Source organism: Hippocampus zosterae, chromosome 7, assembly GCF_025434085.1.
Source record: "Hippocampus zosterae strain Florida chromosome 7, ASM2543408v3, whole genome shotgun sequence".
Classification (NCBI taxonomy): Eukaryota; Metazoa; Chordata; class Actinopteri; order Syngnathiformes; family Syngnathidae; genus Hippocampus; species Hippocampus zosterae.
The window spans coordinates 25,556,712-25,678,607 of NC_067457.1; the positions used below are offsets into that span (position 1 = coordinate 25,556,712).

A 121,896-nucleotide genomic window follows, 5' to 3' on the forward strand; every position below is an offset into this window, starting at 1 on the left:
TAAAGCATATTAAGATTTCTTTTGTTTTTTTTCGACACAAGTCAGACACATTTTATGATATCGTCCTTTTGACAGCAGCTCTCCTCCTTTTTTTATAAGGAAATGAGGGGCTTGTTTAGCTCATTTCCCTCAAAATAGAAGCTGTTTTTTTTGGGGTTTTTTTCGATATCGACACCAGGGGAAAAGGGAATCTCCTCTCCGGGATTAATAATAGCCCAGCCATGCATTCCTCATCGATGCACTTTATCCTTATTCGGGTTGCGGGTGAGCTGGAGACCAATCCCAGCGTCTTTTTTGTATTTGTGCACTCGCAGCATGTTCACAAATGAACATGATGGGCACTCTCCATTGATTCGACTTTTACCTGACATACTTTAAAAACCCAACTCGTCCTCTGTCGCTGGTTGAAAGGAAGAAACTTGCAATTTATCTCCACTCCTCAAAGCTCAAAGTTCAGACTCTGGGGAGCGTAAACTTGACCAGACATTTTCTGGCTGCCTAACTGGGCACACGTCAGCGTGACAGGTGTCGGACTCGGCGCGTAAGATGTCCTTCTCCGCAGCGAATGCCCTCCAGACCCTCCTCTGGGACCAAGAACTGTTCCGAGACCAGATGGATGCTATTATCTGTGGGCTAGACTGGGGTCTTCAAAAGATAGAAGACGGAAAGGGAGGAAACAATGAGTCGGAGGGAGGTAGAGTCTTTCATCAGACGTGCAAAGCGCTTGAAGAATGAACACAAAACCAAATGAAAACCTGGAATCGCGCTAAAAGCACCGCAAGATAGACTTCATGACGTTTCAATATCCAGGTCAAGGTGAAATGATATTCTGGCAAGCGATCTTCGGAATTAGCGAGGTACACTTCAGTATGAATCATAAATCGCCGAAACAAAATGTAAGAGATTTTTTTTTTCTTCTGCAGAGGAAGTAAAAGTAAAGTGTGGGTGATACTTAGTTGACTAAGCAAGCGTAGTGAGAAGATGTCATCCTTCAAATGAATTCCTTCCACCCGCATCTTGTGTTTCTCATCAATTCCATGAAAACGCCTTTGAAAACGTGTCCGCTAACAATCCAACGATGGCCTTTCTCTCTCCGACTCTTTGGCCCGCGGCCCCTCCCCGCATGTTTCGACATTTCCCAGCTGCGCTTGATGTATAACTGGCCTTTTGATGTTGTCACTGCTTGTCCCGAAGCCCGAGGACCAATTAAAACTAACGACCCCCGCGGTACTCCGCCACTACCCGATTACTTTGGCTTCTCTTTTGCCGCATGTTGCCTCAGCCTGGATTTTTCTCATCTTTCACACCTTCTTCCCCTTACCTATGCTGCCCCGTTTTCCCTTCACTTGTGCGTTATGAATATTGATTAGGGTTGGATTTTTAACCTGCACCCCGTTATGACACCTTAGAGGTCGACAAACTGACTCCTCATCCGCATTTTCGTGGAACTCTTGTCCTTGGGGCGCCTGAACCACACCTCCTCATAGAGCACCACCCGAGAGTTCCCTTGGCTTTTTTGTTCTTTCAAGTCTGGATTACCAAAAACTGAAAAAAAGACAGTAAAACCTAAATACGTTGCGAAATAGCATCTCAGGTTCTGTCCAGGGTAGGCTGACTCAGGTCTTATCAGGTCTTATTCCATTGGGTTGGGACCTGTTTGCCGCATTTTTCCGTTCAATCATGCGTGGGAACCGGTGACCTCCGTGACTCATACTGACAGCCATACTGCTGTATCTGGCAAAATCACCTGTACCGCGTCTTGAAAGTGGAGAGAGAAGGTCAATGCGCATGCCAGCCGACATGCAAATGTGTCGATCTGTTCAGTCGATGATGTAAAGGTGTGTCAGAGATGGACGACACAGATACGTATTCAAGAATTTTGTACTTTGGGTAGCTCTGATGTTTTTCACCATGAAACATTTAGGAAAAAACCGCAAGTGATGGAGTGTTAAAGAAGTTACTTCTCTGGCATGACTCCTTCTTGTGACTGGCTCCGAGTCTGCCCTTCAGACAATGAGAAGCTCCAAAATGTTGGTCCATAGTCAAAGCCCTTGTTCAAAATTTCACTCACCATTTGTCATTTCATTACACAGACACCCGCACGTCCAATTTAAAACAAAACAAAACAACCCTAATTTGGAAATGTTTCTCCCCGTTTTAGTTTTCTGGTACGCAATTACCTTCAACATTTCTATCTTCGTCCTGTGCAGAACACTGTGGGTTACATCCCGCAATTATCACCTGAAAAATTCAATCTGAGTTTAGAGTCGACACAGTCCAAAAATATATTGCGTTGTCGAAAAAGAAAGGTGACAGTTTGTACTTCCCAAATTGTTGTTTTGGACTTGAATTAAAAAAACTGCCACAAGCTTGTCGGTGTCACAGACGTGTAACTATATTGGGGCCTTCTCCGCACAGGGGTCTGGATGTTGCACCTGTACCAACCTCTGATATAGAAGGGGGTGTGATTTGTCTAATTTCCCAAGATGTCAAAGTCAACGCTCCGCAGAGGTAGTCGAAAAGCCATGGGCAGTTCACATCGCATCCATCACTGCACTTCTACAAAATGAGACTCTGCTACATTCAGGCAAACACTGTAGATCACGGGTCCCCAACCGCCGGTCCGTTTGGCGCCGAGCCTCACAGAGACAGACCTGCCAGCTGTGAGCAAATTTACTCCGTCAGACGCGGCGGAAATGTGCGTGACTCTCGCCAGTCCGACTTCCCAAGATGAAGCTATTTTGACAAGTTCCTCTCCTAGCGGTATCTCCAGAGTGACATGGGGGGGAGGAGGCTGTTGTGCGTGTGATATCGTCAAAAACAAGGCCACACACCACACCTGTTGAGCCTTTTGAACATCCATGTGATCAATTGGAAAGCATGCAAAAGCGAGCAGCTTGTCCATCAAAACACGAGTCGCTGATAACTAGCCGGCAGCCACCGGATGAAGGCAGCAATCGATCATGCCACCTTTTGATTTGTCACATTTGCAAGTAGCAATGATGCTAACGCTATATGTAGGATTCATTCATTCATTCATTCATTCATTCATTCATTCATCTTCCGTACCGCTTGATCCTCACTAGGGTCGCGGGGGGTGCTGGAGCCCATCTCAGCCGTCTCCGGGCAGTAGGCGGGGGACACCCTGAATCGGTTGCCAGCCAATCGCAGGGCACACAGAGACGAACAACCATCCATGCTCACACTCGCACCTAGGGACAACTTAGAGTGTTCAATCAGCCTGCCACACATGTTTTTGGAATGTGGGAGGAAACCGGAGCACCCGGAGAAAACCCACGCAGGCCCGGGGAGAACATGCAAACTCCACACAGGGAGGCCGGAGCTGGAATCGAACCCGGTACCTCTGCACTATGAAGCCAACGTGCTAACCACTGGACTACCGGGCCGCCCTATATATGTAGGATTATTATTATTATTATTATTATTCCTGATCGGTCCATTTTTTTTTAGTCGTTCACCGTGATTATTTGATTCTACATTTGTTGTGCAGTAGAATAACACTGCAAGGAATAAAATGTTGACTGACTCGAGAGTTACCGTTGCCGTCAGTGCCTGTGCTTTAAAAAAATGTTTGCCTGCCCACAACGCCGTGCACTTGTCTCAACTTGTCCATGACACAGAAAGGGTTGGGGACCACCGCTTTTGTTGTTGTTGTCGCAAGTTGCAATTGATGATTAGAACGATACCCAAAAATGTATTTTGGCACTGTAAGGTCGCTAAATTGACAGGGTGACGATATCAAGAAACATTTTGTAGGTTAAGCATGACAGCCTTCCCATAAATGAATGCAGAATCATGGAATCGCACACGCGGGCTCATTTGCATGACCTTCGTTTTTGTTCCATTACTCGTCCGTGTTGTGCAGCTTTGAAATCCTGAGGTGAAAGATGTGAGGCGGGGCGGGGAGGGGGGGGGGGGTAGGGATCTTTTGATGCTGTTGCTAAACTTCAAAGCTTTGCATGTAATCGACCTTCAAGTAATTAGATGGCGAAACGTTGATCGTGACATCGGTCGTTACATGTCGAGGTCCTGCTGGCTAATGTGTACTTTGGAGGCATGCTTGCGCTCACGTGGGTGCTAGAAGGAAAGCAAAACAAACGCTCTCTTGATGCAAGTTGAATCAAAGGTGGTATATACTGTATATGTGGCCATAGACTGTTGTTGGGCACGTATAGAATCATCAAAGCGTGTCGACAACGGTGTGGCCAAAGTGCATCTCCCATTGAAGTAACTTCAGTGTAACTAATGAACCTCGAGGCGCAACGACGGGTGCGAGCGCCGATTGCATTGTGCGGGAATCGATGCGGCCGCCGCGAGTGTGGACGAGAGGTCATATCCCAGGCTGTGAGGATTCTGCACGTGCGGATCGGTGTGAGGTAGCGTCGCCTCGTGCGGCCGGCGGGAGCTAAAGGGGGCTGCGAGAAAGAGATAGCGCCGGCCTCTGTTGTGCTCCAGTTAATCAAGTGAACTGCGAGGCGCACGCCGAGGTCAAGGAGAGGTTTCGTCCTCTCGGTTCAGCTCTGCACGACGATCGAAATCGCTCCTGAACTTGTGCCCTCCTCCACTTCTAATTTTCCTCCCGCATAGGTTTACCAAACGGCAATTGATGAGGCAAAAGATACACGGGGGGATGGATGCCTTTCATGAGATATCGCGAATAGAAAAAGTCAACGCCCGCCCTGCCCCCCCCCCCTCCCCTTCAAATGCCATTTCTTTCTGTGGTATTCAAAGATGAGACCGAGTCCCACTTGCAGAAGTGGCTTTCAGCATGGGATTGGTCCCCTTGAGAAGTTAAAGAGCTTCAGAAGAATTCAAATGTTGCTCAGAAATGTTACGTCTTCTATGAAGCACAACTTCCCTGAAACGCGTGGCACCATTTTGTTTCACATGTTGACTTTTCTGTTTAATTCATCTGAAACCACCTCGATGGGGTTTAAGTCTGGAGAATGTTGATGGCCGCTGCAGGTTTTCAAAGATACCGCCTTGTTGTTTTCTTTTTCTCATTTTTTTAAAAATCTTTGTATATATGTCCCCAACAATGGCTTGCAATTGTGTCGAAATGGCTTGTGAGTCTCTGCAACGTATTGGCTTGCATATCTCGTTGAGATTTATGATTCACAAGCAGAATCCCAAAAATAAAAAATAAAAATAACGCGGATATGAGATTGCGCTTGAGCTGTCTGAAATTTCGGGAACATTATTGACAAGAGGAAATGAATTGTTAAGTCCTATTGAGTTTTGCGAAGCCGATAAAACAAAATGTGCTGGGATGCTAATACAAACAGATAACATTGACAATGCCTTGGAGCGCTGAGCTGTTTGCATAATAATCAAAGTCAACAAATCCTGGAATAAGAAAAAATGTGGCTGCAACTGGCCAATAAGATCCAGCAGAATGTATTGATATCATGGATGTCGCCGCCGCCTCCATTTGATGTTGTTTGTTGCCTGGAATAGCAAGTTAGCGTTCACGCACGATTCCAATTGACTTTTTATGTAACTTTCCATCCGTTTTCCTGTCAACACGATGCATCCAATAATGCTATTTTCTGCACATCCCTATCGCTTTCACACACCACTGTGCATGTCTAAATTACATCGCAGCGCGGCGCCGCTCTTTTTGGTCTCATGATTGGCTATGAGTTGTTCAAGTGCTCTCAATAGCAAGGATGGAGAAAAGAGAGTCAAGGACATATTGTATGAAACGTTGACACGAATCCCCTTCCAGGAATATTCTGGAGGTGAAACGGAGATAAAGTCAGTCTAAAAGACCAATTAAAAAAAAAAAATAATTGATCCGAAGGTACTGTTGTTGTTGTTATAGTTCTAAGTCATAAGTTGTCAGTTACTTGGAAATTCCCGGTGCAATGTTAAGATCAAATTTTTTTGTGTGTGTGTGACAAAATTTTGTTTTGTCAGTATCAAATATCTCTCAAGTTAAGAACTCACTCTGCCATTATACTGATGTCCTGTCTATTTCAATGTTTTTATTCACGCTAACGTTATTAGCCGCACGCTTTGAAGGATATTCACTCTCTCCAGCTTGTAAAGCTTCATTGTCTCGGTCCCGCCATTTTTTTTCTTTTCTCTCTCCGATGCGCCACCAACCTTTACGCCCTCCCTTTAATCTCCCCGATGCCGCGTGGCCTCCCTATTTTCCTCTGCTGATTTCATTGCCTCCGTCCCACGCCTTTTTTTCCATCCCCCTCATTAGTATAATGTCCGAGTTCTGTGCCACGGAGGAACATGGGGAACATTTAACCAGTGACCGGCAGCAATTATTGCTGCTGACCTGCAGCGACAAACTCTGCCCTTGACCAAATTTCCGCATGCCGCGTGACACATTACAAACAAACAGCAGATTGAATGTAGTGGACCGAGGTGGGTGTTTAACAGAATTTTTCTACGACTTGTTTGGAGGGCTTTAAGGACACACACACACACACACACACGCATGTACACATTAGCAGACGTGCGCTCGATGGAAGTCGCCCAGCCACCAGCGTTGCATTAGTGAGCTGACAAAGCTCATTTAGGTCTGCTAGTGATGAAAGGACTGCGGAGCCCCATCCCACTGAGCTTCATGAAAACGTTGTGACAACGCAGAGTGATCCACTTAAGAGGTGCATAGTGCCCCTCGGGGGGGGGGGGGGGGTGCTCGCCCTCTTTGGTCACTCTCTCAACCGTTGTGTGCGAGTGGCACACTCGACACTCGAGCCACGTCCCCTCCGTGCTGCTCAAGGCTGATACGGAGGACTCCATGCAGTTAGCCAAGGTTGCAGCACGGAAAGGAAAACCGAGTTCCGGAGGACGGGGGGGGGGGGGGGGGCGTCACTCTGAGAAATGTTTATTTCGGAATTCTTTTTGCTCCATCAATTGCACTTTGTGTACAGCGGTGGCTGTTTTCAAGTGTTCCGTAAATACAGTTCAGCTGAGTTGAGTCGACTTTTGACCCTTCATTAAAATGGAGTATTTTTTCGTCATGTGTTGACGGATGGAATTGGCAGCATCTACGAAACTTGGCTCGATTACCTTAAGGAGCGCTCTTCAGGCTGAATCACCACGGCAACTGGGTGATCCGGTCCGTAATGAGGCTCGGAGGCAAATAATTGTCTTGCGTCTGCACTCAAACATGAGTCTCTCTTATCAAGTTTGACAGACCGTTATGCCATTGCAACCGACACAGATATTGTCAATCTTGTATTTGAAGGCAGATGATGCCATGTGAAAGCTGTCATAAATGAGTCATATACTGAATTTGGGCCATGTCATGTTTTGTACGTGTGTGTGACCAGCAGGTGGCATCGGAGGGCCTCTCCTCCAGCGTTGCACCTGTTGGTCATCATTTCAGTTAAATAGGACGGCCACGCCGACTTGCTTGGTGTCGGATCGTTGTGTTCGTGCCATGGGTTTTTCCGGTGTTCCCCTTTAAGTGTTTTTGTTCATGCATTTGTGTCTTTACACCCTCCTTCTCCTCCGCCTTCCCGCTTGTGGGTTCTCTATCATCACACCCCCATGACAGACGCCAAGCTAAAGGAATACATACTTTCATCTAAATACTTGATTTGCTAGCGTGTACCGTTCCCCGGTCAAGCTACTTTACCGCTGAACAAACGCAAGCACTCCTCCCATCTTCATTCGCTGTAGCTCGAGATATATTAATTGGCTTTCCAGATATAGTAGCTGAACATCTCCGGTAAAGATGCTCGTTGCCTCTGCTTTTCGCTCAGCCTCCATCTACTTTGTACGACGGGCTTTCAACCCCCTCACTTTATTCATCTCCTCAGTGCCCGTCTCTGCTCCATATGCGTCTTTCTGCATACACCCTATATGTTCAGTAGCGTACGGTTAGGCTCGCATGCATATTTCGCATTTGTGTGGGGGTGTCGCACTGCAAAACATTTGCTTTCTTGGGCTTCAAAGAGACAATATATTATATTCCTGGAAGCCGTTGTTGGAATCCCACGAAAGTCTAACGGAGGTTTCCGGCCTTTTCACGCACTCCTGTCGCAGCTCTGTTGTCCATGTCTTCCGAATGGGACCCTGCACAGCCAGGAACTGTCAGATGCTCAGGCTATTGTGACAATGCCTTCCGTTATGGGGTCTCAGCACGAATTGCCTCTTTTCGCTCATTCAGCTAAGCAACCGGTAGGATCTCCTGTTGGAGATAAAGGATCTTTACTTTTCCTTTTCCAGCCCCATAGCATACGCTAATCTCGTAATCCAAAATGCACATGTGACATAATTCATTAAAAAAAACAAAACTGTGTTTTGCATAAGGCATTTTTACATTAAGAAGATTGACGATTTCATGTATTCCTAATCAGAGCTTCAAGCATGCTTTAATCAAAAATCGATGATATTTTCTTTTTCTTGAAAGGGCAGCTCTGACGGATTTCAACGATTTGGCAAATTGGTTATTAGAGAACCCATGTATGTGCCTGTCCGAGCTATGAGCGTGTAAGCTGCCATTCAAACTCCAAACAGTGCACTTAACTTTCAGTGCATGCGGAAAATAAATTGTTTTGCAGGAGAGAAGTGCAGATTGTGCAACGGTGGCAGTCGCCTCCTGTTTCAAAATGTCACCGATGAACACAATTAAATGCCAAGTTTTAAGAGGCCATTTCTAGATGGACAGCCTGTAATACAGTACAAGCCACCTCTACAGCAACAACACGAAATTAATTTTAAAAGGCGTGAATGGTATTAAAATTACAAATCTGTAATCTGTGGCAATATATATATATATATATATATATATATATATATATATATATATATATATATATATATATATATATATATATATATATTAGGAAAGTTCCCGTATCTTTATGTATGATTCTGTGCCAACAGTTCCTTCAGTGGCAAACAAAAGTGTAGCCGACTGAAATCATAACTGTAATATTCTTTATCACTACCGTATTTTCATGACCATACGGTGCACCGTATTAAAAGGTGTAGCGTCAGTTACAGATACTATATCTTTAATATTTTATTATTGAACGCAGGCATGGTGAAAAGTATGCTGGATTCAAAAATCCACTAGCATGCATACACGCTAGCGTATGATTTTAAAAAGGCAGCAGGAGCAAAACTAAGTTGGGTTGTACTTTATTGAAGTATTTAACAACGTACTCGCGTTATCTTTTTTTGATCAGTCCTCATGACAAAAATCCATCAAAGTCATCAAAAATGATGCCGAGTTTTGCGAAAGCTCGAACCGAAGTGCAAGCGGACACCGTATCCAGTTTCACGTCCCTCATTTTGTCTCAATCACTTCAGTAATTAGACATTTGATGCATGCGTCATTAAGATAATTGACTGCTAAAACATGATTATTTGTCAACATGCACTTACAAAAATGGAGTGGGAAAATTGGCGGTGAGCTCGATGCATAAGAGCGCCTTTGCAAATCACACTAATTACAGGGCATTATGCCATTAAGCAACTCTGCTCTCAAAAGGCCTTTTTAGACTGACTAAAATGTGGCACTTTGGAGTCCCTGCGAGGTTGGGGCGAGTTTGTGACAAGTATGCAGGCGTGACCCAGAATGAGCACAAAAGAAGAAAAAAAAAATCAGACGCCGACGCAATTATGTCCACGTGTGTTAATTGAGCGCGAACTCGAGAGATCCCAGGTGATCATAAACATCGTGGGCCTCAATTAAATCAAATTAGAGGTGCCGTAGCTCCGCTCCCTTTCACGTTGCCGCAATGTTGCGAAGGCGCTGAGGGAGTTGATTTCATCGAAGCGCCCCACCGTCTTGTGGAAAGTCCTAGAAAAAAAGTCAACTGTATTTCGAACGTGCAATGTTGCAGCAACGCGGGGTTTGCAGCTTACTAAGTGAATACAATTTCCGTAATACAAGAACAGCAATTGTGAGCTTTCCAATTTCAGTCAAATGAAGTTTAGTGCTCAACACGGCATAAGCTGAGGCCTCTTTTGGATCGATGACCTCTGAACCTTGATGGCCCACCTCATCGATGATTACGCCAGCATTAACTCATCAAACACAACTGCGGTAAACAAACCCGAAATAAAGACAGCCCCAGAAGTTTAGTCCCTCAGAAAACATCCAAAATGATGTGAAGAAAAATATATCCACTGAAATCCTCTTTGGAAGAGAATATCAAATCATAAGATTGCTTAATATTTCACTGGCTTGATGAAATATGCATTGTAGCCCAGAATGGAGAAGGGAGGAAAAATGCAATGATTTGAATGCATTATGTATGAGAGAGGTCCGCTGGCAAAAAAAAATATGACACTGCACTGTTGAATAATCACTATTTCACCGTCACTGCAGCACAGTGAGATGTCATTGTGGGTGCGCATCGCTCAAGGTTCAAACAGCTGTTATTTTTCTTTCCAATTATTGTTATTAGAATGCATCATTCAAATGCTGCTGAATGTATTGAATAAACGTTCTTTTTTTTTTGTTTTAGTTCTCCTGTAATCGATTGAGGGAAAGCATTCAAATGCCTTGCTGTTTAAATGACCTCTTATGAATGTGCAGTGACTTCTGGTATCATCAAAAAAACAACAACAAAAAGCGATTCACGCAACGATTGGGATTTTAAGCGATTTGATTCAATAAATCGACGTCAAATTTCCGACTCGATTTTCATGATTGTTTTTTCAAAAAGCAAAGGATGAAGCTACCACTTTCCTCCCACAGATGGCAGCGTGGAGCCAATTTGTTGTCGTGCGTCAACGGCCACATATATCAGTGCACGCTATTTCAAATTAGACCAACCCCACGGCCCGCAAAGCACAGGCCTTCTGGAACATTTATATCGTACATAAGGTTGAAACATGGACTAATACAAGAACCGCTATTAAATGCAGCCAAGCACTCAGTCCGCTGGTAATTACCCCAAACAATGCAACGGTAAGGGTGAAAACAAACCGTTATTGAGACTACGAGCAGGGAAAAGGAATGTCACTCAATGTAGCAGGTCTTTCCTTGGGGCCAGGCCGTGTTCCGGGACGGCGTTTCTTTCCAAGTACACCACTCAATGTTTTAGCAGGGTGACTTTTCACCGTCTCATTTCAAGTCTGCCTCTACCGCAGACTTGGATGAATGCACTTGTCTCGTCGTTGCTTCCCGGAGGCTGGAGCCGCCCCGGCAAAGCGCTAAAGGAGTGGCAAGGTGAGCTTCCCATTTCTCAGGGTGTCACCCCTCCCTAAAATCGACCTTGGGCTGAGTTTGGCTTTTGTCGTTGAACGGCGGCACGCTAACCTCGGGACTCACGCTCAGGACAGATAATGCGGCCGTTCGTTGTGTTAGTTTGCAGTTCGGGATCAGTCGCCAACCAGGATCCATCAACACGTTGATGACTAGTAAGGGAGCGCCCATTTTTTAAAGAGATTTTCCGAAAAGTTGGCTCGTCTGCATAATAAACTGGCAAACTTCTGCTTCCGAGCGGAATGATTTGTGGCTCGTGTTCCATGCCAGCTCTCTGACTGATATTTTTGGTGGCTTCAGTGATATGTGTGACATTTGCGGGACCGACGTGTGCCTCATTGACATTTATGTATGCATTTGATGTCACGCCGTCAGAAAATTTTCAAGCACTTGAGGGCAAACGCAAGGAAAAATATGTGAGAAATGAGAGGGTGTCGGATTATTGATTGATTATCCTCAGCAATGCCAATTTGCTTTGTAGTGCGCTCCTGCAGCCACTTGGGCACACGTCCGTGGGAGCGATTCGCTCAATGTGTACACTCTTGCCTGGGGTCTGTGTTTGTGTGAGCGTGTGTGGCTTCACGACACTGCTTGCTGCATCGCTGATGTTCAAATAAAAAAAGAGATGACAATAATGTGAGGATTACATTTGGATGACGGGAAAATATTGGCCTGGAAGTGACGGATGGGCCTTTTACGCTGTCACTTTTATAGATGGCAAAAAATAGGACTCTCTTCTTGCACTTTCTCACATCAAGTTAAATTTTTTCTTTTTTTTTTGTGGAACCAAAGCCCTTGAAATTTTAGAACTGTTTTTCTGCATGTACCTCGGCTTGATCCTATTTGTGGCAATGATGTTCGAAATCCAGAGGCGTGTTTGACTCTACTTTTGGAAAAAGTGGACATGCTGCCAGTTTATTCTCAGCGATCATCCAATAGCACCCCCGCAAAAAAAGCAAAACACCTTGAAACGAGGCCAACGTTACATTTAGCTAGCTACTGCCAACTCCGCATGGAGTTCACATCCTCCTCTGTTCAACCCGCATCCAAAATTACCCCCACCTTTCCTTTCCCTGCATTCATTTTTTTTGTCTGTTTTTCAATGCACAGCAACCCGTGAGGAAAAAAAAAAAGCAAAACAAAAGACCAGGAAGGGGATGGATGCGCACTGATGGTTGATCTTCCCTCTGTCAGAGCCAAGGTTCGATGCAAAATCCATCACGGTGTGAACACGCATCGAATTGATGAGCCAGCCGTTCCGTGGCATAAAATGTGGCTCCTTTTTATCTGATGAGACTCCAGAAACGTACACAGGCTTGAAGACGGAATCAACCGTGTTTCTCGTTGATGCGGGCGTCTGGAGGATTTCATTTTCAACAAACTAAATGCGTAGTCCTAGTTTATTATTTATTTTTCCTTTGTGAGGTCAGCACTGCTCCCAGAAACCCAGTCGAAGGCCACTGTGTGTGTGAGATGTCAGCCGAAACGAGGGGCAGCAGGTCTCCCTCGCATGAGGTGACGGAAAAGAGATTGAAAAGCGTCTAATGGTTGTCAAAAGCGGCGTCCTCAAACGTCTGCGCCTCTTTTTCCTTATTGTGTTCCCAAAGTGGCACTGCTGAAGCACAACGCTCTTTCTTGTGAATGCTTGCAACACTCCCATCGCACCCAAAGCCGGATCCGGCCAGTGAAATTGGACTTTTCTGTTTGCGACCCCCTGATAAATAAGAGCCTATTTGGCCTTGGAACTCCTTCTCGCTTCCCATGTCAGCACTCGGTTAGTGAGGAAAAGTAAATATGTGTTGTGTGCTGGGATCCTGCACTTGGAATAGTCTGCATGTTGGTTGGTCAGTTAGCCACGTTAGCCCGCCGGCATTGGTCGACGACCGTCCGCAGTCATTCACAAACGCGCCCGATAAGGCCGCGTTGTTGGTTATTTGCGTACCGTCGAGTCACCCAGCATTGTAACGATTGGATATAACAGATTATTGTTATGAATATGGGCGGGTCGGTAGTCCAATGGTTAGCACGTCGGCTTCACAGTGCAGAGGTACCGGGTTCGATTCCAGCTCCGGCCTCCCTGTGTGGAGTTTGCATGTTCTCCCCGGGCCTGCGTGGGTTTTCTCCGGGTGCTCCGGTTTCCTCCCACATTCCAAAAACATGCGTGGCAGGCTGATTGGACGCTCTAAATTGTCCCTCGGTGTGAGTGTGAGTGCGAATGGTTGTTCGTCTCTGTGTGCCCTGCGATTGGCTGGCAACCGATTCAGGTTGTCCCCCGCCTACTGCCCGAAAACTGCTGGGATAGGCTCCTGCACCCCCCCCCCCCCCGCGACCCTAGTGAGGATCAAGCGGTTAGGAAGATGAATGAATGAATGAATGTTATGAATATGATTATTCCTGGGCATGAATGTCTATCGCCATGAGAAATGAGTTCAAATCAAGTCAGTGTGCAAGTCATGAAAAGCAAACAAATCGGGGGACCGTGTTATCCTCAAGTACAAAGAAAATAAATGCTTTTATTGGGGGGGGGGCGGGGGAGCATCTTATTATACTCTTTGTGCATATGTTTTTCCCATTTTTAGTGAAATGACATCAGGTTGTCCCTTTTACTTTTCTATCAGGAGCACGAGTCACAATTAGCCCGCGAGTGTCTCGTCTGCACTTCGAGACGTTATTTTCAGCAAAGAGTGGTCATGCATTTTCATTTTGGAGGACTTCTTGCAAATTTCCCCATCAAGAAGACATTAACGTGGCCTTTTTTTCCCGCACCACTCTGAATCTCTTGCTCTTATTTTGCCACTTGACGTGAACCCTTAAAGTGGTGCTGCTTTGACAGAACTTTGTAAAAGCCTTTTACTTTGGGGAGAAGATTAAATTCCACCGGCACAATGGAGGTGAAGATGCCTTTTTTTTCTCATTTTGGGGAGGATGGAAAGGATTTTGGATAAGCATCAAGAGCAATGGGATTGCATCTTAGGGAGCATCTTTTTTTCCGCTTCATACCTTGGATGGCAGAGAACACCTTTCGTCTTCAATCGGGGCAGAACTGAAGCTAGGAGTCGGCCATCCCGAAACATTTGTAACTCGATTACAAGCGCCGGCTTGAAATCCTGCAGCACAGGTTAAAAATAAATCAATGGGCTCCAAGCTCATTCAGAGTCGACCTCATTCTCTTTGCAGCCAACACAGACATACTTTAATGCGCGCTATGATTGAGTATCAAGTTTACAATAATTACAGAATCAAGCAGCACCTGTTGGGGGAGGGGGGGGGAGGGGGTTCTGGAATAAGGAAACCTTTTTCTCTCCACAAAAAAAAACTTTGTGATAACCGTATCATACAACAAATAAAATTAAAAATAACCTACCTGCAGCTTTGATCACACCTCCATCTTTCACTTGTTGGAAGAAGAATGCGGGAAAAAAATAAAAACCAAACAAATGTGGGGCTCAAGGAATACAATGTAGACCAAGCCTACTGAGTGGGAGGAGAAGTGAAGATGATGGCTCATTGTGCTTTTCTTGTGAGGGGAATCCATCAGGAGTGGCAGCGGGACAAATAACATTTGCGCGGCACATGTGAGACTCGCATTGAGCAGGAGGTTTTTGGATTTGGCAAATCGTTGAATCTCACGCAATCATTTCGGTGAGACGCAGGCAGCACTTTGCGGTTGGTCTCGCAACCGGATAAGATCAATATACAAAGAGTCAAAAATAATAAGCAACCCAATCTGGATTATTTGATTGAAAATGAGGTGGAATACACATTTTGGAAAGAACCGCAAACTCCCAAAATGCTTAGCCCCCCCCCACCCCCCAAAAAAAAAACCCCAAAGCTTTGTGCAAGTTTGTTACTCTTTGAACAGGGCTAGATGACGTTAGATGATAAATCTGGTAAGAAAACTCATTTGATGGGCTGCTTTCTAATTTCCAACGGAAGAGGAGGAAGAGATTAAATAATGCATGAGGAGGGTACGAGCGATTGAACAACCCGAAGGTGGAGAAGAAAAAGTACGAGTGAGTCGTTTGCCCGAGGAACTAAAATGCGGGAATCAATGCTTCGTTTGTTTAAAAGACAAGCGGGTGTCGATGAGGTGCTCGTTTGAAGGTATTCCTTTGCAAATTGCACGGGAGGCAACCCCCGATGAATAAATCAAGAGAGAAGCTCCCTCAACTGACTGCGGATTCAGATATAGAACGCCGGCAAGTGTGCAAAAACGCGCTCATATTCTCGGGAAAATCCATTTAAGAAAATTGCTTTTGCATAAGACCGACGCTGCAGTATCGCCCGCCGAAAAGGATCCAAACGCCAATTGTCAACCTGTCACGCCTGTATAGGGGGGGCGGGAGGTTGCGTTCGCGTGGTCGCGTGGCAATTTTTTTTTTTGCTACTGCTATTTTTATTTTTATTCTTCTTGACAGGGGTTCACTTTGGCCCGGGGAGTCACGATCAGCATTCGCTTCAATGATACCTGGCGCCATCTAGCGTCGTAAATGGGTATAATGCCTAGACCCCGAAAATAAGACGACCCCCTCTTTTTCAGTCTTATTCAATGCAAAAAAACATCGTCTTATATTCAGGCCAATACGGTCATAGTTCTGCGTTTTATTTCATGAAACTGTGACTGTGGCTAACTGAGTAGCATCCAGTATAACTGCATCCTCTCGTTTGAGCTTGACATCATTTCTGCATGTTGTTTTCATCACCCCTTAAAAAAAAAAAAAAGCCGCATCAGAATGCTGAGAAGTGTTAACGGGTGTTGGCAGCATGAGTCATCGATGGAGTTCATCGCGTTTGCTCCGCGTTTGAGTGAGTAACATCAATCACAAAGATCGACAAACACAAACATCAACACGGAGTCATTCGCCAGCCGCTCCAGAGCAAACCAACTTATGTAGCCTAGCAACAGCTCGCAGGCCGGCGTTATTAGCACCGCGTAGAGAGATGAATGTCGCGAGGACGATATTGGGCCCCCCGTCTCTGCCACTTACTCGTTTACACAAGCAGACGTCAGAAGGGAGCGTCGGCTCACACGCGCAAGTCCAATTTCTGTAAAGCGCCTCCGCTCACGTCCCCTCAAACGTGCTTCGCTTCCGACAGCCTCGCATTTGTAACAGCCCATCGATCAGGCTGCTCCACCAAACAATTTGGCCGCCGTCTTTTGCTTTCTGCCAAGACTGGAACTTTTTTTTTTTTTTTGATTGTCAATTTGTTATTTGTCCTCTTTTTTGTTTCACTCTGGGATCTTGTGGCACCCGCGCTGCCAAGTGATACGTGCCAACGGTGCAGTTTCCATCAAAGCAGCTTTGCTCAGCTTGTGCCAGCCTTTTATTTCACTCGCTTTTTCCCAAAACTTAAAGAGCAGAATATTTTTGGTTATTGTCTAAAGAGGTGTCAGCGTTAAAATGCACCGTTTAGTGTCATTATATGGCAGACAAGAAAAATACGGTGACAAATGATACGTTCTGCTTAATACTATCTATCGCCATCGGCATCATTTTTTTTTTTTTTTGTACAAAATGTCCCTTAATATTTTCCCTTCAACTGGTTCGTCATAAAGAAATACTTTACAATCCAGGCACTCCACTATTCTTGCCCTAAAACTGTCTGCGTTGCATGCCGATATGTACCCCTTCAGCTGAATACCAATGACGGTTATAAACCACTTTAAAGTGTTGCTGGCTATGCGTTTTTGCTCTATAAAGCCGTTTCCACCAAATTCCCCCACACCCTCAAAAAAACAACATCAACAGAAACTTGGTGTTCATTGAGCAGCGGGGCCAGTGCTGTGCTTAGTTCACATCGTTTTTTGTTTTTGTTTTTATTTTCGTACACAGAATAAGCAAAACATACAATTCGCCGGTTCCCCCTTCCCAAAGTGGCACATGAAACGAATAAAGGAGCACTTAAATCAAAGCGATGGACTATTTCCATTCGAGGCACTCGGCTGTTCTTGAAAGAGACTCTGATTTGTGGCTTTTTAACGTCACACTCAAAGATCTAAACACGGGCTCTCGTGAATTCCGGCAATTCATCTTGCATCTTTTTCTCGCAGAATGCGTGAGCGGTGCAAGAAAGTTGCAAAGTTAAATCCGGTCTTGTGGGACTGTTTATCACCACGGAGGTTGGAGGCCAGTGCGCATTTCATTATCCCGCACGGCGCGTTGCCGAAAACTAATCATGGCGTCCATATGCAAGGGGTGCAAATGACATTCTGTTTCACCAATGGACGTTCCGGACTATTAAACAGCCATTTCACGATTAGTGAACCAGACGTGAAGGCATCTATGCTCAAGCGATTTCCATTCCCGCTGAGCGGACGATAGATCGGTCGTAGCCGCAGCCTGAAATATGATCGCCATGATGACCGAGATTCTTGTTGTCGATGAAATGAACATAAAAACGCTCCGCGGCGTCACGACGTGAGCCGTACCAGTTCAAATGTATTGAGACACATTTTAGTTTCCGTTTTCCAGCCATTAATCATTTGAAGCATTGCATTGCCTGCTTATGCATCGGACGAGTGATCGGTGCTCGCCTCCAAAATCCCCATTGCGTAAAACCATGGATGCCGTCTCTGCTGACTCCATAGATTGTTCCAGAGTGTTGGATTTTACCGCATGATCGCTGATCAAATGGAGGCACTGACGTGGTCATGATGTCACGACATTTTCGCATCCGGCCAGATTGCCGCCCAAATCCTCCTCGAGAGGTTATATTAGCTGAGAGCTTTCGATTGCTAAGGTATGCTGTGATGTCCTCAAGTCAAGTTTCTTTATGTGTGTGTGTGAGGGGGGGGGGGGGGGGGGACCCCACGGGAGGAGGGGGGGGGGCATTTTGGCCGCGTCTCTCCCACATTAATATTCAAAGAATGCACCATGGATTGGTTATTTAAACGTTGTTATACTGTCTCAGACTATTTAATGGTATTACAACGGGGGAGCCCACGTGGACTGAAGGGCGGCAGAGGGGGGGAGAGAGAGAGAGAGAGAGGGAGAGAGAGGAGGGAGGAGAGAGCGAGAGAGCGAGAGAGAGAGAGAGAGAGAGAGAGAGAGGAGAGAGAGAGAGGAGAGAGAGAGAGGAAGAGAGAGAGAGAGAGAGAGAGAGTGAGAGAGAGAGGAGAGAGAGAGAGAGAGGAGAGAGAGAGAGAGAGAGAGAGAGAGAGGAGAGAGAGAGAGAGAGAGAGAGAGAGAGAGAGAGAGAGAGAGAGAGAGAGAAGGTCTGCAGTGTGATTTTGGCGTCCCACAGAGCCGAGGCAGACGCTGTCAGACGCCACATTGGCCATTCTTGGAATAATTACAAATTGCCGCTTTAAGTATTTATTGCTATTTCCCCCCCCCCCCACCCCACCCCCCACCCCCGCGCACATCGAGATCCCGTCATTTTTTGCGCACAGATGCTGGGCCGAGAACTTTCCGCAAGGGCTTTGATTCTGCCGTTGCCGGATCCCGAGCCTCCGTCGGCGTCCGCTCATTTGTATGTGAACCCAGTTGAAGGTGGATTATCACGCCCCGCAAATGCTGACTGTCTGGACCGAGATTTAGGAGCCGCGCGAGCAGCCGGAGAAGGAACGCTCTGCTTTTGACGCGTTTCGTGCCTGTACGAGGAGCGGACGAGATTCTTTTTTTTTTTTTTTTCGCGTGTGGAGTCGACCATCTTCCACTTGAAGCTTATCGTTTGGTTTGGAGATCCCCCGCTTCCCATCGCACCCCTCCCTCGCACTCTCTTTTTCCCCCAGGTGTGAAAAAAATATATTTAAATAGCCCGTTGAAAGAGACTGAGCAAGACATGGTCCAATCCGGCTGCGAGATCCGAGCCTCCTCCATGCATTGGGATTTTTCTCAGCGCCGTCACCGAGTCAATCGCCCTTTTCTGACCATCTGAGAACTATCACCATTGTGTCGCTCCCGAGAGAAAGCTTTGTCATGGACACCGCTTCGAGCCGGGACGGGGCCACGGGACCCGCCAAGGGACCGGACTGCGCCCGCCAGAGAGGCGACCGGATTGGGATTTGGGCTGTCACGAGAACGGGGGGAGGCGCGTCGGTGGAGCCGGCTGATGCTTGTGCTCTACATGGGGCTCGTGAGCGCGTCGGTGAAGGGTGAGTTCCCGGAGACGGGCTGAAGTCGTGTCAAATGCGGCAGGCAAATCTCCCCCCCCCCCCCCCCCCCCCCCCCACACATCACAGAGTGAATGCAGATTAGCACGCGCGCACTCATTAAAACGCATCAGGCTGCGCGTCGTGTTGCTGCAACTAACACGAAGGCTGTCAGGTGGCTGCTGCACTCGGGGGTGGGGACGGGGGGGGGGCATCCCAACTATTGGAGGTTATTTTGTGAAATGCGAAGCAGCAGAGCTTGTTAAAATGCGTCGCGTTCACAGAACGCAGGTGGCTGCTGCTGGCTATCGTTAACTGTTGAATGGCAACAAGAGCTTCCCGGGGGAGTTGAAGGGCTGTTTTCGGAAAAGTGAATTGAAAAAAGGAGTTGCGTTCAAATGTAAAGATTGTGTGGGAAAAAACACACACGCAGCGGGTAGCTGTATTTGAAGCAAAAAAAAAAAGAGAGTGCAAGCAGGCGTTCGGCACCCGTGTGTGCAGAGAGAGAGAGAGAGAGAGAGAGAGAGGAGGGGGGGGGGGGGTCCTTCTTCAGACGTCAGAAGATCCCCTCCACTCTTTTTTTTCTTTTAGTGAATGCATTCGTTCAACGGCCTTTCCATCATGATCCGACGTGCTATTTATACTTGGCCCAATGCATGCATTGATGAGGCCCCAGCGGATTGGGTAGCAACACGCCATTGCGCTCACCCACTCCTCCAAAAAACTTTTTGCACATCCTCCTCAAGTGAGTTGCCTATGAGGGAATGTGTATGAGCTTCGGTGATTTCCATCCATCCATCCATCCATCCATCCATCCATCCATCCATCCATCATCTACCGCTTATCCGGGGCCGGGTCGCTCCGGTGATTTCCCCGATTGAAATTCTTCCACCCACCGGGTGACCAATCTTGAGCAACCCCTCGTTATTTGCTTTTTTTTTGGGGGGGGGGGGATTAAGTCTCGCGTCATCACCAGATTTCACTGGAGAAAAGCAGGCTGCCTCGCCTCTGTTAATTAACACTCGGAGGTCAGCGGATGCTGCACACCGGTGCATGGTAGCCACCGGCAGTTGCCCCATCCCCCCGTTGAGGGGCACCAGAGCCCCACACTATGCCGAGAAGCGGCGTGAAGAGAAAGGAGCCCTCGAGCCTCTCGTGTGCTGCTGTCCCGTCTCGGACTCAAGCGCAAACTGATCCGAACAAACCACGTGTTCGTCTGCGGGCTGTTTGACAAGCAACAGTCGAGTCGCCTCGGGTGCATCAAAGGTTTTGCATTTGTCAAACGGTGTCTGACTTGAAAACAACACCGCGGAGCCTCTCTGTGGTGTCTCCCGAGAGGGTTCGAGACGTGTCAAAGGGAGCTTTGGGCGATCAAAAACAACCATCCCGGAAGACCTGTCGCTCGATAAGCGGTAATCGAGCTCAAACCAACGAGGGGGGGCTGAGCGGGGTTGAGTGAGGATGACGTCTGCAGACCGGGGAGAGAGAGAGAGAGGCGTTTGCTTACGCTTCATCTTGCCCTCCGTGCTTTTTTTTTTCCACGCTGATGTGCTATGATGATGATGATGATGCTGATGATGCAACCGGCAGTAATGCTGGCTGTACCATTTCCCCCCCCTCCCTTTTTTTTCGACGTCATCGCGTCGGCTCCCCGCCCCGCAATTACAACTTGTGGCCAGTTTTGCACGAGCTCGTAGTTAATTGCGTCACGTCCCCACACTAGCGACGCAAAGGAAGGAAATGCAGTCACGGAATCTCAAAACGATTTGAGATGCATCAGGTTCTGCCTTTTTATAAGGAGAACACTGATGATGATTTTTCGTTGTGTAGTTTGCAGTGTTATCTCTCTCTCGTCCACCCCCCCCCCCCCGTGAAAATACTTTGTTCTAGGTAATTAGTAATAGTGCTAGTTTTAGTGTTCATTTGATTTTTTTTTTATGACAAAGGTAGTTTGGCAACTGTCATATAAATAACTGAATAAAAACTGAAAATATGGCAAAGAAAAGGTCAAAAGCAGCGAAAGTTTGCGAATGTAGCGAACGTTGATTTTTGGTCAGTTATTCGTTCAAGGTCGCAACTGTTCACCAAGGCTAATAGTTTTAATGGGCCCAAAAGTTATTTTGGTTGCATGTTCAATATGGCTAAAACAAGAGAAGACAAAGCGTTTGCAACCATTAAATCTCTTGGTGACATGACATGACTTCCTGTGCGATGTATTGCTTCAGTTTTTGTACACTCCTGCTTCAGTCTGATGTTTTGGAACGGGTGAATGGGCAAAAGCCAGGTTGTCAGTGGAATTTTCAGGACCACGGAGAGCTCTCACAGCCAACAGGCCCGGCAAGCAGCTGCCGCTCGCAGCATCACAAGCTGGCTCTTGAAATTGGGATTTCTCCAATGTTTTCGTGGCTCTGCACCCCCAATTAGACACAGTCACACTTTAGAAGCCTATCCTGACAAGATCTGATCAGATTTCTGCGTCTAATTTCATACTAAATTAGGCAAATGCATTCATTTAAAATGAAGAGAACGCACGAGCGGAAGTGAGCCGAAGGCAAACCTTCGGTCAGACTTGGTGACGTGCCGTACTTGTTACTATTCTTAGCGCCTACCGTTACTCTTACTTTCATTAATCTCGTTGCTGTATCGGATCCATCAGCAGAAATTACATTAACGTGACACTGACCGATTATGTTATTGTCGCCGGCGCGCCGTTTAAAAGCGATAACATCAACCCCGAAATTAAAAAATAGTGACTCTTACTCATCACGGGAGCACACCGTTGCTATGTCGCTATTGGCGGCAACCTTGTGACGACATGCGACCCGCCGACCGAGATGGCCTGGAGTCCGATCGTTGTCTCTAAGGCGATATTACGTTGAGAACAAAAACTTGTTGACCAGTGTTATACATACGCCTGTACATTTTTTTCTCGAAATTAAACAACTGGAGGCCATTTCAAATAAATAAAGAAATTAAGATGGGTCTATCGGTTCAAGCTGTGACTTTGATTTCTTTTTTAATCGTGGGAGCAGCTTCAATTCCTTGCCAATTTTTGCTCTTTGTGGGATTTAGGGACCAAGACCCAATGCATTTTTTTTTTTACCCAAACGACAGCTTTAGAGAGTTCTTATTTTCACATTTCAGTGTGGAGCTGCTGGTAAAATCAGAATCCAAAGTCCTTCAAATAACCTCACATCATCACGCGCCTCAACGGATGTACTTTGACCTCCCGGAAGACATCTTGTCCCAAACTTTCTTCAACACCTCCCATATGTCCGATGCGTTTAATGGCGCCATCGCTTCGGCTCACCTCTCTCCCACCTGTCCTCTTGCTCCATTCAATCTCCAATCTGCTGCATGCTCCCTATCTCCCATCTGCTCTCCACATTCACCGCTGAGCAATAAATGCGGGGAAGGGATCTGGGAATCGGTTAACCTATGGCATTTATTCCAAAGCGCCGAGTGTCCGAAATAGAGAACATATGTGCGCTCGAGAGAGATGGAGTGGGAAAGTGATGGCCGAGGCTCACGGTGACGAAACGCAGCCATGGGGAAACAACGATCAAGAGGAACTTTTTGGCTTTACCTGCCTTTGGAGTGTTGCGTGATGATCAATTTGAAGCGCTCCTTTTTCTCTTTAGTCATTAGCAGTCTCCAGTGTGTGTGTGTGTGTGTGTGTGTGTGTGTGTGTGTGAGCTGTCACCTTACTTGACTCTCAGATGATTAAAATGTTGACAAGCATCAGTTAGTGGACAAGAAAAAAAAAAGAGCCCATGAGCGTTTCCTGGAGTCGTAGCGTTTTGTCATTGCTAATCCCACCTGCCGATGGTCATCCCTCCCCCTCTCCCGTAGCTGTCGTCCTCCTCCGCTACCGCACTCCCCCCCCCCTCTCTCGCGCTGTCATCCCTTTCCAGATGGTCCAAGCTCTATGGCCACGCTTTGTCGCACTAATCTCCGCCACAACGGTGACTCACACACTCACAGTCGCTTACTAATTCATGCACGCTCGCAGACTCTCCCCAAAATATTCATAAGTGCATTCGTGCAGCCATTTGCTAGTATGCGCAGGCTCATTGACTTTTTTACACACACGCACACACACACGCACAGTTCAAGATTGTGAATTTAAAAGTCTGATGCCCTTTTGCAATTGACAGATTAAAGTGACACGCAGTGCCTTAAACACCACAAGTAGGAACAGCACAAACAAATGTTCCTTCAGCCGGCTCCCCCATTAAGCACTAAACAATGCTATTTGACTTTAATGGATTTGCTGTCAAATACAGATATTTCGTGGGGTGAAATGTTCTGCACAACACACTCAAAACTGACACTTTTTTTTTTTGTCTCGAAGCAAGTAAGAAGTTCAGTGATGTGAAAGAAATGGAATCAAAGGTTTTTCTAGAAACCTTGCTATAAGTAAGGCATCAATTATTATACATAAGGAAATGACAATTAGGAGAACACAGACCAGCACCAAAACCCGAACAATCGTACTGTGGAAAACATAAAGAATTGAAACCATTCTCTGCTGCATTATTTTTTTTCTTTTATTCAATGGATATTGTGCTGCTCCTTTCGGTGTGTAAAATGTTACATTGACGCAAATATACAGTACATGGCGATGTCGCAAATAAGACCAGTAAGCCACAGTTATGTCCGTAGTTCTTTACAGAGGATAAAGAATATCATCCAGGGAGAGCAGTATTTTTATGATCTCCGTCTATTTGTATTGTTTGTTTTCAAATAACCAACGCTGAGCGCGTTATAACACTGGGAAAGTTTGTTTCAGTCGTTTGTTAGCATTGGTGTTTCTCATTTGTTGTTAGCATTACACACATATATAAAAATATATATAAAAATATCAGCCTCATGCTCATATTTAAACCTGGTCGCAATTTTTGTTCCATCGTGCTCTTTAGCAACCGGAGCAAAAGATTCCTCTACGCTATTGTATGACATGATGTATTTGACCTTTGTGTTCTGCGTACCGGAATACTCGTGTTCACCTTTCCCACCACAATCTTCTCCCAGCGGACACGTTTGGTTGCTGCAGGCAGCTGGCTGATGCCGACATGTGCGACCGTTGCAATCGCTGTCACTCCCGTCAGAATATTTAATCTTTAGCTTTTAGCTTAGGGTAAAAATGAATCAATATGTACCTTACACTCCCTGATACATGGAAGAAAGCACTCCCAAAGACGTTGAGGTTTTTGGGGGGTGTGGGGGTGGCTGGGGGGGTTGCTCCCATTTCTGTCAGACAAGGCAATTTTTGTTAAATCCTCCCATAGAGCGGGACTGATGTAGATGCCCTGCTTGTCTTGTAAAGACGCAGAGCTGAGGAAAATGGCTTTGCTTGGCTTCCTGACTTTGGCTGCTCTTATCTGACTGCAATGATCCAGGAGATGGCAGATTAGATCCGGGGCAGGTTACTTGTCCTTGTCTTTGTCTTGTTACTTTCCTCAGCTGTTTCTCTTGACATCCAAGCACGACGCAATCGCTCCGAGGTCTTTTTTTGTTGTTGTTCTTGTTGGAATGGTGCAGTGCATTTGCGCGGAGAACATTTGCGGCATTTGTCGTCCAGTTGCGCTACCTTCAATGTGCTCTCCAGAGAGAGTGTGATCAAACAGCAGTAGTTGCTTTAAAAATTAAAAAAAAAAGCTATATCTTTAAACCCGGTGCACTATAAAGCACATCCAAATAAAGAAGTTGACTCTCGCTAGAAATAGATCTTGTCATGATGGCAAAATCTAACTCAAAAGCAGAGCTCGTGTGGGCTCATGCCGCTGAATTGCTTTTGTTTTGTAGCGCTCCCTCCCACAGCCAGAGAGCCACACACAAGCCTTTCTTGGAGACACTCGCTTCTGAATCGAAAGGTTAACGCGATCCACGCTAAGTTGAAGTGTGCTGATTGATCATGTACTTCCCAGACATCTCTCGGTGATGGATGGAATGGTCCCGATGGGGCACTGGCGACCTGGCCTTTAGAACTCATCTCCCTCTTGTGTTTAATATCCAACAGTTACGAGAATCTCCCCACTTTCCTTCTCTTGCCGCTTTTCTAGGCGGACGTTAGCAACGATGCTCCAAAACGCTGACCGTCTTGCTCTTAAGCACTCTGAACCTTTATATTAGGAGACGTTTTGCTGTATTCCTGACGCTTTGAGATCGACCCATCCAATGGAGGTGCCTCCTCTAATTCCTTTTAAGACGATTCAAGGACCGCTATTATTTGTACCGTACGCCGAGGTGAGCTTCAAAGCGGCATTCTTTCAGTGCGGTCTGATTGTGTGTAAGGACGTGACCACGCAGCTCAATTGATTTGTTGGTGCACTAAACATTTTCCTATCAGCGTTTATGGTCTCAGTCATGACCATCAAGTCTTGGTGTGGCACGTCATTAAATTTGGGTTTGAGAATTACGGCTCCATTTACAAGGGGATCGTTCGACATGAAGCTGGAAATGCTTGAGGCGCTTTGTAGAGCCAATCAGGAGAGACTCGCACTTATGCTACAAAAATTCAGACTTTCTATGTATCGCCTCTTCCTTTTTTTTTTTTTTAAGGGGAATCACTGTGATTGCACGATAAAGGGGGGTCACCAAGTTCCCACCCCGCGACGGCCAACTTTACATCCTGCGCAAGTGGATATCTTGCATGGCTTTTTAACTCTACTTTGCGCGCGGCGAGACTCCCCTTTTCAAACGTGAGAGACAATTTCAGCCTCCACAGACAGACGGAGAGAGGGAATTGTTTCCGTTTACCAGGCGATGTGCTCCGGACCGCGCCGTGCCTCCGTGAGTTACGGCTGGAAGAACAACAATCGAGCGAGTCGAACAGTAGCATTGCTAAGCAACGGAGGGGAGTCCCACGTCGTACAGTTTGTTCATAGGCAAGGTCGCGGCGGCAGTTCGCTTCCCACCCTTTGTGGGAGGCCTTTTGGCTATTTTGCGGGAAAAATACGGTTGTTCTAATGACGTGTACGTTCTAAAGGTGTTCGTTGTAATTAAAATCGGCGAATTGAAATCGGGACTTGACGTAAAAATGTCAAGGAGGTACGTTGAAACGAGGTTCGACTGTACCACGGAGGCCATGCGACTCTCTGCACTGAGTTTAAGCGCACGTAGCCTTCACTTTACCAATAGCATTTTTTTTCCCCCCTTTGCCATTATCACCACAGTGATGACGCTAAATGTGAGGAGAGTGAAAATGAGCTGCTAATTGACTTCCACTTTTCACTTAGGTGTCACACGAGTAGGGCGGGCTTGTGCATTTTCATGTGCAAAATGTGTCTGTGTGTGTGTGTGTGTGTGTGTGTGTGCGTGCATGTGAGTGAGTGAGTGAGTGTGCACGCACCACATGAAGTGTTAAGGCGGACTGCGGCACTAATAAATAATTGAAAGAAGGGATTTGTCTTCATATGTGTTCTGCGGAGGGGTTTTTTTTTTTGGTCTCGTTGCCATGGCAACAACATGCATCTTGAATGAAGGGAGCCATTAATGAGGCGTCTTGAACTGCTCCGTGCGTTAAGCTTGTGCGTGTGTCTTTTCAAGAGGATTTACAATTTGTTATAGTGATAAAAAAAAAAAAAAACACTCCCACTAAAACAGGGGTCTTTGTGAAAGTGTGTGGGGGCGGGGGGGCGGGGGGGATCATCAAGTCTAACATGCCTTTGACTCTGAAAGGCCTGTTTTTCTGTTCATCATCTTTAAGCTTTGTGCGTGGGCTGCCAAGGAGCGCTGGTTGTCATAGCAGAGCACACGAAAACAAAACAAAAACAACAACAACAACAAAAACAAACGCGATGCTACTCAAGTGGCTTAATGAGGAGAAATAATACTACGACTGACTCTCTTTCTCTAGGACGCTTCCGTAAATTGGGAGGCGGGCTTCTTGGCTGGTACTGCTAGTTAAAGATGACCCAGCTGGAAGGAAGAAAAAAAAAAAAAAAGCTTCCACACCAGATTTAGCCATGGCATTTAAATGTGAAATTCCCGCAACTGCTAGCTTGATATCCAAATGTCCAGCTCTGCCATTTTCAAGAGTATTTTTGATACTGTGTTCTGGTGTGACACATGTTTGCATCTTGCGATATTTCTTCCGTCAAAATAAACCCTCAAGTCAGCCTGTGTTTTGAAAATGCAGCAGTTTGCTCCTTATCCGGCATAAACGGCGTGCACCCGGATCATAATTGCTTTGCGAGCACGGTGCCAAGTATTGAATTCACGCCGTGGCTGGACTCCGGAGCAGCGGAGGGGGCGTTCAACCGAGTGACAAATTACGCGTCTTTATTTGGCAGTCGAAAGGACAAGTCTGGGCTTGGCCAGGAGAACGTTACCTGCCTGGCTGCGTTGTGCCTGTTAAAGTTTAGTGGTGAGAAAAATGGCCCTTTTTGTGGGCTTCTCCATTTGAGTCAGTGAATGGAACTCTTACTAAAGGCATTTTGTCAAAGACGCTGCTTTTTTTTTTTTTTTTCTTTTCTGGAAAACACGTCCTCTGGTGTGATACGGCTCCAGTTCACAAAGCAAGGCTCATAAAACGCATGATTGGATGACTTTAGTGTGCGGAGAGAGCTCAACTTGTGTCAAAACCGGTTGCCTCAGACCTCACAAGAGGGATTTTTTTGTTTTTTTGTTTTTTTTCTGAATGAATGGACAAACAGTCCCAAAGACTCACCTCTCCACTCAATTCACATCACGCTTTCCCAGCTGCCGCAGTTGTCCCAAAATACAAATTAATAATAAGGCAGGGGCGGCCCGGTAGTCCAGTGGTTAGCACGTGGGCTTCACAGTGCAGAGGTACCGGGTTCGATTCCAGCTCCGGCCTCCCTGTGTGGAGTTCGCATGTTCTCCCCGGGCCTGCGTGGGTTTTCTCCGGGTGCTCCGGTTTCCTCCCACATTCCAAAAACATGCGTGGCAGGCTGATTGAACACTCTAAATTGTCCCTCGGTGTGTGTGTGAGTGCGAATGGTTGTTCGTTTCTGTGTGCCCTGCGATTGGCTGGCAACCGATTCAGGGTGTCCCCCGCCTACTGCCCGAAGACAGCTGGGATAGGCTCCAGCACCCCCCGCGACCCTAGTGAGGATCAAGCGGCTCGGAAGATGAATGAATGAATGAATAATAAGGCAATCCACACATAGCAAACCACACATACATTGGCGCTTTGTATTGAACTCAACTCTCCAGTCCTCACATCATTTAGCAGCGTAATGAAACCACCTCCCAAAAAAGAAGCTTCGTGCTGTTTCCCGCCGCACTCGATTGCCGCCTGCCGTCAAACTAAACATAAAACGGAGAGATTTACACTTTGCGGATTTCAAACAAAGGCATCATTTTGAATGTCCACGAGCTTGATGCTTACTCACATTGCCAAACGCTAATGATTAGCATCTTTTATGGCGACTTTGTCATGCGATCAGCGACATCCAGTATATTTGAATAAAACAATCAGCGTGATGTCATCAACGCGCATGTCCTGTAGGTGCCAATGCTGTCCGATGGCGTTGTCCACATCATATCGTGACACGGACATCTGAGCCTCACATCATCTGCCGCTACCTTCACCCCATGTGCTAAGATTGGATCACAAACTGCCGTCTCGCTGCAAATATCACCGCCGGTCACGTGTGCCCTCAGCTGTGAAGGACAACACCATGCTGAAAATACCTTTCGTTGACGTTCATCTTGCCGACATTGTTCCCCCCCCCCTCCCACACGTTGACCTTCACACCAACCGCCGCCGTCGTTCATTGTCATTTCTTCCAATCTGCCGCTTTTCGATTGCCTTCCCATTTGTCTCTTCATACAAGCTCCGGGATTCCCGTCCTGTAAATTCCAGCGTTTGACAACTTCCTTCCGCCTTTAAAGCCTCGTTCTCCTCCGCTCCTTCCCTCCTTCACCGCACCCCGACAGTGCGGCAGCTGTAAATTCGTCAAAAGCGTCGCAACACACGGCGAAGCAAACACCGCGGCGCTCTCATGGCGCACACCCAATCAACATACAAGCAAAGGCCCGGAGTGCTTCTCGGGCAAGGTCACACCTCTCGGCGAGCACCCATTTGGCAGCGTGCGCACGGTGGAGATGTTTTGGCGCCAGCCGAAGAGTAGCCCGCGGCGCACAGACCAACCGCGTGAACGATGGAAGCGACTATCTGTTGAAAGTAGTCATTCACGGCGCAGCGCTAACACCGAACGCAGTGAGCGCATTTTTCGTTTCCTCTTTTTGTGCAACGCGAGAAGCTCTGGCATTCAACTTTGCAACACAGCCGCACTTGACTTTAAATGGCATCTTATGAGGGCTGACTGCTGGCCAGGCGCGTCCCTTGAAATCTGCATCGAGGGCCTTCGCTGTAGGTCAGCAGCCCCCCCCAGCAGCTAATTTCATAATGCACCTCAGGTGAAGTTTCAATTATTCATCCCATGCCCTGAGTGCTGGTTCTATTAATCAAAGGCTCTCGGCTTTCAAAGCCAGACGGAGTCGCGTCGCAAGGCCTCGCGATATATTTGAACACACGGGAAAGGACGTTTTGTAAAACATGAAAATATATATATATATTTTTTAATGTTCTCTGTTAGATGGCAACCAAACGAGAAAACTCGCACTAATTGGCAAGGTCGTTCCCCTTGGTGTTATTTATGAAGTATATGAAACCTGTTGAGAGTCAGAGGTGACTTTGGGCAAAGCGAACAAGACAAAGCGGTCCTCCACGCACGCATAAGGAGAGCATGCAAACCCTCCGGAGAAAAGATCCAAATCCAGAACTTGTGGACTTCAATCCAAGTCATCTGTGTTGCGTATCATTTCAAGAGCAAAGGACCTTATTTTCATTCATTCATTCATCTTCCGAGCCGCTTGATCCTCACTAGGGTCGCGGGGGGTGCTGGAGCCTATCCCAGCTGTCTTCGGGCAGTAGGCGGGGGACACCCTGAATCGGTTGCCAGCCAATCGCAGGGCACACAGAGACGAACAACCATCCACGCTCACACTCACACCTAGGGACAATTTAGAGTGTTCAATCAGCCTGCCATGCCTATTTTTGGAATGTGGGAGGAAACCGGAGCACCCGGAGAAAACCCACGCAGGCCCTGGGAGAACATGCAAACTCCACACAGGGAGGCCGGAGCTGGAATCGAACCCGGTACCCCTGCACTGTGAAGCCGACGTGCTAACCACTGGACTACCGGGCCGCCCGGACCTTATTTTATTTGTATTTTTTTTTTTCATGGTTTGCGGCCGTTCATGAAGTGTTGGCTTCCCCGGCAGAGAAGAAAGTTCCCGCCGTCAGATAAGCGAGTAAGCGAGCACTCTAAAACCATTTACTTACCGGTACTCTGTAAGCCAACATCGTGTGTCAGTATTGATTCTAAAGCTGGCCACCCGGCGCATACGATTAAGCTTTGAAATATCGTATTTATTTAAGTTTTCCCGAGCCTGCAAGAACACGTGCTTCTTCATCCCATTTTGCGAGCGCAAATAATGTCCCTCTCTGGATTTCTGTTCCATTTCTTCCCTCTGGAATTTTGCGGTAGGCGTAAAATTCATCACTCGTGATAATAAAAAGATGAGAAATGCCTTGTCATTCGTGCCCGAATCTACCGTTGACTATTTACAAGGGGTTCGCCGCCTAGTCTGACCTCATTCGACCCTCCGTCGGGCTGCTTGTTTGAGCAATTGATTGGTGTGATGGAGGCTCGTAATGAAGGGAGCTTACTGAACTAACTGGGTGAATGAAAATAAGTTAGAGGTGGATGTGGAGGTTTTATGTGGATATTAGTATTGACCTGATGTTAATGGGAGGGTAGCTACTGACTTGCTCGGCCTATTTCAAGGCTTTCATGAAAATAAATGAAGGAATAGAACACGGTGATTGATTGCTTTGGTCTTTTTATTGTTTTATTTTTAGGTGGTTCGGTGAAGAGGAATCTGAGTTCTCTCAAGCAATAACCAAACCCAAATTGGGCATCGTTAATTGTGTTTTCTAATGATAAATGGACAAAAATTTGGGGAAAATGCAAAGACTGTGTGGTCGGCATAAAAACAGGGCACCACTTGGCTTTCGTGACCAGGCAAGTCCGGCTTACCGTGTACGGTGGACCGTGGACGTCTTATATTACACCCGCCTCGCCCAGGTGCACCTGATAATTTTATGACATGATGTAGACGAGATATAACAGCGGACAAAAGCAGGTCTAAGTTGTGGTGCAGGAGTTCAAAGGCGATTTTGCTGGATTTGATCAAGGCAATGGAGGGTTTGTGTGGCAGATGTCGTCGTATTCCGTTCATGAATATCACAGCGTGCATCGTTAATCATCAATGAAATCAAGTCAGAATTTGTATTATTATTATTTTGTTAATAAGGTGAAGACCATTTTCTTCACATAAGCGGAATCATGGCATTTGACGCATATTGCAGCCATTTCATGTCCATCTCCGTTCTTGAATTGAAAGTCGTGACTTTGATGTGTTGTCTGCACTTGTGGATTCAGCACACCCAATTAAAAACCATTTTTCGTTGTTGTTGTTTTTCTCTTTCCAGCTCAGAACTGTAGCGACACGCTGCACAGCCCCAATGGGACGATCGAGAGCCCCGGCTACCCTCACGGCTATCCCAACTACGCCAACTGCACGTGGGTGATCGTGGCAGCCGAGCACAACCGGATACAGCTGGTCTTTCAAGGCTTTGCCCTGGAAGAAGACTTTGACATCTTGTCCATTTATGACGGGCCGTCCAGTCCCGGGAACCTGCGGACAAGGTAGCTTTGATGAATTTGATGAAGCTATACGACTGTTTTATTGAATGCCCCTCCATTTTTTTTTCCTTTGTCCGTTTGGTACACGATATGACCGAACATCTATCGCAAATGTGACGATATCCAAGATGGACGCCGTCACTGCTGTGATAGGCAATACTGTCCTCGGGATTATTAAACTTTTAGTCTTATCAGCTTTGCTTCTAGAATTGTCCGACTTATTTTTGAACTTGTGAAAAACTCATCTATGAGCCCTTGCTGCGTGGAAGTCGACGCCGGTTGTGAAACCTTTCACCTCTCCTGCGTCATCTCCCCCACGCCGACCCGACGCGTTCCGTGTTCTGAAAGCCCTCAAGAAAACCCGCGTGGAAAAATTGATCTTCGCAGTTTGAACGACGTTTCTGATTGACAACCAAGCTCGAGGTCACCGTTTCCCCGCTCGATTTCTTCTTCCTCCTCTCCCTGTGTGTCGCCGTTGCCTTTGTTGGCTGGAATTTGAGATGAAATACATTTATGGATTTGTGTCGCGCTGTTGTGCTTCTCACCTCTTCGGTGTTGGAGCACTTCGGTTTGTTGTGAATGGATACTCCAGTGGGACAAAAGTGTCCAGCGCTCTCGTTCCAAACGGCTTTGAAAGGTCTGCAGATCGAGGCCCCGAAGGCCTGGATTTTGTCTGGATTTATCGCCCCTTTTTGCAGCCGTCGGTAGTCAGCTGTCTGCCCCGCGGCTTTTTCATGTCAAGAAGTTAGCTGCTGGTTTGCGATACGTGGAGAGTCTCGCGTACGTAGCCTGGAAGTAAACGGTGGAAGGTTTCGGCGAGAGCCAATTTGCATGCTCAACTAGCGAGCCGGGAAGCCTACGACATGTTGAGGTCTGTGTGAATAAAAAACATGGCGAATGCTCAGTGGGCAGCGTGAGGGCGTTTTCTTTTGTCAAGCGTCACGGTGCGGTGGATAAATAGCGGCGGGTTGTTTCAGGGGCTTTGCATTATCCCGGTAAAGTGGCGTTTCCGCCGCATGATTCATTTCTCCCTCGCACCTTGCCGTTCGTTCTGCTTCCAAAGATGGACGCCCAATGTTGAAGTTGGATCATTTGGCTGCTCTTTGCGCGCTCTCATTTGCTGTGGGTGCCACGTGTCATTTTCTTTCCATCTCTCTCGAGTCTTTTTCTGTGACTTCTCTGTCACACTCTCACTCCTCTCCCCCGTCCAATCCTTTTAAAAGCTCTTTTAAAGCCTGTTCCGAGGCTGTTGATTTGGATTCAGCTTCCACACTGTGACGTTGTATTTACATCGCAAGGCGTTGTCCAAAAATAGTGTTCAAGTTACGGAAAGTTTTATTTCAATCGACATTACCGACTCGACTGAATGTTGATTCAAAGCCAACAGAACCGTTTGGGAATGCGTCTTCATTTTAAGCATCGCTCACTTCCGACGGCTTCATGTCGACAAAGCCGTCGGACTTGGAAAAACGCGGTTCAGGAAAGTATTGGAGTGCGCGGCGGAGTAGGCCAGCGATAAAGCTGCAGGGACAAAGACAAGAAGGTCCCTGACACCTTTTATCCGTCACTCTGACTACAAACATCGGAGGTCTTGTCCCCCCACCCCCTACCCCCCGGTGACTTCCCACCCAGGCGGACTTTGACGACTGCGACCCCGACGTCTCGGCAGTGACTCACATTTGACATTTGTCCCCAGAAGTGCTCATGACCCCCACCGCCCTGGTCACTGACTCAAGCGGTCAAACCGCCGCTGTTTTGCCTTGTTAAGGAACGCAGATATGATGCTCGTGCTTGTGCTAGCACACACGCACTCGGACGAGTCTGTGCGCTGCAGAAAGACTTTCTCCAACAGCTGCTTCCAACAGACGGCATGCTCGCAGAGCGCGGTTTCAAGTTGAACAATACGAAAACCGCGGAACGCAGAGTTAATACTTAAATCCGAGCTGATGAACGATTCCGCAGCCACATGTGTTTGTCTTCGGGATGAGTGACCGAGCGTTGGCGTCCGTTTGATGCGGGAAGTGGCAAAGGGGAGGCAGAGGTCGCGGCGGCATCGGGGCTGACGTATTTTTAGCCCGCAGACTGGAATGGATGTAAATAAGGATCAGTGGCGCATGGTGCTGGGAGCGGCATTGACGCCGGAGTCGGCCTCGGAGATTTGTGAGGGCGCCCTGTCAAAATAAGAGCTCGCTGGACCACGTGGGAGAAATGGAGACTTGATGTGCGTGTCGTGGAGATGCAAGCAGCTACCCGTTTTCCACACAATACAAACTCGGCAGAATTTTTTAGTTCTCAGATTGTAGAAATAATCAAACCGATGGCCGTGAATTTATACGCCACATCGCACATGCGTTGCAATTGCGCGTATTTGCTATTGACGCCCGCGGGGAACTATCGAGCGTTTTCATGGAATGCACTTCACCTGCAGGAAAAGAAATGAAATGTTTTCCAGCAGAGGTTCAAGAAAACAACAAGCACGGACGCGCCGCGACCTGCGACTTTAGGGGTCGTTCTCATGAGTGGAAGGAACATGCTTGTTTATTCCCCTGAAACGCTCAACTCTGAAAATGGAAAGACGACGGTTTCCAAATAACTTTAGTTGGCCTTCTAACCCTTTTAACCTTGTTTCAAAATGCACGAGGGATTCGCGCAATTGTAGAAGCAAGACATGTATTGTAAAAGTTTCAGCACATATATATCGGTGATTTCCCCGCTCGTGTGGTTTGGTGTTCAAGATGCATCTGGAAAAGAAATGGATGGATTTTAAATGTCATCAGCCCATTGCTTTGCCTAGTGATTGCATTTCTTGCATGGCACGTGTCGACCAAGGAATCTGCGATGTATTTGTTTTGTTTTTTCCTGATCTGACGACAATAGATCAGATTATTTTCGCCCAGCCCCAAAAGTTGCATTGGAACGCGATTGGGAGGTTTAGAGCTCTGAAAGGAGAAACTTGTTCGTTGCACTGTGATTTACGTTTGCGACAGTCGTTGGTTTGATCCTGCACCGAATTCAAGATCAGCACAAGACCGTTTTCTGGTTTCATGCATGCAGAGCCATTCCCCCCCCCCCCCCCCCTACCCACCACATTTCATCCTTGTCATTATCTTCTCACATATCCTTTGCCGTCTCCTTTTCTTTTCTTGCTGCTGTTTGATCAGCTATGCCCATGGAAAGCAAAGAAGTGCGCTGCTCCGAAAGTAAATTACACCGCTAGGAACTCCCATCGGTCACTGTGTCCCTGTTGTCCCTGCAGGATAATCGGATCTTAGAGCCACCCTTGTTTGGAGTCTCTTATTGGTGTCCCCCTGTGAAAGGAAACTCAACATCACAGCGTGCGCGATCATAATGGTGGCATGCCAAATTCATAGCTGTGCAGAGTTAGAGACGTGGAAGACCTTCACCAGCACGTTTGCAAACATGCTTCATTGCATATGTGATTTTAATGTCATACTGGCATCGCATGTGGCCATACGGACGTTTTCTGTTGTTTAGCATTCAGCGGCAGTGAATTTTTTTGGCTTGGAGAAAAAAAATATAGGTTTCTCACCAACAAGCGGAGAACACAAACCGTAATGGTAATGGACGAAGGCATGAAGGCCTGCTCTTGAGAAAGGAGAGTGCTTGGCATTAGCCACCTGCCTAAAATAAAAGAATTTGGATTGAACAACGGCACCAATATGCCAGTCCGATTTAGAAAATACTGTCCAGTTGAACACCCAAGTTTGAGATTGTTGGCTCAAGATAAGGAGCCAGCAGCCAGGGGGCCCAAGTCCGCAGGACGTGATGTACAGGGGCCACGTGGACCAAACACCATGATTTCTGTCTCTGTTGAACTTCAAGAAATGTAGTGCCATCCAGGTCTTGATTTCCTCCAGAAAGGATGAAAGTGGCCTCGATGAAAAAGCGTCTTTTTTGCTCAGTGGGAAATAGATCTGTCAGTCATCTGCATCGCAGTGGAAGGAAATACCAGGGAGCAGATACAGTTAGAACAGCAGAGGCCCCAGAATTGAGCCCTGTGGAACACCGCAAGACAGTGGGGCAGCTCGTGACTCAGAGCGACCAAGGCTAACGCAAAAGGTTCTGTCCACTAAATAGGACCAAAACCACTCAAGGGCGCGACCGCCAATGTTCACCAGGTGCTACAAACGAGCCAACACAATACTGTGACCCGCTGTATCAAACGCTGCAGTTAAATCCAATAAAACCAGACCTTGTTCATTTGATGTTCATAATGCATCACTATTGCTCTCCACTGACGCACTGACAGACACCCGGGCAATGCTGAACAAACAGATGGCATGTCTCTCGGCACATCACCATCAAAAGCTGTGCCGCTCACCTGCTCAGATGAGTCACGCGACTTTCAATAACGTTATCCACCCCCGTAATTGTTTTCTCCCCACGGATTATTGCAAGTTGATTGGGGTGGAACAAGAGACATGCAAACAGCATCTCATTTTATTTGCCAGCCTTTATTTGTTTACCGCATGATTAATTGATATGTCTGAACAAGGAAGGACAACATCCAATACGATTGTATGTGCATAGCCTCACTCTCAGAAAAATCATCTACGTATTTTCTGTCCGGATGTTTGATTAATGCGAGCGCTCCATCACGATAAATTGTTGGAATTTCTGCATTCAAATCTGTAGATGGTTACCACGCATCCGAGGTCGAACGCCTTCAATCCCGGCAAATAGTGGAAATCCCGGAAGTATAAACGATTCATTCCAGGGATGGGGAGGGATGGGGACCTGCACCATTCAGTATGTCTCATTTACTAGCCTCCTTCGACTGACTGCATATGCTCGGCGTATTGCCTTCAAGGCAAGTCGACTGCTGACCAAATGCATCTGGCACCACAGCATTGCGACAAACTGTTGATGAAATGCAGACGCCCAGAGAGGAAACCACACGCGACTCGCTCACTGACCAGCTGATGCTCCGCATTGGTTTTCTTATCTTATAATGTTTGCATGGATGGAGGAAGAATTGGATGGACGGGTCAACAGCCCGCCTATAAATGAAGTGGAGTGTCGCAATGACAAAAAAAAACAGTCCACAATTCCAATTTGGATGATGAGACAAAGGTAGACATCTCATTGTAAACTCCATGGAGAATTTATGGCTTGTGAAGCTGCGCACTCCTCTGGAACCCCTCGATTCACACTCTCTTCACATGCATGCGTGAGCCCATTAATTCAGCCCTTGATGACTTGTGCAATTTTGCTAAGCAAATGACAAAATACTCAGGAGTGCGTCGCCGCCAATGAGTCCGTCTTTTCCCAATTCACCGGTTGGGGGAACTGCACTTGCTCTAATTCCACGCCGTGCTCTCCGTTACGGTTCCCTTCACTCTGCTTTTTTTTTTTTTTATTTCCGCGGCCCCCAACTCCGCTAAACACCCCCTTCTCACGCCCCCACCCGTCCCTGTGGAGAAACCGGTTCGTGAATGACTAGGCTGCAATTCATCTCTCAGTGGGCGCCCACCGCGTTTGATTATCTCGCCATCGGCACTCCGCAGCAGTGACGTCGGGGGAGACTCGCCCGTCGCTCAGCCGCCGCCCACAAACAACCGGCGATATCACGCAATTATGAATATGGACGAGCCGCAGCATGCGACGGTCGGCCGCTCTCGATGGAGGAAGAAAGGAATCCTTTTTTTCTGAAAAAGTTCTTTGAAACATTGATGCGTTGTGCAAAGGGCAGGGAGCCGCGCCTGAGTTTTACAAATTCTTCTCGCCTGCGGCTACAATCAAATTCACCTTTTGCTGCGTGAAGCCGCGTACCCTGCGGCCCTTCGGGGTGTGATGATGAGTGGTGCCAAATTAAAAAGAAATCAACATTTCAAATACAGAAACGGGGTTAAAAACCCCGCCGGACCACAAATGAGTAGTCTTAAAATATTTGCCTAGTTTAAGGATTCACCAGAAAGAATTCTCGCTTGAACCTCATCAGTTACATCAAAGCTAAGACGCCGGCCTTGGGCAAAGTGACTTTTTACATTACAGTTGCCCTGACGTGGAAAGATAAGAGGGGCCTAAAGAAAGCCGGACTAATTGGTTGTGAATTTCATTTTATAAGCTGTAGGAATTAAGTAGCGTGAATTAAGTTGTACCTCCAACAGCTAAAGTCAAGTGTGGAGCTTGTGATGAGTCACACAAACGCACTGCAACTGAACTGCAGCTTCTTTTTTTTTGGGTCATTCCTTTAAAAATAACCAAGGATGCATGTAAATATGGATTCTTTCTATTTGGTGCATGTGAAGACCAGCCCTAAAAAAAAAATCATATCAGTTATCATTTTGCCAACCTGCTGTTCCCATGCACTCACTCTATGTCCCGATGTCTCATCTCATTTCTTGGCTAATACCTCCCCTTCCACTTGGCCATCAAAATCCTGCTGCTCGGTCTATTTTTCAATTGAGTTTTTTTTCTCCTCGCTCTCCTTGCCGGGAAATCAGCTGTTTCAGCACTCTGTTCCTCTTCCATCCTGAGAGGAAGAATGCCATCCTACGGCCGTTGTCCGTTCCCGGCCGTTAACGTGCAGATATATCCAAGGTAGATGAAGGTGCGCGAGCGTGAATCCAAACAGCGGCGCCGCTTAATGAAGCGGATGATGATTCATCTCGTCTCGGCTGGAGCGTCTCCATTCCTGTCCTCCCAACTAGCGGCATGCCCTCATTATTACCATCTCGCCGGTGTTTCTTCCTCCGCCGTTATCATCCGGCGTCTTCCCGGTCCGTCTGTCTTCCCTCCATCCCGTGGTTAGTGAAGGGATAATTGGAAGCAGAGGCTCCTCATTGAGATGATGCCGAAGTCAGTCAGGTGGAAAGTTTCCCTTCATCGACTCTCCCCCGCACATACGCGTATATTTGAGTCACATGTTGCTGAATGTGCATACGATTGTATGAAGGCGTGCAAACCAAGGAAGGATTAGTGGAGCCTCCCATTCGAGAGAATTGTAAAAGGCTTACAGTAAGCAAACAAGTTATATTATTCTGTAGATTAGAAAAAAAAAAATTGGTGACAGGCAAAATAAAGAGATCATTTTGAAGGGGGAAAAAAATCTCCTGGTGTCACGGGTCTCTGGTTGTGCGTGGTCCATTTTTTGTTGTTTTTGTTCTTGATTTTACTGCTTGGTGCTTTCTACCGCCTTTATTACCGATTCGTCTTACTGTTTATTGTGTATGTTAAATCGCTCCATGTACAGCACTTTGTATGCAGCGATGGCTGTTTGAAAGTGCTCGAGAAATACTCTTGACTTGACTTGACTTGACTTCAGTACTCCACTAAAGGAGTATTCAGAAAAAAGTAAAACAAATTCAATCTTCAGTTCAGAGTCGTAACGGTTCTTCGGAAAATGAGAAAATTTGGCCACCCAGTCCTTTAAAGGCCTTGGCATGTCTCGTTGAGAACTCGTGAGTCACTTGCCCGGCTGCATGCGTATGAGCTTGTTCTTACCGCTGTGCTTAGAAGTAGCGTCTCGCGTCAAACAATTCGAGCCATCTCATCATCATCATATGCAGTCAAACTTAAACAGCAAAGGATCTGCTCTCTTAATTTGCTATAAAGGGAACAGGCTCAGTGAAAACACACCCGTTGCCTTGTCCGGGGCAGTGCACACTAATTAAAAGCAATTATTGAAATATAATATTCAATTTCTGCTTCATTCAATGACACACGGTGGACCTTTAGTGCAACAAAGCAAGGCGCAATTCAGTAAAAGCACAAGAAAGTCATAAAGGGCACTCAAGAAGAGATAGAACATATTACGCTAATCTAACGTTTAGTTTGACTATCGACACGAGATACCATAACACTTACAGTAATCTCCTTCTGCTTCTCTCGTTTTGCACTGGCTCCGAGTCAGCTGTTGGGTAGATGTTGATATAAATCACGGAATACATTCAGGAAATGCTGATTGAATACAAGCCTAGTCGGGCTGCGAGGTCTGCAGACTTGGGCCGATTCGGTAAGCCCAAAGTTCCAAGCAAACACGGTGAAGCGGCAATGAGCTGCTATGCCGCACGCAAATGCAAAAGTGAAGTCAGCCCCTATGTCGGAATTAGTGTCGTTTGTCAACGTTCCCCCTGCTCAGCTCGATATTTAAAGCGAGCGGCTGGTCTCGCACTGCAATCGAGGGGGAAAGCCCCCCCGCCCCCACCCCTTTGTCACATGCATATTTTATTTCCCAATCACGTCGCGGTCGGAGAAGTGCCAGAACCGGCCGACGGACTTACAGTTACAGTGCGTGTCCTCGGCTTCTCTCCGGAAATAGCAAGCCGACTTTCTGTTCCAGCTTACTCCCACATCGAAAGCCTTCTGCGTGCTTATTAGAGATGTTTGTTGACTCGGGGCCCGACAGTTTTATGTTTGCCTACTCAACTGTTTGCTCATTCTTACACGGTGTCTGATTCGCCGCATGATTGCAGTCCCTCAGTCTGTGCTGAGGGAGAAGAATCTATCGAGCTTCGCCGCCTTGAGGCGTTGTCATTTCAAATTGCCTCCGGATGATGATTCACGACCTCATTAAACACAGACACACGGGGAAAAAAGACATAAAAGTTAGCCTCGAATGTGTCACGAAGCAGCTGGGCAAATTTGTGACCTTGCAGCCAAGTCTGTTGTGGATTCAAAGTGTCTGATTGTTATTGTCCCCCCCCCCCCCCCTTGTTTGTTTGTTTTCAGGTTAACCGGCTTCCAGCTGCCCTCGCCCATCGTAAGCACGGGCTCCAGGCTCACATTGTGGCTGCTATCTGACTACGCGGTGAGCGGCCAGGGATTTAAAGCATCCTATGAAGGTAACGTTCCTTCATTGTTTCCCATTAGAAGAGAAAACGACGCTATCTATCATCCCGGCGACCGCTTTAAGGAGATGTTACTAAAAGGCTGAAAAGAACGCTCCCCAAGGGCGAGGGAAAGACTCGCGTTATCTGCAGACGGCTTGTTAGGGGGAAAAACATCACGGTGAGATGTCCTTCATTCCAGCGTCTTTGGACGAAGCTTCAGCCATGATTGATTAGCATGTGCCGGCGTTAGCTTCGTTGAAAATATTATCGCTTTCCTCACGGCGCAGACCACGAGGCTTCATCACGGCGATATCGGATTCTTCACGAGCCGCGCTCTAATGATATTAATGACCGCACCCCTCGGTCCTCCTGCGCGGGAGGTACGGTCAACCCGGGGAGGGGAGGGAAAGATGAGTCGCTCGACTAATGAGGCTAATTACCTGTCAGAGGGACTGTCAGTCCTTTCGAGCTCCCGCGACGATCAGTGGAGCGGCGTCAAGTCTCGGGGGGGAGGCTTGAAGACCGCCGCGTGCGGCGAAGTGAAACGGAGGAGCGAAAGAAAACTCCGTCCACATGGGGTGCAACGTATTTTTTGTTTTGCTGAAAGGCAAACGGAATAGCCATGTTTTATTCAACCTCGTTCACGATATTTGAACCTCCTGCATAATCGTTGCTGTCGGAAGACTCAGCTCAGGCGAAGCTGACAGTATTTGACTTCCACGTCGTTGTCGTCAAATTTGATTTTGTGCGCATGACGGTGAAGCTTCGCGAGACACAGGCGTAACGTTGGACATTCCACTTATTGCACGTAGCATGAGAGAATGGGAAGAGGTCGACTTTTTGGAAAAAAATGAGTTGCGGTGTCATTTTTCTACAGCGGATAATCAATCACTCATTCATCCATATCATAAAATCCTTTCATTTCGTAGATGATTTATTCGGGCAAGCAAGAATATGTCATGGACTTGGTTGTATGAAACAGCCTGTCAGATTTCATCTTTGATTGCGTGCATATTTTTTTGGGGGGGGGGGGGGGGGGGAATGGGAAGGAAGGGCGAATCGCAGTTCAAATAACGGAGGTGTGAAAGGCTTACCCGAAGGTAGACGAGGGTGACTCACAGTTGCGAGCAAGAGCGAAGAGCAGGTTTGAAGCCCAGCGGCACAGTTCACGCGTCATTATTCCTGCACAGTGCTCACCGTCCTCTGCAGCCAGCCGTGCATTTTATTTGTTTTTACCCAAAATTGCTCAAAATGATCTCGTTACCTCACATAGCTGTTTCTTACCTCTGTTTTGTACGTACTCGATCTTGACACTTCCAAAAGCCCAAAGTTTGCGCGCGCATTTATTTATCAGTTGTTTTCTTTGGCACCAGCGCACAGTCCAAAATCCGCAACTTTACCTGAGTGTGTAATTAGAAATCCCGCTTGACGTCTTGTAAATGTCAGCTTCCCAACCCTTGTAGGCTTTGATGTAATTACAGCACCCCCCCTCCCACCCCCCGCCACCTCTATTCCCCCATCCATTCAACATCCTGCCATCGGCCACAATGATTTGAGAAAGCCTCTTTGCAATTGTTGTTTTGATGACTTATACATGAGTTTGAAGGCTGACTTGGGTCTTCGCAGTACGATGAAAAATGAGCAGTGGGCTGGTCGGGATGGCATGATGAAGTAGGCTCACTTTCCGATGGTTCAAACTTTTTATGATGACCAAGGGTGACGTAAAATTCTACACGTATATATTTTGGATACCGATACTACAAAGAAAAAGAACAAAAAAAAAACTCCTTCGAGTGCCGTGCTCCAAATACAAAACGAATGAATTGCAACAGGGCGGCCCGGTAGTCCAGTGGTTAGCACGTCGGCTTCACAGTGCAGAAGTACCGGGTTCGATTCCAGCTCACAGGGAGACCTGTGTGGAGTTTGCATGTTCTCCCCGGGCCTGCGTGGGTTTTCTCCGGGTGCTCCGGTTTCCTCCCACATTCCAAAAAACATGCGTGGCAGGCTGATTGGACGCTCTAAATTGTCCCTCGGTGTGAGTGTGAGTGCGAATGCTTGTTTGTCTCTGTGTGCCCTGCGATTGGCTGGCAACCGATTTAGGGTGTCACCCGCCTAGTGCCCGAAGACAGCTGGGATGGGCTCCAGCACCCCCCGCGACCCTAGTGAGGATCAAGCGGCTCGGAAGATGAATGAATGAATTGCAACATGTTTTTAAAAGTCACACTTTTCTTTTCCATCCAGTCTCTTGACGTGTACTTTTATAATCCTTATTGTCAGGCAATGCGCTGCTCATTTTCTTGTAAATAAACATCCCGTCCGTCCCGAAAGCATTTCTTTGACTCTTTATGCTCATTCACGATGCCACTTTTTGTGTCCTCCTAAAAGTAATTTCATTCTTTCTCCTTCGCCCCCCCCCCCAACCGAGATTAGCTGCCTTTTTTGCTTGTGAGTATACTAGCCTTTTTCTCCCACGTGTTTCTCTCTGCACGATCCCCGTTTTGTGCGGATTACAGGCTGTATTGTCTCCAGATTAGATTGTCATTGTTTCAGGCTGGGATGAGGCGGGAATTTCTCACCGAACAGACATTCACCCACCAGTCAGTTGGGTTTCTATTAGAAATGCCTCGGAGTCGGCGTGGAATTATAAAGCACTGCAAAGCAAAGCCATTGTTGAATGAATACCTCACTTACGGTGTCAATCAACTGTCGTGGTAAACTGGCGGGCGTCTGCAAAACCCAGATTGACGATTTGGGGGGGGATGAACCGCTGTGTCTTTGTCGTTCTCCAAAGCAATTATGCTCTCTTCGTTAAGAAAATGCGGGTACTTCCTATTCTTCGGTTTCCACCAAGCGACCGTTGTTTTGCGTGCGTCCCAAATAGCACGGACTGAAACATCAACACTGAATGTTTTTCTTCGAGGCGGTTTTATTTCTCGATTGAAATGTTGCTTTTTCATCCATGCGATCTCTTCCGACAACGAGCCGAGATCCATCACGTTCGGTTTTGGTCCCCGATAGCGTAGCGATAGCGTCACTTCCTCGCTTAGACCGATTGGAATGCAGACCCGGATATTCAGAGACGGCAACGTGGGCGACTTTGGTAAACCCCTGTTTATAATTAAGCAGCTGCACAATAAATCCAATTAGGATTCCAGCCGCGTTATCTTTTGTGATTAAATACCCAGATGCTTATGAACAGGAACGGGTGCATTTTCACTCCAGCTATAATTGATATCAACCACCCCGAGCTCCTACTTGGCTGCGCTCTTTAATCATTCATCCCGCATACGAGCTCTTCTCTAATGTGTAGTCGTTCATCAGCAAAGCGTTATCGATCAAGCATCGCTGCGGTCCCTTCAAGACCTTATTGACTCCAGACTTGTTAGCCAGTTAAGTATCAGAGGTCAGTCGTAAGGTCAAGGGAATTTTCTTTGGGGCTTTTCACAACAGTTACAAGACACATATTCTGCCCATTGAAGTCAATAAGCGTGGCGCGTACCTTAAAGAGATCTAAGTGAGCCCAAGTGCAGAACGAGGACGCTGCGTATTCAAGTCGATGTGCACCGATGACTCTCCGAGGCTGAATCGTAGAGCTGGCGTCACATTTCCGAGGAGGAAAAAAAAAAAATAATGTAATGCCAGCAAATTACCCCTCTCGACAGCCACAGCTTTATTTTTGGGACAGATTAAAATCATTACATGGTGCGCATTAAGGAAAGCCGGAGCCGGTCAGATGCCATCGCTAAAAGGGAGGAAAGGCAATTGCACCTCGACGGTAATGCACTCGAAATGGAGAAAGCTGGAATAGCACAAAGCACGAGCCACGTGTGGCTCGCTTCACTCTCTCCTTTTAACTCCAATATAATCATTGCGCATCATGCGTGACCGTCCAACATTCTGCAAATGAATGAAAGGTGGTTGGTAATAAGGCGCTTGCTATTGCACAGCTGCAGGACGGTCGAAACCGAACACCGTGCTCCTATTTCTAATACATCGTCAGCCAATTGCTCGTCTTATGAGCAAGTTATGAAATATGACTCATTCAGAACCAGCAGGGCTGAAGAATAAAAATCTCGCATTTCAAGTGTTTTCCCCATGTCGTCCCTGTTATATCTGACACCACACCCTAAATATGTGAATTCGGCGCACGCACGAGCCGACTCGGTAGTCTTTTAGCAAACCCGCGTACATAAGACAAATTGCGCTGGTTAGTACCAATTCAAGGGCGGCCCGGTAGTACAGTGGTTAGCACGTCGGCTTCACAGTGCAGAGGTACCGGGTTCGATTCCAGCTCCGGCCTCCCTGTGTGGAGTTTGCATGTTCTCCCCGGGCCTGCGTGGGTTTTCTCCGGGTGCTCCGGTTTCTCCCACATTCCAAAAATATGCATGGCAGGTTGATTGAACACTCTGGTTGTTCGTCTCTGTGTGCCCTGCGATTGGCTGGCAACCGATTCAGGGTGTCCCCCGCCTACTTCCCGGAGACAGCTGGGATAGGCTCCAGCACCCCCCGCGACCCTAGTGAGGATCAAGCGGTTAGGAAGATGAATGAATGAATGAATAGTACCGATTCAAGATCCAATAGAAATGTAGCACAGCAGCGCTTTCAAAACCTCCATCATTTGCCGTAACGCCCCCCCCCCCCACTTGCCCCGCCTCTCACACTCCCCTCCCCATAAGAACAAATGCCAGCACAAATCAACAAGATTTAAGCACACGGATCCGACCCAGAATTTCACTCTCCTAAGCTCCACCGGGGAGGGAAGCAAGAAGGTGGAGATTTTAGTGGAGTGGACAAGGTTGAGTGAAGGCATTGATGAGTGGTTCCGGCGTGCCTCTTCCACCTCGAGCCAGTGCTGCTTTTAACTTAATTAAGGAGACAGTTCATACCATGTCCATTGACACTCCTGTTTTTGTCAATGTGACAAAGACAATCGGATCTTTCTGTATAACTGGAAGATGGAGATGGCTTGCATTGCGTTGTTTGCATTGTCGCTGACAGAGATGAAATTTAAGAACGCTTTGAATCGCGATTGCATCGGTGGAGCGCATTCCAACGTGTCCGAGAGGTTCCGGGTTCCAGGACAGCATCCCTCCCGAGCAAAGCGGTGCATCTTCATTCGCCTCGGCACGTTCACGGTCCGGCACTTCCTGTTCGCATATTCCTCTCTGGTGTGCCGCGACTGTTTCCAAGGCAACCTGGCCAGCCGGGGAGAGAAGCCTGGCGGAGGGTGGGGGCAAAGCGGAGCAAAATAAGGAAAAAACAAAGACAGACGTCATGCGGATTTCTTTTCAACACGTTCATTATCATCCGTCGGTGTTTGCCAGCCTGCTTTATTTGAGTGCAGGTATCATGAATCGGACTGTCTAACTATGTGATGTGCTGTATTTCTAGCTCGCTACTTCTGAGCATTTTTGGCGCTCTAATCTGACATTTTTTTTTCTAATCTTTCTGCACAGCACAGATGAAGTCAATTTATGTTGTTGAACAGCCGGCAAATAAGATGAGGTCTCCGGGTTTTTTTTTTTTCTAATACCTGAATCCATGCTACACAGATGGCGCGATGATTGTGGATTTCCTTGAGGCTCCCCTTGCTTCACTATTAGCCGTAGCATATTGCATTGGACATCATTTCCTTGTACAAATATCATCTCTGCATAATCTTTGCATCTCACCCGACACTGCGAGCCGCCGTTTTATTGGGTTTGGTGTCAAGACTCGCAACCGGGATTCATACATAAAACACACCGGATTGCAAGGCGCACTGTCGATTTTTGAGAAAATTAAAGGATTAATCAGAGTCCGAAATTACGGACGAATGAATATGAAAATCCGAAGCGAATATGGTGACGGAGAGACTCCAGTGAACAGCGTAGCGGCATGAAAGCCATTCTGTCCTCCACCGAGTCCCCGTGGAGACACTGAGTTGCATCCAAAGTCCAGGCTCTGGCCAGCTCACTGACTTTGCGTGGAACAGCGCAGGACTTAGAGCGGAAAGTCACAATGCATGCTTATGCGCGCAGTGATTTATCCACACACCCCAACGGCCTATTGTTCCTTTTGTTCCAGACTCGGCAAGCTAAGGCACTATCTTCCCACGAGAATAGCCTGTTTAGCGTAGGCATAGCCATTTTGCTGTTATTTACCCACAGAATGGCGCTTAGAAAGCTGCACCCTGTTGTTATGATATATATGGATATGTTTTTTTTTTAATTCATCATCTGAAGCCAAAACAAGTCCAGGAAGTAAAACTTTCTAAAACTGAATTTGTATGAAAGGGCATAAGGTCAAAAATGAGACAACAAATGAGAATGGAGGCAATTTGGCATTCATGAATGATGGAATTAGGTTGATTTGTGATTTATGTTTTTGTTTTGTCGATCAGGTATCTCATCTTGGTTTCATATGACCTGCCTCTCACGATGTTTTCGGTGCTTCACTCAATCGGCTCTTCTGTCTCTCCCAGCTTTGCCCAGCTACACTTGCGGTAATCCTGGGCTGCTTCTCAACGGTCACCAGCAAGGGACCACGTTCAACATCGGAGACAAAATCCGCTACGGCTGCAACCCGGGTCATGTGTTGGAGGGTCACACGACCTTGTCTTGTCTCGCCACTTCAGCGGGGACCGCCGCATGGGATTTCCCCCTGCCCTACTGCAGAGGTACGTCACACGGCGGTCTCATACTGTATTGGACTAGAATTGCGGTATTGTCATTCATGAAAAACAGACATACGGGATTCTGATATTGCCTGGGTTACATAAAAAAATAAAAATAAAACAAAAGGTACCTGCTCTAATGAACACGGTAGTACTTATTGCGCTTCTATTCTCCTCTTGACAAAACATCCACCGGTTAGCTTCCAGCTTAGCTGCTGTGCATATACCGATATCTTATTCAGCATGACAGGACCTCATATGTTAGCTACCAGCCAGGCGAACATGCCAGTTGCCCCCACCCCCACCGCCGCAGTCAGACGGTACCCCTGCAGCAAGCACCTGCCGGTTTGGACTGTCTGAGCCAAGCTGACAGTCATCCATTTTCTTTTTGGACATCACTCCAGGTGATTATACCATACTTTGTGTGTAAGGCTGACATGCGGGCCCGTGTGCACAGTTCCGCGTATTTGCATTCGGCATTCGGTATTGCTGCACCTCGATATGTGGCTCGTGTCGCCTTGAGATTGAGAACGTGAGCCATCTGCATCCAAGCCAGGAGTCAGGAAGTCCACACATGAGCGAGCACACATGGCCGGGGCTCACGCACATGCCAATACGTGCAGCTTCATGCCTGGATACCGCCAAATTAGCACGCATGCCTTTTAATGACCATTCGTCGTCAGGAATTTAATTTACATGTGTGTGTGCGTGTGTTCTCTTTATTATTCACCACCAGCTTGCCGTTTAGAACCCAAATCTGCGATTTCATTTTCCTCAACAATGCTCACAGAGACTCCTCGGGCACTCAAGGATGTGATTCTGTCAGCTCCTCAGCCAAAATTACATGCAAGTTGTTGAGTCTGGCAATTTCCCTGGTGATTAATTCCAGTTTCCCAGTAGCACATGAAATTCGACATGTACGCCTGCGGGCGTCTTCACAAACGCGGAAGAGATTTTTTAATGACACTCCAGTTACATGGAGCGGCTGCCCACTTATGTTGGTGCGGAACTCGCAATCTGCTCTTTGTGGCGGCAGCCAAATGCTTCTTGCCCAATTCGGACAGCTGACCTATAATTGAGGGTAAGCTATCGGTGGCATTCAATGACTCGCGTTTCGTAGCTTTGACTTCCTGTCCGTTTGTCACATAACACTCGCCGCCGACTTTACGAGAGGTGGCTGTTCAATTTTAAAAAATGGCCACCAACTGGGATGTTTACTCCAGTCTGAATCGGTGAAATCACTGCAGTGTAATGCCTCCACATCCTCGTGAGAAACCGTGAAATCTTTTACTGGCTGCTTCAGAATACCCAACCGTATTCTGGCCTAGATAGTCCATCTTGGACTGTACAACGGTATCATGAGGCTCACCGTGTCTCTTTTAGTATCTCCACGTTCTGCATGCGCTCGTGGCAGAACGAAGCAAAGAATACAGATGTGAATTTCGGAGCACCGTACTGCCCTTCAAGTGTGGAGAAGCTAGCTTGTGCGGAATTTCAATGCACTCTCTGTCTCTCATCCACTGTCACTCGCACCGAGCAGCCATCACCCTTCCCGCCATATCCGCCGTTCTTCAACCCCCAAGCCTTCACTTCTCTCTCCGTCACCCGCCTTCTCTTTCTCGGTGCCCTTCTGCCTTGATATCCCTCCTCTTTTAAGTTCACACCTCACAGGTTTCCGCTTGTCTGTCCACCCTCTTGCCCTCCCTCGAGGGAAGTAGGATGGATGACGGACAGACCGAGTTGGCCACCCAGGGACGAAGCCCCACACCAGAGCCACACGATAAATCAGTGTGGGAGGATCGTAGTCGCAAGTACTAGATTTTGTACCGTGCGCACCGTGAATCGTTAAGTTCCGTGTTGCAGAATATCAATAGCTAACCAGGAGACTAATCCGCACATTCTTTAGTATCCGATAGTCTCTTTAAAGTACTCTCGCAGTGGCGAGAGCGACTTTGATGAACATAAATATGAATTAATCAGGGTGTAATTATGCCCCCCCCCCACCGTGTTGCATCGTGTTGCACCAAGCACTCAAGCCCCACTTGCACATGTTCAAATCAATTGACTCTACTCTGGCCTACATCATTGAGGTTGAAGGAGCAACACGGATCCTCTCCCAGCAGGATCGAATATCAGGGCAGATCTTGAACTGCGATGCTGAGCTCATCTCATCTAAAATTGTGTGTACCATTCTTGACTGGAGAAGTATTTTCTCGGAAACAATTGTTCCTCTCCTGCCCCCTGCAGCGGATGACGGGTGTGGCGGGACACTTCGAGGCCAGAGCGGAGTCATCACCACTCCCAATTACCCTGCCGAGTACAACAATAACGCCGACTGCACGTGGACCGTCCTGGCCGAGCCGGGAGACACCATCGCCCTGGTCTTCTCCGACTTTCATCTGGAGGATGACTACGACGTGCTGGAGGTCAGCGGCACCGAGGGCTCGTCGCAGTGGTGAGTCGTCGGCGTTTTGTGCAAAGCGCCTGAGCCGCGGGATTTCCTCGCCATTTTCAAACGCTGTCCATTGAGTGGAATGGAGCCATTTGTTGCCAATAATCCATGACGTGGGCGATGCTGTAAATGATCAGCCAAAAAAAAGAAACATCGCAGATGGCATTCACAGCTTTTCCCCCTGAGCGTGACTTCATATTTTAAAATCTATGTCTCACACACACACACATACACACACACGGTTACCCTTTCAATTAGTCAGTCTCCAACTCACATGCTCAGCTCTCACGACGAAGGACATCATGATGTCAGCGTCGTCCTCTCACCATCTGTGGCAGCTCCCGCTCGCGATGACAACCCTTGTCAGCGCAGGAAGTCCCGAGTGAGCCCGACACACAAACATAAGCATGCGGACGGGAGAGTTTTTGGATAGATGCAACCGGAAATCCACGCAGGACGTACAGTGTATTCTCATGGCACTCGGCGCGATCCGACAAAAGGGAACCGCTCAATTTGAAAGACGCTTTGAAATTTGAAAGACGTCGCCCGCCCCGTAAATAGCAAATAAAGGGCTCGTCTTACAAAACGACGTGGCCGGCGCGATTTCTCGTGATGCTGCGAATAGAACAACGTCTGCGCGGCTGAGGTCGGAAATGCTTAAAAGCGAGGTTCGGCTTCAGAAGAGAAAACGAGTACGTGGCGCAAAGGTGCTTTGCGCAAGAACAGGGGTGTCCAAACTTTTTGCCAAGGGGGCCAGATTTTATGTGGTAAAATGTCGGGGGGCCGACCTTGGCTGACATTCTTTACATTGAACAACAATATTGTTCAACAAATTTTAGTAAGCCAGTCTGTTTGACATTTACATTTTTATTTTAATTTCAACAATCTTAAGAATTTCTTTTGGTTCATTTGAAACAGGAATTTGAAATATGACATATCAGTCAATATAAACACGGAGTGATGTCTTGTTAACTCGTGAGTGATGCCCTCTAGTGTCTAAATGCTATTACTCATTTAGTGAATGCTATTACTCATTTAGCCACTAGAGGGAAGCAGTACTCTATGAAACATCACTCGCCAGTCTATGAGACCTCAGTCAATGCAACACGAGTTTCATTGCGCCCAACCTGCGGGCCAGACGGCACTGATTTTATGACGGGGGCCGAGGGCCGGATGAAATTCGACCGCGGGCCGGATTTGGCCCGCGGGCCGGACTTTGGACACGCCTGCGCAAGAAGTTCACTCAACCCTGTCAAATGCGATCAAACACTCAACGCGGCGCCGCGTTGATCTGACACACTGTACAGCGTTTGATGTCTTCAAATCTCCTTCTGCCGCTCACAACAATAGAACAAGGCGATTCGTTACAGCCCATTAGGGCAGTCTTGTTTCACATTTCACATTCACGATCATCCTTGTGTAGAACACGCAGGGGAATTTGTCTCCGCTAGTATAGGCTACACCCGTATTACGATAACAAGCAACTACGATCAACAACGTCGTGACCTCCACGTCTCAAAAGAGGTTCCGATATGTCGGGGTACCCATTGTGGATTAGCAGCGACAATGTGCAGAGTCACCGAGCGGAGATCGAGTGATCAGCGGTGCGATGCAACATGATGGCGGTTGTGCAGTTGCTGCGGATAATCGTCGCAGCATTTATTTGGGTAAGTGACCGGCGGCAGTAATTGGAGTAGCGCTTTGGGTGTGCAATTAGAAAGAAAGTCCTTGAATGCGTTTCAAGAAGTATTGGCGCGGCAGAGGGCGACGACTTTGTCGACAGATGCAACGAAACGGAGGCTTCTCTGTGGTCGTGAATTGGGGTGCGCGCTCTCCGGGTTATCGTTTGTTACGCTGTGGCCTGTTTCTCATCACGCCGACCGGCAGGATTGGGAGCGCTTTGCTTCAGAGCTTTGCGGGTAATTCACCGCGCAGTCACAAGTCCAGTCACGTCTTCTCGGGCTCGACCGTGGCATTGCGCCCGCTCCTTTTGAGCGCATCGTTTTGTCTGATTGTCTAATGAAAGTCTACGCACTTTCATGACATAGTCTGTGGTCATTTACGTGAAGTGACGCTCTCATAAACGCAAACAAATCATTCAAGAAGGGGAAGGAATAGTGAGAATGTTTTCCAGACTGTATTCATTTTTCTAGTTCTCGATATCATGGGTGTGATATGCCGCTCTTTGAACATGTATTTTTTATCTATTTTATGTACCAAATCATCCAAGGTGTCAGCTTCCCCGGCTCTATGCTTCCAACTGCATTTCCTTCATCAAGGAAACGCGACATAAAGATTTTTTTAAAAGGGTAAAAAATTGATCTGCGATTGGCGACCGGTTCAGGGTACCCCACCCCCCTACCAACCTAAGACAGCTTGGATCGGCTCCATTACGCCTGCAAACCTCGTGAGGATAAGCCGATTCGAAAAACCGATGGATGGATAAAAAGTTGATGTGACAGATAATGTCACGGAATGTCAAGGATCGTTGCGTCAAACCACCTCCAGATTGTGCCGCCTTCGAGCCAGGCGCAACCTGTCAAAGATCTCACCTCGCCGCATCCAAATCCCTTTCTGTTCCACGTTATCATCCTCGTCTACCTCACCTGACTTACGTACTCGCTGAATAGATGATTTTAGACCTTGCGGAGGTGTTTGAAAGTCAAAGGTTTCATCCAATAGCCTTCAAAGTAGACACACGTGGACCGATACGGTTGAGCTTCGATTTAATTGGTCTAATATTCATGGTGAGTACAAAACCTCGCTTTCACTTTTTTGGGAAGGATTTTGCTGCTGTTGGAGTTAAGCCTGCCTTGAAGCCACGGATCGATAGCTGCCGTCACCGGTCTGCCAACCAATGGCCCTCCGAGCTTTTGTGTTTGAGTAAAAGATTTATAAGCGGCAGCTCTTGCTTGAAGACTCAATCTGCAACGCGTCATCAATCAACAATGTTATCTCCAAAACCTTGTGCCTTGTTGCAGATTGGCTCATCTTAGACCTCCAACACTTTAATCCATCCTCCCTGTTCCTCATTGCTCATACTAAAACCCGCAAGGTGATGTACCGAAGCGAAGCGTTGGCTCGAGATCAAGGTTAGCAACATGAGTCAAAGGCCTCCCGTGCATTCCATCAACTTTACAAAGTTGCTTCGCCTTGTTTCTCGAGGCGAGGCCGCTCGGGCCGCTCGCAGCGGACGGTTCGGCCTTGAATTGCCGATTAGCATCTCTCATTAATTATCGTTGATCATTTGTGTTTTGTTAAGAAACGGCAGCAGCGGCAGTTTACTCCACCGTGTTTAGTCTAACGGCCAAACGACCGCCCCGGAGGGATGCCGCTTGGATCGCAATGTACCTGTGTAAGCACGTCAAGCCATGTGTTACCGCTCACCTTATTCCACGGAGAGCGACAGAAGGCGCAGAGGTTAAAGGCAATGGGCCACATCGCTGCACCCTGGCTGGGTGTCTCTTTAGTTGTGTTTACACGGCACCACTGGGATCCGATCTGTCATGTTTAACAGTCCCTCGGATGCACTATGATGTTACGAGCTGTCCTCACAAATATATTTGGAGTAAACACATAATCATGCCTCGGAAAGGACCGGTTTGGAAATGTTTTTTTGGATTTGTGTGCACAAATTTATGATAATCTCATGAATGGCATTAGAAATGAAATGGGATGTTACCGGTGGTGTCCCACAGGGGTCAACGCACGGGTCTCTAACCTTTCCTGTTATACATAAATACGGCACGGAAATTCACGGTTTATGCGGATGACACAAATATCTTGTGTACTTTGTATGCAGCGGTGGTAGTTTTAAAGTGCTCTCGAAATACGGTTGAGTTGACAATATGTGTTGAAATATATGTTACCGTGGTTTGGTGTCACCGTGCTGCAGGAACAACAGAAAATCATCTTGCCACTTGCCACTTGCCACTTGCCACTGCTAGAGAGCAGAAAGATGTCACCCGTCTGATCCGGGTCACTGCTCGGCCACAACAAAATATACCGAAATGTTTTAGCCGCCTCTTTTCACGGTACAATTCAAAAACACACAGGGTCACTCTCAGCACAAAGCCACGCACAACACATGTAGAGACGATGTTGTTTTCTTCTCAGTTAAACTTTAGCAGTAAAGGAGATTGAGCCGATCAATCTTGGACTGGTTTAACCTTAGTGATGACACACTCTTGAGTGGACACAGAAAATGAGTCATGTCTTTTGCATCGACATGACTCACACTGAATGAATCCTCCTACACAACCGCACTCCTGCTATGATTTATTCAATAACACCAAAGGATGCCCTTCGCTGCTTACTTTAAAAAAAATAAAAATAAAATTCTAGGTGAATATTTTTCGGGACCACAAAACCGGATGCTCGTTGTCTGTCCTCTGCGAAATCTTCCCACTCATCACTTTTTTCTCATTTGAGGTGACATTCAGGGCAACCGGAATATATTTACAGAGGAACCTTTATGAACTCGGGTGAACGTGCCTTGACCAGCAATTACCGGGGCTGCACAGCAGCGTGCCTTCCATTTAAAAAAAAAAAAAAAAAAAAAAAACTCTTTTCAACTGCATCAATAAAATGCGGGAAGCCCAAGGGTGACAGCCAGCCCTCAATGCAAAAGCTCTCACTCTCGGGCTTCAAGATGATTTAAAATCAGTCTTGTTTGGACAGTGGGGAAACGTTCTCGTCGATCAATGTGGCAGATATGTGCACTCAGCATAAAGCAGGTAAAAATGGTGACGTTAGAGTGAAACGCGCTTGGAATACGGCAGAGCTCGGGCCAAAGCCCAAATCTCTGCCTGATCAAATGTTTCAATCATTATTACTGTGGTTTCCTGTATGCCCGGGACACACACACACACACACACACGGGCAGAATTATTTGCTGGCTCGCTCTTATCTTTTTTTTGTACATCTGTGTTGCTAATGTCATGGCATTATTAGGTTGACTATCCCGCTTCCAGATTGTGATAGCGGCGGATTACGGAAGGTGCTGCGCCCAGTCAACTGGGGAAAAGCTGTGTGATTTGTCACGGCGTGGTTAATTAGCGCACTGTTTGCACGGACGATACCGATCCGGCTTTGGGCTCATCCTTTTGTCACAAGGCCAGTGCTGGATGTGTGACCCTTGTATGTGTAAGTGCTACGGGTATTTTGGACTTTTATACAGAGGGCCAACATTTCTAGCCACTTAGCTTCAAGAAGTATTTGTAGGCTGGCTAGGAATCCGAAAGCAGCTCCGGAGAATGTTTTGTGTATGCGATTTAGAATACAAGCAAAAGGTTGTGCGGCGTTTCCCATATAAATCGCCAAATTATGTCGTATGACTTTCGAGAATGAAAATGTTCAATGACAAGCGTTTTCGGGCGATAAAAGTGTCCGGAATAAATGACGGCTTCACTTAATTTCACACAGCCTGCAGATCGCGGCCAGCTGTCGCGGGGAGGGGCTGGGGGAGCAGCATCTACGGGATGAGTAATAGCGCTCGAAAAGAAATGTTGATACTTTTTCGGAACACTCACACCTGAGGTTAATTAGCTTTCTTCATGCATTATTTTGACCTTTTTCTATATTGTTCTAGCCGCTGATGCGCCGGCTTCCTTGTCAGGGGCTTCTTGTTTAAAAGGGAAAGTTCTGACTCGGCACTATTTGTCCATTATAAAAAGTGCACATGAGCAGATTGCATGGCAACAGTTTTATATGCCATTTAGTTTTATGAATGTCAGTAAGTTACTGTTGCTAATGGGATGTTGTTAAATCAGGGACACGTTTAATGATCACAGGAACCTCCACAAATGATTTTTAAAAGATCCTCGTATATTTCGAGCCGTTGCAGAACTCTACACCAGCCGCTCTCAACAACAGGCACACGCATTGTAGCCCCTTATCAATGTATTAATACTTCATTTTTCACGGTTGGCAAGTTTGAGAGGAACCAAAATCACTCATTTGATTTGTTGCCCCAGGAAAGACTTTTTTTGTCTGGCTTACGTCATTGAAAGTTTGTTTGTCGACACGGCAACATGGGTGGGACGATGCACTTATACCTCGATTCAAATCACAATAGTTGTGTGGCGATTAGATTTATATTACGATGATTGATTATACCGCCATTAACTAGTATTGGTATTTTTCTCAAACGAGACGTTGTTTTCTTGTCTCATGACATGCTTAAAACAAAATAAACCATCAACAACACACGAGTTGAATCGTGCACTTCAATCAATGCAGCCAGATGAAAATCAGTCACTCTTTCCGACTTTTATTTTAGATGACATGATGCCGAATGCTTACGACCGCTCATTCGGCACAACAAATTTGCTCTGCGCTGCTATCTGTTGGTATAAAAAATCATGAAAATGGATGATGAACTTTGATTTATTGAATCTCGGCATATAAAATCCAGATAGTTGAGCGAATCTTTTTTTTTTTTTTTTTTTTGCACACCCCGCTGCAGCGAGTTATTTATTTTCTAAATAATGGTTCCATTTAGAGTTAAACTGATAGCAGGGCGGCTATTAAAGAGGTGATTCCGTTCGAATAGGGATAGACGAATAGCAAATCTGATGTCCTTCTTTTTACTATACTAACAGCAAAAAAGGCCATAATGGAATACGCTGACATTTACGGACACATCCGAGATGACATCAAGCCGTTCCTGTCATTTTACAGCAAACAACCAAATGTCCCATTTGACTTTTGTTGACATGCTTTCATCTGATTAAAACGGCGAAATTCTCCCCGGCGACTATCCATGCAATCGGTGCGCATCAAATAAAACGTGTCAGGTGATGAAAGCTTTATCTACAGACGTTAAAACACAGCATTAACCTTGAACCAATTGAATAGTCGCGTTGATCCCCGCAATGCGCGCTTTGTTTGCGTCGCTCTGTGTTTTCACCGCGTGCCACTTTGTCGCTCGCCGTTGATGTGTTTGTTCTTGATAAGCCGTCGGTTAAATACGAGGATGAGGGCGCAGCAATCAGTCCTTGGAAATGACATTTGTTCAAAGTTATGTTTGGTCTCGTACAGTACAATCTGGCCCAAAACGAGGCTTGGGTCAGGCCGGGCGATATGCTCCCAAAATCTATCGCCTCAGTCAATATGTTGACTGTTATTATTGATTTTTAATCCGTCAAATATTATTTTAAAATGTAAATGTGTGTTTAATGTGCTTAGGATATTGTAGTAGTGATCTTTTTTTTTTTTTTGATGGGTTACACGAAGAGGTGTATGATAATCAGCATGTATTGTATTGTATTGTATTCTTCCAACTCGAATTGGCTTTTAATGCCTACTGTGCTCGATGTACTTAACTTTAAACGCATCTGACATGTTTTGAGCGGACAGGAAGAAAGAAAGGGCTGACGTGTTGTTCTTCCCGGATGGATTTTTTTTTTTTGAATCAGCTTCCTAATGACATGTTCAGTGACAGCGGAAAATTAGTCCACAAGAAGGACACATGAACCCCTCCGAAGACTAGAAGACACCATGCCGGGACCAGAAAACTGCCTTTAAATTAGACTGGAGCCACTAAAATAGAAGGTGGCTTATGCTGTTTTTTGGGGGGCCAGGGAGCATGTCAGCCTGATGACGTTACAAACTCCTTTCTGTGACACTTTACCGCCCTGAAGGCCAAAAACTTTGACCGGTTGATGGTTGTTCTTTTGTTTCAAGGACTCATTGAAAAATATAAGCCATTGAGTTGTTTGGAGCGGCTTTACAGCGTTAAAGCCCCCGGTGCTTGGAATTGGTGCTTTTTTTTTTTTTTTTTTGTCGATACATCTGAAGGTCAAAGCCAACATTCTCCTACTGCCACGCCAGACTTTCACACTGATTACTTTCCCTGAAGGGATTTTGCCTGTCTGTCAGGCGTACGGCCATTTCAGTGTTTCTGCCTCTGTACTGTATACTTTATCGGGATTAGCCTGTCTTGTGCCGTCACGCTAATCATGAAAATGCCAAAAGTTGAGCTCGGTGCTTTAAAGTCACCGTGACCCCTCCCGCCGACTCCGCTGCGCAGACTTGCATACAGAGCAGACTCGGCCTTGATCTCCTAAAGCAGCTGCGACGACAAGCGACGTCTATTTGCTGGCGGAACGATGCCTGGGCCTAACCAAGCATGGAAACGCCCACGTGTGAACATGAGCCGTGTTCATTAGGGTGCACTCATGCCCTAAAAACTGTTTTGAACACCTTTGATCCCGCTGCGGAGCCGATTCAATGCGGAAGGCTCGACTCCACCCGTTGCTTCGGATGCATACCGAGGGAGTGCCGGGAATACAGAACGGATGACAAAAAAATAATAATAAATCAAATAAAAAGGACATTTGACAAAGGTTGTGCGGACCAAAGGCGTTCACGGTGTTTCATAAAAACAGTCCCTTTTTCGGTACGGGGGACCGTTTGGACTTTTTACTGCAAGGAAAAGGAACCAAAGCTATTATGAAACCAATCAACTCTTAAAGCAGAGAAGGTGTAAGCTTGTCGTTTAGAAAGCACCCTTAACCCATCGTGGAGTCCAGCCCATGTCCGCCTCCTCTTTCACCTTGCCTTGGCCAAAAGCCATTTAATTGAACTGGAACTCATTAAAGAAGCCTCTCAGCCAGTGGAGCACCGGGACCGAGGAAAAGAAACCGGATTTAGCGCCGCGCTCTCAAGACAATCATAAACGAATACAGGAAGGTGCAATGGAGCCATAGAAAACATAGAGAGCCACAATATCCTTCAGAAGACCTCCAACAGGCTGCTCCACACTCACTGCACAGCTCCCTGAAGTCCCTTTCATTTTCAGACTTATACGTTATGTGGAGGAGAGGGGGGGGGGGCGACTTTAGGAGCAGCCACACCGACGACGTAACCACCACGATAAATGAGGTTTCACTGTACTTTAATTTGTCCCGCACGTATGAGAGCCCTTTGGTTAATTTGAGTCCCAATTGTAACAATTCATGTTGTGAGTATGAACTATTATTACATTTTATTTTTATTTTTTTTATCCCAAAATGTATATATTCTCTGATAGTTTTGTATACAGTGCAGCAAGTGTTTTTGGGAGTCATTCACAGGATTGCAACCAAATCTTAGCCGGGCAGCTGGCGATGATGCATGTCAACACACAAACGACATCGCACCTTCTCAAAGTTATTTGCCAGCCGAGGCTGCTTTGAGTCGTCAGGGCGTTGTCGTATGATCAAAGCGCATGCCCCCCCCCCCACCCCCGACTGACTTTGTCCTGAACGAACAGCAGAAGTGGCTGCTCTCGTTACTACGCAGATCAGGAGACACATTAAGTGTTTGTGAAGTACGGTTTGCAATTCCAAATTCCAAAGCCTGGAAATAAACTGCCTTGTTCCTGCATGGTCATTGATGGGCCAATTTCTTTTTCCTTTTTTTTTCAACATTTTTTATTGGCCAACAATTTGGTGAAGTGTTACTCACATTAACTTCCCACTTGAACACTCTTTCTTGTATATCTAGAATGCAGACTGAATATAATAGCAGTGTCTTTGTTTGGAGGGGGTGTGTGGATTATTAGCTAAGGCAATAAGATGTGCAAGTGGTCGAAGAGGTCGTATTTCGTGAGGGAAAATAAATAAATAAATAAAAAAACTTGGGGGGGAAAAAAAAGTCTCCAAAAGTTCGGATAGCACTTTAGCGCTTGTGACTTTGTTTGTGCGCACGGGGGGGGGGGGGGGGGTTCTTGAAGTGCATTCGGGTACACAAGCTGCGCTGACGTGCGCGTCCGCTGCGTACAATCTGTTCACATCCGCATGCCGAAAGGCTCTCAACCTCATCATGGGCGATACTTAGGTCCTCTCTGTCTTGCTTCCAGGTTCACTGGCCCCAACCTTCCCTCCCCCATTATCAGCAGCAAGAACTGGCTTCGCCTGCATTTTACATCCGACGGCAACCACAAGCTGAAAGGTTTCAGTGCTCACTACCAAGGTAGGACGATACGCATCTCACCAATTGTCTCTCTGCGTCCATTTTCATGGACATTGATTTCATTGCCATGCCTCTAAAGAAACACATTCCTCTTTGATGACCCGCCGTTCGTCAAGGTTCCAAATCACGCGCAAAATATTCACTTATGGAGGAGTTTAAATGGAGGTTCAATTTCATTGCAGATTGCGCTTGCAATTTACAACGGTTACCCTGCGGCCGGAGGACATAATGGTCCCATTTTCGGACACTTGCTGGCTCCTCGCTTTGTGTGCGGCGACCCCAGTGCCAAATCTCAACCTGCGGACTTGCGTCAAAAGATAATTCATAATATAGGAGGGCGACGAATCTACCGAGCGCACTCATGTCACTGGGGAAATAAAATGTTAATGACCTTAGTGTTCATTTTGTTCCACTCTCAAGACGACACCAAACGGAGAAGATGATGTGAAGCCCAGTGGAGGAAAAGCTGATAGCTTGAATGACAAGATTTCAATGTTCTTTTTTTTTTATTTATCCGGACAACATATTTGCTTTTTTGTTGTTTTCCCTGGTTTCCTTCTGGACTCTCCACACCGGAGATTGCATCCTTGTTCACATTTCAAATTTAAACTGATTGATCATCCTCGCCGTGTGCAAAATGTGCTCATTTTGCATGCCGACTGTAAATTGCACAACCGAGGATGTTGATGCCCAAATTCAATCACCTCTTATGCTGCCATTTTTCATCTCATTACTTTTTGAGATTGAACTCACAGACACACACACATACTTATAATTGAGAACATGAACGGATTTTATGTGCACCTTATAGTCTGAAAAATACGGTAATTGTGTTGAAAATGTTTTGTTAATCCCCCCCCCCCCCTCAAAAAAGTTGATTGTTTTTCTCTCTCCAGTAAAGAAGATGACTGAGCTGAAATCTCGAGGTGTAAAGATGTTGCCGAGCAAAGACAACTACCACAAGATATCCGTGTGTAAGTCAATCGAGTCATTTTGCGGCTTAATAATAACGGACAATAAAAATACGCTAAATAGATGCTAATATTTTGTCGCGTGCTCTGAGTTTCTTAATTCAAGAAAGCCAAATTCGTCGAAAGGCTGAGCTGTTTGTTGTTGCATGTTGTTGAAATGTGTTTGCAGTGTCATGCAACTCTTTCTCTTTCTTTCCCTGTGTGTGGTTTTAATGCAGTATCTCAAATGGGCGTGGCACAAGGACACAACATGTGTCCGGACCCTGGCATCCCAGATCGGGGCAAAAGAAAAGGCTCGGACTTTCGGTAAAAAAAAACAAAAAAAACACACACAAAAAAACAAAGAATGCTCCCCATGCCTTGAATATCGAGAAGGGAACATCAACGAGAGCCGCAATGTCTTTGAATGTATGTCTACCCGACCACAGGCGAGGAGCCACAGTGCATTTCTCCTGCGACGAGGGTTATGAGCTGCAAGGCTCCAAGAGCATCAGCTGTCTGCGAGTGACTGACAGCTACGTGGGCTGGAGTGACGAGAGGCCCATCTGCAGAGGCAAGTCTTGACACCGCGACCGAGCGTGTTGCCGTTCGACAAATGGAAGCCACCGCGATATGCTCCGCCTTCGACGTCGTCTCGCTTACGAAGGTTGCGTGACTTGGCCGTAGTGGTGTGAGTGTGTCATGAAATATATCTCCGATAGATATGGCCAAGGACAATAATGTGCGTGCCCAATAATATCGGCGACGTTGCCCTTTAGTATTCATTTCCATATTCCTACGTCACCCTTTGTTCCAGCGCCTCGTTCCGATTCACATAGCTAATGATGATTAAACACACACATCTTAAATCGGACGGGAATAATTGAAGACCTGTATCCTGAATTAGCATTAATAACCATTAAAATAAAGGCATGCAGTTGGGAGGCTCCAAATCGATTCTCTTTTCAAGAGCATTAGCTTTCAATTATTTCGCGTGGTCTTTTTTTTTTTTTTTTTGCCACATACTGTGGCCCTTCCTCCGTACTGTGTTATCTTTATAGGGGTCATCTTTAAGGTCAGAGCAATTCATATTAATTGCTTCGCCGCAGCTTTTCTAAGACTTTTGCTTGTAAATAATTTCAGCCACTCAAGGTGCTCGCACTCATTAAAATTCTGCTTTAATTTGAAAGGATGTTCAACAGCCTGACCATGGAGATCGCCGCGGGCCTTTGATAACAAAAGTCGCATTGACCTTTGAAGGATGGGCGGCTTCAAAGTTTGCACTCCCTCTGCATTGAGGACCGATTGTTGTCCAAACGGATTGTCTTGTTGTCTACATTACTTTGCGCTTCTCATGATTGTGTCTGTCACCGATGATCCGTATCGAGAAATAAATGTCCAAAGTCCCCGATGTGCCTTCGTTCCAAAAGCGTGAGATTTGCAAGTCGATCCGATCTGCTCAACAAATAGTTTTCTCTGCATGACACGGTTTTCATGCTGTCTTCTTAGAGGTAAGCTAATGCTCTTCCCGGTTCTTTATATACGACCGTTATATACTTTGTGCAAAGTACATGAAACAACTTTTTTTTTTCCGAAAAGGAATGATTGAATGGTGTGGAGTAATCTGCCGCTCGCATTGTATATCGAGTGGTGCAAAACCTTGATGGTCCATTTCGAAGCCTCACTGTCTTACTTCTGTCTGACATTATATATGGGAGTCTCGTAGCTTTCATAACGTTTTACTTCTATGATTGTTATCATAAATCACAGCGGACTCTTTGGCATGGCTTCACGGATTTTCACAGACCAGAGACCGGTTAAAAAAAAGACACTGAATTTCCTCTTACTTAATATCAGTAAGAACAGAACATGTAGCGGTATATATGTGTAGATATATGTATATCGTATGTTGAAGAATTAAACCCGGAGGGAGTCCATTCGGAGCTGATTCAACATAACCAAGAGAACCAGATAATGAGATTGGAAGGAATCCAATCTAGAAATGTGCCTCCGAGGACGAACCACCAACGAAGGAAGTGAAGGGTTTTACGATTAACCTGATCGACGGCCGCACTCGGGTCAAGAAGTATCAGGAGTACTCAGAATGTCGGTCATCCAAAATATTCCCCCCCCCCAACCCCTTCTCTCTGTTTTAGCTCCGATGTGCGGAGGTCAATTACGAGGACCCAGTGGCGTCATGACGTCTCCAAACTACCCGGTCCAATACGACAACAATGCTAACTGCACTTGGGTCATCACTGCGACAGACGCATCGAAGGTAGGACTCAATGAAAGTATAAATGATGGCATCACTGTGGAGTTTTGAAACTGGACAGTGATTTGAAATCAGACTGGCAAATCGGTGCAGTTGTCCAATCCAGGTTCTGGATTGGACAAGTCAAAGTCAAAGTCAAAGTCTCAACAGCACTTTGAAACGGTCATTCGTGCCTTCCTGACATTTCGGCCGCATTCACTTTGGACTCATCTAACCCTCCGTTAAGCGTCTCCAGTTGGTCCAGAATACTGCTGCTTGCTTTTTGTGAGGAGACAAGGTGAAAAACAAAGATGTAAATAGGATCGGAATGCTTTGCAAGTCTTCGGGGTATCCGCTGTTCCAATCGCCAATCTGCGCTGATTGGTGTTTGTACACGGAACAAAAGATGTTTTGATATAGGATTTGTGGAGTCATGTTAAAGGGCAAATGGTTGAAGGAAACGCTGCGAGAGACTGATAAAGGCCAGATGGAGATAATGGAAAGATGGAGAGGGTTGGGGTGGTGGGGGAGGGAGGAAATGGTGACCGACGCAAAAGCATCTGTCAGATATGTTTGATCCAGCATCTGTTATTTCAATTGCTCTCATCACAGCGCCCGATGTTGTCTTAGGTGATCAAGCTGACGTTTGAGGATTTTGACCTGGAGCGCGGCTATGACACGTTGACAGTGGGGGATGGCGACATGGTGGGGGACCAGAAGACCATCTTTCATGTGTGAGTGACGTCTCTGACCCACTTTTCTGACCTCTCTGCATATGTCCTTCAACACATGTTGCGTTATCTTCAGCACCCAATGCTATTGTTGCCCCCTTTGCCTCCGCCAGGCTGAGTTTCTTTTGTCTTCTCGTTTTTGGCAAAGCTAATTCCCTCCATCTCTCTGTTGTCTTTCCCAACCCTTGATGCAATGGCGCATGTGAAGTGGCCATCGAACCATCGCGTGTGTTCGGGAAGATCAGAGCCGCTTCATTGAACGATGATAATGACCACTGGAAGTTGCTAATTTGCTGGAGAGACCGTCATCAGACACCACCTGCTTCGTATTCCAACCACCTCCCAATTGCCGTCTTTACAATTGGCACCCCTAATCACTTACTCTCTGTGTTGGAATTCCGAACTAATTAGAATTGAGTGAAATTACGATTCAGTGGGCCGAATGACTTTGGAGCCACGGACTGATCTTGACTCCATTTCACACGAACTCGGCCCCAACTCTTGACTTTGTTTTTTGCTTTGCTTTTTTTCCCCCTTCTTCTTCTTGCTTGTATCAAAGATAGGTTTTACCTTCTGGACTGTGAAATGTCAGATGACGAAGAGCAGAACTCGAAATGACGAAATATGTTTATTAGCCTGTCAGGTACCAGCACTCCGGACCTCGTGGTCAGTACCAGTCACCAGATGTGGCTGAATTTCAAAACGGATGATACCAGTGGCTCTCTGGGCTTCAAGGTGTCATACGAAGGTAAGGGCTGCTTGAAAGGTCCCCATCTGTGACGGTGAGCAGGGTGTCTGCCTTGTCAAGTGGTTATTTTGGCAGGTAAATAATAAGATAAGATAAGATATCTTTTATTTGTCCCACACTGGGGAAATTTACAGTCTACAGCAACAAGATTGTGGGTAGAGAGAAGAAAGACAAAGTGTTGGCATTCACAAAATGAATGTTACGGTTTCAATGTTACACACTGACAGCGTAGCTCAATCTGTCATGAGCCAAGGGCGATCAAGGTCGAGCAGTGCTTTCAAGAGTCTATCGCTTTATGAATCGGTTTTACCTTTGGCTGCGTTGCGAGTCGTCTCCCTGGCCCACAGATGTTTGTTTTCCACCATTAAAAATAACCCGGAAAGTGGAACAGCGTGCAGAAAGCAAATGTAATTAAAAACGATGAGTTCTGCTTAATGAAGGGGAAGACGTGCTTTGAATTCTTTCAACTCTGAAGCCTAATTTGCATCCTTACTTGTTTCTAAACCTAATCAATACTATTTACTGATAAAGTCATATTAACGGCTTATGAATCGAATGCATCCAAAACTGAATGCCATCGTCATTTGCGTTTTCCCGACAGAAATTGACCAAGGGAGCTGCGGTGACCCCGGCATCCCCGCTTACGGTAAACGAGAGGGGACGGGTTTCCGTCATGGGGACAGGCTGTACTTTGAGTGTTTGCCCGCTTTTGAGCTGGTGGGAAAGAAGAACATCACCTGCCAGAAAAACAACCAGTGGTCCGCCAAGAAACCCAGCTGCGTTTGTAAGTTCCGCCCTTGCGCATGGATTCGCATGAACGCAATGAATTTGCGCACTTTAATACGCAAGCAAACAAGGTGATTGTACCTCCGCAGTTTGCAAAGGACCAATGTGAGGTTTGAAACAAGGCGCTCGTTTATTTTCCGGTTATCGCAAAGAGGGAGTTGCGGTTGAGGGGAACAAAGAGCGTGCCGTGCAAACTATTCCCTGTTGTTTTGTACATGATAGCGCGTTAGCCTGCGCGGTCATCGAGATAAACATTTATAACTTTTGTCAACAAACACACGGTTCCGTTCGGCATCAAGATACGTTTTTGTGATCGACACGCAGCGGTGGCAACGTGAAAAAAGATTCACAAAATCTCGTCCACCGACCCGTGCTTTGTGAAGTGGAAGCAGCGCGGGCGTCCTTTTTGAAATTACACAAACGAATGCTAACGGATCCTCGTGTTCACCAGCGCCGTTGCTATTGTAGGCACCCAACTGCTCCTTCCGAGGCAACGTCACTTGACTTTTCCCGCGCAAAAATAAATTGTCATCGCTCTTGATAAGCCGAAGCTGCGCAAAACAAGAGCTCGTCAGCGCTCCAATGTGTCTCCAATGTCCGCGTGGCGAAATGCTAATTGAGCGGTTGGAAAAATGACGTGAACTAACGGCCTATTTAAGCAAACGACCTTCATTGCATTCGTTGAATGAAGATCAGTGGTTTCCAGCTCATTGGGCTCCATAATTATTCTTCTTTTATTCCTGTGCCGTTACCTCCTTAATGCCGCGATGACTATGGACTGAATAGAATATATATATCTCCCTAATATAATTAAGTTTTACAGCTTTCCCCATTTATTTTATTTGATCCTTTTTTCTTCACCTGGCTTACTTTTCTGCATATTTCTGCGCAGTTTCCTGTTTCTTCAACTTCACCACACCCTCCGGGGTGCTGTTGTCCCCAAACTACCCGCAAGAATACGGCAACAACATGCACTGCGTTTGGCTGATCATCACCAACCCAGAAAGCCGAATCAATTTGGCTTTCAACGACCTCAGCATGGAGAAACAATTTGACTTCCTCTCCATTAAGGATGGGGGAAAGGTACTTTCAGCTCACGAATTCTCAACATTTCACCGTTTCATTCGGACGGTCTGTCGGGATTTCTTTTTTTTTTTGCCAGGCCGAGTCTCCTATTCTGGGCACCTTCTCCGGAGACGTTCTCCCGCCTCCCATAACGACGAGCGCCCACGTCGCCCGCTTGGAGTTCTTGACTGACCACACGTACACAAACCGAGGTTTTAACATCACTTTTACGAGTAAGTATCAGAGGTGATAAATTCTATTCCAGGTTTACCGGAAAGCCTGACATCACTTTTTCTGTTCGAGATGGTGTCCTTGCCAATGCGTATGCAAATGAAAGTCATAAATCAAGCGCTCCAACAATGAGCCACCTATCTCCCACCAACTCCCCCACCTCTGAGTCTTTGCACACTCACACTGCAAGTGACTCAGAGAAAATGATAAACACCCTGTCTTTTGTTTTTGTTTTTTGTTTTGTTTTTTTTTGTCGATACAGAGGCTTGACATCTAAATAAATCTAGAACCGAGAGGAACGCATCCTTAGCCGACAAACACATTGCAGCAGCGCTCATTATATTCTATTCTGGGTCGTCGCTGACTTCTGAGGAAATATCCAGATGGGTTTGGTGCACGTCGGTAAACCTGTTTCACGGGCTTATACTCTTCTTTTGTGGGGTTTTTTTTTTTCCCTGCAGGATTTTTGAAGTCCTCGCAGATGCAAAATTTGTCAGATGTGAGCTGATCTGTAATGTCGGATAAGGGTTTGGGTTATGGTCCCTTTTCCAAACACTTTCAACTGGTCGGCAAATAAACCACTGGGTCGGTGGATGTCAATCAAACGATTCCAAGTCGGATTCCTCAGAGCATTTTGAATTTTTTTTCTGATTCAGAAGGCGACACGAAGCACCCTGCTCAGAAAGGGACTCCCCAGTGAAGCCGCATTGTGAAAAGCACATGGCAGCTCATGCATTCTAATGAGAAAGTTGTAAAGGGTGAATATGTAACGAATATAGCCCGGCGACAGGAGCTGTCAAGTGAAGGTGCGCGCGTCGTTCCGGAGGACAATATCACCTGACATCATTCACGTTAATTAAGGAAACGCCAAACTGCGTTGAGCCCATTTTGGCTGTGTTAATCAATAACAGCATGATGGATGATGTGTGGCTCACGCTCGGTTTGGGTTCAATGGATCCATGCGGGGGATCCATCAACACCTACATGTCACCGAGCTGCAAGTATGGCTAAGAGTTAGTGTGAAATTAGCGCAGGTGATGTATTGGTGGATTTTTCTTCCAGGGTTTTGGACACCAATGACTGTTTGTGTGTCTCTACTGGATTCTGTTTTGATGTATTTCCAAACATCACGGCAAGCAGATCTTTGTTTGGAGATGAGACCCATTTTAGTGCTTCATTCAAACATGCAGAGTGGATGTCTTTTGCATTTGACCGTCGTCCCCTCTTGTAGCGTTTCGCCACAATGAGTGCCCCGACCCAGGAGTCCCGGTGAATGGGAAGCGATTTGGTGAAAGCCTTCAGCTCGGAAGTTCCATCTCATTCCTTTGTGAGGAGGGATTCGTTAAGACCCACGGCTCGCAAACCATATCCTGCATCCTCAAGGACGGCAACGTGGTGTGGGACAATGCCGTTCCGCGATGCGAAGGTGAGGAAATCTATTATCGAAATGGTTGCATTGACCAAACGTGGGGGCGGTTCCAATCATTTTTTGTTTTCAAGGCGCATGCATCAGAATCAGAATCACCAAGTCCCATTCTGCAGGTGCGCCATAATACTGCAAGGTTTTCATTTGAGTCAAGGTATTTGTGCTCTGGCTCACGATGGGTGCTCAGAGGCAACGGAGCAGTGTCTTATTACATGATGTTCCCTTTTCTTACATTGACGCTGATGAAAAATATTCACAGGCGCGTTTATGAAGGGGACGTGTGTCGTGCATGCTCCTGGGCGATAGGCACACATGCAATAGGGTCATCGTCCTTGGGGAAGTCATTGACCTTGAAGTCACCAGTTGACATTTGCGGGAAAAGAATGGGAACGAGCCGGGACTCGATGCAAGGGCTCGTTTATGTAGCCTGTCAGATGTCATCTGGCATAGACGTGCCTAATTCCATCTCCATCTGCTCTGTCTTGTCCTTCTTTCTTGTAGCCCCCTGTGGAGGAGAGCTGAAAGCTCCCAGTGGGATCATCCTCTCTCCTGGCTGGCCAGAACTTTATAAGGAGGCTCTTAACTGTGAATGGATCATCGAAGCGCCTCCAGGCTACCCCATCAAGATCATCTTTGACAAGTGAGTCACCCTCCTCGCACGCATGGTATTCATTGCATTTTTGGGATGTTGGTTTTGATTGGTCTCGTGTTCTTGTTTTGATGTTTGCCCTTTCTCGGGGCAACGCAGTCAATGCAATGCACATTAACATATGACCCCCCACCCCCACCCGCCCCCAACTAAGATGACACGTTTTATCGAATAAGCCCTCATAAGTATTTGATCCCTTTTATATGATACTCAATCCCGGAAGAGATTGTCGCATCTTTTCGCTAGCAGGAACCAACCCGCACACAAAGAAACTCGTCAAGCTATGCGAGTAGTCGTGCATGCATTTTCTATGCGAGTGTCTGTCAGGGGACAGTGGAAAGATGGGAGGATGTAATCTGCTGCGATGGTTGTGTGCTCGAGTGAGAGACAGTGTGTCATGGGGGGGGGGGGGGCAGCGGGATGAAACGCAACATTAGCGTTTCACCACGGCTCATCCTCATGTCCTCATCCCTCGCCTTGATAGCACGCCATGAAAAATGAATCCAACATAAATGTTTGTTCGTCTCTCATTTTTATGTAGCATCAATAAAATATCACAAAACACTTCATTTAGATAACACAGCTCGGAGTCAGGGCAATTTATTCGGGTCTTTTGAAGATGAAGTGCCTCCACTTGCAAAAAGGCAGAGGCAAGCTCAGGACGTGCACATTGCAGTGTCGCGCGAGCACGCTCGGGGAAAGACGCCAAATTCCTTCAAATAAATCTGTAAATTGTGAATAATTCAGCTTGTCATGCATGTGTCTGCCGTGGAAAAATACAATTCCCATTTTCACTTGAAATTACTCTCAAAAATAAGACTCACTTTATTATTCATATTATTAGTCATTCATTCATTTATTTCCCGTACGTCTTTCTTTTTTGCTAACTCCACTCCTCTCCACATCTTGCTCGCGACCCGATCTAAAGTGATACAACAACTGAAAGAAAGCTCTCGCAACCACTTAAAAAGCCATTTCCTCACCCTCAGGTTCCGCACTGAGGTCAACTACGATGTCCTGGAAGTCCGGGATGGCCGTTTTCCCTCTTCGCCACTGATTGGAAGCTACCAGGGCACTCAAGTTCCTCAGTTCCTCATCAGTACCTCCAGCTTTTTGTATCTCCTCTTCTCCACTGACAAGAGCCACTCTGACATCGGCTTCCGGATACGCTACGAAAGTAAGAGCTTGGATTGTTGAACTTGCGGATGTCGCGCCGGTGCCCCCCTGCGAGTTTGTCATTAGGCGGACCCAAATTAGGTGCAATCGCGGTGAACTGTCAGACCTTCTTGTTGGAACATCGAGAATTAGGAAAGGACATGAACTGATAAATCAGTCAAATATACTGTTCGCAGACTTACACGCCGGATTCTCTTCATTTCCTCTGGTTAGGCTCGCAGCAATATCCCTTTTGCAGTTCCTCCGTAGGTAAATCTTTGCAAAGCATGAATAATTTACTTTAAGCCCCGCTCGTGCAAAAACATTGCGGAGTGGAAAAGAGGACTAAAACTTCTCATCGGTTTGTCGAAAAAGGATGCTTCGGTAAATAATTAATCAGAGCCGCTGCGCCCCCCCCCCCTCCACCCACACACCCCCTCCCTCAAAAAGTGCTGCATTTAAGTATTCTTTGCCCCCCGATTGACCGAATGCAATTCGGGGAATTCTCTTGGCACATGTCTCTTCATCTTTTTTTGCTCGTTTGCACCATTTTTCCGCAGCTTTGCAGCTGCAGTCAGATCACTGCGTGGACCCGGGCATTCCCGTCAACGGACTGCGTCACGGAAACGATTTCTATGTGGGCGCTCTGGTGACATTTAGCTGTGATGCGGGGTACACGCTCAGTGATCCGGAGCCTCTGGAGTGTGAACCCAATTTTCAGTGGAGCCGCCCACTGCCGAGCTGCGACGGTAAGCTCCTCAACGGTGACCTCACAATCGAGAGTTGCATAGCGCATTCCCTAACCCGTCATGAAGCTCGGTCCGTTCTTGGGTTGATTCGGCTGAAAGATTTGAAAAGGTTCCGGCGCATTTTGTCATACATGTTTGATTCAGGTAGCAAGCAGCTTCCTGTTTGATGTTTTCTTCAAATGTAAATTCTTGATTTTTTTTTTTTTTTTTGCACACAATATCGATAACAGCAATCTTTTTTTTTTATTTTTAATTTGCTCATAAATGCACCACGGTTATCATTTTTAATTTTGTTCGCTTTAATTCGTTATCAGAGCTGGTTTTGTTGTTCTGAAATGAAGCAAGCTTGCTTATTTTATTTTGTTGATGAAAATGTTTTTTTTTTTTTGGTAACTTCACGAATTTAAGTTAACTATAATGAGAATCGGGCAGCCCGGTGACCCAGTGGTTAGCGCGTTGACCTCACAGTGCAGAGGTCGCGGTTTTGATCCCGGCTCCGGCCTCCCTGTGTGGGGTTTGCATGTTTTTCCCGGGCCTGCGTGGGTTTTCTCCGGGTACTCCAGTTTTCTTCCACATTCCAAAAACATGCATGGCAAGCTGATTGAACACTGAATTGTCCTTAAGCGTGAGTGTGAGTGCGGATTGTTGTTTTTCTCCCCGCCTACTGCCCGAAGACGGCTGGGAATAGGTTCCAGCACCCCCACCCGCGACCCTTGTGAGGATGAAGCGGATCGGAAAATGAATGAATGAATATTGAGGACTCGTAACAATTTTTCCATGTCCATCTACCCTTGTTTGTCCTTTTGAACAACTGACCTGTCTGCTCTCATTTCTCTTCCTGGCTGCACGCGCTCCGTCCCCATCGTCTTTTCGACACCAGCCCTGTGCGGGGGTTACATCCAGGGCAACTATGGCACCATTCTGTCTCCCGGCTTCCCAGACTTTTACCCTCACAACCTCAACTGCACTTGGATCATCGAGACCTCCCACGGCAAAGGTGAGCAGACGAATTCTGTGCCGACATGTTCGAGCCGTCAGAATCCATTCACCTTACAATGTCATCAACCTTCCATCTTAAGTGGCCTTTATGCATGGCCGAACAAGCTGTCATTATGTACGAGAGCAGCACTGATAGGCCGGCCCGGGGCTACTTTGCCGCGGGAAGGCTCACCAGTCATGTCACTGTTGGAACGGGGCGAGCGGCAAATTGACACAGACATATTTTTTTTCGTCTCATGCTCGCGGCTTTTATGTGTTGATATTTTTTATTTTTTTTTAAATACCGTGTAGAATTTCCTGACATGTTCAGCTCATGAAAATAGTACAACACAAATCTCAAAATTACAAACTTAACTCGTCAGGCGGCAATTTTGTTTGGGAAATGAAACACATGACAAAAGCTTTTCCTTAATTTTGACTTTATTCGAACGATTTCAAGAAAGCAACTTAGAACATGTGTCCACATTTGTCCAATATAAGAAAAAAGGAAAAAAAATGTGTGAATGTATTTTGGTCTGAACCCCGCTACCCCAACTTACGAATTATGTGTGGAAAAAACCCCAAGTAATAAAAAATAAATAAATAACAATGATAAATGAAACATTTTGAACACTGAGCTTTGATCCCCCACGAATTTTCAGGTGTGCAGTTCAACTTCCACACTTTCCATCTGGAGAGCCCCCACGACCACTTGTTGGTGACGGAGAACGGCAGCTTCTCGCAGCCCCTGTGGAGATTGACGGGCTCCACGTTGCCTCCACATCTGAGCGCCGGGCTGTTTGGGAACTACACGGCTCAGATTCGCTTCCTCTCGGACTTCTCCGTTTCGTACGAGGGCTTCAACATCACCTTCTCTGGTGAGCCTCATGATTTGGCCCTTTTTCAACAGGCTATTTATTGACGTTGAAACGGATGGAATGGAATTGGGAATTTCATGTCTTCATTTCGCATTTTATCTTGGGATCTTGTTCACGAGGGAGCGGGAGATCGACAGGAGCCAAAAGAGGAAGCTCTCATTTTACCGATCGATGTCCATTCCTACTCTCCCCTATGGTCACGAGCTGTGTGTCGTGACCGAAAAAACGAGATTCCGTATACGAGCAGCCGAAATGAGTTTCCTCCGCAGGGTGTCCGGGCTCTCCCTTAGAGATAAGGTGAGAAGCTCGGTCATCCGGAGGAAGGGGCTCAGAGTCGAGCCACTTCTCCTTCACGGAGGAGCCAGATGAGGTGGCTCGGGCATGCGATTAGGATGGCTCCTGGACACCTCCCTGGTCTGGTGTTCCGGGCATGTCCCACCGGCAGAAGGGAGGCCCCGGGGATGACCCGGGACATGCCGGAGAGACCACCGGCATCCCCCGGGACAAGCTAGAAGAAGTGGCTGGGGAGTGAGGATTCTGTGCTTGCCTCTAAAGCTGTTGCGCCTGCAATCCGTCCCCAGATAAGTGTTAGAGAACGGATGGATGGATTTTTTTTTTTGGTTTGTTTTGTCCCCCCCTCCCCAGAATATGATCTGGAACCATGCGAAGATCCGGGAATCCCACCCTACAGTACCAGAAAGGGCCTCCAGTACGGCGTGGGAGATGCCCTCATCTTTTCCTGCTTCCCCGGTTACAGACTAGAGGGTCCTGCAAGAGTGGTGTGCTTAGGGGGTCGGAGGCGGGTCTGGAGCTCCCCTCTGCCAAGGTGTGTTGGTAGGTGGTCACATACTTTATTTTAGCTTTGGTCACCCCCGTACGCCATGGCATCGTCATGCCACCACAAAAGGCTGTTCACATGCACCAAATTACCTTATTCATTTAATTTCCAAAAAACAACCAAAAGAAAAACCCCAATAAACATTCATTTCCCCATGCATGAGAGAAGAAATAGATATTGCGTGCGCTGAGTCACAATCATATAGCGATTGACATGTCATCTGCTCTCTCCAACCCCCCCACGTCGCCCTTTCCGCCGTCCCGTCGCTCTCCCCGTCCCCTCTCTTTCTCTCTAGCCGAATGTGGCTCCTCCGTGACTGGCATGCAAGGGGTGCTTCTCTCCCCCAACTACCCCGGTTACTACGACAACAACCACGAGTGCATCTACTCCATCCAGACGCAGCCGGGCAAAGGCATCCAACTGCGAGCGCGAGACTTCCGTCTGGAGGAGGACGACAAACTCAAAGTGAGCGACGGGAAGGAGTTTCCCTCCCCGGGCGTTTGCAGCCGCGTGAGCGTGCTTGTAGGCTCGCCACTGATCATCTTGATAAAGATCCGCCCCACCCCTCCCCTGTCGCGTCACTTTTCAGGTGTTTGATGGCAGCAGTAATTCGGCTCGTCTGCTCGGAGTGTTTACAGGCAACGAAATGCTGGACACAACCCTGAACTCCACCTCCAGCTCCATGTGGCTGGAGTTTGTCACCAACGCAGACAATACCAGTAAAGGTTTTGAGCTGCACTTCACCAGTGAGTCACCATTTCACCACTAATGCAAATGTATGCACGGGAGGTTTTTCCTTCAAGTTTAACTCGTTCAATGCCAGGTTTTTTTTTCTGCGGCACATTTCCTACCTCCCTTTTCCATGTCTGACTTTTTCGCTCCCGCCAAGGCTTCGAGCTGGTGAAATGTGAAGATCCCGGCTTCCCCCAATACGGCCACAAGCGAGAAGACAAGGGTCATTTTGCAGGGAGCGCCGTGTCATACAGCTGCGACCCCGGCTACACCCTGAAAGGCCCTGAGGTGCTCACTTGCCTGAGGGGGGAGAGGAGGGCCTGGGACAACCCTCTGCCACTTTGTGTCGGTGAGTCAGGTCATTAATTGGTCCTGCTCGGAAATCTTGGGCTTTATTTACCAATCTGTGCAGCTGGTGATCCTCAGGCAAAGGTCTCGCCATCACTCCACGGTCAGGGTTATAAAATGCTTTTAAAATGCTATGAAATGCGAGCGAGCGCACGCCGTCTATTTTCATTCATTTAGCTTCATGGACACATCACATTTTACATTCATTGATGGTGACTTAGTGTATATTTTTATTATTATAAGTATATTTCTCTCTGCGCTGGTCCTTTCCCTTTATTACTGGCTTCGATATGTTATTATTTTGGCTTCGATGTTCAGCGGCTACCGTGTTTCTGTGCAATTGTCCTGTTCTGATGCCATAATTATTATCATTCCGCAGTCTCCAATTGCGTACGAAGGATCTATCGCGCTCTCAGACAAACGGCACTTATATTCTTCTCGTCAGATGAGATGGCGTGTGAAATGTGGACAAACGGCTCGCGATATTTCCTTCTCTTTCTAGCGGAATGCGGCGGCACCATCAAGGATGAACCCACGGGTCGCATCTTGTCTCCAGGGTACCCAGCCCCGTATGAACACAACCTGCACTGCGTCTGGACTATCGAGGCCGCGCCAGGAAGCACAATTAGGTTTGGAAATATGCTCTTTGTATTCCCTTGGTGGACGCGAGACGAGTGCGATGACCTTCTTGGCTTTTGTTCACCGTCTTTCCATTTGCGCTGCGGTACGCGTCACTCATCCGGGCTATCATTAATCGTCTGCGAGCTGATATAGGCCCGTGGCCTGTCAATTATAGTCAACGAAAGACGTGGTGAAGGAAATTGATCCCATAGCAAACATTCGTCTAGATAGCCCTCACGTGGCCAATTTTCTAGCAAATATCATCATTCATTTTCTCCAGACGTGTATTCGTGTGTGGCTGCTGCGCATTGTTTTGAACACGGCGAATTGGTTTGGTTTGCCTGTCCCGGGAATGCTTGAGCGAGCGAGCTCAAGCATTCCCGGGTCAAAGGCCCTCTTGAAGGTTGTTGCTTGAGCAAGCACCCGATCTGAAATCTGGGATTCATCTGAATCCATACACCTGAAATGGCGCCTTAACACTATTCTCCATTCGGAAGAACAGCCTGTAGTCGATTGTCGGTTTTCTTAGCACGCGCAGCACTGAAATGTGAGCCGCTTAAAAGACGGACTCGAGACGCAAGCGATATCGTACGGTAACGCAAAGTAGGATAGAGAGTGAAATGACTGCACGCAAGTGCACTTGTAAAGTGACAGTGATTAGGCGCTGTGCATATTTACAGGGCTTAACGACTTACCCTATTTTCATTTGAACTCACTGTATGACTCACACGTTTGCAGATGGCGCTTTCGCTCGCATACAAATGCCTTTTGTGCAAGGTGTGCGCCGCGACGCGGACCGACGAGAACAACAGCCCGGCCTGTTTTCTTTCCTTCGACAATGCGCTTTTCTATCCGGCGTTGGCTTAGCATTGCATCGGCATCATCAACTTATTTTGCGCATCTGCCATCGTTGCATCCCTCTTCCTTCTTCATCAAAGTGGCATTCCGCTGTCATCTGTAGGCCTTCTTCACGTACCGAAGGTGCCTTTGATCCCGCCCGCAGGATTCGTTGTTAACTCATTCAGTACCGGCCAATTCTGGACCAAGTCCGAAAAGACGTTAAAAAACGTCTTTGGGAGTGAATGAGTTCAGAAGAACCTGCGATGCATTTTGTCGTGGGGTTCCTCGTGGCTGAAGGTGGCACAAGTATTTTCCGGCTTCCCGACTTGACATAGAGGAGAGTACTGGTGGCAAGCGCAATAGGAAAAATTCATCGGCCAAAATTCATCTGCGTTTTTAGAAAGCGAGTGTGTGATGTCGGGCAGGGATTTGCTTTTGGCTCCCTGCACATCGAGCAACGACACCAGGAGCCACTTCACATTTGGGAAGGTGCCTGCGGCGTGTTGAATTTTTTTCATGTCGAACATCTCCGGTCATGTCATTTCACCCCTGGCTAAGCCGCCTTCCCGATACGTCCCCATACGTAGCTCTCTATGTGTTAACATCTCTTCATTTTCCATCCGCATGCACACACGCGTGTATATTGTCCTGCATTGAATCATCAGCACACACACACACCTCGCCGGGCTCCCCACAGAATTTGCGATTGCAGCTTGACTGTTTTGTATTCACAGCGCTCTCCAATTCTCTCTCTGTGTTTCTTTCATCTGAATACAAAACAGTTCAAGCCCGATCCAAAAATTGCATCCTCGCCTATCTCGTCTCCTTCGCGTGACACTTGATTGACCCGTTCTATCGCATTAAGAAGTGGTCACCAGTAGAAGAATAAAACCCCGCCCTATAAAGCTTTATGACCCAACATTTTATTATTCTGTGATTTGCACACGGGATGACAAAAACCTTTTTCTTTGAGAACTGTGTTGCGTTTCTCCACAACACAACCAATGATGTGTGTCCGGAGCAAGCGCTTCCATAAAATCGGAGTCGACCGCATCCCACCCAGGCTTGTAAAAATATGACGCCAAAGACCCGGCACACTTTTTGCTCACCTTACAGTCACTTTGACTGGCGCTTCATTTACATCTTCCATCCAAGCTCCACGTCATTTGCCTACACCTTCTCATCTCGTTTCTCGCACAGCTCGTTTTTTTTTTTAGTTCATTGATTTATTTTTAAAGGAATGAGTCAGCACGGGGGTGCAGTGATTGTTATCGAGACTGACATGCTCTATATATCGTGTGTACAAAAAATCAAAACCAAGCCGAAGCTTAAGTAGGCGTGAACGGTAAATATTGACAGCCAGTTGGTGTCAAACATCTCCTTGTACACGTCCAAGACCGGAAGCAATTGAAAAGGCCGTTCGGAATCGGCCGCGTTCAAGACTGGCCTACTTTTTGCACGCTCAAACTATGCGCGTTCGCATCTTGCCGGCTTGGAACATCCAGCTGGATAAAGCTGTCTTTGGTGAAAGTAAAGAGTACATATTTTGACAGGCGACATCTTTCTGATGTCGAGGCTGAAAACGAAGCGCCGTGGCTGAACGGTAGCCGCTTGACTGAGCCATTGAATGCATCGCATCTGCTGCCTGTGATTATATTCCAAAATGCTGTTTGCCTCCCCTGCTTGATTCCTTCCCTTCTTCTTTGAGCAGCCTTTGCTCCGCTGTTATTTTAAAACACGCGACCTCCGTTTGCGCACCGATTGATCGTCGCGCATTGCCGTTTCATATCATCCGTTTATTTCCTCGCACTCGACTGTACTCCAGGGCTTGTGTCTTTGCGCCGGTTTGTTTTCGTGAAGCGATGATGACACATTTTGTCGAGTCCTCCTTCACAGGGGTACCAAGAGTCCCGTTTGGGCTTGGATTAGTTTTGTGGTGCTTCGCGGAGGTCTCAAACTGCGCCGCGTTCTACTAAGGGGTGTCTTTTCCCCCACTAGTTTGCATTTCCTGGTTTTCCACACCGAGGAGATCCACGACGTGCTTCGCATCTGGGATGGTCCCCAGGATGGGGGGGTGCCACTGAGGGAGCTGAGCGGCTCGGCGTTGCCGCCGGACGCTCACAGCACCTTCAACACCATCACTCTGCAATTCACCACCGACTTCTTCACGAGCAAGCAAGGCTTTGCCGTGCAGTTCTCCGGTGAGGCCGAGGGGTCATGACGCCATCCTTTGGATCCTTTTCCTCAAAAGAATCCTCACAGAACTTGCATCTGAGCGAGATTTCTTTTTTTTTCCTTGCGCTTCTTCTTCAGTCTCTACGGCCACCTCGTGCAATGACCCGGGCATGCCGACTAATGGGACCCGCGGCGGTGACAGCAGGGAGCCTGGGGACCATGTGGTATTCCGGTGCGACCCCGGCTACATCCTGCAGGGCGCCAACAAAATCACCTGCGCGGAAATCAGCGGTCGCTACTTCTGGCAGCCAGACCCTCCTACTTGCACAGGTACAGAAACCTTTTCAAGCACAGCATGCGACGAGACCCGTGGCTCACATCAGCATATGGCGTGCGATGAGCAAGTTCGGGACTTAATAACGTTCCATCAGATCGAACAAAGTGGGGTTTCTTTTTTTACCGGCAACTGCCAGATAACCCCTGTGGCTCGTCCGACTTCTTAAAAGGTTAGACGAAACGGTTCCCCGATAGACTAACTGAATCTTGAATGGCAAATTCGATGACACGGTGTCCCAGACGGTCGCCGCGATAGATACGTCTGATGAGAACGCCTCTGCGCAAACAACGCGGCCTGCCTGGCTTGACATTGGCTGTACATTTCTTAGCGTTGGTTCTCTGCTAGGAAAGTCAAGAAAAACCTCAATAAGAATCACATGTTGCTGCAGTTGAGGCGGATTCCCAATTGAGCTAATTGTTTGAATTGCTGCCCGTGCAAAGCTCCGTGCGGAGGAAATCTGAGCGGTCCAAGCGGGCTCATCCTTTCTCCGGATTATCCGGAACCGTACCCTCATGGGCGAGAGTGCGACTGGACCGTTACTGTCACGGAGGACTATGTCATCGCCCTCAGCTTCAACCAGTAAGATGAAGTGACCCTCCTCCTCTAACATCCCTTGCAATCCTCCCACAGGTCAGTTTGTATGCAGAAAAGCGCATCCTCAACCAATCTTCTGTTCTCTCGTTCGACTAGATTCAGCTTGGAGCCCAGTTATGACTTCTTACATATCTACGACGGGCCAGACTCCCTCAGCCCTTTGCTGGGAAGCTTTTATGGAACGGACGTTCCCGATCGGATCGAGAGCAGCTCCAACACGCTCTTCCTGGCCTTCCGCAGCGATGCCTCCCTCAGCAGCAATGGATTTGTGCTTCAGTACACAGGTTTGCGCTTTGCGTCCATTGTTTCTTCTCGCTTGCTTTTCTGCACTCGTCCGGGGTTGAGTGAGATTCCTCGGAAGGGAGTATCGATTGATCGATGCCTACCTCGGAGGCTGACGAAATCCTCGAAATCAATGTGAATCATGCAGAATTCACCTCTGGCACGGGCGGGTCTTCGTTGCCTGCGAACTATGTGAGCGATTTCGTAATCAATCCGTCTTACGCTCTTAGAAGTGGTCGCTAGCGTGTGTTTGTGTTTAGTTTTTGCACCCGGCGCACCCGGATGCGCATTGTCCGCTCCACTCGAATGCCCGACCAAGTTCCGAGAGGAGCGGTCGCAGGGCGCTCGGCGGACCTCGGCCCTGATAGCCGCCACTCTCGATCGGCTGCCCGTCCGTCTATCTCCCGAGAGATACGCGTAGCTTCCGCCGCAGTAGATGAGACGGCGCTCTCGAGGGCCAGAGCAAAGACAGCCGCCGCGATAGGGTTGCAAAAAAATAGAAAAGCACCAACGATAGAGCGGTGGGATCGGTCCTTTCCGTTTCCTCCTTGTCAACATGTGTTGAACATGGCCGTTCTGCCCCCGCGTGACCTCTTTCCCACACAGAGAACCCGAGGGAGTCGTGTTTCGAGCCGGGTCTGGTGCGCAACGGGTCGCGGGCGGGGAGCGAATTGAAGCTGGGCTCCGTGGTCAGCTACCACTGCGACAGCGGCTACACGCTGGAGGGAGAACAAAGCCTCACTTGCATCATGGGAGCAGATGGCAAGCCAAGCTGGAACAAAGCCAAACCCATCTGCACTGGTAAACACTGACATCTGGAGCTAGTCCCTCGCACACACAACGTTCCATACCAACGCTTGGAGATTTCGCTCATGTCAACAAACATTCTTCATTTCAAACCATCTCCGCCACTTTTTCTCTCTTTTGTGTGACACCCTGCGGCCATTTTAACACGACAAACACGTTGATCAATGGCAAGACGCCCGGAGCCGTCGCATTTCCAAGAAAAAAGGGTCCGCCGTGTTTTAAGTTGACGACAATTTGATGGCAGTTAAGATGGCGGTTTGTGCGGTTTACCGATTTAATTACACGCCTGTATTATTATTTTTTTTAGCACTCTGTGGCGGGCAGTATTCTGGTTTGGAAGGAGTGGTCCTGTCTCCTGGTTACCCTGGCAACTACACCAGCGCCAGGATCTGTCTTTACTCTGTGGTTGTTCCCCAAGATTATGGTAAGATCGTTTAAGCCGACACAAGTCCACCTTTGATCATTTCCTCCCGTGAAGCCGCGAGCTGATGGTCATTGACGGTTTTCTGATGTTTCCCTGTCATTTGGAGTGCGAGCTGATGTTGGGCAAAGTGACTGGCGTCAAATGTCCTTTTCGGCAATTTTCTTTTGGGGGATCGGTGCTGTCACCTTCCTACCATTTAATTGCCCTCTGATTTTCACTTGACGTAATTATCTCTCCGTTCCAAAGAGACCGAGAACCCCGCGGCGATAGTGACGCTGCCTGTAAAAATAAAACCACCTGAAAGCCGCCCAACTGCATGTTACTGCCACCGGAGCAATTTAAATCGGTGTTTTACACATCCGGCGGGGGAAATACCTAACCCCTAATTGGGATCTGGAAGATCAAGCTTTTTTGAGCCTTGTGACATTTCCATCGTGAGGGAGAAACGAAAAAAAAAACGACCTGATGCGAATATGCGATCAAACGATTCATACTTGCGCCATTTCAGAGGGGAAGAGACATGTTGGTTGCGTGGTTCTCGCAGGCAACGATCTTTGTTGGGCCACTCGCTTTGTTGTTGTGCCCGTTGGTGGTAAATGCTGAAGTTGCAACAGCCATTAGAAGACGGGCGACGCTTGAAATCAATTGGCTGACGTCAAGAATAAATATTAGTGCCATTCATTGGGGCTTTTCTTTCTGCAATGTTGGCACAGACGATGCATCCATGGCGCCATCCATTGATGATCAGTTAACGGGCGCCGCGGAGGCCCGATGATTACTTTGCGGTTTCACGTCTGACCAAAGGCGCTGACCTCTGGTGCGCCCTCGCTCCCCTCGGCTTTCCCATGATCCTCTTTGTTCCTCGACTTGTAAAGGCGACGACGCAGATTAGCTGCGAAAGGTTAAATATGCTCCGGCGGTAGCGTTTGAGAGGATTGGTTTCCGAGGATCAAGGTGACAGCTCTGAGCTCGACTGGCTGTCATGGCGAGACAACCTTTCATCCGTTGACAAACCATCAAGTCAAGACCGTGGTATTAATATTCCCTTTTGTCACGTCGACCGCGACCGGCGCTTTGGATCCGTTGGTAATTTCTCGCAGCCGTGGTCCACGTGTGGATTGAAAGCGTATTTCACAATGCGCTTTCTAATTCCTCCGCCTCGATATCTTTTTTTTCTAGTGGTCTTCAGCCAATTTGCATTCTTCCAGACAGCTCTGAATGATGTCGTGGAGGTTTTTGATGGGCCCACGCAGACCTCCCGTGTTCTTAGCTCTTTGTCCGGAGCGCACACAGGTAATACGCGCACATTTTACTTGCATATGCATGCAAAGACATATGGAGAAGCTCTAACGGCGTACGTGCGAGCTGGGTTCGGAGAGTGACAAACTACATGGATGAAACAACTCGCTTGAATGAGATAAACGTACAAACGAAAAGTGGGAAGGGAGCTCAATCGGATCATCACGTCAGTATCTGGGTCAGTCTGCGACTTGACAAAAAGAAAATTATGATTCCTTTGGTTTGTGTCCAGGGAAGGCTGCGGATTAAAAAAAATAAGTCTTGTTTATGGCACAATAAACAAGACGTGATATTAACAGGGGACTCCTGTCGGCCAACTGGCAGAACTCAGCAAAACAGAGCTCACGCATTCTGGCAAAGGAAGGCAGACTTAAGGTCTGCAAAGGTGCGCTATGTGTTCCACTCCGGCCCCTTGCACCAAACATGTTTACCGCTCAACAGCTGGCGCGTTACTCTCAGTCATAATTGCTGAATCGAAATCAAGTCCTTTCGGAGGCCGGCTCCACCCCAAACGTCCCCGTGGCTTTGCCTCAAATGAGTGCCGAGAAGCTGGAAACGTGTGACCCGCTTTGCAGCTGCAAGCTGACCGGCGGCTCGATGCTGCCACGCGTTTGCTCCGTTCAGGTGAACGCATCCCCTGCGCGTCGAATTAGGAATCGGTCACCATGACAGCATTTTGTTCCTGCGATGAACCGCCCAGCGTGCCCCCGGGGCCTCCGCTGCGGCGCCCGAGCGGTCATGGCCGTGACACTCGTGGCAACGAGCGGTCGCAGTCCTCCGATGCTACAGGAACAGATACGTTCAACATATGCGCAGAGTAAAACCACCGTAGAGGCCGGCGAGATATACAGACATACACACAAAGTGTGATGTTTCCTTTGGGGGGGATGCGGCAGGGGGGGGGTAAGGATGTCTGCCTCCCCACTCCAGTGTGACAGCATGCAGACACGGTGTAATGAGATCCTCCGCCGAGGGGCAGTCAGCAGCTCGAGCAGCAAAGACTGAGAGGCAGAGATGCTCAAGCATGATATCGTGCTGTGCGCCTCCCATCTCTGTAGGAACATCACAAGGCTTTAATTAAGATGCTGTGCGTGCCGGTTGGAGATCATCATCAAAAAGGAAAAAAAAAAAACAGGAAAAATCCTTTTCTTGTTTTTGTTTTCGCTTTAAAGTAAAAAAAGGATATTCAAATATCTGCACATCTAATTCTAGTTTTCGCCCTGCGTACAAACTGTCAGAGCGCGGCTTGATTTTGGACCGGTGGCTTGCTAGCAACCTGACATTCCAAGCCCGTCTCAACGTGGAGAACGTCCTTTCAATGTCTCCGTGGCCCAAAACCCAGCACGGTATCGGTGATGAAGCCCGAGCGTGATTAGCGGTCGGTATTTCACACTCACCCGAGTGAAACCAGGAAAGATGAGAGTGTGTGGCGCCCACGCATAGATGCGGCATGCCCTGAAGGCACTTAGTTTGTAACACTGCAAATTGTTTCGTTTTTTTTTTTTCTACTCTCTATCTCAGGCGAGTCATTGCCATTGGCGACGACCAACCAAATCGTGATACGCTTCACCTCGAAAGGCCAATCCAGCTCGAGGGGATTCCATCTGGTCTACCAGGGTGAGTGTCGATGACGCCGCCGGCGCCGCATGTATTAGCTCTTCAACATCTAAGGACTATCCAGCCGTTATCCGAGCCACTTCTCTTCACGGGGGCGTGCCGCGGCCCACAATCATGGCGAGGGGCAATTTTTAAGAGTCTTCCATGAGACGACCGTGCGTGTTTTTGGAATGTGGGAGGAAAGCGGCGTACCCAAAGAAAACCCAAAGAGAACATGCAAAGGCGGCACAGGAAGGCCGGAACTGGAATCGAACCCTGTACCTCCGCACTGCGAGGCGGATGTGCTAACCAGTCGTACATGTAAAATTCCGCAAGAAAAGAAACACGGGCACGCCAGTCAACATTCTCAATCTTTCTGACGAGTGTGTTCAGTGGGGAAAAGTGTCACGCGTATATTTTTTCGCGGTAGAATCGTTAACGAGCCTCCTTCTGCTCTCCAAAGCGGTGCCACGGACCAGCGCGACCCAGTGCAGCTCCGTCCCCGAGCCCCGCAACGGCCGCCGAATGGGCAACAATTTTGCCGTTGGCGCCGTGATTCGCTTTGAGTGCAGCCCAGGTTACGTGCTGGAGGGATCGGCCGCCGTCGAATGTTTGACGGTGCCCAACGCGCTTGCGCAGTGGAACAGCTCCATCCCCAGCTGCATAGGTAGGACACGGCTCTTGTGCAAAAACAAGCGCACGCGCTCTGGCTTCCTTGGCCCCTTTTCTCTCCCCTTCAAACAAACAAGTTGCGCCTTGCGTGTGAGCCTTGTGCTAACCTGACAGAGATTTGTACCGCAAGGAAGCCATTGCCCGTAGAGACAATCTGCAGCCATGTAGAGCGCAGGTGGCAGCCGCTTCATAAGTAAACCCAGAAAAGCATTGACAAGTCCACATGTTCAAAAACGGAGCACCGCGTGCACACACACAAACACAAACACACACACACACACACACACGGGCAGCTGTACCAGATGTGTTTACCAGATGTTTGTTTGAAGGCTTTTTCTTTTCTCTACGGTATGAGACTTGATGATTCTGCAATTAACTGAAATGTTGAATGTGCACGCGTACGCGCATATATGTGTGTATATATGCATATATGTGCAGCTATTTCTGAAAGTGTGAGATGGTTAATATGCCGCTCTCTTCCCTAGTTCCATGCGGAGCTAATCTCACCCATCGCACGGGGACCATTTTATCACCCGGGTTTCCAGAGCCTTACCTCAACAGCCTCAACTGTGTCTGGAAGATTACGGTTCCGGAGGGATCAGGAATCCAGGTTAGAATTGGATTGAAACTGGGAGCCAGAGGGTCAGGAAAGGTTTGCCTGCAAAAATATTTTTTTCTTGATCTTCAGGAAAAAAAGACCTGGATAAGGAAACTATAATTCAAGGCACCGTACGGTTCAATTTGCAAATGTTATAGAGTCATTTTCCAACATTTACGTGAAGCGTTGTGTACTTACCATGGCCCACGTGGTCGTGTCTAATGAGCTGACCAGGAGGAATGTTGAAAAACACATTTCTTCATCAAATTGGATGACATTGTAGCCGTGATGAGTGCGCCTTCCCGTTTCGTCTTTGCAAGAGTTGGCCACTGAGTCCTTTGGGTTTTGGCCAGATGGAAAGTTTCTCGCCGTACGGTTTAGCTGCTCTGGCTAATGACCTCAGTGCTGTCCCTTAGCTATTAGCCCCCGCCTTCCCAGCTGAATGTCTGCCAGTCAGAAATATGACACATGACAACACGACCCTTAATAGCAACGGAGCACGCACATCGGCCGGGTGTGAATCACAAAATGGCTGGTTTTCATAAACACACACCTCGCAATCTGGCTGATGGCAGGACCCTTGCTTGGAATCAAACATTTAGATCGCATCCGTCTGTTTGCCACTGCGCTTCAAATTAACTTTGTCAAACAAAAGACGAGAGAATTCATCGGGGTGGATTATCCAGATTTGTGGTTGTTTTATTTACTTATTTTTTTGTCATTGTTTTACATTTTCGAAATTTATCACCGGAAGCAACGACGCGTTCCCAAGCGGCTTCGGTCTCCGCTGCTGCATTGCCGTTGACATTTGTGGACAAACCTTGTGAGGTTGGGGTGTCACCGGCAGGAAAAGTCACAGCAGTTAACCGCCCTTTGTTCACAGCCATTTTAAGTGCTCTCCCCCGCCCCCGTTAATTGTCCCGCAAACAATCTATAACCATTGGTTGAAGAACACCCAGTTTATAAGGATGACAAAATGAGAGGTGACATTGACCTTCTTTGCTAAATGTGTCAATCGAACCGTAAACGCGCTACGCCAATGTCAAGAGCAGGACTATTTAACGACGTCTATTACATTGTCCTAACGCTTCTCATAACTAGCATTCGAAGTTGCTTCATAATCGATTCCGTGTTCATGCGTTACATGCTGTAAATAGAACACAAACGCTAATCTATGAACTTATTTTTTAAGTACAATCAGAAGTCATGCATTCGATATGGATGCATTTTATCCCCCCGCCCCCCAAAATGGGGCTAGTTACACAAAGGCTTCAAGCGGAAGCTTATGATACTCAACAACCGAAACATCCGCGAAATGGATGTTTTTGTGAACGCTGGATCCCGGGCGAGCCATCCAGACTTTCCTTGACTTGGTACTCACACTTGCTCTCGGACTTTTCATCAGTTGCGGGTACTCGCGGGCTTTCCGCCACACGGCTGGTGTGATCGTCTTTCGAGAAACTGGCTCTGGCTAGCATACGTGGAGCCCTAGAGTTTCTCAGACTTGCAGTTGTCGCCAGAAAAAAAAAAATCTGCTGCCCCCACCGGCGCTGCAATGTCAGTGGGCAAGCCAAAGACCAGAGGACGGCACGCTTGCAAAAAGTCCTAAACTGTCAAATGCCGATGGACTCGTCTCTGTCCGAACGATACCCGAAACGAAAGACACATAGACATGATGGTATCGTGACCTTTTCGGGACGCTTAGCTCCTCCATTGCAGATATTCTCTCGTGACTTCCCTGTTCTGACCCTGCCGTATGCTCTGCTTCTCTCAGATCCAGGTCGTCAGCTTTGTCACAGAACAGAACTGGGACTCGCTGGAGGTGTTTGACGGAGGCGACAACACCGACACCTTGCTTGGGAGTTTCTCGGGTATTCCTCGTGTTGACTTGTACCCCTCCGTTTTTTTTATTTGTTTTTGTCGGTCACTCTGGTGATTTCTCAAGAAAAAGATCGATTGTGTGTCGATCAATCTCAATCCTTTTTTGTCTGGGGCGTTAACTTTACTGTATTAATCTCTCTATTATGGCAAGAGGTAATTGTCTCTCTTTCCCCGAGGTGGGGGGGGGGAGATGCAAATGTTCTTTGTAAGTAACAGCAGCAGTTAGTCATGGGCGGCCTAAGCCAGAGATAGCATCACTAAATAGCGGCCATTTATTTTCTCCCCAAGGCACCACCGTTCCGGCTCTCCTCAACAGCACTTCCAACCAACTCTACCTCCACTTTTTCTCCGATATCAGCGTGTCTGCTGCCGGATTCAGGCTGGAATACAAAAGTACGTCAACCATGAAATCCGTTCCGCCGTTTTTATCACCGGCTTGCTGTTCAGTTTGGACAAAGGGTCCACACAGCGTTAACTTGAACTTGGACTGAGGTCATTTGAATGCTGAATTCTTGTTCATCTTTCAACCCTTCAGCTGTGTCACTGACCAGCTGTCCAGAGCCGGTCATTCCTATGAATGCCGTTAAGATCGGGGAGCGCCTTCAGATGAATAACGTGGTGTCTTTTCAGTGCGAACCTGGATACACGCTACAGGTAAAATCGCAAGACCCGCTGATTGGTGTGCTCGGTTGTGTGTGTGTGTGTGTGTGTGTGTGTGTGTGTATTCCCAGCTGCAGTAACCTTTTGGAGAAGGCCAATACGCACCGCCTTCCAATCCTTATTTTAATACTCCTCCAGCATTGATCGATGTCACTTCTGCTAGATTTCAGAATTGAGTCGCTACACAAAGTCATTTGGAGACAACAGGCTGCTTGCTCCAAATAATGAGAGCACCTGGTGCGAATGAGTGCCAATTAATTCACGCACGCTTTGTTTGCATTTTCCCTCTCGTCTCCGCACGTGCCGTACCTTCAAGGGGAATTCGCATATCACTTGTATGCCTGGAACTGTCCGAAGATGGAACTACCCTCCGCCTCTGTGCATCGGTAAGAATAAGCCTTATTTCTTTTTTGCTTCCACGTTCTTCTGCCGTCCTCCTTGGACTTCTTCGATGGTCTGACAACTTTTCCTCAGGGGATCATTCTCTCCCTTGGCTCCCATGATGATTATTTAAAGTGCTACAAGGCCAAGACGTCACTTTTCAGGCTTGTGATCATGCCACTGAGGGCATGTGCAGCTTTACATTGTCAATTCAAATTCAAGGGGAGAGCTCGTATGCTTATCCCTCGTAAAAAAAGAAACCCACCGCTTATTGAAAAGCAGGGCAGCGACACTAATATTTCTTTATTTATTGATGTATTGATGCAACAGAGATTCTGAGCGAGACCCTCGTCGAGCCCGGTCGCTCCAAAATGTACCTCATGAACATCTATATGTATATAGATTTACATACATGTCAGAGAAGTGAATGGGTTCACTGAATTAATTGCAGGAAGCAATAATGTACGTTGTGTGAATCGCAACAGGCGGATGCGCACATTTATTGTACCTTGGACGTCACTGTCATGGATATCAATGATGAATAAATAGAAATTTGGGGACAAATTCAATGAAATGGGATGATTTCCAGCAGCACGTGTACCACGGAAGAACCTCACTCATTAATCCAATCAATTATGTGATGAATTGACAACTGAGCCATTGTTTATTCCTAAGGGGGGAAAAAATGGGATATCATCATCATCATTTTTTTCCTGTGGGGTAACTCCCTCCTTTGTCTTAAGTAGGCTGTTCTCTTTTTTTTTCCCTTCCTGCCCCCCCCCCCCACACACACACACACTTCCAGGACTACTCACTCTTTTCTGCTTTAGTCAGCTGACGCTTTTAACATCAGTTTAACGTGCTTTCATCTTTTTTGTGTCTTATTTCAGGGCTCGTTTCTTTTCATCTTTCTTGATAACATCATCAGTTTTATTTTCAACTATTTCGAGTCCTCGTCCTGGATTTCAGTCAGGGAAATTGTATCCACCGGTGGTTTAAGATGAAAGGAACACTGACAAAATAGCAAGATGTGCATGATGTGCCACGATGACGTCCTGATGGAAAAAAAAAAGTTTTAAAAAATTGCAACGCGTGTAACATACAGTGCTTCACAAATTTTGTAGACCACCCAGTGTGAATTTTATATGATTGTTAATTAATGGTATTGCTACTAAGCAAATAAGCAAACATTTGTTTCTGTAACAGGCTGTAAAAGTCCTGGAACGAAACTGATATATATTTTTTTCTGTCATCCATTTATTTTCATCTGAGAATTAAAGATGACAGCTCATTGTTTTTTTTTTTTCTTACGTGCATTTCTAGACATAAAAAAATATATTGAACGACATATATCAAATCTGGATCTTGAAAAAGGTGAATTCAGTTTGGAATTGCAAATTGTTTCATAAAGATGTCACGGGCAATGAAAGAGTCTGCATTAAAAAAAAAAATGACAGTGCTGAATGACACACATAGCTGAAGGCAATCTTTTCATTGAAGTTACTGTATTGCACGGCATTCATTTTTACCACTCTCAAACAAACAAATAAACAAAAACATAATTGCGATGTCCATGTACTCACCAATACATTCCAACTCTATATTATGTACGGAAAGTTTTTTTTTAAATTTGTTAAAGATATCCTATCCATGCTAATATTCGGCTCTCACTGGCTCCCACTAGCCCAATGTGGAGGGATTCGCGAGGAGATGGAGGGCATGATACTCAGCCCCGGTTTCCCTGGCAACTATCCTAGCAACAGTGACTGCACATGGAGAATCTACCTGCCTGTTGGATACGGTAAGAATCAGGGGCTCCTAACAATTTGGCCCTCAGCGCTGTGAGCGCAAACGGTTGTCTCTGCATGGTTCTCAAGGCTTGTTAGCCCTTTTTCTTTGAATGACTTTTCTCCTTTCTTCTCCACTCGCAACGGTGAGTGGAGAAGAGTTCACGAGTCGGCTTTGTGAATTCATGAAAACAGAAGACGATGGGCGTCATTCAACACGCCATTATTGTATTATGCACATTCATTTTCCTAATTGCCCCGAGACAACGATGATGAGCAGAAGCAGTCATTGGCTTATTTATTTATTTGAATGCGTCTGACTGCAAATGGCTCCGGTCCAGCCGATGCATTTCAATTTGCGTGGGATTCGATAGTTATCTGAGTGCTCATTTGTAACAGCGCAGTTGGTTTTGGTGAATGAAATAATGTTTTCATCTTTGGGGTTCTCTTCTTGCCAGGAGCCCACCTACAGTTTCTCAATTTCTCAACTGAAGCCAACCACGATTTCCTGGAAATACGCAACGGACCCCTGGACACGAGCCCTGTCATTGGGCGATTTAGCGGGCAGGATATTCCTTCCTCGCTGCTGACCACCTCTCACGAGACGACCGTCTATTTCCATAGCGACCATTCGCAGAACAAACCAGGGTTCAGGTTCGAGCACCACGGTAAGTCACCCCGATGTTGAAAAACGCTGATGTCGCACCACAGCGCAGTTGTCAAATTATTTTCGGATTGTCTGGTTTAATATGCAGTTCAGATAATAATTGGCATAATCAGGAGGATGAATTTTTGCTAATTGTGGGAGTGACTTGGCCTCACTACTCGGAGTTAATTTCTGCCGCAGAGTTTGATATAACCCGTAATCACTTCAGTGTCGTTGAGCCAATTTAATATATTGAGCTATTTGGCTGCGAAAAAAAAATCATAAAAGTGTCATTAAAATGAAGTCACAACAATGAATGATGACATGCTAAGACAAAATTCTCTTACCTCGTTCCATCAAGTTCAGTAATTATCAGTGTCGCATGAGGTGTGCATTCGAGATTTGTAATCACTTTATCCCAAAAGGGTTGAAAAGAGCGCTGTCTCCTCACCGCACTATTTCAAATGGCTCAAGCCCAACACATGCCCCTTGCCCGCAGCTTATGAACTCCAAGAGTGCCCGGATCCAGAGCCTTTCCGCTATGGGGTGGTAGTGGGTGCCGGCTACAACGTGGGTCAGTCCATATCTTTCGAGTGTCTGCCTGGATACCAGCTGGTGGGACATTCCATCCTCACCTGCGAACACGGCACAACCCGCAATTGGGATAACCCTTTCCCTCGCTGCGAAGGTAGGTTCAAAAGAACGTCAACTTTGCCCATCGTTGTTGCAGTATCCTGGAATATGACGTCACTTTTTAGGATAGTCCTAACCAAAAATACATGAATCAAAGACTCGAAGGTCAGCCATGTTTTTAAACTCATACTTTCACGCCATTTTGTGTGTTGGAGTTTCAAGTTAACACTCTTTCGGACTGTCGGTCGCACGCCGGTTGGCCACAAGCCTCTGTGAAGAGCAATTCTATGACTTGTCCGGCGTGTTTTAATCGATAACTCATCTGTCAGATGAGACGCTAGCTCTGAGGGGTCTCCGCTGTTGCACATCAGGTGGCTGAATAATCCGAACGCACACAGACACGGGACCCCTTTGTGCCGCTGAGAAAACAGAAGAAAAGCAATTTTAGCTTTGGGAGCGATTGTATACACATCGGCGTCTGAGGGTGTGTCATTAATCTCAACTGCTTGTCTCGGCTGCTTGAGACGTCTAAACGACTGTGATTACTTTAAGAGGTCTTCCGTCACGGTTGCAGCGCTGCTAAGTAGGGGGTTTGGGTGTCAATGGGAATGATTGGTGCGCTTTTAAATCTGAATGGATGCAGATTTAGCAAAATTGGACACTCGTTTGAATGGTGAATGCCGTTTTCCCGCCCATAAGATGTGTTTGGTATCAATTTTCAGTTCGCCCATGGTCGGTCTGTCTTTTCACCACTCGCAGGCTTTCCTTCTGCATCATAGGCTGCAACCTGTTTTGCTACAGACCGCGTTGTAACAATGAATTCCCGGCCATTTTCAAGCCGTTCCCAATTCTCCGATGTCACAGTGCCGTGTGGTGGAAACATCACTTCGGACAACGGGACCATCTTCTCTCCACGCTACCCGGAAGAATACCTCAACTCAGCTGACTGCTCCTGGTTGATCACTGTGGCTCCCGGCTTTGGAATCAAGCTCAACTTTACCTTACTTCATGTTCACGGCCCGCACGACTTCATCACTGTTTGGTACGGAACCTGTCATGTATGGCTGACATTTTCGCATGTGGGACCAAAGCTTCCCAGTCCTTTATCATTCACCCTTTCCAAAGAACTCTCTAGAAACCTCTTTTTTCCGTTTTGATTGCCAACCAATCTGGCAATGGGATGACTGCATGTCTATCCCATTGAATTCAGGTCAATTTTCCACCCACAATCTGATTTAACTGCTTCTCAAGGGTTATACTGTGCAGATTTTACCTCAATTGATCTTGTTTAGTTTTTGGTTTTTTGGGGGGTTACCAAGTTGTCTGGCAAAAAGGAGTGGAAAACAATGGTTCTACCGTGTATTCTTTTATTTATTTTTTTTGCCTTTCTGGATGGATGTTTCTCAGTAAGCTCCCATTGAGCCAAGATGTGGACTATCACGTTCGCCAGTTTTGACTTGCCACCTCTGTGTCTCTACCCACTGAACTACTGAGCCAAGGAAATGGGCCCCGTAATGGTAACTTGGCCGGCGTGCAGTCAGGCAGCAGTCCCCAGCCAGCCATTTGCAGAGCTGCTTGTAATCTCCCATGCCCACTCTGACAGCCAAAGACAGATGGTTTTTAAACTGAACGGTTGTGGTATAATTCCGGAAGCTGGCTTGATCGGCCATCGCTGCGTCGAGGGACCGCTCCGGTTGGCCAACACTTACCAAAGACGTTCCCATCGGGTGCTAGTTAGTATCCACGGTCCCGTCCAGATCACCCATTCCATGCTCAGATGCAGCGTTCCTGTCTTGCGTCGTAATATTTTGTCGTCTCTGAGAAGGCTTTGTTGTCTCTAGGGATGGCCCGCAAGAAACAGCAAGGAAACTGGGTGTGTTCACTGATGGAGAGCCCAACGATCCTCCTCGGAGCACATCGAATCAGGTCCTGATCCGTTTTCGGAGTAATACGGAGAAAGGTGGCTTGTTTCACATCGACTATCAAGGTAGCTCCTTCTTTTTGCAACTCAGAGTAGATCCTGTATCATGTCGTAGGGGGTTTGTTGAACTCATAATTTTTTGTTGTTTTTCTTGTCACTGAAGCTTACAGGCTGCAGTTCTGTCTCCCTCCCACCATCGTTCCCAATGCAGAGATCCTGATGGCAAGCAAGGAGTTTAAAATAGGTAACAGTTCGAAATATGTGTATGACGTTGATTGCCTGTAACAGATTTTGACTAGACTGTAAATCACACTTTTTTTTGTCGTTTGGCTTGTCTTGTGACTTACATTCAGATACGACTTGTTTATATTAAAACTAGACCACGATCTGGCATCCAAAATCCCTTCCTTAATCATGTTCACGGGAGCGAACGAGTCTCCGTTGGAATCTGAAACTTTTGCTTCTAGGGAAAAGTTTTTCTTTTTAGTTTAAAATGGCTTACTTTAACGAGATTCCTGACGCATTGTGGCCAAAGATAGAATCCTGGTCAGTGATAAGTAAATCCTTGGGGCGGGTACCACGTGCTAAACACATTAGTTGCGAAAACTATGACTTCTTCATTTCTTTACTTTTGTTTGCCAGTTGCTAAATAATTTTGGTGCGTTGCTACCACCTTCTTTAGCATCCGCGACAAAGATTTACTATTTACAGTACCAAAAGGAGCAATCACCGTCGAGGATTCCACTTTTGGCCACTATGACACATGGGATTGTATTGAGGGTAACCCATTTTATGCTAAAAAGAAAGACTTTTCCTTGGCCACCTGTAGGTTTTTCAAATCCAAATGTAATTCGTTTGCTGCCTTCGACACTAATAAGGTAACAGGGATTTTGGGTGCGAGTCTGACCTGCACAGTTTTTGGTCTCGGTTTTTGCAAAAATAAATTCCTACCCACCCCTCCCCCATCTGTGTCTGTCCAGGTGACATCGTGCGCTACAGGTGCATCCCAGGCTACCAGCTAAGCGGCAATGACATTCTCACTTGTCGCTTAAGGGCACACTTAGAGTTTGAGGGGCCTCCGCCATCATGTGATGGTGAGTGAGCCAGATACACAATCTCAGTTTGTCATCCGAAGTACTTTGCATAAACTGGTGTACAATTGGTTGATTTTCTTCCCTTGTGAAAGGATGGTGTGCATACATTGTGGCTGTCGTTGAGAAACATGTTTAAACTGTCTAAACTGTAATTAACGGAATACGTCACAGACTCTCATTCAGAATATTCATTTAATCACATAATTTCATCAAATAACTATTTTTTTTAAAGTTGTAATTTTATTCCGTTATAACATTTTGAATGGAGCTAAAAAAAAAAATTCATGCTTGAAAAAGATTATTTGGACGAATGTAATTATCATAGCACAGCGCGGTTGTTCTCGTACATATTTTTCCTCAAATGGATTCATGCACTTCCAGCTGGGCCAAATTTCCGACTCCCGTGGGTTGTGCACAAGCCTGCAGTCAGAGTGCCAAAGCTTCATATCAGTTTGGTGGTACCTTTCATCTCCACGGATGATGCTTGGTTCCCGCGAGACTAAGAATGGCGGTCGTGTCGCTCTCTTCGTGCTGAGAATGATCCTCCCTAAGGACCTCATAGTTGCACTGTTACCAACAGGCTGCACCCTTATCACGCCGAATGTTATGCTCAACACTTTTCCTCAGGGTCAGGAGAAACTGGTACAGAGAGAAGTCCCTCGTTTTCACTCGACTTTAAAATATTATGAACACGTATTTTTACACACTTTTTTTTTTTAATACTCTTGTTGCATTCTACGTTGCCACCGTGTCATATTGTTTCTCACACAGTGGATTTTCCAGCGGGTTAGCATAATGTGAGGCGTGTGACAAATTTGCAGCACTAAATAAGACAAAATATGTAAATTATGTCTGCATCGGCGAAGCATAAGGGGAGGAGGGGGGAGATAACAGTGCAGGTACAAAGCGCATGGGGAGCATCGAGGTTCAGTTTGAAGAAAGAATAACCGAAAACTTGTGGCTCTGTCGGGATTTGGGCGAAATACAGTATGAAGTCAGAGGTTTGCATGGTTTGAGCAGCGCAGAAGGATGATTGCAAATAGGACGGGATTTTACCGGCAGGGCAAGCAAGGAGAGGACAAGGAGAGACTGAGGTTGGAATGCACAGCTCATTGAAATGCACGGGACATGCCGGCTGCAGCTGCACCTATCAAATCATCGCTTCTGGCTCTCATGATCACAACCCTCCGCACGCATCATTTTGCACATGAACCCACGCACGCATACGCCGAACACTGGGCTGTCCTTGCGTCCGGCTTCCAAAGTAGCGTTGGATATGACGACGGTGGTCTCCTAAAGACAAGTACTAACAGAGCTTCCATCCTGTTCTGCAGGGCTGTTTGTCCCTCAGTACGGTCTCTCATCCTCTGCATTGCCTCTGACTGCCAACCCCCCCCCCCCCCACCACACACACATACTCCACTCCTCCTCCACGCAGTTCCTTCCTATTCACCAGCGTCACACTTTCTGACTCTTCTTGCGTAACACATCTGTTAATCTCCGGGGCACTCAACCTTCATCTGCGCTCTTTAAATCAAAGTATTTTGACGTCTATCAGCATGCTCGTGTCCTTCCTGATCTCTTTTTAAATCCTACAACCACAGAGACACGCATTCATTTCTCTTCTTTGTATTCCATCCAGAAGACCGTACTCTGCTTAGGTATCGGGCAGTTGCATAGGGGCCGGGGAGCTCAGAGAGGTAAGGCGAGGCCAAGCCATTTAAAGATTGGAAAACAATTGAGAGGATCTTCAAAAGAGCTCCAAAATGTAGAGGGAGCCAGTGAAGGGAGTTAGCGCTCTCTCTTACGAGCAGCAGCATTTTGGACCAACTGGAGAAGCTTCATGGGGGGTTGACAGACACAAGTGGTTTTTGATGCCACTTTAGCTAACACTTTGGACATTATTCCATCCGTCCCGTGTTTGGTCTGGCCTGAGTGTTTGACTCACGGTACCCTCGTGAGACCACAAGGTCGTTTTGCACATACAAACAGTGGCATCAGAAATTAGCTCCCATATCAAAACGTCTGGATGAGAGGGTTTTGTTTTTCCTGGGTTTTTACTTCATATTCATTTTCCATCCAGGATGCCCTCCCGTCGCCTTCCAGTCAGGCTCCTTTTTAGTCCATAGAAGACTGTTTTTCACCGACAGCCCCTTTCTTGAAGTCTACGTGAAAGGATTACAGCTGCCCCTTATGCAGGCCGTCATTGTCACCCCTGACTTCTCTCAGCTCACGTTATTATGCGTGTAGTGGTCCATTCCCTTCAATCAGCTCCTTATCACCTTTCTGCAGATGATAATTCAATTCTCGAAACGCAGACGAGAATGTCGCAGCGGTAAAAGGCTTCATATATCCGTGATTTGTGGCCGCGTGAGCGCTTGGATGGGGGAGCTATAAATACACAAACTGCAGTGTTTGCTTGCATGCGGAACTGAGCAGACAGGGGAATCCTTTCATTGTAGCGATCGCCGCGCACACTCTTCCACCCCATGTGTGAACGGAAGGTGAATGAATTTTGCGCAGACCGCATGCTCCCTTCCAGACGCGTTGAAATACCCCAATGACTCGTCCGCTTGCCTTATTAAAAGGAGCAATTTGGAGCTCTGTAAGCTTTGATGGTGCATTGATTGGCCGAGGCCTCGATGCTTCATTCCAAAGTGCCACCTTCAGAAGTAGTTGTCTCTGGACAAGAGCCCCAATCCCCGTCATGACGAGACGAAGGCATTTTTGACGACTTTTTGAAAGGTCACTGACAGCGTGCCTATCTACACACTAATTCACATTGATCGTTCAACGAACGTCGCATGTACCTCTTATTTCCTGTCTGAATTCTATCATGTCATCTGTCAGTGATGTTTTTTAAATTTTTCTCAATGTGGTGCATGGGGGGAGGGGGGTGGTACAATTTCCGATCAAAGAAGAAATAAAATATTTCATGTGTGCGCAGTACTTAAAGTTAACAATACGTTGGTTGTGGTATACTTTAATATTTCCGCATCTCGGCCACTCCCGTTTTTTTGTTTTTTGTTGTTGTTGTTTTTTTTTAAACCTAAATGTCATTGATGGAGTTTTGAACACTGGTGACAAAATGAGTGAAATGGTAAATGTTAGCGTCTGTGTTTTGTGTGCCAAAGAATGAAGGCTCTTGATCATTGCTTCTTTGCGGTCACTATTCCAGGAACATGTTAAATCAGCACAGATGAATTTCTGCAGCAAAATTGCGTGGACATGGTAGCAAGTAGGAATATGTTGTTGGTTGAGCAGCAAAACAATGTTTGAATAGCATAGAGAAGAAAAGTCTTGTTGTAGTTTATGAATGTATTTTTATGCACGTTTATTTTTTTCTTTGCTCGGACCCCCACCTCCTCACTGCTTCAGTGCCATTCTTGACCAAAATTCCGATTGCCTTGCTTTTTTGATTTTTTTTTATTGGAATACAATATCCAAATCGGCTCCCGGGGTGAACTTTCGAATCAGTAAACGTGCACCGGGGGACCTTTGCTCACAGCTTTTGAGACAGGCAGACGAACACCCAGGATGTGAAGTGAAACGTGTCGACTGTGTTTTTTATTGTATCCATGTGGATTTCTATCATGTTTTATACATGCCGCTGGGCGCACGTTTGCCAAAAGTCCATTTCAGGTCAATTTGCATAATTTATGATAATCTTCATGTGGGTCTCTGGTTTGAGATTTGCAGCTATTGAGTGTTCACCGTAAAGCAGCATTTCACTGGAAGTCGTTTGCAATTCAGTGAACGACACACTTGACATTGTAAGATTTCCTCATGCAATAAATCCCACTTAGTTTGCGCGCCAAAAATGATAAGAGCCAACATTTTTAATCGTTTGTCAACACCGCATAACCGAGGCGGTCTGCCGTTTATTCTACCCATTTGCCTTTTTAATCTTTTGGTGTCTTTGAAAGCGACCACCAGGGTAAACATGCTCCGAACACAAGAGGCGCGTTGCACGAGCGAATTGTTGCGTCCCGTCTCAACTGAGACATTCAGCGATGTTTCGAAATTAATGTAAAAAGTGTGAATGAAATTGGACAGAGGTGTTTTTCACAGGACTTTGACCAAATATGGCTTGTAGGCACCTTTGAGTTGACACCCGTGGCACATAAATAAATAAAAGAAGGTGAAAGGCAAAAGGCGCTCTCGGCTATCCGTTAATACCAGAGTTTAACGGCTATTCGCGGACTCACCTTGCAGACAAATTAGTTTTTGTAATAATTATCGAATTATAATAGCACTCGAAGCTGCCATGATTTCCCCCTCCGGCGATATTATGGATCCACCCGATGTAAGAGCTTCAGAGTTGATTCCGTTGAACGACGAATGAATGGGCGCACAAATGTTCACGAAATTAGCAATTATGTTGCTATACATTCATATTTTTTTTTCTTTCCTTGTCTTGACTCATCAGTGACCTGTCCCATGAATGAGGTCTTGACGGCATCCACGGGAGTCATCATGAGCCAGTCGCCAGGTAGCGGCTTCCCGCATTTCGAGTCGTGCTCCTGGATCGTCAAAGTGGAGCCCGGGTACAACGTCACGTTTACCGTCGAGCATTTCCAGACCAGCCGTCAATTTGATGAACTTGAAATCTTTGACGGTGAGATATTGCCTTTGTCTTTCCCAAATCAACAGATGTGCGTGCAATCTTTCCCAAGAGCAATTAGTGGCATATGCGATTAAAGCCTAAAATGAACCAAAGAGCCACACACAGGCTCATGGTCTTTGCTCCTCTTCTGCTTTGTGCATTTGCGCGTAATTACGGGGGCAGTCAGCAAGCCTGGCAGGCTTCTCGTCGTAAATGGCACTCGTATACCCATGACTTGATGATTAGCGCATTTTATTCTTTCTTTCTTTCTTTTGCTAAGCAAAAATAAGCTAACCTTGGGGCTGCCAAACCAATTACCGAACGCGCATTCGGTTTTTCGCCTCTTCACTTAGGAGCAGAGTACATTTTGATTTTGTGACGAGTGAAACTAAAAGCCGACGACCACGCAGACCTAACTGGGGTTCAAGCGTGGGAACGGCGAGCGTGTTCTCATGAAAATGTCGTTCAACGCGTAATTCTGAGTAACTGTGCGCATTAAGGCTATTTGACAAAGCTGCGTTTCATTCTGAATCTTATGAAAATAAAGTACGACCTTTGAGAATAAATTGGAGCAATATAGAAAGCGGATAATGCTGAGCTACAGTGTTATTTGGGTGGGGGGGTTGCGTGTTGAGAACCCATTTGTTGATTTGTCTCATAAATCAGGTCCTTCAAGGCAGAGTCCTCTTCTGATCACACTTAGTGGGAACTACTCCAGCCCGCTCAGCATCACCAGCTCCAGTAACAAAGTCTACCTGCACTGGTCCTTCGACCACACGACCAGCCACAAAGGTTTCCGTCTACGCTACTCAGGTAAGAAGTGCTCTTTATTCCCACGGGAACATCTCCAGCGCGGGACTGGGAATCGGTTCAATCTGTAAAGTGCCGCTTGCAATTCTTCGTCAGTTCCATGAACGGATCAATTGTTGTCCTTCGTGACACCTGCAAAGCCGCTAATGAATAATCACCGTTTAAATATTTAAAAGAGTCCCCCGGCTCTTGATCAACACGATTCTGCCAGATTGACTAATCATTCTTTGCAGTGCTCTGTGATTTCTCCGGCTCCCCAGGCAGGTTTTGGTGCTCTTTATTCCTCTACTTGTTTTTCTTTCTGTTCTTTCCTTTGCCTCATCTTTCAATTTCTCCTCACCGGTGATTGAGTTTGCCAGAGCAGGTTCCATGACAGATGGATAGGTTGATTGCCGAGAACCTGCAATTTGCAATGGTCAACACCAAAGTATCGTGGCGGTGAGGGAGAAACAGATAGCGCAAGCCCATTTGGCGTCCTGTGTACTTTAGCCATCCATCAGTTCTTGCGTGAGCAACAGGCAAACATCGAACCCTCGAGCGCTTTCCCATCACGTCCTCCGTTCTTAACGTGTGTGTGGCGGCCTCGCCTTATAATGCGCCTCGGACTATCTTCCCTCGCATCTCTTTTGTGCTTCATATGCCTGCCTTTGTGGGCTCCCGCCTCCTTTATTACCTATTCCACTTCTCTCACCTGCCCGTGTCGATCGGAGTCCTTTGAGCTGCCGGGCTGATTGAAACGAGACAAGACATGTTCTCGGAGACAAACGGGAGGGGAGGAGGAGTCAGGATGACAGAAAGGCAGGCAAATGAGATTGACTCTGATTGAAGCGAAGAATTTCAATAAGCTCCCGAGATGCCACTCGTCGGCTGAGTGACAGGAGGAGGCCATCCCATGTAAAGCGCGCTTAGCCAGTCAACGTCTTTAATATCGCCGGTGGTAAACACTGGATTTGTCTGGAGTTTGAGTGACGATGGAAGGAGCTCTTTTCCCCTGACACCCAGTGAAGATTTTTCTAGTTTTTGTTTTTTCTGACCGGTTGCTGGATTTATTTGGAATGATGTACGATTGTTGGAGTCACCACGAAGGCAAGCAAACAAAAGCAGATAGAGAACATGCGCTCCATTTATTAAGTGTTCATTTTTTTTTTGTAATCCTTCTTGGCATGACGCATTCGACGCAATGCAAATTGATTCTCTGCCTTAGCAGCACATCCTACGCAATTTCATCTCCATATATATCCTGATTGACCTCGCTATCCACACATGACCGATGCAAAAGTAGTCCTGGGCGCTTTGCGATGGAAGGCGCCTTAAAAGTCAACATCCCCTCAGCAACCACTTGCATCTTTTCACATTGTTATGGGGATTATACGACCATCCCTGTCAGTATACAGATTTAGATTATGTGGCCTCTTGCTTGACTTTATGTATTGCGTTTTTTTCTTTTTATTTAAATTCTACGTAGCGGCCTACTGCAGCCCGCCTAACGACCCTGTAAATGGCACCGTGCACAGTCTGACAGGCACCAAGTTGGGAAGCACTCTGCGTTTCAGCTGCGACCAAGGCTTCCGGCTCATTGGCCAGAGCAGCGCCACCTGCACCCGCACCGCCCAGGGGATCTATCAGTGGAATGCACCCGTACCACTCTGCCAAGGTAGGGATCCGGCCAGCGGATAAAGTACATTTGGAAAATGCACAGAATGACGCAAAATGGATTGGGACTCAAATACCTTTTTGGATTATTGAGTTGAATCTAACGGTGTGGTGCAAAAAAGTATGGTGTACCTTGCAACAACCCCCAAGTGCACAAAAAATGGCATCTGAAAATATATTTGGTGGCTGGTGCCCTGGAATTGATGACCTACTCTCTTCATCCCATGCCAGTTACATCCTGCGGGATGCCAGTGCTTCCTGTCAATGGAAGCATCGTGGGTCAGGACTTCTCTTTAGGAGCCAGGGCTACTTACCGGTGCAATCCTGGATTCCGCCTTGCAGGGCCTGTGACCACCACAGTGGTCTGTCAGGACTCTGGAAGGTGGAGTCCCATCGAGGCCCCTCCCAGATGTGTCCGTAAGTGTATCGCGAAGATTTGTTGCCGTGTCGTAGGAAAGTGAGAAATGAGGAAAACTGTCAATGATTTGCTCCGATACAGCGGTGAGCTGCCCTGATATCGGCCACACCGCGGTTGAGCACGGGCGATGGAGATTAATCTATGGAACCCAGAACCAATACGATGCTATCATGATGCTCATATGTGACCCGGGGTATTACTACAGGGGTCAAAGGGTCATTCAGTGTCAAGCCAACAGCACTTGGAACTACCCGGATCCGCGGCCCGTCTGCGATAGTGAGTGCGAAGCCGGTCCCGCCGTTCACGTCTTACTTCTGTTTCCTTTGGGAATCCAAAGGGTGCTTCGGCTCCCATCCTAAAACCATCAATCCGCTTTCAGTTATTTCCTGCGGCGACCTTGGGACCCCACCGAATGGTAACAAGATAGGAACGCTGACGGTGCACGGAGCGACTGCAATTTTTTCCTGCAATACAGGTTACACTTTAGTCGGCTCCCGTGTTCGAGAGTGCATGTCTAACGGACTTTGGAGCGGAACGCAAGTCCAGTGTCTGGGTAAGTCCACTGACAAAGTGCCGCCGTGCAAAGCTAACGTCTTAGGCGGGAGACTGCGAACGTGGGCCTTCATGCCATGCAAATGCATTCTTCCCCATAGCCGGCCACTGTGGCAGCCCTGAGCCGATTGTGAATGGCCAAATCAACGGGGAGAATTACAATTACAGAGGTAGTGTCGTGTACCAATGCAACCCAGGATTTCGTCTCATCGGCGTGTCTGTGCGGATCTGTGAACAGGATCATCGTTGGTCTGGACGGACCCCGGTCTGTGTTCGTAAGTACCCGCACTTTGAAGTGATTGATCCTTGCTTTTGTCGGGAAGGGACTGGAACTGCTGCAGGCAAAATGTCTTCGAATGTACTGACAATGAGCTTCATCACCTCGGGTAGACACAACCAAATGACCTGCTTGACTAAGGTGGCTTTTTCCTTTGGTTTTTCCAGCTATCACATGTGGGCATCCCGGTAACCCCACCTTTGGTATGACACAGGGAACCCAGTTTAGCTTGAACGACGCCGTCCGCTTTGTCTGCAATACCGGATATGTGCTTCAGGGAGCGCTTAAGTCATCCTGCCAGGCCAACGGGCAGTGGAGTAATCCTCTTCCGCGGTGCAAAAGTGAGTCAATTCTTTCATTCTTTATCTTTCTCCTCTTACTGCTTTTGGTTGGTTTTGGGATTTGAATCAACTGCGGCGCAATTCAAGGTCGCGCTAGCTTTCTCGAACCACTCATCAACACAGCACTTGAAGCAGAGTTGGGATGCACTGACACCCGCAAGGAGAAAGCATGAGGGGGAATTCTACCGAGACAGCAAAGAAAGGAAATTGTCTTTAAAAAAAAAATTTATAATGTTCACTGCTTGCTCAATTGCGAGACACAAAGACGGCTTCATTTTGAAAACTGCGATGATTATCAAATATTTCAATGAGGTTTAATTAGTCTTATGCATTAAAGACTGTGACTGAATAAACAAAGGACAGACTTTGATGGATGCATTTGTTTTGCTCAGGATAAAAAAAAAACGTTTTGAGAGATTCATGAAAGCATGCGGGAGGTTAAATCTTCTCTATTTGACGAGTGGTTTTTTTTGCTGGGCGCTCTCAAGTGTACAGATGTAGAATTTGAAATGAGTGAAACTTTGCAGAGGAGGACACCGGGTTGATGTGCCGGCATCTTCGCCGTCTGTGCTGCTCCGCGTAGATTCGAGGTATCTCCGTAAATTAGATTTATCAAATCAATTAGAACACTGCGGGCATATTGTGTTGGTACGCCGCCTTCCGCGCTCCGAGACGGGAGGGGAAAAGTGGAGTGATGATTCATTTCTTCTCGGCTTTACATCGTGAACCCTGAGCTTTTCTTCTCCAGGAGGTGGGGTGTGAGTCAGTTTGACAAAAGATAATGATCTGAGTCTGCGGGCTGATCCGTAACAAACTGAGCTCTCGCTAATCACGAGCAATGTGAATCGTGACAGCAAAGGGACAACACCGCCTGCTTTTGGGCTACTCGTATTTAGATGTCGTTCGTTCAGAAAAGGTGATCAAGAGAAAAAAAAAATTGGTCAGTTACGGGACCATGACTTGACGCACGTCCAAGTTTAGGTCAAGCTGGTTTGGTCTATGCTTTAGATCACGGGTCTGCTTTAGAGTGAGACAATGACTACAATTAGTACACTCAAGTTCTAGTTTGGAACTTCTTTTTTGGGGGGGGGGGGGATTGAACGTCAGTTATTGTGATTTTTATGCTGGGTTATAAATAATGTGCTCTTGGTCAGCATTTTCTTTTTCAGCTGTGCCGCACGCTGGCAACGTAGAAATGAGCAAAGTTATTAGCATACAATGAGCTCAATTCCGAGTCTGGCAAATAAATAGGGCAGTGTGGGGAATAGCGCCGCCTCTGGAGATTGTCGACAGAAAGCCATTTGGAGAGCTGGCATGGTTGTGTATTTCATTCAAATTTGCATTGTAAACTCCACAGCAAATGTTAGTCACTGAACTGTTGACAGTGTTGAAACAATATGAAATCCTGCTTGCATGAGACAGATCGGTGCAGGCGCAAGTAATAGCCTGACATCCAGTAAATTTTAATATATTTGACAAGATCAGCCTCTTCATCTCGAGCTGCACCAGCGCACTCGGTCCCACCCTCTCCAATACTCTCCATCTGAAGCTTTTAACTCTTATGGTGCCGCTTCCTTCTGACATATTTTCCATCCATCAACATCTTTGCACGGCAGTAGGCTGATTCTCATGAGGCAAATGTTTATTCCCGGTCTGGCTCCTTTGACGGTATTGGGTCGGCTAGATACTGGGATAGTGAAAGCGGAATTGAGGCCGGAGATATTTGCCGAATATTATCAAGATGACCAATGATGGCTGAAGGCTACATGTCCCCTAATGACAACTGCCTTGCCAAACAAACAATTTTTTTGTCTGAATTCACACTGTACGTTCCACTTGTGCTATCCCACCCTCGCCCTCCCGCCCCTTTCTCCTATCTGGTCATTGTCCCCGTAGCTGTAAATTGCACAGAGCCAGGTCATGTGGAGAACAGCGTTCGGCAAGTCGTACCCAGTGGGCCACATCGCTACAGCTTCCAGACCACCGTGTCGTACCTCTGCAACGCCGGTTACTACCTGCTCGGGACAAGCTCCATTGCCTGTCAAGGCGACGGTACCTGGGACCGCTCCCTGCCCAAGTGCCTTTGTGAGTACCCGCGGTCGCGAGTGCTTGGTAGCTCGACTCTCAGCCTTTTGGCAAAGTGGTCGGTAACTCATTTGCTGGACTCTTTAATGTCTAATCTATGGATATATATATATATTTTTGCCCATCTGCATTTAGCATTTCCAAGCTAACTGGTCCTTTACTTTCTCCGCCAAATCCATTCGAACAGTGGTGCTATGTGACCGCCCCAGCATACCTCCCTACGCCCAGATCTCAGGCGATCGACGAACCGTGGGCTCAGTCATCCGCTACAGCTGCATCGGCCAGCGTACCGTCATCGGCAACACAACGCGCATGTGCCAGCTGGATGCGCAATGGAGCGGCTCACCACCACATTGCTCTGGTACCGACGACTCTGCTGGAGCAACTTTGGAACCAAGTGTCCAAACTTAAAGTTGTAGCCATTGACGGATCATTTTGAACAAAGACGTTTCTGTCTTTCTGAGCCATGTGATGTGTGAAACGGCCGTAGTGTAGCGCAACCTACTGGCGACTTTCTGTCAGATGATTATTTTTTGCTTTTAAGTATCGGAGGCAGATATCGGCAATGCCCGTAAGGTTCTATTGGCCCGATACTGATGCCATATGAGTATTCGCTCACCCCTACATATTTCATTTCAGTACTTGGCCGCCAAATATGGAATTTTAGGAGTAGGCCTCAAGGGCAAAAAGAGCGGCCCTCATAAACCCGCTTTATTCCACTCATATTAGCCGGAGCAAGCAGGAAGGCTAGATCTCGCCCTGTTTATGAAGCTCCATCAAGATGTTGGCTCCCGCACTTTCCTTGATGTCATTTACTCGTAAACTCTCACGTTGAAGAACAATTTCAACAATTTGAAATCCACAAATTTCAACATACATGAAACCATGAAGTCCAGTCAAGATGACTTCTACTAAACGGCTACAGTGCGGTATTTATTTTGCATGCTGATGCGTTGACGTCACCAAGAACCCGCACGAGCAACCTGATGCGTTCTCTTTTTCCCGAAGCAAGCAGTGAATGCAACAGTGCTATGAAGATTTGTGTCATGTTTGTGGCGCCACTCAGACAGCACAAACCTGAGCGTTGTGAATTCAGGATGCGGGAGCAAGAGGCCCTGTTACTAAATCGATAGTAATTTTTAAAGTACATGAATGGGACCCAAAGTTGTTGCCCGCATGTTAAACAAATGACCGTATCGAAGCCGAATTCATTTCGGAAGCATAGCTAATGGAGGCGGCAGAGATGTCCACTTTTGCTTTGATGGATTATTTACAAGGAGGCCTTGTGGCTTTGATCCAGCGCTCGCTTTGTTATTCCCGACGAGCAAAATATCCATCATAACAAACAATTCTGCAGAGGTTTTTCACTTTTTCATCCTTGCTTGAGGTTTGTTTTATGTTCTGTTTTCTGCTTTCCTAGGTGACTCGGCAGGTCTCTGTGGGGATCCGGGTGTTCCTGTGCATGGCATCCGCTTGGGGGAAGAATTCACTGCGGGCAGCGCGGTGCGCTTCAGCTGTGAGCCGGGTTACACGCTGAAAGGTTCTCCGGAGCGTACTTGCCTGACTAACGGCACTTGGATGGGAACTCAACCTGAGTGTCATGGTATGAAATACAGATTTTCAATTGACTGTGTCTTCAATGGCAATCCGAAAGACTCATTGGTTGTTTGTCAAAGCCAGGTCTGGAGTTAGCCTTAGGATTGCAGTTCATTACAGGCGACATATCTGACCGCTTGGTGACGTGGGGGGGCCTGAGTGCTGAACCTAAAAGTTCATTTGGAATGCTAATATCACTGAAAAGCAAAAAAAAAGTGTGACAGTGAGCATGGAGCAAAACTTGCTTTTTGCACCCAAAGCAGACGCCGGAGGTCGTTAACCAATGTGCTCTGCATGCATTCCTGCATGCGCTGCCAAGATATTGCGGACACGTATCTGATTTGAGATCAAGGGGGCAGACCCAAAAGGCGATCGAGGGATTACAGGGCCCAACCGGCCAGGAAATGCCTCGGGATTTGAAATGAATAGCTGGAGGACACTGATGGGAGGGGGGAGGACGACGAGTGCTTGAATTGCAGCTACTGCGCTGCAGACATTGACAAGTGGCGTCAAATTAAACGAATGTGTCAGATGGAGAAGTAGTCATTAATGAGCACGGCATCTGACAGTTTGGATTATCCAAGTTGAAAATTAGATTCACTGAATTCCGTATGCAGTATAAGTATGCAAAATAGAAGAAGAATTTCCTCTCCGATTACGTTGCATGATCGTGAAAATGTTGAACTGGAGTTTAGAAAACGGGTCAGTGGTCAGAAACAGTTTGTTGGTTTCAAAGAATGGCTTCAAACTAGGCTTAGGGCTCTATTCCGCTTCCTTGACATGTACTATTTTCTATTTCGACAACAAACACATCCCACCTTCTGCCTCTACCGTGTCTCCCGCTGGCTCGGTCCCTTTTCGGTGTGCACATGTGAGCCGGGCATCACCCACCTGTCATTACATGGCACCAACTTCAAAGGCCAGACCACATCTGGTCATTATGGAGGACCCGGACCCTCGGGGCCCTGGCTGTCTGACGCAAGCTGGTGACTGTGATGCCAAGAAACCTCCGTTCGTGTCTGATAGTCAAAGTTCAGGACGCACGTCCCAGTTTCTAATAAAGACCACTTGCAATTCACATTTGTGGATGCAATTTTGAATAATGTCAGATATGGTAGTCGACTGATTTCAACCTAGCAGTGTAATTATCTTCGATAAGGACCGGAAACTAACTCAACGTACTGCATGTCTCCCGTCTTTTCTGCTCTTAGTCATATCCTGTGGAAATCCTGGAACCCCACGAAACGGCCAGATCCTGACCCACGATGGCCTGACCTTTTCCAGATCAATCACTTACGCCTGCAGGGACGGCTTCTACTCGACTGGCTTGCTCACTCGACATTGTACCATCAATGGCACTTGGACCGGCAACATGCCCGAGTGCTCCGGTAATACCATGAGTAAATCTATAATTCTGTGCTTTGGCATGTATGTAATTGTTGTGCATCCGTACAGTCATCAACTGTGGTGACCCTGGAGTTCCAGCAAACGGAGTGAGGTTGGGGAATGATTTTACCTACAATCATAGCGTTACTTTCCAGTGCTCTCCCGGTTTCACCATGGATGCCCACCGCGCCTCCACCCTCATCTGCACCAAGGCTCGCACCTGGAACGGCACCAAGCCTCTGTGCAAAGGTACGGTCGCCTCACCCGACGTTGACGCCATCAATGGCAACGAGTAGGGAGTCTCTGATATATAAAACATCAGTTCATCGAATCCGTTTCTTCCACTTGCAGCAATTGTCTGCGGTCCTCCGCCAATCATTCCTAACGGCCAGGTCGTTGGTGCAGACTTTAACTGGGGCTCCAGCATCAGCTACTCCTGTAACCAAGGTTACCAGCTGTCATTGCCCACCGTGTTAACTTGCCAGGGCAGTGGCAACTGGAGTGGGGAGAAACCGCAATGCTTCCGTAAGTGGCACGATGCACTCCTTTGGGGAAAATAGATCCATTTAAATCCCAAGACGCTTTGGTGTCTCATTCGGTCTTTTGGTTTTTTTGGCAGCTGTGTTCTGTGGAGACCCAGGCTTGCCTGCCCAAGGGAGGAGGGAAGACCGAGGTTTTACATACCTTTCCTCAGTCTCCTTTTCATGCTTCCCCCCTCTTATCCTGGTGGGCTCCACTAGGAGGTATTGCCAATATGACGGCACCTGGAGTGGAACGCAGCCCTCTTGTATTGGTAGGTTGACAGATTAGCCTTGACCGCAGGCGTCGAGCTCCAGTCCTTGAAATTCCCTATCCTGCGTGTTTTACATGTATTCCCAACGCACCGACGGATTCTAACGATCGGCTCATCAGCAAGCTCTGCAGGAGCCTGATAACAATCCTTCCACCAAGATAAACTTTATGTTTGTTACAGATCCGACTCGCACCACCTGCACGGAGCCAGGTACCCCCCTCTTCGGGAATCTGAACAACAGTCAAGGCTACCAGGTATCACATACATAAGACACGGACATGTTGTCTGTACAAAGTGTCCAGAGGATGAAGCGCGGCGATCGTTTACATTAGCCAAGCAGGATTCAGAACACAATGCAATGTAAAAAAGAAACAAAATAAAACTGCACGAGTAAAACAGCTAAGCCGTGAGAGATGAAGCGTATTATAGCGAGGGATGGCTGTCGATGGTGTTTTCACATCCTTGCGCGTGGCTTCCAGATCAGCAGCACGGTGTTCTTCAGCTGCAGAAAAGGTTACCTGCTGCAGGGATCCATTTCTCGCACATGTCTGCCCAACCTCACTTGGAGTGGATTTCAGCCGGAGTGCATCGGTAAGCACGTTTGAAAAATCATCCGTTCATTTCCACTTCTGAGGACCTCACTCGCTTCTTCCTCGCCGCCTCCAATGCCTTATCTCCGTCGTTCGCCCAACCCCGTCCCCGTTTTATGTCTGCAGCTCACCACTGCAGCCAGCCAGAGCTGCCAGCCCAATCGGACGTGCGGGCCATTGAACTGCCATCCCTTGGCTACACACTGATCTATACGTGCCAGCCCGGATTTTACTTGGCCGGAGGATCAGAGCACAGGACCTGCAAGTCTGATGGGAGCTGGACCGGGAAGCCGCCTCTCTGTGCAGGTAGAAATAATCTGATCATTAGGGAACATTTCTCATTTCTATTTCAATGTGCAAAGCTTTCAACACCTGCGCTCTTAACCTGCAACCAAAGTGATAGAAACACACCGCACGACCCATCACAGATGCAATACCGCACGTATACGACTGAAGCAGTGTTCGAGGGGGAAACGGCAGATTTGCCTAATGTTGATAAATACCTCAGTTAACAGCCGCTTAAAGTCAGACGCATGCCACGGGGGGAAGGTCCATCCATCACACAATTAAATTCTGCACACACGCGCACATAAAGCAAGCTTAGTAACATTAACGAGAGGACATAACCTGATAAGTACAATGTTTACCATTGATTTGCCTAGCAGGAGTATCTTTTATACATAAGTAGCAAGGCAGTGTTAACAAGTTCTCACGGACAAATTGACTGCCTAAGTGTTTGCCTAAATGCATTCGGGTAAAAATAAGAGCCATTGACACTTGGCTGTAATAATCCTGTCTGGATGATTGCTACTTCCGATTAAAGGCCCTGTGACGTGAAATTAGAGAGTTGTTCTTAAACGCGTTATACCAAACGTGCAGTGACTACGGAGGACTGATTTTTTTTTTTTTACATTAAACTCCAATTCACTATTTGGGTTTTCAGTATTATTTTTTTTTTTTGTTTCCCCCATTTTCATGTAATCATGTCGCGCAGGTCAGTTTTGCACTCCTCTCAGAAAAATGTCTTCTGCATAGTTTAAAAATGTTGAGATGTGATTTGATGATTTCCATGCAGTATTTCAATTTGGGGATAATTCATCTTTGACTGCCCCAAAAGTGCTGAAAGCTAGTTGGCACATTTATACAAAAGGAAGCCTGAAGCCCGTTAGCTCACAAGCTAGCTGGCAGCTCGTGCTTCTCACACGGCTTTCCATGCTACGGCTAGATTTTTGTAGTTCGACAAAATTGTTTTGTTGTCCGGACAAAGTCGCATCCATTTTTTAGCAGGGCATAGCACATTCAGCGGACACGGCTCCTGCATTTGAGAATGGGGGAAACGGCTTTACAATTTTGAAACCCTCTTTTTAGATACTTGGCAATTTTTCTTTTCATCGTTGAAATTTGGGAACGGTTTAACAGATCTCTGCGGTGTGTCGAATTTAGAATTTTGATGTTGATGAACTTGAATTTCCAAAAACAATCAAGGTTTTGTCATTTAAAGTGAATGTGGGATCGAACGCGACCCTTGGGTGCAGTGATGGACTGGCAGAACAAATACTGGCATCTAATAAAGAATGGCCTGGCTTACTCACTCACAGTGTTATTGCTCATAAACTGCCGTCGCTGTACCTGTCCTGTATGATTTCGCGTCCTCCCTGTTTGACAGTGCGGGGGCGTATGTTGACTTTTTTATTGAAGTGTCTCTCAGAGCCGCAAAACGACGTGACTAAAGGTGCCGTAAGTCGGCAGGGCCTCTACTTGGAGGCTTTAGTCGGATCCAGTCACAAGTTTTGGTTGCTCACTGAATGCGCCGTTGGGGTTTGTGAATGGGGGGTCTCTTCTTTGAGTTTACGCGTTCAAAGTCGGATTATCCTGGCACGTGCGCAACACGCCCTGCTTGCAGAAACATCTTATTCACTTGATATTATGTTGTTCCGCTCCCCAGCTGATAACCGTCCGAGTGGTAGGAGCCCCGTCGGAACGGTGCAGGAGCCTCCTTCCAAATTACCTGGTAAGACGTGTTCTGGCTTTTAAGATAAGTCTTTTATTTGGGGGGGGGGGGGGGGGGGTTCTGGAGCATACACATTATTTTCTCCCTCCATCTAACTGTGTGTAAAGTCGCAACCTGATCATATCTGGACATCCCATTCCGGGACATGAAAAAAAAATTAATAACTGTTCCAATTCTCTCCACTCTCCCCCCCCCCCCCCCCCCCCACCCCTGGCCATGTTTCAGTACCTGCTGGCGTATTTGCAAAGAATTCACTCTGGAGGGGATCCTATGAGTATTTGGGGAAGAAGCAGCCAGCTATGCTCAGCATCACTGCCTTTGAGTCTTTTAGCAACCGGGTGAATGGAACACTACTTGACCACAGCGGCGTGGAGCTCAAACTCGCTGGTTGGTACTCCAGAAATCAACTTGGCTTTCGCCTTGAATTAGAACTCGGTGACTCCACTCGCAGGCATGTATCTGAACAGACGGATGGGATCATTTCACATGAAGACAAAGAGCCAGAAATCATTGCAGGCCCCCCCCCACCCTATCCCCCTCCTGTGATCTAGATTATCGCTGCAGTCGTGGAACAGAAACCATTTTACATTTTCCCCGTGGCATACTCACTATGCAGCTGTGAACGGTAAAATGCAAATTTTGCAGGTCTCATCACTTCTCGCGACCTGATATTGTCACAACACACAAAATCATGCATTTGAAATCGGTGCCGTTATTGAAGAGCTCAAGTATTGCTGGAAAATATTGGCAGGGTGCCGTTAATGCTGACTGTGCAATATTTAGCACGCATTATCTGCTCATTCATCTGCGGTATGGAATTCTGCCCTGTTTTTTTTTCTTTTTCCTTCGTTTAACCTTCCTCGGCGAATGCTTGGTGCTGTGAAATGTGCATTTCCCATCTCTGCGACTCTTTCAAGGATTAAATGAGCGTCGATTCTTCTGCAAGCCATTTCCGTCTCTGATACCCTTCCAGGTACATATAGAAGAGATGAAGCCCAGCTGCTGCTTCAGGTTCACCAGATCCGAGGCCCTGTGGAGATATTTGTCAACAAGTTCAAAATCGACAACTGGGCTCTTGATGGACATGTAAGCGCACATTCGGGGTCAAGTTTGTTTTATGTTGAGAGCGAAGAAATTTCATCTATGCTGCACATACTGCAGAATTTGACAACAAAGTCGCATCCAATCCAAGTTCAGTGAACCCAATAGACACGCTCAGGGCAGATGGAGCTTTTTCTTCAATTGAAATGTCTGTTGAATCACGATCAAGCATGAAGTATCTGAGGCCGTGTTTCATGATTCGCAAAGTTCCCCTTATCACGCAATGAATTGAATCAAGGCCGAGTGTGTCTATACAACTTTCTGTGACATACCACCCCCACTTTTCGACATGTTTTATCTTCTGCCTGCACCGGCAGCTGACACTTTGATGGTGCACATTAATTTTTTTATTTTTTTTGCGGCACTTGGATGTGATTGGATGTTTCTGTCTTCCTTTGCCATCTCCCTCGGTAGGTGTCCTACATCTCTTCAGCCAACTCATTTGTGTACCAAGGATTTGTCCGTGGTAAAGGCTTTGGGCAGTTTGGTCTGCAGAGATTGGGTAAGTGAGCTTTCGGTTTCGAATAAAATCAAACAAACAAATAATCCGTGTACTTTGTGCCTTCGCATCCTGCACTCTCGAGTTTTTGGATTCAAACATACAAGCGCATTGACTATAACGTGGTTGCGCAACGTATCGGCACAAAATGACTCCACGGTGGAGCGTGTGTTGTTTGTCGTTGTGTCTCTTTGCTCCGTCATGTAAATCCTGCAGTTGACACTGTAAATATGGCCCTGGGGTTCAAGGTGAAGACTTGCTTTATCCCCTAAATCGTTTATCCTATTTCATGTCTATGACCTAAAATACTCCAAGACGTGTTTGTTTGTTTTTTTTCCCCCTGCAACAAATCCTTCCAGCACCACTCCATTAATCTGGAAGCCTGCAGCAGTCGTGCAATGTGTACACAACACGAGAGAGATTTATTTCGTCCCTCCCATCCCTTGGTCACGTGTTAACGGGATGAAGAAAGTTCCTCATACTATATATATATAGCAGTGATAATTTTACAGTTTGAGTCCTGCGCTGATCAGAAAAGTATGAGTCCCATTATGCATTTAGAGAGTCCCAAATTTTGAATTCACAAAAAACAACAATATGCATTGAAAATATGTTTATTCCTTAAAAACAAATGCTGCAGAATTTCGCCAATCTCGTCTCGCGAGAACAGAAATCTCGTCACGCGAGATCAAAACAACAATGGATCGTGATCCGAGCTCGTCATCCATTGGGCCACCGCTTGCGCCGAGTCCATTTGCGACGGTGCCGCGGATGACACGAGTTGATATTTCAAAGGAGAAACCAGAATCAACGGCGCGTTTGCTGGCTTTAGGGCAAGAAAACAAATCAGGTGGAGGAATTTGTTTGTGGTGCTGACACAGAGTGCGCGTCCACTCCGATTGTGGCTGTGAAAACCGCTGACGGCTCGGACGTCGGGCGCTGTCTTGCTCGCTCCGTCGGCCACCGCAGCAAACCACCGAAGAGCGCTCATCTGCTCGTACGCTTGAGCGTTTGCATTCAAGATGACATGATTGCACGTCTCGGTTGAAAGCCACACGGTTTGTTGGAAATCAGCGGCGGACAAACGACACGCCTCCCACGGGCGCGCGCGTCCACACTTGCGCGGCGAAAAGGGATGATGCACACATGCACGCACACGCCTTTCTACATTAGAAAATGCCTTCCGAGTGGCTCACGCCTGTAACCAAGAGTGGTTTTTACAACAATGGATTTTGACGTTCCCTGCCAGGGGGGGCGAAATTAAAGTAAAGCAGCGGGCTAAACTTTGAAAGGTCACTTGTCTGCTCAACCTGTTATGAAAATGAGACGTTGCTGGCAGCACCCCTGCAACCATAACAATGGCCGCGTTCCTTTGGCTGATGGTCCGGGAATTTTGGACTGTAGTTATTGGCCACCTTTTTGGGAGGAGAATCTCCCTTGCACGTTTGGGTTTCTGGTTGAACGGGAGTCAGTGAGACGACGTTCTGGCTTTCTTGCAGAGAGTTTGGATCCCGGCAGAGACAACGCAGCCTACAACTTTGCCTCCAACAGTAGTTCAGTGGCAGCAGCCATCCTAGTGCCTTTTATAGCCATGATCATCGCCGGCTTCGCCCTGTACCTCTACAAACACAGGTACGCTTTTGCGCTTTACTTCTTCCACGCCGGGAGAGACGTCCGTCATTTCGCCGGAAATGAAGATGTAGTTGAAAAGACGTGAATATGCAATTTCAAAGCGTGTTTTGGAAACGGTTTACCCGGTTGCTAATCTGATTTTTTCCCCCGGCATCGTCGTCTCCCAGAAGAAGACCCAACGTCCCTTTCAATGGCTACGTGGGCCACGAGAACACCAACGGGCGGGCCACCTTCGAGAACCCCATGTATGATCGCAACATTCAGCCGACCGACATCATGGCCAACGAGAGCGAGTTCACAGTCAGCACGGTGTGCACCGCCGTATAGCGACAACTTCACCTCAAGGTAAGAAACCCCGCGCTGCCGTTCGGTGCGACGTGGAACCGCAAAAATAATAATAATAATACCGTATTTTCCAGACTATAAGTCTGTTAAAGAAAATAAAATGAATAAGTGTACAATATTCTAACGTTACATGACGAACTGAGAACGTGCCTGTTATGTTCAAGTAACATATTAAGAGTTATTCAGATAACTATAGCACAAAGAACATGATAACAAGTTCACCAAACCGTCAATGTCACTCCAAATCACTGAATCCAATGGAATCTTCATCCTCTGTGTCACTTTAAAGCAACTCCGCCAACTTCGGTGGTAGAAGATGCAGCGCTTCCTCTTCTACGTCGCTTATATCAGACTCATCGTGGTTTTATCAACACAGGTCTCGAGCGGCCTCTTGCGGTTTGATGTGAAAATAACATGTGAAATGATATAATGATGTGTGAATAATTTCACCCGTAAATCGCTCCGGAGTATAAATCGCACCCACAGCCAAACTGCAAAGAAACTGCGATTTATAATCCGGAAAATACGGTCATAAGGAAAGGGCAAAAAGCACCACGACCGGCACCAACCTCAGGCCGATTCTCCGATGTGTAATCTTTCGGATGTATTATGTTTGAGAAAATAACCTCTAATGCTTCCTCTTTTCTTTTCTTTCTTGTGTTTGTGTCTTTGCATCGTTTCTTCACCCCGGTTTCTTTCTTTCCATGCGTCACACCATTTCTATTTTTGCCCATTACATACTTTCCACACCTCTTCTGGATCATTCTTCCAGTCAAGGGAGGAAAGGTGTGCCCCATCTTCGAGGACCCCCCCCCCTGCTCCCTTTACTTCCTTGAGCAAGAGGGCAAGACAAAATTCATTGTATCCCACTGAAAAGCAGTCAGGAAACAACCCCAGTCGGAAAATACGCTCCTATAAAAGAAACAACGCAGCAACCTTCAACAACAAAATGCTTCTTTGTTTTTTTTGTTTTGTTTTTGTGACCGGCTAACTTCTTAGCACATCTTGAGGTAATGTTTTGCGCCGGGAAAAGTGCGTTCCAAGAGAAAGCAACGCAGGAAGCGAAGCAGTGACCTCTCTCCTCGCCACCAAAACCCCAGAGGGATTTTTGTGCTCAAGACTTGAACTCGCCGCCACCGGAGCTAACAAGCAAGTCAACCTTGCGGCACACAAGATATTAGTCATGATTTGCTGTGCTTTCCACGAGTTTGTTTGCGTCCGCCCTTTACGGCGCTTGCGTTCTGTGGTGCGGAACTCTTATTCGTCCCCCAACCAACTGTTCTGGAGACAGTTCAAAGGTTTCCTCCCCAAATCTGCAAAACCAGAGGAAGGATTTCAAATGCGGTGACGATCCTGTTGGATTTTGTGTCGGTGTCTGCAACCTGACCCCCCTCGGCTTAATTTCATCACCATTCCGTACCTTTTATTTCGGGCGGACTTTTTTTCGATGTCATTTGAAAACGGGATGAGATCATCTCTTTGAATGTTCTGAACTCCTCTTTCAAATTCAGTGTTGTACTGAGAGGAAGGAGGCTATGCTGATGTCACGCTGTTCTTTTTCAGCCAAATCCATTCTGCCTCAATTCCTCCAAGTGGCGATGAAACAACAGTCGATTCCGCACAATTGATTGGGTGACTGAAAATTCCTGGAAAAAAGAAAACGGCACCCTCTGTAGGCGCGGTCGCAGCCAAATGCATTTGAGTGTGCTGTCGGAACGACCCGTGGTGAAAGTGTCTCTCTCCCGTCCGCTAACTTCTGGCAGCTCCGTTCCCGTCGACTTGATTTTGTTTTGTCCTGACTTACTTTGAATCGGTTCCAGAAGGCTTTGGAAAACGGGCAATTTGCCGATTTGTCTCTTGCTAATCATCCAAACAAAACGTGCTCCACAGTTGTCCTTTCTCCTCCAATTAACAAAAGACCAACATCTGTGACTGAAGAAAAAGGTTTGGGAAGTCGAGAAGAGTCTGGGGAAGGTCATGCCATGTGGGAATTGTGCAACGGATGTTTCTTCGTTTCACATACATGACGTAAGGAATCCGCACCCACACAAACGAGCATCGAAGAAAGTGTTCCCTAATCACCTGCGTGCATCCTTTACCTCCCAAATCTGGGCTTTTGAAGCCAATCGCCGTCATGTTCCTTGAATCGGAGAGGCTGTGGGCTGGTAATTGCTTTTCCTAAGTTATTACTTTATAGCGCCCTCACTTATCGTAACTCCACGGATAGAATATTGGACCTTGCCGGCTCTGCTCATGAATGGATGGAAAAGGAAACCATTGAATTACCTTGGAGACTTCGCAGGGAGTGGACAACCCTCGTTATCTATCCCGACGCTGCTGTTCACTGTCCCAAAGTTGTCTCCGGGTTCGTTTATCTGTTGTATTAATTTGTCATATTGTTGTGCAGAGTTCTTCTTGCGGCGTGGCTGTTTTCGTTCATGCGAGTAGTCTCCGTCCGTCCCTTTTAACTAATTCAGTACCAGCCAATTCTGGACCAAGTCTGAAAAGACGGTAAAAAACGTCTTTGGGAGTGAATGAGTTAAGTGGGTGTTCCCCTACATTTCTTCCGTTAGGCATTTAACAGATAAAAATGGCCTTCTATGAGCCAAATTTTGTCCGCAAAACTACCGTGAGTTTCCCCGTGACCGGAATTGAATCCATTGTGACGAGAAGAATATCGTCCGCTGATTGTTTGTGTGTCTACGCAAGGGCTTCGTCGAAAAGATCAGACTCGAACCTTTGTCCCGCGTATTTTTCTAACCTCTCCTCTTTACAAACAGCACTTTATGTTCATCATAGTGCCTTGTCATGACCTCATTCTAGTGGATTGATGGCTCCAGTTGGCTGAATTCCAAATTTCAAAGATCGGAGGTCTCGATTACTACTCTGAACGTAAAATGCACGGATAGCGGCTACATGCCTACATGCCGAGTTCTGCAAAGAGCTTTCTTGGAATGCATGATGTATTTTTATCATTTGTTTTTACTCTTTTTTTTAAATTAATTTTGCCCTTGTTCATTTGAAGGCTTTTTTGCTGGATTGGTCATATCGTGTTTTGGGGAAATGATCAAGAATCAACCAAAGAACACAATCATGTTTAGCTTTTTGTTCTCGAGTTCTACGAGTGATGCGAGTTTCAAACAGGGGCCAAGACCTCAGCCGCTATCAACACTGCTCATTTTTTGCAGAAATGGAAGTTTGTGCATATGTCGGATTATTCTGGGGCAGGCGTGTCCAACCTTTTTTGACCAAGATCTACTTTAAAATGCTTCTCCTGGCGCTCCAGATTCCCATTCGTTGCCAGTGTCAACGCTGGATTGTCCATGAAACAAACTTTGAATGAGAATATTCATTAAAAAAAAAAAAAAAGGACGTACCACAACAGCTGTGATCGCAACCTGCAATTGCAGACTGCTGACCGCTCACAACCTCCGGTGACGCAGATCGTGCGCCACCATAGGTTAAAGGTGACTTGCTTTTTAAATGTTTTGTGTATGTGAAACTGAACCCGAATGGATGCTCAGTGGGCACTAACACAAAAATATACCATATTAATAACACACACACAGACGCACCATTTTTTTTTCTGCAATTTCCCCCTACACCACTCGCGATCGACTTGGGAGCAGTCTGCTGGCTACCGGTCGATCGCGATCGACGTATTGGGCACCCCCGTTCTGGGTTACTCGCAAAGTTTTCTCAAAATAAGTGCATTGAAGTTCCAGGAGGACGTTGGAGTTTGGGTTTAAGTACTATCTGGCCCCATCCTGGTTCTCTTTGCATATTTAAAGACAGAGACTTGGTCCATCCTTGACACATTTTTTTTGTTATCACCAAGGCACAGCTTTCTTCAGCTCACCATCTCATCTATAATGGAACAGAGTTCTACTTCCGTTGAGTTCACAAAATTTCCTGTCGGTCGGGGGTGCGATTAAGAGCTGTCTTTTTTTTTTTTTTTTTTGGTCGCGCTTTCTGATGCAAATGTTTGTACCGTATGCATCAAATAATCCGTCAGTCATGCATTTGGGGCCTTTGTTGCCGCTGGTATTTCATTGCACCCGTGCCGAAGCCACTTCAGAGTTTATACCCTTCAGCTGTTCAGTAACTACAGCTGAGAGGGGTATTAATTGGGCGCCGGGTTCTAAGTTGTTGAACGACCGGTTATTTGTTCGTTTCACTCTGTTTCCGAATTTGTTGATGACTAAGATTTCAAAATCTGCTCTTTGCCAGTATTGTCAAAAGAAATTCTTTTTTTTGCGCAAACTTATTTTCTGTGTGCTCTCCTTTGTAACCACCCCCCCCAAAAAGTTGTTGTTTTTTCCCTCCTTTTTACAAAAGCGAACATAATATATGAAGTGGCCACCAAATGAGAGGAAGAGAACGATGTCGTGTCGCTAAAAAAAAAAAAGAATAATAGCAAATTAAAAACAAAAAATAACAATTTTGTACAGAGATATATTTTTGTGAAAATACATTTGTAATATAAAAAGGAAAAAAAAAACTGAAATTGCCGTAATTTTCCCATTATTGTAGTACAAATGCTTGTGGGGAGTCTATGAAAATTCTACACATAAATCTATATAAATATATACAAAGAAAATGTAAAAAAAAAAAACAAGGTGTTTTGTACATGTAAAAAGAGTGTACATAAAAGTTTACAATATTGTACATATGGAAGACCCACCATGGCTTGTCTGCAATATATCAAATGTATTTTATCCGTCTGTATATGATGCTTTGCATTGTGTCTAAGCTTATTCTACTTTCTTGAACTTGAAACTTATTTTGAAGGTTTTTGGAATAAAACACTTTAAAAAAAAAAAACTTCTGTTCATCCAAGTATTGATTCCTGTTGGCGCATCGGACACACACGTCTCGGTCCGTTCAATCAATTTGATGGCATTGTACATTTGAAGGCACATGAATAATCTCTTAATATAATATAAATACAGTAAATAGGCTATTCGATAGAATTCTACAAGATATTCTGAATTGATTGTAATGGCATATATATGTATATATATAGATATAGATATATTTTAACTTATTTAGTGTTAGAAATGCATCAAAATGCCATTTACCGATCGGAGGGTGATGCGTCTTCAATACTTCATCTGACTGTTCAAAGCATATTTTATATCAAACTGATAGCACGTTTTTGTAATCTGGAGCAGGATGGGCCATTATTTTTTATTTTTCGAATATCTCTAATTTCTAGTGTCAATCAAAATTGAGAATCTCACATTTTAATGTAATCAATCAAAAGTGTCATAGTAATTTGTGAGCTTAATAATGATGCAAATGTTCCTAATTAATCAATTTGACACCCCTTTTTCATCTTGGGTGAAAAGGGAATGAACGCAGGCGAGGATAGCTCGATCCACCATCTGAAAGGCTTCTGCTTACCGCGGAGTGCAGATGGCGCCCTTTTAGATGTTGTACTTTTTATTTTTTTGCCGCAGATGGAAATTGGAGACTCGCTGTTGACTCTTATCGTAGGTCTGCGTTGTTCTTTGAACTCATTACACTAAAATAATTATGTTTTCATCTCAAATTTAACAAGCTCATTATCCATCATTAACGGTCGTTTTCTTGATCTGGCGGAACTTCCGCCACGTTGTTTCGAAGGGTTTCGAAGCTGTGATGTTATGTTAGTTTGAGAGACTGACGAGGGGAAGCGATTTGAAATGGGAACGATTGGCAAGGATTTGCGCGACGTCCGCTCCATGACAACAACAAATAACAGACGCGGCAGTGCGGTCCCAATAAATAAAAGCCTGGCCTGGGCTTGCTACAATTTATTTGTAATCGCAGTGAGTTGGGTCTCCAATGGTGCCGCAGTAAGCAAGCCAGATCCCAGCTGACAAATTCAACTGACAGCGCAAATATATACTTGGTCTCATCAGGCAATCCCTTCATCCACGGTCCAGTGTCTCCTGGGAGACCGGTGTGGATTTTGCCTGATATTAGCCAGGGCCGAGGCGAGCCTGCTGGAGGGGATTTGGGAGGGCTTTCATCTCTACTTCCGTGTTGGAGAATGTCGCAGTCAAATAAGGGATCGAAGCGAAAACAAAAGAGAAATTTGAACATCGAGGGATGCGGTTCTCGTGGCTTTGACGAGGACGACAACACCGTGGAAATTATCACGGCGCAGCAAGCCGCCATTCAACCAAAATCACTCGCTGCTGTTGTCACGACTCAGCATGTTCAATGTTGAGTCATTTCCAAAGCTTTCTTATTTCAACTTTGGCTTAAACAGGATGACTCAAAACATCCTCCCCAAAACTAAAAAATAAAAATGTTGGATGCTTGTCAGTAAATGAGAGTTGTTCCACTGAAAGAGGAATCCCCTCGGAAATGCCATTCACGTTGGAAACGACCTTGAAAAGCAGCCATTGTCTTTGTATTTTGAGTTTTCATTCATGCGGCAACCTCCGCCTTCTCTTCCAGTCAGTCATACTCTGCAGGTTAGTAATGTCCGATATATCTATTTATCTCTCTGTCTCTCTCGCTCAGAGATAAATAGAGAGAGAGAGAGAGAGAGAGAGGTCGATATCAGATAAGACGAGAAAGATAAGAAAACATTTACTTGTCTCACATTGGAGAAATTCCCAATTTACAGCAGCAACATTATGAAAGGGAGAAAGTAGAAGACAAAAGGTAGATCAATTATGCGGTATATAATATCTCTTTAGCAATCTCAGCAGGCACTCTCCCCGCCTGTACGTGTGCTGGACATTTTTCACGCGGGACCGTTGAATAGTTTGAGCGCTGCGGCAGTGTTGCTTCAAAGCGGCGCGAAGGCCTTGCGTGTTGTGTTAGTTCATTCAGACGCAGGTAGCGAGCACTCGACAGGGAGTCGCCGGCAGAAACGGCTACGCCCCACTTCACCCGCAGCGCCACGGCCAAGAGAATTGGAGGAGCCGCGTTACCATGGTAACATATGCCGTTGCATCTACCCCTCCGCCCCTCAACCTTATTCAAATACGGTTGTAGCGATCTCATACGCAGGTTCTGATGCAGACAGCCTTGAATCCTAATCGTCATCATGAGAGAGAAGGATCTCTCATCAGAAAACGTGCCCTTATTTGTGTTTATTTAGGAGACATCCCGAATTAAATTCAGCTGATCCTGGCGATTTCGGAAGACTTTCCCCGCAGCAAAGACTTTATTCTGCGATTGCAATAAATAAAACAAGGGCAGCAGAGGATCATTAAAAAGAAGAAGTAGAAGAAGTCGGTGTGCATATTTTTAAGAAAAGTGATCTCCTCGAGTCTCGTCATACCCCTTCCATGACCCGATATTGTTTATATCTTGTGTTTGTATCCACGCATGAACCTTTTTAATTGTCTTTCCGTGGCCAGCTGCATTGGAGGAATCGCAACCTGCGGCATATCGTAGCAAAAGTAGTCGTGTCGCCGGTTCGGTCAAGTCTTTCTGAGAGCAACATCCGGGTCGCGTTGAATGTTTTGCGCAGCGTTTGGAGCTCTTTGCATCCTCTGCCGTCACGCACGCACACTAGT

The 121,896-nt window shown here is 46.8% G+C and overlaps 1 protein-coding gene and 1 long non-coding RNA gene across 2 annotated transcripts; one reads left to right on the top strand and one right to left on the bottom strand.

The window, feature by feature from the left end:
* Window positions 1–18,573: 18,573 nt before the first annotated feature.
* Window positions 18,574–117,224, top strand: csmd2 (CUB and Sushi multiple domains 2). Its single transcript, XM_052070070.1, is given in 73 exon segments — window positions 18,574–19,241; window positions 19,243–19,310; window positions 31,840–32,056; window positions 40,748–40,860; window positions 47,312–47,506; window positions 49,751–49,958; window positions 59,800–59,912; window positions 60,809–60,886; window positions 61,102–61,189; window positions 61,312–61,436; window positions 63,019–63,140; window positions 63,747–63,850; window positions 64,483–64,595; window positions 65,197–65,379; window positions 66,274–66,464; window positions 66,544–66,679; window positions 67,909–68,103; window positions 68,605–68,743; window positions 69,742–69,929; window positions 70,468–70,656; window positions 71,537–71,653; window positions 72,297–72,512; window positions 73,158–73,346; window positions 73,646–73,815; window positions 73,940–74,096; window positions 74,240–74,431; window positions 74,933–75,059; window positions 77,890–78,092; window positions 78,205–78,396; window positions 78,844–78,982; window positions 79,094–79,281; window positions 79,886–80,080; window positions 80,394–80,510; window positions 81,690–81,803; window positions 83,331–83,426; window positions 83,869–84,072; window positions 84,563–84,687; window positions 86,450–86,546; window positions 86,845–86,949; window positions 87,092–87,210; window positions 87,533–87,602; window positions 89,282–89,398; window positions 89,843–90,052; window positions 90,530–90,718; window positions 91,528–91,705; window positions 92,505–92,650; window positions 92,748–92,828; window positions 93,565–93,678; window positions 98,108–98,296; window positions 98,951–99,097; window positions 100,560–100,748; window positions 100,979–101,164; window positions 101,247–101,441; window positions 101,545–101,718; window positions 101,819–101,992; window positions 102,162–102,335; window positions 104,232–104,420; window positions 104,608–104,781; window positions 105,841–106,023; window positions 107,228–107,404; window positions 107,472–107,651; window positions 107,754–107,927; window positions 108,022–108,195; window positions 108,376–108,449; window positions 108,675–108,786; window positions 108,912–109,091; window positions 110,731–110,796; window positions 111,022–111,183; window positions 111,770–111,882; window positions 112,312–112,399; window positions 113,896–114,028; window positions 114,196–114,373; window positions 115,146–117,224. Coding segments are annotated over 72 exon segments (10,806 nt in total). The 5' UTR covers window positions 18,574–19,134; the 3' UTR covers window positions 114,356–114,373; window positions 115,146–117,224.
* A 152-nt stretch (window positions 117,225–117,376) lies between these two features.
* LOC127603729 (uncharacterized) lies at window positions 117,377–117,791 on the bottom strand. Its single transcript, XR_007963117.1, has 2 exons — window positions 117,528–117,791; window positions 117,377–117,491 (listed from the first exon to the last, which is right to left on the bottom strand). It is a non-coding gene; the product is annotated as an uncharacterized LOC127603729 (long non-coding RNA).
* Window positions 117,792–121,896: the final 4,105 nt, after the last annotated feature.